Genomic DNA, 144179 nt, shown 5'->3' on the forward strand with positions numbered 1-144179 from the left:
CGCGGTAAACCGTCCGTGGCAAATCAAGACAAAGCAAAAGAGGCATCTCAACCAAGGGTGCTACAAAAGTTTAGAGTCCTCTAGTACAAGGGACTTTCAAGACAAGATGTGCTGCGAAAGTTTAGAGTCCTCCAGCACGAGGGACCTATGTTACAAAGGCCCGTAGCCCTTTAACACTAGAGTACAAATCAAAGGTGCTGCGAAAGTTTAGAGTCCTCCAGCACAAGGGACTTTCAAAACAAGATGTGCTGCGAAAGTTTAGAGTCCTCCAGCACAAGGGACTTTCCAAGAAGGTCATCAAGACAAGGTCGTACTTGGTATACAAAACAAAGACAATTATTCATGCTTAACAAACACTTTGAAAACAAAGCAAAGCAAAGTCTTTATCAAAACATATAACATAGCTTTATTAAAGATACCACTCACCTAGTTCTTTAAACGACGGGGTCAAGACAAGTCCAAGCCCTGACAAACACATGGCAAAGTCCATTGAATGCACTACTCAAAACAAGTCTAGCACACAAGCAAATGACCCCGGCATTCCTCAAAAAAACTAAGTCAATCAAATCGAAACACAGTTTCTTATCTTTAGAAAAACACGCTGGGCAACTACCAGGACTTGGCCGAGGTCCCACACCTTCTCGCCGAGGTGTGGTCCCGACGGCCACATTCGAAAGCGTAGTCGGGAAAAATCTGGGTTTCCCTCTTGATAGACATGAAGAACAAGAGCATGAAGAACTTGAAGAACATGAACATGAGGGAGATGAATGCAAAGATCAAATTTGCTATTACAACAGCTGCGACTTCATGCTATGAATTCAAAAACTTGGACCTGGGTACCCATACTCAAGGATCTTATCAGAACAAACACAAAAACATGAGCTTTAAAGCAAACTTTTGGATCAAACGAGGCTTTTCTCCCCAAAACACATGAAAACCGTTTTCTCTTTCTAAAACCGATTTTAAATCAATGCATGACGTGCCAAACAGGTTCGATCGTGCAATGCAGCTAGATGATCAATAAGAACAACCAGAGTAGGTTAAGATTCTGACCTTAAAACTCGAATCTAACGGTTCAAGCTCCAACGATCAAGCTTGGAAGCCCCCTCTCTCTAGCTCAAACTTCTCCTCCTTCTAACTAGAGATTCTCTCTCTAAAAAGGCAAGATTGATACAAATGATATGCCTCACACGACAAACACTGACTTAATCCCTCTGTCGGGACACGTGGCATCGGCCAATTCGCTCAACTCAAAAAGGTGACTGACTTGACAAGACAAGACCAAGACAAAGTGTACTCAACAAGCTAGGCGGCACGAATACTCCGGCGAGTAACCACATCGGCTAACAACCAGACTCCGGAAATCAAAGGGCAAGGACATCGGCTTGGAAGGACAACACTTGACCAAACTGTGCCACACCTTGGTCTAGGTCACGCCATTCCAGGAACAAAATCACTCACGCGAGGATCAAGGATCTAGAACGCCTAGATATTAACATCTCGGCCCAGATGATGCACATCTCGGCCTAGGCGATGTGCACCTCGGCCTAGATGGTGACATCTCGGCCAATATGCCAGGGTGAAGATGGAGGTCAACCAAAGGGGTTCCAAGACAATTCTAAGTGATAAAGGTTTCAAAGGTGTCTAGGCTTAAGATGACATCGGCAGCACACCAGACAAGAACAAAGCGTGCAACCAATCATTCAAGCAAAACAAGACAAGATTTGCAAATGCACCTATTAACACAAGATCATCCACAAATGTATGTAAGTATGACTAAGTCAAAATGAGGGTTGTTACATCCTACCCCCCTTAAAGAAGTTTGGTCCCCAAACTTGAGTTACCTTGTTCCAAAAACAATTCTGGATGTCGGACTTTCATTTCCTCTTCCATTTCCTATGTAGCATACTCCCCGTAATGCTCCTTCCATTCAACTTTCACCATGGGTATCGACTTGTTTCTCAACTGCCTCACCTGTCTATCGACAATCCGTATCGGCTTCTCTTCGTAGCCTAAATCTTCATTAATTACAATTCCGAAATAGTCGATCGCATGTAGCGGATCTCGAATATATTTCCTCAACATCGAAACATGAAATACATTATGGACTTGGCTCAATCCCGGTGGCAAAGCAAGTCTGTAGGCGGCGAGGTTAATCTTCTCAAGGATTTCAAAAGGCCCGATGTAACGGGGTGCTAACTTACCCTTCTTCCCAAATCTTGTAACTCATTTCGTCGGCGAAATCTTCAGGAACACGTGGTCCCCGACTTTAAATTCTAACTCTCTCCTTCTCTGGTCGGCATAACTCTTCTGTCGACTCTGTGCGGTTTTGATTCTTTGCTGAATAAGCTTAATCTTCTCGGTTGTTACTTGAATTAGCTCGGGACCAAGCAGAGCTTTGTCTCCCACCTCAGTCCAACATATTGGTGACCTGCACTTTCTGCCATACAGTGCCTCATACGGCGCCATGCCAATGCTAGCTTGGTAGCTGTTGTTGTAGGTAAATTCCACCAAAGGCAAATGTACTCCCTAACTTCCTTGGAGGTCCAATACACATAGTCTAAGCATATCTTCGAGTGTCTGAATCGTCCTCTCTGTTTACCCATCAGTCTGGGGATGAAAAGCTGTGCTAAACCTCAACTCGGCTCCGAAAGCTCTTTGTAGGCTCTGCCAAAATCTGGAAACCAACTTCGGATCTCGGTCTGACACAATTGACATCAGCACTCCATGAAGTCTAACAATCTCATTCACATACAACGAAGCAAGTTTATCGGCGTTGAAGGTGGTCTTGATAGGCAAGAAGTGCGCTGACTTAGTTAGTCTATCCACAACAACCCAAATCGAATCCATACCCTTTTGTGTCTTCGGCAAACCAACCACGAAGTCCATGGAGATGTGCTCCCACTTCCACTCAGGGATCGGCAAAGGTTGAAGAAGTCCTGCTGGCCTTTGATGTTTCGCTTTTACTTATTGACAATACAGACACTGGGACACGAACTCGGCTATCTCTCCTTTCATATTTGGCCACCAAAACGTCTGCTTCACATCCTGATACATCTTGGTGTTCCCGGGGTGGACAGCAAACTTGGAACCATGAGCCTCCTGCAAAATTTTCCTTTTCAACTCTGGGACGTCGGCCACACACAACCTTCCTTCAAACTTGAGTATTTGATTTTCTAAGGTGTGCCCGGATCTCGGCTTTGTGACAATCTCACCGGCTACCTTCTTGAAGAATTCATCCTCCATTTGCCTTGTCCTTACCTCCTCAACAATAGTCGGCTCTACTGAGATCGCAGTTAGGCATGCCAAATTTCCAACCACCTTTCTGCTCAGAGCATCGGCTACGGTGTTAGCTTTTCCTGGATGATATTGAATCCGCATGTCGTAATCTTTCAACAACTCAAGCCATCTTCTCTGCCTCATATTCAATTCCTTCTGAGTGAACAAGTACTTTAAACTTTTATGATCTGTAAAAATTTGACAAGAAGCTCCATACAAGTAGTGGCGCCAAATCTTCAAAGCAAATACCACGGCAGCTAACTCTAGATCATGGGTGGGGTAGTTCTTTTTATGTGGCTTTAACTGGCGAGAGGCATATGCTATAACCCTACCTTTTTGCATTAATACACAACCCAGACCTTTATGCGAAGCATCACTGTAGATATGGAACTCTTCATTACCTGATGTAGTACAAGAATTGGTGCTGCGACTAACCTCGTCTTCAACTCCTGGAAGGCTGCTTCTCTATCCTTAGTCCATTCGTAAGCCACTCCCTTCTTAGTCAGTTGGGTCAACGAAATTGCAATCCTTGAGAAATCCTTTACGAACTTTCTGTAATAACCAGCCAATCCCAGAAAACTACGAACCTCGGACACATTAGTCGGTCTCGGCCAATTCACCACGGCTTCAATTTTACTAGGATCGACCGAAATACCCTCCTCATTAATTACATGCCCCAAAAATGAAACAGTGAAAAGCCAAAACTCATATTTGTTAAATTTAGCATACAATTTCCGATCCTTCAAAGTCTGTAAGGTAAGCCTTAAATGCTCCTCGTGTTCGGCTTTACTCTTAGAGTAGATCAATATGTCATCGATGAAGACTACCACGAACTCATCTAGGTATGGCTTAAAGACTCTATTCGTCAAATCCATAAAGGCTGCAGGGGCATTGGTCACTCCAAAAGGCATCACTAAAAACTTGTAGTGGCCATACCTCGTCCGAAAAGCGGTCTTCTCAACATCCTCGGCTTTGACTTTAAGTTGATGGTAGCCCGATCTAAGGTCAATTTTGGAAAAGACTCGTGCTCCTTTCAACTGATCGAACAAATCGTCTATCCTCGGCAACGGGTACTTATTCTTAATGGTTACCTTATTCAGTTCCCGGTAATCAATACAAAGACGGAGTGTGCCATCATTCTTCTTAACAAACAAGACGGGTGCTCCCCAGGGTGAAGTGCTCGGCCTAATAAAACCCTTATCTAGCAACTCTTGTAGTTGAAGTTTCAATTCCTTAAGCTCGGCGGGGGCCATCCTATAGGGTGTTTTAGAGATGGGCTAGGTTCCCGGCATGATGTCAACCGTAAACTCTACCTCTCTATCAACTAAGTGACTAGGCAAATCATTTGGAAAGACGTCGGGAAATTCACTAACCACTGGGACGTCGGCTAACTCAACGCTTCCATTCAAATTACTTAATATGCTACACAGATAACCTTGACACCCTTTTTGGATCAATCTATAGGCTTTCATGGATGAAATTAAGTAAGGTGGGGGCACTACTCCTTTTCCCTGAAACGTGACCTCGGCTAGGTGTGGGGTTTTTAACGTAACACTCTTTGAAACACAATTTATGGACGCGTGATTTGCCACTAACCAATCCATTCCCAAAATAACATCAAAATGAGTTATGTCCAATGGCATTAAGTCAGCTAACAGTTCAACATTCCCAATCACAACAACACATGCTCGATAGATGAATGCAACATTCATAGATCTCCCGGATGGAGTAGATACAGATAATACATAGTCAAGGGGTTCTAGTTTCCTATTAATCTTCTCGGCAAACTTAGCAGAAATGAATGAATGCGTAGAACCCGAATCAATCAATACATATGCATTTTGAGAGCAAATTGAAAGTGTACCTGACACCACCGCCTCAGCATTTTGAGTGTCCCCTGGTACCAGTGCAAAAACTCTGCCTTGTCTCATCGGTCCTTTCCCAGCGTTACCTTTCTGCACGGAGCCCGAAGTATTCTCATCTTTCTTACTTTCCCCAGCCTTCGTTTTTGGATAGTCCCTTACAAAATGACCTACTTCACCACATTCGTAACAAGCCCCAGACGCTCGACGACAGACCCCGAAATGTGGCTTCCCACAATTAGAACATATCGACTTAGTACCACTCTCTTGTCTTGGGTTGCTTGAACTGCCGACGTTCGCTTTCTTCTTGGTACCAAACTGCGCTCGGCGATTGTCATAACTCTGTCTTTTCCTCTGGTTCTCTCCCGAACCCTGGTATCTGTTCAAGTTGGCTTCAGCCAGAATAGCTTTGTCCAACACTCCGGCATAAGTCGGCATGTTGAGCATGTTGACCCGGTCTTGTATCGGTCCACAGAGTCCACTTTCGAACTTCCTAGCTTTCATATATTCATCATTGACCATATGGGGTGCGTACCTTGCCAACTCTGTAAAGGCACGGTCATATTCAGCTACCGTTCTACTGCCTTGCGTAAGAGTCTGAAATTCGGTAGCCTTGCGATTCTGAACACTTAAGGGAAAATGCTTGGTGTAGAACAATTCTAAAAATCGGGTCCAGGTCAAGTCTGGATTGCTTTCTCGAACCATCATCCACCATCTGCAGGCGTCGTCATCTAGTGTAAAAGCTGCTAATGTCACATTCTGGGTGTCAGTGCTGGGAAAGATCTCGAACAGCTTTTCCATCTCCAAAACCCAAGCTTCGGCCTTCATCGGTTCTATACCCCCTTGGAATCTTGGTGGCTTCATTTTCTTGAACTCCCTGATCAGAGCTATCGTGCCGTCCCCATATAAAGCTGGCAGTGGGGGCACTTGTGCTACTGGAGGAGGTGGAGGTGGAACTGCATTCCGACCATTTGTCTGCTCGGCCTAAGTCGATGTAGCACTAGCGTACTGCTGTCTTGTCTGCCTTAACTCGCAGGCCAAACCTTCAACTAGCCTCTCCAGCCTGTCTATTCTGTCCTCCGACTGATCTCGGCCAACTGGAGGTCTACCTCTCCTCATGATGCTAGTTGTATGCAAAAATGTGGCTTTTAAAACAAAATGAGCAAATAATCACGTAGGCAAGTAACAGTTAAGCATGTCGGGACAATGTACAACTTGTTCACATAGCAAGCAATATGATGCAATTCTAACTTCCTTCTAAGGGAAAATCTTATGCTCTTTAGGACTCAAAGTGTGCGAACAACGTATACTAAGGAACTTTTGCTCTGATACCATTCTGTCACGACCCCAAATCGGCCATAGTAGTTTGGTGCCGTGATGGCCAGTAATCCAAGATTACCGAAGGCCAACTTACAAAATTCACACACATACAGAGTATAGATGCATGGGGCTCTCAAGTGCGGAAGAAAAATTTAGAGTACAAGTGGTCCATAAGAGCTATGCATAAGTCAAATGAGATAGCAACCATTCACATATGGGTTATAACTTAATAACAAACAAGCAAAGTGCAAATTATATTTTTTGTATTAGCAAAGGGCTCCACGAGCCGACATAAACAAATTGTATGAATTACAGGTTTAAGTACACAGTCTGCCAGGTTGCCGACATCTTCTTTGCCGACATAACAATCATAGAAAAAAACATACATCTTGATCAAAAGGCTTCTTGGCCAACGTGTTCGAAATACAAATATTACAAGTTGAGAAGCATGATTTTCAAGACTGCCGACATAAATGCAGGTTAAGCTGACATAATCAAGACCCAAAACAAGCTCCAGAAATCACATCTAGGCGTCACCGCCTTCTTGTTCATCACCTACATATATATAGAGAGGGTGAGCTTGAATACTCAGTGAATGGTATAAGTAATAAAGGGGTTTGCATGAATAATAGTCGAAATCCTTTCAAAACAATACAAGACAAACTCTATATATAACAAGGAATGGACCTCGCCCATCAAACAAATCTTCAAAGTTCCAAGGGATACTTGCTAGCATCATATATCACAAATGACAACGTTTCGGCAACAGGTCCACGCGGTAAACCGTCCGTGGCAAATCAAGACAAAGCAAAAGAGGCATCTCAACCAAGGGTGTTACAAAAGTTTAGAGTCCTCTAGCACAAGGGACTTTCAAGACAAGATGTGCTGCGAAAGTTTAGAGTCCTCCAGCACGAGGGACCTATGTTACAAAGGCCCGTAGCCCTTTAACTCTAGAGTACAAATCAAGGGTGCTGCGAAAGTTTAGAGTCCTCCAGCACAAGGGACTTTCCAAGAAGGTCATCAAGACAAGGTCGTACTTGGTATACAAAACAAGGACAATTATTCATGCTTAACAAACACTTTCAAAACAAAGCAAAGCAAAGTCTTTATCAAAACATATAACATAGCTTTATTAAAGATACCACTCACCTAGTTCTTCAAACGACGGGGTTAAGGCAAGTCCAAGTCCTGACAAACACATGGCAAAGTCCATTGAATGCACTACTCAAAACAAGTCTAGCACACAAGCAAATGACCCCGGCATTCCTCAAAAAAACTAAGTCAATCAAATCGAAACACAGTTTCTTATCTTTGGAAAAACACGTTGGGCAACTACCAGGACTTGGCCGAGGTCCCACACCTTCTCGCCGAGGTGTGGTCCCGACGGCCACATTCGAAAGCGTAGTCGGGAAAAATCTGGGCTTCCCTCTTGATAGACATGAAGAACAAGAGCATGAAGAACTTGAAGAACATGAACATGAGGGAGATGAATGCAAAGATCAAACTTGCTATTACAACAGCTGCGACTTCATGCTATGAATTCAAAAACTTGGAGCTGGGTACCCATACTCAAGGATCTTATCAGAACAAACACAAAAACATGAGCTTTAAAGCAAACTTTTGGATCAAACGAGGCTTTTCTCCCAAAAACACATGAAAACCGTTTTCTCTTTCTAAAATCGATTTTAAATCAATGCATGACGTGCCGAATAGGTTCGATCGTGCAATGCAGCTAGATAATCAATAAGAACAACCAGAGTAGGTTAAGATTCTGACCTTAAAACTCGAATCTAACGGTTCAAGCTCCAACGGTCAAGCTTGGAAGCCCCCGTCTCTAGCTCAAACTTCTGCTCCTTCTAACTAGAGCTTCTCTCTCTAAAAAGGCAAGATTGATACAAATGATATGCCTCACACGACAAACACTGACTTAATCCCTCTGTCGGGACACGTGGCATCGGCCAATTCGCTCAACTCAAAAAGGTGACTGACTTGACAAGACAAGACCAAGACAAAGTGTACTCAACAAGCTAGGCGGCACGAATACTCCGGCAAGTAACCACATCGGCTAACAACAAGACTCCGGAAATCAAAGGGCAAGGACATCAGCTTGGAAGGACAACACTTGACCAAACTGTGCCACACCTTGGCCTAGATGTGCCACACCTCGGTCTAGGTCACGCCATTCCAGGAACAAAATCACTCACGCGAGGATCAAGGATCTAGAACGCCTAGATATTAACATCTCGGCCCAGATGATGCACATCTCGGCCTAGGCGACGTGCACCTCGGCCTAGATGGTGACATCTCGGCCAATATGCCAGGGTGAAGATGGAGGTCAACCAAAGGGGTTCCAAGACAGTTCTAAGTGATAAAGGTTTCAAAGGTGTCTAGGTTTAAGATGACCTCGGCAACACACCAGATAAGAACAAAGCGTGCAAGCAATCATTCAAGCAAAACAAGACAAGATTTGCAAATGCACCTATTAACACAAGATCATCCACAAATGTATGTAAGTATGACTAAGTCAAAATGAGGGTTGTTACAATGCTGGAATATGAGACCTGTTACACGCCATTGGAAAAAGCTTGTGTAGCCTTGGTATGAGCTACTAGGAAGTTGAGGCACTACTTGTTAGCTCGCTCTGTAATTCTGGTTTTGAGATTAGATCCCATCAAATATCTCTTTGAGAAACTAGCGCTTACGGGTAGGTGTAACAAGCCCGCGGGGGACCTCGCTACAGCTCGGACTCGACTTTGTAGTCACGGTTCTAAGTCTGAACCAAAGAGTCCAAATCCGGCAAATCGTTTTAAGAAAACAGATTTTTGAAAGAAGTGCCAAACATGGACTGCTTTGCCAGATACAGAGTCGCCACCTAAATATTTTATTTTGGGAAATTTAGGAAACCCTGACTCGGTGCCAAAAGGCCACGCGTCCGTCATCACCAAAGTTGCCTCGGCTCGGGAACTTGGGTACGATTAGGGAAGGTCACTTCGTGAGCACCCCCGCTCGCCCGGTCATAGACCGGCCTCTACTAACCATGATATCTATTTTTGAAAACATTGTATGTTCTTATTCCGGTTATTAGCCTAGGTTACTATGTGATGCGCACAGCATACAAGTATAGACTGGATCGCCTGAATTAGAACAAAACATTTCATTTTTGTTTGTTTGAAAGATGGTTTGCTACCCGCAGGTAGGCTTGAAACATTTGATGATTTACTCCAATTCAGATAACCCAGCCTCCACCCACAGGCATTTAGGCAGTTATATCACATAAGCAATTAGCCTCATAGGAAGCATGCTATTCATGGCAGTCACTCACACGCATGCAAGGATGCTAAAGCATAAAACTTACCGAGTACTCCAAGCCAAAATAGAAACTCATTAGAAATCATGCATGAATCCTAAGTATACAGAAATGTCTAATGCAACACATGCAAAATGCAACTATGGCAGGCTCGGCTATTCTGAGATGGCATATGAAATGCTACAACTATCATGTATTCAAGTTGGAATTGAAAAACACAATGCAGTTAGTATGATGCGTCGAGCCCGGTGCATGCAATACAGATGAATGATGCAAACATGCTGTCATACTGTATGCTAATTTAAACATGCCCTAATCTAACCATCAAAAGCGGATAAATAAAAGGGAGAAAGACGTGGGGTTGGAAGACATACAACACACGCACGCACACTTATTACAGTTGTGCCCTCGCGCAGAGGGTCCGAATAGATATACAGTCCCAAATAAAAGAATATTACAGTCCGAATATTACAGTCCAAATAATATACAAATTCCTACTTAATCAAATTAACTAAGAAAATAAATAAAACTGGCATGCAAGCCAGGGACTGCCTTGCTTCTGATGGATGATGTATGTTAGGCTGCTTTGTGCGGAAATCCACCGGGATGCCCCGATTAGCCTCTGTTTTACAATTATTCTTGAAAAGCGTGCCAAGTCCCGGAAAGTTGCTGATTCCTGATTTTGCTGCAACAGAGAGCAGGAAAGGGGCATAGCAGTGTATTTTCACAAATATATGCATGCCTCGATCCTCGTGCCACCAATCACGCATACCGAGGCATGATGGCCGAGGAGTCGAATTGTACAATTTAATGTAGGATGAATGCACATGAAAACACAACAAAACCTAACTCCATCATGGATGATCCGGAGTGTCGGTGACTGGGAAATTGAGACACATTCCGTCACTCGGAGTACGAAATGCACCTCGTTTCTCGTGCCCGGGCTAACTCCTATCCCGAACACGATGCAATATGCATGACATGCAACTAAGATGCAATCCTAACATACATCATGCTATGAAAGTGAGATGCCTCGAAATGCGTGCACACGGGCACGTAAACTGAGAAAATGACAGAATGTAATCTAAGATACAACCTAGTATGCACTATGCTGCGAAAATGAGATGCCTCGAAATGCGTGCACACGGGCACGCAAACCGAGAAAATGACAGAATGCAATCTAAGATACTGTGAAAATGAGATGCCTCGAAATGCGTGCACACGGGCACGCAAACCGAGAAAATAACAGAATGCAATCTAAGATACAACCTAGTATGCACTATGCTGTGAAAATGAGATGCCTCGAAATGCATGCACACGGGCACGCAAACCGAGAAAATGGCATACGCAATGCAATGGCATGGAAATGACATATAGAATGCAACATGGACTTATACTAACATGAGAGAGCCTCAGCCACACTCACATAAGAGGCTGATGGATGAAAATGAAGTGCCTTGAAATGCGTGCACGCGGGCACGCAAACCGAGGCAATGGCATACGCAATGCAATGGCATGGAAATATGATATGGGCTTATACCAACATGAGTGAGCCTCAGCCACACTCACATAAGAGGCCGATGGATGAAAATGAAGTGCCTCGAAATGCGTGCACGCGGGCACGCAAACCGAGGCAATGGCATATGCAATGCAATGACATGGAAATATGATATGGGCTTATACCAACATGAGTGAGCCTCAGCCACACTCACATAAGAGGCCGATGGATGAAAATGAAGTGCCTCGAAATGCGTGCACACGGGCACGTAAACCGAGGCAATGGCATACGCAATGCGATGACATGAAAACATGATATGGGCTTATACCAACATGAGTGAGCCTCAGCCACACTCACACAGGATGCCGACGGATAAAAATGAAGTGCCTCGAAATGCGTGCACGCGGGCACGCAAACTGAGGCAATGGCAGAATGCGATGCAATGACATAGAAATGGAAAGCAATCATTCTAATGGAATTTCAGCACTAAAATATGGGGGAAAACAGTCCCGAAATGAGGCGAAATGACACCAAATGCATGGAATCGTCCCGAAATGCGAATTTAGGCACCCGAAATGGCCTATAGCTATGCCAAACATGCACAATATGGACATGTAATGCAAAGACAGAAGCTAGGCAGTCCCAAAAAAGGCACTTTCACAGTTATAAACATGGCCAAACAGCAAGCATAGGTAGGGCAAAAATGGCATGCCAGAATAGGGGCCAAGAGAGGGGTAATGAAACAAGTGATATAAGCAAAATCCAAAATGAAAAATTTCCTTCTACAACATTGAAGAGGGACCAAAAATATGAATGTTTACAGTATATGGAAAACCTCAAATCAATATACAAACATGCTAAAAAAAAGGCACAAGATTGAGGCTCAAAAGGTGCTATAACATGAAGTATACAAAATAATCACCAAACAGAAAAAAAATGTTAATGAAACATGAATTATAGGCCAAAATAAGACTATTTACAGAACTGTAAAATGGCCAAAAACAAAAGCAAAGGGGGCTGCCAATTTATGCAAAAATGGGGCCAAATAAGGGATATAACTACAAGTGGCACATGGAGGCATCAAATGGTGAGGGGCCCTTCAACAATGTTGAAGAAGGGCCCAAAATAAGCATATTCACAGATTACATCATACTCAAAAACAGATTACTCATGGGCCAAAAATAGCATGCAAGATTATGACATATAAGAGGATCAATGAAGCAAGTGCATCATGGAGGGCTCAAACAGGGTTGAGCCCTTAATGAAAAGTGAAGATGAGCTCAAAAGAGGGCCACTTTCAGTTAGGGTCGGAGCTTGAAACAAAAAGCATATAGGGCTTACAAAAGGATCAAGAAAAAGGGTCAAAAGAGGAGAAATGTCACTCACCCTTGAAGACCAAAGCTTTTGTTGCTTCTTGGACCAATTTGCAGCTCCTTTAGCCTTTGAGAAGCTCTCCTTGTTGCTGGAAATGAAGTGGTGATGGTAGAGCTTGGTGGTGATGAAGAACACAAGGTGTAGGGCTTAAGGTTTTTTAGGAAAATGAGAAGGATGGAGGGAGATATGGATCTTGAGGCTTGAAGAACAATTTTTCCAACCCCTATATGTGATGCCACCAGCTGGTTATAAGGGCCAAAAAGGGGGTGTAAAGGTGGGGGAAAAGGAGGCCAACTTTCCCCCACAAAATATCCCCCGGATATTGATATTTTCTGGGGGATAAAGCTATACAGCTGTAAAGTGAACAGTGTGGGGATCTCGGCCGGCCAGTTATTTTGGTTGCAGGTGGCCGGCCGGCCACACCCCCTAGCCGGCCGGCTAGGGGTCAAAAGGGTCAAGAAGATTTAGTGGCCGGCCACCACATGATGGTGTCCTCCCATGTGTGTACATCACAAATATGTGGTTCAAAGTTCAAGAATGTGACCCCAAGGTGTTCAACATTAGCCCGGAAGGAGGGGTTCAAAAGGGTCAGGTGGAATTACTGGCCGGCCACCAACTTTTAGGATCCTCCCAAGTGTGTACATCACAAATATGTGGTTCAAAGTTCAAGAATGTGACCCCAAGGTGTTCAACATTAGCCCGGAAGTGTGAAAAACGGGTGCCGGAGGGCGTCGGAGGATGTATAACTGGTTGCTGCAACAATTACTGGTCTCCCACCCTTCAGTGACCTTCCTAGTGATAAAACAGAGGTACCTGCCAAAAATGAACGAAAACCGTTGCAAAATGAATGTTCGGGGGCCAAAACACGCAGTTCGGGGCCCCGAAAACTGCCCGTTAAACACCGAAAATGGTATTCGACCACGAAGTGGGTTTCTCAGACCCCAGTGTCCCTTGAAAGGGATTAAATAGGATGTATGCCAAAAATCAGAACAAACGGAGATGGTTAGGCGGTCCCGAACCGAGGCACACGGCCAACGGTCCCGAAAAATCGGAAACCGGACCCCGAAATGGGCAAAATGGCCTACGGCCACCAAATGTAGCCCACGGCCACTGAGAGATGGTCTACGGGACCTCTCCCTCCCCTCAGGAAAAGAAACAAAGAAAACCGAGCCTGGTTCGCAAACCGAGGCAAAGCACAAAAGAGGGTTCGGAAGTCTGGAGGTAGGGCTCACGGCCGCGACTCTGAAACTTCTGAACGAGCACAATATACAACATCACCATGCGCTCAATCAGTGACGTCTGAGTCTTAAGGTCGGTCAAAAATGGGGTGTCTATAGTAGGCTAGTCCATTGGTTGCTTCTCCTCTCCGAATTTGATCTGAAGTATGTCACCCGTAAGTCGGTCAAGAGGAGAGTTGTAGCAGAGTTCCTAACATATCACCTAGTTAAAGGGGATGAAGCGGTAGAATACCTATACCCAAATGAAGCCATTCTGCAAGTGGAGGAAGAGACTTGGACAATGTACTTTGACAGAGCGTCCAACCAATACAGTTATGGGATAGGTTTGTTGTTGATAGCACCCGATAATTCCCATATGCCTATAGCTTTTAAACTCCGGTTCAAGGTATCTAATAACGAGGCAAAGTATGAAGCGTGTATTACTGGTTTAGAAGCGGCCCCAGAACTAGGGGCGAAAAGATTGGATGTTATCAGGGACTTGAACCTAGTTTTTTCTCAAGCAAATGGCGACTGGAAGGTCAAGGAAGAAAATATGAAGGTTTATGACCAAACCTTGGACGTTCTGATTCCTAGGTTTGAGAAATTGACTTTTACGTATCTACTGAGAGAGAACAACAGGTTCGCCGATGGTTTATCAACTCTATCTTCTATGATAAACATCCCGTTGGGAGTCTGGATGCGTTTGATTATCATTAAGCAGAGATACACACTGACCTATGAAATTATCGCCGTAATAGATGAAGTGCAAGACAAGAACCCTTAGTACTACGATATCTAGAACTTCTTGGAAAAGAAGGTCTACCCACCAGGGCAAATTCTAAGGACAAAAGGGGAATACGGCGAATAGCCATTCAATTTATCATCTACGGAGGTAAAATGTATAAACGAGGTTATCTGGGACTGCACAAGTTGTGTGTCGATGAAGAAGAATCAAAGTGCCTGATAGAGGCCATCTATGGAGGAGAGTGCGGAGCGCACATGAACGGAGTGATGTTAGCCCAGAAGATTCTTAGGCAAGGTTACTATTGGTCCTCAATGGCGGAGGATTGTGTTGGTTTTGTTTGGCAATGTCACAAATGCCAAATTCATGCTAATCGCATGAATATCCCGCTATTAAAGTTGTACAACATGACTTCGCCATGGCCTTTTTCAGTTTGGAAAATTGATGTCATTGGTGCGGTTAGGCTGAAAGGGTTGAATGGGCATGAATACATTTTGGTGGCAATTGTTTACTTCACAAAATGGGTGGAAGCTCAGTCTTATGCGGTGTTGAAAGCATTGCATGCGGCCAAGTTCATTAGGAACAATATCATTTGCCGTTATGGAGTCCCGAATGAGATCATATCAGATAATGGCTCCCACTTCAAGAAAGAGGTGATCAACTTGTTGGAGAAATACAATGTGGCTTTTCACAAGTCATCTACATACCGGCCGCAAACCAACGGAGCTGTTGAGGTCGCCAAAAAGAATATTAAGAACATTTTGCAGAAGATGGTGGAAGACAAAATTACCATTCGCACTCTGGGGTTACAGAACTTCAATCTGGACGTCTACAGGGGCGACTCCTTATTCTCTTGTCTATGGGGTAGAGGCTGTCCTGCCAATTGAAATAGAAGTCCCGTCGCTACGGGTTATGGTTGAGTGTCAGATAGTAGAGGCAGACTAGCAACATAGCAGATTTGAGGAGTTGATGCTCTTTGATGAGAGAAGGCTGAAAGCATTGTATCACATTCAGGGTTATCAACGTAGGATTGCCAGGGCTTTCAACAGGAAGGTTAAGTCCTGGAATCTCAAAGAGGGAGATATGGTGCTCAAAGACAACCGAACTCCCATCCATGACCCTATGGGCAAGTTCAGACCCAATTGGACTGGTCCTTACATCGTCAAAGCTATTTAGCCTGGTGGAGCTGTTATTCTCATGGACTTGGATGGCCTGAAATTTTCCCAACTGATCAACATGGACAAGTTGAAAAAATACTATCCCTGAGAGGCTCGCTAGGCCGAAAACTTAGAAAGGCGACCTAGGCAAAAGTTAGAGCATGAAAAATTAGAAATAAAGAAAAACTGAGCTCGCAAGGTTGAAAACCCTAAAAGGGTGGCCTTGGCAAAAGTTAGAGCGCAAAAGGAAAGAGTTAATACTCGAGTGCACCCGAACCGAACTACGTAAGGCCTGATTCCCATCTTCGGCATATGTAGGCAACTTCATCCTGAAGTTCGGCCGTAATCACCTTCAACTCAATTGTCCTGTCCATATGTGTGATTGGGTCATCCTTGTCTGTCCTTTACTTGAAAGTTCGGCTGTGTTCTTTACCATGAGAGAAGAGTTGGTTACAGTGCGTGTTGAATGGTGCTATTTAGTCAAGGGACAATTTGTGATCTTTTGGATTTGGGGTTATACATCTTGAGGATTGATTCCGTGTGTGTCAAGTGGTGATCCTTTTTTAAAATGGTTTTGGAAAGTTTTAATTGAAGTTGATTTTGTTCAAATTTTACCTTTTACAACTTAGACCATTTTTGGACCAAAAGAAAAAAATTTAGTGCTCAAAACTTTAATTTCATTAATTTCGAACATAGAAGTTCTCTAACTCTCTGATACAAATCAAAGTTGCTTTTATTACATCATAAAAACTTGAAAAATAAGATCAAAGCAATAAACTTGGGGCATAGATGAGTCAGGTATACCTGCGTCCCCTACTTGTGCTTGTGGAAGCTTTTGAAGTGAAAGTGGGCTCGGTTTGTGCTTCATCCTCAAGCCAAGCCAAGCATTCGTCAGAAAGAGTGCAACTGAAACTAGGGACAGGGGCCAGAAGCTCTCTTGTTCTCCAAGTGGCGGGGTACCTAGCCAATTGTGAGCCACAGATGGGGAATGAAATCGGGTACTTTATCCCCTCATCTGGGCAAATCTGGTCGTGTCCAAACTGACGTCTGAATCGGAACAGAAAGTAGAATACACAATGTGTAAGGCCAATCAGCTAAATGCCAGGTTGCCGAGTCATGTTGTAGCTTATTTCAGTCAGATTAAGTCATAGACAACGCCAAACAATGTTAATAACTGACTTGTTGCACATTTAATGGCACCACTATCCCTTGTTTAGGAAATCCATTAGTCGATGGCGGAAGAAATAGCCCTGTGCTGAGTACTCAGGGCAAAAGTTCACTACCTTCAGCTTATCTATAAGCCACCCATGGGAAGGGATTAAAAAAAAGAGAAATTAAAGAATAGGGAGATGTATGTTGAGAGAAAAGTAAGAAAAGGGCTTTGAGAGAAAAATAGAGCATGAGTACTGAGCGATGTGAAAAACACACATATGCGAAAAGGGTGGGAAACATTACTTGCAGAAGTAGTGGACTCCCCGCGAATTTGGTAGTTTCTCGCCGATGAAAGGCGTCTAAGCCTATCAAAGTCTCGGCCAGCACCAAGCCAATGCAGCTCTTGCCTTCTTTCAAACCTTGGGCCACTTCAACCAGTCGAATACTAGACCTGCCGAAACTACGAAGGAAATGAGCCAGTATACATAAGCAAATGGCGTGTTGCCGAAGACCCTACCAGAAAAAGTCACCTTGATCACCGACGTCAGAAAATCGATGAATCAAGCTGGGAATGTCTAGCTCTCCGTTGTGAACCAAGGATCGGGCCTCATATAGAGTGAGCCCACACATCTGTCCCAAAGCTTGAATGTGGCCAAAATGGGGCTGAGACAAGATTTTCTCATCACTCCAGGATTCCATTAGTGCCTGAAATTCCTTAATTGTCGGGCATATTTCTTGTCCTCTAAAGCTAAAGACATGCATAATCGGGTTCCAACATCGTGCCGCGGCATGAAGGAACGGAAAACAAAGCAGAGAACGGCTCAGTAAAAAAAGTGCATTTAAGCCAAAACCTCATAAATTCACTTTTTTCGAGCTGTCTAAAGTTGCAATCCAATCCGAGAGTTTTTGGGTAAAAAATGGCTATATTTGTGAATAATTTGTAGCTGAAATGAAAAAAACCACGAAACTCAACCTTTTGTAGAAGATAAGGCAGTGAGCGGAAGCCAAGTGTTAACAATCTGGAGGTTTGTCACATTGATGGCCGGCAGATAGCCGGCAAGCCACATTAGTGGCCGACAATATGCATTGGTGACCGACAGACCACCCTTTGTGGCCAACATGTGGTTGGCAACCCCTATTTGTGGTCGACAGTCCCTCACTCTGACCTGTTCTCCACCTGTGTGCTGAGTAGTACTAGATGCATGTGTTTTGTTTTTACTCTTGGTGTGTTTTAGAGTCTTGTTTTGAGTCTATTTTCGGTTTTAGCAAATTTGTTAATGTGTATTTGATTTGTTGATTTTGTTTATCGAGTTGTATGTTGCGTTTTGTATTTTGTTTGATGGTCGGTTCGTTACTCGATTAAGATTTTGTTTCAATCAAAAAGTTATCTTGGCCAATTTGATCCATGTCCATTCCATGCAAATATGGTGCTCATGATACAAAATAACAACACTTTTTCATAAAAACTACAAGGTTTTATTCTGATCATGTTTTTACAAAAGAGGAGTACAAGTTTTCAAAGCAAATAAAACTTCCTAAAGCTATACAATGTGCTAATGCTACCAACAAAAAGAAACTAAGCAAAAAGTACAATAAAAAATCAGCGCCAGTCGTCTCATGCCCGAGAAGCCCTCTTCTTCCTCTTCTTCAGAAGAGAGGACTTTGGAGCATTATCTCTGTCAACTCCGCTGTTTGAAGCACTCTCTGAGCCAGAACTAGAGCCGGCATCGTCTCCGCTCTCTGCCACAGAACCCTTCTCAACATCACCACCGCTCTCGGAACCTGAGCCAGTGTTATCAACTCCACTCTCGGACAACTCAGAATGCTGACTCGTCGCCTCCTCAGAGTCGCTGGTCTCAACATCATCATCGTGCAAGATGGGCTCTTGAGGACTGTTCCTGCCTCGGGTGCCTCTACCTCTACCTCTCCTCCCTGTTGGAGGATCTATTACCGATATCGGTGCTGGTGCTGGTGCTGGTGCTGCTACTGCTGCTGGTGCCGTCGATACAGCTGGAATCTTAAAATAACTCATTTACAACGTGTAGAATGAGTGTGTACAAAAATTATAGAATGAGTGTATGCAGAAATCAGATGCAGTATGAATATAGTATGAGTATAGTATGAATGTAATGTGTGGATGCAAGCATGTGTATCAGATGCAACGCATTGTATTGGTGGAAAATTGATAGCATGAAGCGTAAGCTGAAGAAAATTACCTGGATACCGTAGAGACTGAGCAGCGCCTCTCTTCTCTATACCATGCCCATCAGGGAGGCTATCAGCTCGAGAGCCCTCCCCGTGTACTCTGTGGAGGCCTACAAATACATTTGGATAATCAGTATCTGCAGTGAACATATCTGAAATGAAATATGGGGTGCAAATTGAAAGAATGGACCATACCTGAGTTGGGCCTCAAACACCGACAAGCTCATGGCTAGCCGCTGCAAGCTCAATCGGATCTTGGTAAGCATCTCCGATATGCCGCCAGCATGTCAGCGCAGTCGGAAGCTTTGGCCAACCGATCCTCTGCCTCGCCCGGGAAGCCCTTCTAGCGCGAGCCCTGGTCATTCTAGGCGCCTCTCTCGCAGTAGGGGCTCTCGCTTCCTCGCTTTCGCGAGCACCTGTCAGAAGTGGCATTAGATGCGTCTGAATGAAGGTCGTGTAGTCGCCTTGATCCCTAAAGTAATCTGCATCTAAGCCTACCATAAACTGTGTAACGGCATCAACAGATAAGCCGTCTACTGATCGCATGGACTCTGGTGGTGGCATCGGTACGATCGGGTTAGGAAGGCTCATGCTCTGATGCATGAATCACTCTCTTAGGAACTAGGCCCGACAGACTGGGCCCTCAAGTAGAATGCAGAAGCGAGAAGTGGCCTAGGCCCTAACATACTGGTCTCGAATCCCCGCCGGCATCGTGGCCCATGGCTGCCACATGATCTGCAAATAGAAGTTATACAGATTGTTAGTTGCTGTCAGTTACTAAATGTGAATCAGAACAGTGTTAAAGCAAAAATGACTATGTTTTGGGTTACCTCATGAGTAGCTACCGTATCGAAGTAATGTCGAAAAAATGTGAAGGTCTCACGGGTCCTACGCTGGAGCCAGCCGTCATATCTCCGTGAGTAAGGGACTGCCAGTAGGCGCTTTTCTATGGGCTCTGGGGCTAGAGTCGAAAAATAAGCATAGACCCATAGCAGCGGAGAAAATGTAGTGATATGTGATCCATATAGTATGAGCAGATACAGAAAGTGCAAAGCAGAAAGCACAATGTATGAACAAATATAGAAAGTGCAAAGCGAAAAGCACAGGTGTTGAACATATGTAAAGCAGAAAATGTAAAGGGCTAAGAGGGAACTGAGTTGGGTACCTCCCAGGCTCGCTAGTAGCCTTCGATCAAGTCTCCTCTCAGACGGGGAGGTCGAGCTCATGTAGCCATATAGGGTATCGAGGCTAGCTCTACCCTAATCATAAAAGCAAACCTGAGGAAGGGTCACTAGGGCGCTCAGTAGATACAGGCCTACAATGTTCCACCTGTTCGAAAACAAGGTAGTACCGAAGATGAACATTAGAAAGCCCCTGGTGTGCTACTCTATCTCCTATGTCGTCTCAGGCTCAGTCCCTCTGAACTGCTTAGAAAACCAGGTATGTCTGACCATGCCTGTCTAGTATATGGGCGGATGCGCTCCCAGCAGCTCAATCCAAGCCGCCACCCACTTTTCCATGTCTATATTGAAAGGGATCGAATCGCCCCCTACTCCTAAGCCAGTGATCATGGCAAAGTCATAGGGAGTCATTGTCATCTCCTCGATAGTGGAGAAGTAGAAGGAGTTGGTGGTGTCCCACCACCTCTCCACAAGTGCTCCCAGAAGGGGACGGTTGGCGATGACTCGTGTTAGGCTAGAGCAAAAGAGGCCAAAGCCAGGCTCATATACAATGTCCCAGACTCCAGCGAGGAGCTCGTTGTACCAGTCTCGTACGGTCGTAGCGCCGTACCCTCTAAAGGCACGAGACTCGCCTTGTGGTAGAGAATAGATGTAAATAGATAAGGAACAGATAGATAAGATAAAGCAGTGATGATAGTATAGTCAAATGAAAGGTGTAGACGTCCCCGAACGCCCCGGGAGGGTGAGTCCCGTTCTGTTCATTTGGGGCCACTACAGCTCGGACTCAATTTGTGTCACGGTTCTTAATCTTGAACCAAAGAGTCCAAATCTGGAAAATCGTTTTGAGAAACATATTTTTTGAAAGAAGTGCCAAACATGGACTGCTTTGCCAGATACAGAGTCGCCACCTAAATATTTTTTATTGGGGAATTTAGGAAACCCTGACTCGGTGCCGAAGGCCATATGTCCGTTATCACCGGAGTTGTCTCGGCTCGGGAGCTAGGGTACGATTGGGGAAGGTCAGCTATGAGCACCCCCTCTCGCCCGATCCGAAGATCGGCCTCTATTAAGCGTGATATCCATTTTTGAAAACTTTATGTGTTCTTATTCCATTTTATTAGCCTAGATTTACTATGTTATGCGCGCAGCAAACAAGTATAGACTAGATTGCCTAATTTGGGAAAAAGCATTGCATATCCGTTTGTCTTAAAAAAAAAGTACTTTGGAATTTGCTACTCGCAAGTAGGCTAAAATACGGATTTCAACGAGTTTTTCCAACTCAAACGATCCAACCTTCACCCACAGGCATTCAAACAGTTTATCTCATATAAGCACTTAGCCACATGGCAAACATACTGTCATGGCAACACTTACACGCATGCGGTATGCTAAAGCATAAATACTTACATCGTACTCCGTGCCAAAACAACAAACTAGTTAGCAAACATGCGTGTCCTAGTTCATGTCGAATTGACTAATGCAGCACATACAGGATGCAATTAGATAGACTCGGCTAATCCTAAACATGGCATGTGAAAATGCACAACCAACATGTATTCAGTTTGGAATTTGAAATACAGATGTGGTTAGAATGATGCGCCGAGCCCGGTGCATGCAAGACGAATGTATGGATGCACGCATGCATAACATAAGGTATGCTAATTTTAAATATGCCCTAGTCTACCATCTTAAGCAGGTAAATAAAAGGGAAGAAAGAAGTGAGGATTGGAAGACATACACACACTCACCCACACTTATTACAGATTTGCCCTCACTCGGAGGGACCAAATAAATAATACAAATTAATTAACTACGCAAGCTAATTAAATATTACAAATTTCTTAATCAGCTAACAAACTAACTAAGCTAGGAAAAACAGTAAACCGCCTCGGGGGGGGGGAGGGCCAGATGCAGCGCATGCTCGAGTCTTGCTCGGAATCGCACCGCCATGCATAGTCTGCCTCTATTTTCCCTGCTTTGCTCCTCTGAAGACTGCCAAAACCTCAGGGATGTTTCTCTGGATACTGGAAGACATCACTGGCTGAGTGGGATTACCACCGGCAGTGATATATAGCTACCGGCCATTGGTGAAGCTATCGGCAGAGATATGAGTGCCGGTCGGCACTTGGCACTGCCAGTCGGCAGAGTGTTCCAGCAGAACCTGCAACTCACAGCAGCAGAGGACAGAACTTGCATGGCAATACAATTTAAGCAATGTATGCACTAATCATGCCCCCTATCATGTCTGTGACTCAAAGGGGCATGTGTCTCGATTCTCGGACCACCAATCACGCATTCCCATGCATGATGGCCCAAAGAACCAAGTGTGCAACTTTCATGTCAAATGAAATGCAAACCAAACAAACAAACCAAGGCCCAATTCCTATCACCAAGTCAAGGAATAAGGCATGCATGCAAGATGCAATGCAACCTAGGCATACAAGCTAAGGATGCAACATGGCATGTCAAGACACTTATGCAAGCATACAAGCAAACATGAGGCAATGCAAATTGATGGAAAGGTGGACTTACACATGATTTAGGCATCTCTAAATAGGCCTAAAACAATGGCCAAAATGACCAAAATAAGGGACCAAACACATACACACATGCACATGTTAAGGCCTAAATGCTTAGGCACAAATTGGACAACTCTCAAACACATTTGAAAGGAGGTAATCATGGACATATAGCATGCAACATAAGCATTGAAAACATGTAGGAAATGATGTCAAATTAACCTACCAATGCAAGCTATGCATGAGTCCAAACCTAAGGACCTAAAACATGACCATATGACTCATGATGCAAATGACCAAATTGAATCAAAACAGCCCCAAATCATGCAAAAGTAAGCCTCAAGAACCACTTAGATGGCATCTAAATGACCTAATCTTAGAGGCATACACAATGGCATAAACATGAAGCATGAAACATCAATTCTTGAAACATCAAAAAGGTCATGAAATGCAAGCATATGAGCATGATAAGAGGACTGAAATAACATGGTGGATAGTCCCAAACCACTAAATCAATGCAAGAATGCCATGTTATACATTCATACACTTGAGGCCAACAAGCCGGAATGCAAAGGAGCTATACTAAGCATGCCAAATCCGACCCAAACAACTATGGACAAACATCTAGCATGGCAAAATAAGCACACAAGCTTCACAAGACTAAGCCTAAAACATGCTCGAACAAAGGCTAACAACCTAAGGCATATTAAGGCAATAACATGGCATTACATGGTAGGTATGCTAAGCATGCATGGTGTACCAAAATCAACACACAACAAGGTTATATCATGGCATAATAAGCATGGAAAACAACCAAGATATGATCAATACACACTCTAACATGATGCTCTCTCAAGAGGCCAAAAGGGGTCCATTTCAAGGACAACAAGGAGAGGAGGTGGCCCTCCCCTTTTGGAGACTTCAAGGCACCATCTCCACCACTGAAATCCCTCAAGATTTCAGTGGTGAAGAGGCCCAAACACCAAAGTCTCGAAACTTGCACAAAATAGCACAAAATGGGGCCTTTCAAGGCCTAAGAGGGGTCAAACACCTCCAAACCAAAAAACACTCTTAATAAACAATCAAGAGGGTAAAAAAAAAACAGAACTTTTTTGTATTATACACCAAGCTCAAAAATGATTTTAAGACAGGTAAAAATACAATGCAAGATTGGGGAATAAAGGGGCTAGTTTCTTACCCTTGAAGACCCCTTCACAAATGGTGCTCCAACAGCTCCTTCTAGGTTGAAAACAGCTCCAAAACTTCAAAACCAACCTCTTAGAACCTCAGTAGCTAAGTGAAGGTGAAACATTATGTGTTTATGTGCAATAGTAAGACACAAATGCACTTAAACACACACAAGAGGGAGATATAGAGATAGAAAGTGTATGGTTTCTAACCCTAGAACTCAAAACCCTAAAAATGACTATCTAAAAATATCCTGAGTCTCTCAAGTGTCTCTCTAACCTAAGGCCAAGAGAGAAGGCTCTCTCTTATAGAGCTTATTGTCTTGTAAAGCTTACAAGACAAGCTTCCAAAGAGGGAGATCCCTCCATACACGTGTATGGAGGGGAGCAAAAAGCAAGACAGCTGTGATAAAATATCTGCAAAAACAGATGCACAGTAGTCGGCCAGCCAAAAATGTCATTTTGGCAAAAAGGAGTGCCGACCGGCAACAAAGAGTGCCGACCGGCAACAAAAAGTGCCGATGGAAACAAAAACCAGCCGATGACCTTTAGCCACTGTCGGTGGTGTGTGGGGATGCCTCACAAGGCATTCCCTGCCCTTCCAAGGCAAAACACAATTGTTTGGTGCAAAACCAGACACTAAACAGTCAAGTTCGGAGATCCTGAGGCAAGGCGCGCGAGCCGAGACCTCCGAGAACTCCAAACGAACACAAACATGGATAATCACCAAGTGTTCCAATGGTGACGTCCAAGTCTTGAGGACGGTCAAAAATGGGGTGTCTACAAAAGGTAGTGCAAGAAATGTAAGTAAAGAAAGGTAAGAATGTATGAGGACAGAGTTCATACCTCGACGGCAATAGCTGAAAAATGGGAGGTCGGCTCCCTCAACAGGAGATCCTCTTGTGAATTGCGAGCAAACTCAGTGAAGCGTCTGATGCCTCCGGGAGGCAAGATATGTGTCTAAGGATGGTATCTCTTTGGATCGAAAGGGTGTGCCCTCAGTGGTAGCGGCTTTGGCTCCGCCTCTGGCTCAAATATTGCCTCAAGGTCGGCCTCTAGGTCAGTTGTTGGCTCTACTACCTTAGGAATAGGTGAAAATATGGGGGAAACCTCTAGAAAGGCCTCGTTGTGTGGTGAATCATCCGCCATCTGAAGAATGGGTGGAAAATAGGTGAAAAATAAAGAAAAATGGAAAAAAGAGGGTAAACTTGGAAAAAGTCAACCTTAGGAGAGAGCAGAGGGAAGAAAAAGTCAAAGGCGGGAAAAATGCACAGAACTCGAGAGAAACTCGAAGGGAACAAGCCTAGAAGGGTGCAAATGAGGAAAGAAGCGTCGAAATCAAATTTCAATTGGTTCAAAGTGAAGAGAACTAAGAGGGTTTAGCGAATAAAGTTTGCGTGGGGCGGTGGAAAACGCGTAGAAAGAGCAAATCTAAAGAGAAGGATCACCTAGAGAGAGAGGGAAACAATTTTAGACATGTAGGCGTGAGGAAATGAGCCCTAGTGGCTTGTATTTAAAGACTCAAGGCTAAAAGACCAAAAAGCCCCGAATCTGCCATCGATGGCTGGCATGGGGCCGGCAAGGGTCGTTGGTGGTCGGCAATGCTCATTTGTGGCCGGCACGTGGCTGGCAGCCTCCTCTTGTGGTCAGCTAGTGGCCGGTGGCCTCCCTTGAAATTCCAATGTTGTTTTGTGTCCTTGGTTTCCAAGAAATGTATGGATGGTTCACTGTTGGGTTCATATTGTTTCTGCAGAAGTTCAAAACTGTGTTTTAACGCCCGATATTAAGTGCTTGTCAACATGAGCGAGGTGTATCCTTTTAAACATATTGTAACTCTTCCGAGAGGTAACTCGGAGGTTACTATTGAATTCGTTTTTGTTAACTTACACTTTTGTTTCTTGCATGGAATATGCATTTCATTGTTGCATAGAATATGCATTTCATTTCACATATATTGTTGCATAGAATATGCATTCCACGTATGCTGCATGCGCGTCTTGCATCAGTTCTAAGCTACGCATAGAATAGTGTTCTCGCTCTCATTTTATGCATAGAACATGCATTTTGTATTTTGCATAGAACATACATTTTGTATTTTGCATAGAACATGCCTTCAATTAACCTGATATCTCGATCGTTCATCTTTCATAGAATATTCATTGTCATTATATCGTACTTGTTAAACAAGCGAATGATATCATATGTACGGTTCATTTGGAGTTTCAGATAAAGTCATTTATGTCTCGGTAAGAGAACCGACCCATTCATTTTGTGCATCTATCGCACTTGTTCACTTTATGCATTAATAGTGGTTGTTTCTCAGGACACGTGACACGCGGCCCTGGGCAGGTTTTACCTCGGGACGTGCGAAGCAAGCGCCCGAGTGGTTATTTCTCAGGATGCGTGAAATGCAGCCCAGGGCGAGTTTTACCTTGGGATGTGTGAAGCACGCGCCCGAGTGGTTGTTTCTCAAGATGCGTGAAACGTGGCCCTGGGCGGGTTTTACCTCGGGACGTGTGAAGCACGCGCCCGAGTGGCTGTTTCTCAGGACGCGTAAACCGCGAGCCCGAGTAGTTTTTCTTGTTTATCAAGTTAGGTGAAGCGCGATCTTGAGCGCTTTCTTGTTTCTCAGGTCGTGTGACACACGGTCCTGAGTGGTTTTGTTCTTGGTTTCTCAGGATGCATGAAACGTAACCTTAAGCGGTGTTTTTCTTTTCTCGTCTCTTGTTTTGGCATGGTTGGAGTGTGTTTTGGATCTTTTCGCTTTTAAGCTTGAAGCTGCGCATTCATATGTCATTATCATATTCTTACTTATTGCATTTTGTTACAGCTTATTGCATTATCTCTCATTGTCATAAGTTTTCAAAGTCACCGGCTTTGCGTAGCGTGTAAGTCTAGCTTTCAAAGTTGTATCGTGCATATCATTTGCATCTTGTCCCAGAACTACGCTGGTTTGATTCATTGCAAAGGGATACGTAGGTAGCTTGTGGGCGTAACTATTTATTTTTGTCTTGATTGATTGTCCAAGTCTTACGGCCTTGTCAAAATAGGTCGTCTTCGAGCTTTGACATTCACTCATGTCATTTTATGACTCCGAGTTCTGTCAAAAATGGGCAACTGTAGACATCCCATTTTTTACGGCTCTTACGACTTGGATGCCATTGCATGCACACCCGGTGATGAGTGTATTTGCTCGCCAAGTGCTCGAAGTCCTCCATGGAACGCCACAGCTTTGAGCCTTTCAAAGCTACACCCTTGTTGCCTCATTCTTGGACCAAACCCTAGCTGTTCAAACTGGCAATTCTTGGTGGCCTGCCGGCCACTGTTTTTTGCTGCCGACCATCACTTTTGGGCTGTCGGCCACCAGTGTCTTTTGCAGATATTTTATACCAGCTATGCCAGCTGTTTGCACAGATGCATGCATCTATCCCCATGTGTAGGGCTGGATCTCCTTGAGGGAATTTCATGTTTTCTGTATATGGAGACCCCTTCTCTCTTGTAGCAAGGTTAGAAAATTTTGAACTAAAAAATTTTCCTCTCTCTACAAATTCTCTACATTTTTGCCTACAATTCCTTAACCTTTACCTATACACCCTTAATCAAATTTCACCATCTTTGAGCTGAGATACTTTTGAGCTTGGTTTGAGCTCTAGAGTGTGTGTATACTTGGTTTTGTTGCTTGGGATTGCTCTTCCTTTCAAAAGGTATAAGACTTTGCTTGTAGCTTTGTTTTATTTGCTATTATTCCTATTGTTTTTCCATTGTTTTGGGCTGTCAAAACTCTGTGTTTTTTGGGCTGAAACTTAGGTTTAAGGCCATGAAAGGTTGAGGGGTTAATAGCCGTTCTTTGTACCTTGTTTTGGAGGCCTTACCCTTGTGTTTTCCACCATTTTACTATCTTTTTCCAAGCTTTTAAATACTGATTTTCAGAGCTTTTTCAATAGTCAAAATCATGTTTGAAGTCCAAAATTGGAGGGGTTAACCTCCCTTTCTTGTGTCTTACTTTCTAGTCTAGCATGCTCCTTATTTTAGCCTATTAATTTAGCCATTTCTAGCTTAATTCCAGCATGTTTTAGACTTGTTTTCTTTTGAGCTATTTAGTGCATTTGAGCTTTATTTTGTATGCCTCTAGTGTAATAGTCTTCATGAGTTTGGTGTTTTAGGCCTTATACATCTTCTTATTTGAGTGGATAGTATTTATTTGTGCTTTTCTTACTTATTTCCAGCATAAATAATCTCTGCAACCTCCTTTTTTTCTTGGCCTTTTATTTTGCTTTGAAAGTGTTTCAAACCACTTGCTTGTTTCAGGAATGAGATTGAGGTCTTTTGCTTAATGGTTTAATTCCTTTAGGATTCATTACCAACGGCATGAAACTTCTCTCATGTCTAAAACAACTTGTAGTTTGATACTCCTTTCCATTAGAGGACTTAATTCGCCATTTGGACTTAATTGAATTAAAGGATGGATGGTAATCTAAACTGGAATAATTAAAAATTGAAAGTTAAAATGAGCAAGATAAGAATTTGGTGTGTTCAATAGGACGTTAATTGAACACATGGAACTTGAACCATTTCATACTTGCTAGTGATGAAATGATTCAAGTCTCCAAAGGTCAACCACATTCCCTTGATCTTTCATGAAAGGGAGGAGGTTAAAGTCTCATTTTGCATTCATTGAATTTGCACACTTGGTTTCACAAGCCGTTATGCAATGAAATTGCAACCATTGACGGTTTGTGAACCAAAACTTGTTACTTCTTTGATTTTCCCATGAAAAGGAGGGGTGAGATGTGCAAGCAAACCCATGAAATACTCGACATATGCTCTATTTGTCCTCTGTTGTAGTAAGATGAACCTGTGCATCAGGTGGCCGGCAGACCACCATTGATGGCCGGTTAGCTATCACTGGTAGCTGGCAACCTTCATCACTGGTCGGCCAACCACTGATGTAAAATTGAGCAGTGTGTTTTTGAGGTAGAGCAGAGTTGTTCTGGAAGTGGGCAACAGTGTTGGTGTTCAATTGTACAAACAGAGGCATTCAGAAGCAAAACAGTGGCTTTTCGGGTGGAAATCAAGCATAAGCATGAGCATTCTTCACACATCAAGGCAGTTTTGCTTAAATATTTAGATTAAATATTTGTTGTAATTAATTAGTTGTAGCTAATTAAGTGTTGTAATAGTTAGTTAAGTAGATTAGCTATTTATTCATTCGGTTTGTAATAATTTGCTTAATTAGCTTAGCTTAGCTTACTTAATTAGCTTATTTCATTCAGACCCTCCTACGTGAGGGCATCAATATTGTAATAACGTGTATGTCTTCCAACCCCACGTCTTTTTCCCTTTTATTTACCAGCTTATGATGGTTAGTTTAGGGACATCACGTTTCAATTAACATATCGCATGTTTGCATCCCTTCATTTGTCTTGCATACACTGAGACTCGGTTTATCATTCCAACTTGCATTGTCATTTATTACCTTGTTGAATACGTGTTTAAACGCATGCTATGAAATTGTTGCAAATAACATGTTAAGTAGTCGAGCCTATTTTTAGTTGCATTATTGCATGTGTTGCATTAGCCATCTTGTATAGTTAAGTATCATGCATATCTTTTCTAAACTCTGTTGTTTTATCCTAGCTTGGAGTACTAGGTAAGCTTTTACTTGTTTTAGCATATCGCACGAGTGACTGCCATGTCTAGCATGCTTGTGATGAGGCTAACTACTTAATTGATAAACTGCTTGAATGCTTGTAGGTGAAGGCTTGTTGGTTGCATTGTAATCATTTGAGTAATGTACATTTAAGCCCACTTTTCAAGTGGCAATTCGAAACAATTTTTCAAAAAGTAAACATGAATCAATTGTTCCAATTCTTGAAAAGTTAGTCTATACTTGTATGTGCGCATCATATAGTAAGGTTAACTTAATAATCGGAACAAGAGCATATAATGTTGATGAAAATCATATCATGATTAGTAGAGACCGATCTTTGATTGGGTGAGCGAAGGTGCTCAAATGTATTCATGACCTTCCTCTCTCGTATCTAAGTTCCCGAGCTGAGGCAACTTTGGTGATGATGGACACGTGGCCTTTTGCACGAGTCATGGGTTTTCTAAATTTCTCTGAAAATATTTAGGTTGCGACTCTGTATCTGTGTATCTGGCAAAGCAGTGTAATTTTGGCATTTTTGATTCAAAATCAATTTTTTAAAAAGATTTGCCGAATTTGGACTCTTTGGTGATTATCTATTTCACATTGCACTTGTGGAATCAGATTCAGAACCGTGGGAGTCCAATACTGTAGGGCCATTTCAAACTTCCGAAAAGGGGTGTGAAAAAGTCGAGCTACAATGAGTTAATATTAAATGAATTTTTAACAAGCCGAACACAAATCAAAACTCAAGTAGTCGCTAGTTTTATATTATCATAGTTGTTGCTATAAAATGTTTGTTGGAGTTATTTATGCATGCTGTATACGTGTCGCTTGGTGAACTCAATGGCCATACACAAATGAGATTACTTTAAAAAAGGACATGGAAGGTTGTGAAACTTATAATAATAGGTGTGTTTATGAGAGGATAATTTGTGTGCAAATTGGGCCGAGCTTAGAAAGGTCGTCTTTTGATGTTGGGTCACGCATTGGGCCGAGCCAGGTTCCCAGTTAGCTCAGTTCTAGGTTGGTAATTGTTAAGACGGTCAGTGGGTTTGGGCCCCTCTATCCGTGTGTGGACCGAGGTAACGTGCTGAGTAAATGATGAAGACCAAGCTATACTTAGCTCGGTCACTTATGGAACGAAGTAGATCGGTTATGTATAACTAAGCGAGCGGAGTGTTCCATCTCACTTGGCAAGCCGTGACAAAAGGTGTTTTAATGATGTGCATTATCCTTAAAGATGTGATTCCTAGGAGGACTCTGCCAAGGAAAGCTAGAGTCCTACTAGGATTGTGCCACGTGAAATCTATAAAAGCTTATAACTACATCTAGTTTGATATATGGCAATTCTCACTCACAAATTCACAAAGCTTATTGTCTATTGTCCATTTGTTGAATTAGGCATCGGAGGGGTTTCTAGCACATATCCACCGGCTAGCTCACGTGTGTTTTCAGGGAGCAAAGCAACGACGTTTAGAGGAGTGCAAACTTGGTCAACAGGATTATACGAGAAAATTATTTTGTGCTCGTACAATTGGCACTGTCCGTGGAAAGGATTTACAGAGAATTAATCTTTTGATTGAGTTTTCCTTCAACCGAGTTCAATGGAGCACAACGAAGACTTTCCTCAGTCTGCTATCGATGGACAGACTCTAGAAGGGAATAGGAGGTGCGATGATCTACCTTTTGTTCTGCCCATGAAGGATTTGGACCCCTAGTGATGGAACCCACATAGGGGTGTATAAGAAAAACGGGGCTTAAGTCCTCATCACTCTCAAAGCCCAAATGGATAGCGGCGAATGATGGATGCCCAGGTTCTAGAGGATCACGTAAGGGAGCAAGACGAATTGATTAAGAGAATGGCACCTGACATGGAGGCCATGAAACGCCAGATGAAGGGCAAGAGTGCAGTAATGGTAGAAAATCGAGAAGGAAGAACTCGTTCTCGCCGCTCAAGAGGTTGAGATAGATAGGCCACACCTATACATTCTGATAGTAGGAGCCTCTAGACAAGGGACATGGGCGAGAAGGAAACATTGAAGGCCTACAACAATAGATATTGGGAGACCTTCAACCAAATAGGCGATTGCCCCACCAACCTAGCTATCGCGCAATACAATCGAAGTTTACCAGTGGGCCATAAATTGAGGGATTCAATGACAATGACGCTGCCCTTCACTATGGAAGCCTTAATGGAAAGAGTACACTAGCACATCAGGGTAGATGAATATGGCGCTCATGTCAAAGTAAAGTACGACACAACAGCGATGTCAGACAAGAAACCTGTGAGAAATGGGAGTGTGAGGTTTGAGTTGCAGGGAGGCTTGAAAAGGATGAACAGTATGTGCGACTGTTCGAGTATATGGGTGGTATATATGTAATAGGAGTAAAGGGCGGAACGGTTCAAATTTTCGAAACCAGTGCTTGATGGCTGTGATAGAGATACAGAGCCAACATGGGTGTGCCACGTGTCTCAGGCATGGTGTTGTGTCAGACATGCCAGGCAGATGGAAAAACGTGATGGAGGAACATGTGGTACGGTTGATAATGACTTCTTGGAACCGAACAATGAAACCGAGCAACTTTTCTAGTTCGGCTTATTTGAGCATTCTTAGCTCGGTGAGAGGACAATAATCCCAATCATGTTATGCAGATAGAATTAAGGGGCAATTGATAGGGTAATTTGTGTGCAAATTGGGTCGAGCTAGGAAAGGTCGTCTTTTGATGTTGGGTCGTGCATTGGGTCGAGCCAGGTTCCCAGTTAGCTCGGTCCTAGGCTAGCAGTTGTTAGGACGGTTAGTGGGTTTGGGCCCCTCCATGGTAATGTGTTGAGTAAATGATAAAGGCCGAGCTACATTTAGCCCAACCACTTATGGATTAAAGTAGAGTAGCTCGATCATGTATAACTAACCAAGCAGAGTGTTCCATTTCACTTAGCAAGCAGTGAGGAAGATGTTTTAAGGATGAGCATTATCCTTAAAGATATGATTCCTTGGAGAACTCTTCTAAGGAAAGCTAGAGTCCTACCAGGATTGTGTCACGTGGAATCTATAAAAGCTTATTACTACATCTAGGTTGAAGTATGACAATTCTTAGTCACAAATACACAAAAGCTTATTGTTTATTGTCTACTTGCTAACTTAGGCATTGGAGGGGTTTCTGGTACATACCCGCCGCCTAGCTCACGTGTGTTTTCAAGTGGCAAAGCGACAATGTTTGGAGGAGTGCAAACTTGATCAACAAGATTATACGAGAAGATTATTTCATACTCGTATAGTTTGGTTTATAAATTTGGAAAGAGCAAGAAAAAAAATAAGTAAAATGTGAGTGAAATATAATCACATTTCACTTAAGTTTCACACACTTTTTCTTTTTTTACTTTCAAATCCTCTATAAATTCAGGAACTAAACAGCCATAGTGTTTATAGATAAGAAGTGGTGAAACATTGAGCTACAAATGTAAATTGAAAAAAAAGAAAATTGGTATATAAATCTACTTTTTAAATAATTTTCTATACTTAATGATGTGTAAAAGAGATGATTAGTTGATAATTAGAAAAGAGAAAGACCTAAGAAAGAAAGTTTGCCTTAAATTTTCTACTAGACTACTACATTATTGAGTTTGAAAAATAAAACTGATTTTTTTAATTAAAGTAACACTACTAAAAAATACTTAAAGATGAATCTTAAACTTCTAAAGTTTAAATACTTATAAATACTTTTGAAAGAACATATCACTAATTTTTTTCCAATTATTTTAAGATTACTTACCTAACAAAATCTTCATTTATTATATTTTGTATATACAATTTAAGCCTCGTTTCACAAGAGTTAAATTGATTTTAGGGAATTTTTTTTAAGATCCCTGGTATTAAGATTTTATAGCGTAAAACACATTCAATATTTTCATAATGTCTAAGGTTTCTCAACATCAATCCGGAGAAAATTCGACCCAAAGAATTTCTCTAGACAAATCACAGAGAAAATTTCAAATTTCTCTGGATACATCACAGAGAAAATTCTAAATTTCTCTAAACACATCACAGAGAAAATTTTACATATCACCGACACCAAATTTATCTAGAGACATCACATAGAAAATTTTACACATCACCCGCACCAAATTTCTCTGGACACATCACAGAGAAATTTTACATATCTCCAACACCAAATTTCTCAGGACACATCACAGAGAAATTTTACACATCACCAATACCAAATTTCTCTAGGTTCAACCAGAGAAAAATGAAATTTCTCTGAGTTCAAACTAGAGAATTTTTTTTCTTTTTCCTTTTTCTTATTTCAACTTCTGTTTATTAACAATACTGTTGTTGTTGACCATTACTCCATATCCACTTTATGCAACCATTTATGTATAAACTAATATTTCTACAAAACCCTTTACAATGACATTAGAATTAAACATTCAAAAAATATAAGGACCAACCAACATTCCAATCCTTAGTGAGCATTTTATGTTGTATGATTTTCCTACATGGCTAGATCTGGATAAACTTGGCCACCTCGCACGTCTCTAAACATCGAAAGAAATGAGTTGAACCCATCAGATGAAACCCCACCCAAGATCCACAGTAGCAAGTTACTAAATGAGTTCATGGTCTCAGCTTTGTTCACAAATTTTTTTGGCTTTGTTCACATAGAATTGAAATTTCTCTAGTTCTATTCACAGAGAATTCCTCTGACTTTGTTCACAAATTTCTCTGTGTTTGTTCACAATTTTTAACCAGAGAAAATTATTTAAACTAAACCAGAGAAATTTTAGCACAATGATTTTAAACCAGGGAAATTGTTTTAACCAAACCAGAGAAATTTTAATCAAACCAAAGAAATTGTGTTTATTCACAATTTTAAATCAGAGAAAATTGAGTATAACAAAAAATCAAACACATTCTTCGTTGAATAACAAAAATTCCCTCATTTGCATTTCATCAAATACCTTCTTTGTTGAATCCATGTCCTTAGCTCCCGAATAGATCTTTTTATGTGGATTTCTTCATTAAATGCTGCATGAAGATTTTAAGATGTAGTTTATTGAGATCAACAAAAAAGACAATGAAGAAAAAACAAGAAAAAAGTAAGAGAAGCAATGATGAATATTTTCTAGTTGTGCTTGTGGATATGTAACTGATGCATTTTGTTTCTACTTTCATATCTGCTATAATGCTTTATAAATCTTACTAGTGCTCTACTTCTTGATATTTGTTCTCCGAGGGTACTGATATTTGTCGACGGAGGAATCTTCATCGGAGGACTAGTGATCGGAGGAACAACAATGAGGACTAGTGCTCTGCTTCATATAAATCTTGTTGTATAAAGCATTATTAGGAATCTTCATATAAATCGACGATTTCCATTGGCAAAGCTTTATAAATCTTGCTAGTGCGAATTCCTCCGTCATAGTCAATGCCAATAAAGCTTAATGCTGTGGACGAAGAGGGGAGAGAGAGAGAGAGACAGAGAGAGAGGAGTTGTTTGGTGCAAGAAGAGAGAGAATGAGAGAGTGGTGTTATATATGGGTGTGGGTGAGGGACCTTAGACTACGAAAAAATTTATTGTGGACCTTTCCCATTACTAAAAATTGTAAAGGGATGTTAGACCAATTTTCCCATTAAATAAATATAAAAAGACAAAATAAGCTAAATAAGTTAATTAGATAAAATATTACATCCAAATCATAATCATATTTTTTTCTTACAACTATCACATCCAAACCAAAAAAGCTAAAAATTATTCTCAAACAGAACTAATTTACCAAGCTAAAGTAACAAAAAAAAATAGATTAAATTAATTTTTTCCAAATGAAAACTTAAATGAGTCATTTTTTTTGAGTAAGTAATCTAAATGAGTCATATTAATGAAGTAGATAGAACATAAAATATTAAAAACGCTCAGTGTACTTTTTATATATTAAACACACTTTCACATGTTCTTACATAAAAAATTGAGACTCACAATTTAAATTTCATAATTCTATTAATAATAACACAGCTATATATGTTATTTTTTTAATTTTTTTTACAAATTTAATTATATAAGACTCAATTCTATTGCCATGTCATTATGAATGAATTGTAAAATTCAAATTATAAGTATCTAGAATTTTTTATTTTTAAATATTACAAATATTTTTTATACATAAATTGAGACAAATAATCATTAAGGCCATTAATATGTTTAAGAATAATTACACTAAGATCCTCTCAACTGCGAATATTATTTTATTCCATTTGTAAATTGGTACATATTAATCCCTCAATTATGACAATCGTAAAAATACACATCTTTCAAATGTAGTATAGAAGGGGCTGTGTGGAATAAAAGTAGGGGTAGACAAATCTTGGACCGAGCCAGGTTGAGTTCGGACTAAGCTTATACAATATAACAAGATGATATATGTCATCCTAATGCTGGCCCGACTTGACTTCGGGTCTAATCTAGCAATCTCAAATTCAATCCTAAAAATATTTTCAAAGCTCAAACGCGTCCACTTAACCAAATAGATATGAGCTATTCATTTTTTTATTTTTGTCTTGAATGGATATTAAATTATTTAGATTTTATTTATTATTTAAATTTGAAATATTAACAAAATTTAATAATAAAATAAATATGATTTTTAACAAATGTTTTAATATAAACCTAAAATATATATACATTTTTTTTTAATTTTTACATTTTTTCTTCTTTATTTTATAATTAAAATAATATTAAACTATAATTAAGGTATTATAATGGGCGGATCAAGCTGGATTGGACTATAAACTCTTTATCACAACTGCAATCCAAGTATTAAATTAGCACAAAATCTCAATTCAGCTCTAGGTTTACAAGCAAAATAATTTTTTTTTTTATAATTTAAAAATATCAAATTAAGCTAGGCTAATGGTCATTTCTTGATATATTTTTGTAATTAAATAAGTCAAAATATATAAATTTATAAATAAAAAATAAAAAATAATATTTATTAATAATCAAGAGAATATAAATTATACATACCATAATAATTTTGGATTAACGGTAAGCGGTCTAGCCAATTTCACATCGTTGTTTTGTAGACAACTAGGCAAAAACGCACCCAACCCAACCGCTTTATTGAGATTTCACCATTTTCTCCTCTGAAATTACTTTCTTCTCTCTCCCTCTGTTCTCTCTCTAGATACAAGATGAAAAATGCATGAGAGTACTTAAAAAAAGATGATTAGAGGAGGAATTAATGATGTGACATTAATGATGCAGGAGTGGATTCCGTCCACTTTCTATACCTCGTTTTTAATTTTTTTTTATTTTAATATATTAGTGATATCAGTGGTGTATTTTTTTAGTAGCGTAAATCATTGCTGATGGAAGATATACAGAACCTGTCTCTGTATATCGAGTTGATCATTTACGAGTAATCGGCCTCTGCAAAGGTATGATTTTTCAGTTGAAATCTTCACCATCGTCACCGATCATCCTTTCATTAACTGTTACTGTGAAATTTCATGTTTTTTCATATAATTTTCTTATGTGCCTTTTTATTCGATTGTGTTCTTGTTTAATTTGTTCATCGATTGTATGATCATTATATATTTTCTCATTCTGATTTGCATTTTTGGTTGATCAATGTTTTCTTTTGAGAATCTTCGTTTCTGTGTAGCGTGAGAGGGTTTGATGTATATGTGTGTGTGTGTGTGTTCGTCCTGTTTTAAGACTAGTTTTTTTCCCCCTTTGCTAACTGTTGTTTTTGGATTTAAATAGTAGAAGTACTGACTAAAGTTAATATCTTTGCTGGGTTGAATTAAGGGTTGTTTCGAGAATTGACTTTTTAGGTGTTTTTTTTTTTTTTTTTTTGTTTTTTTGGCATTTTATTAAAAGACGTGGAAAAAAAGTAGAGATAATATAGTTTTTTTTACTGGTTTTTTTTTTTTTGACTTTTTTGGCTAAAAGGTTTCTTTATTGTACTAGAGCGGTAGAAGTTACAAATTGCATTATTTCTAGTAAAAGAATGAGGCTGGTTTTGGTTTATGGGATACCAAGTGTTTCTCTTATTTATCTTATCACAATTGTGTTGATGGTTCCATCTTCTATAAATCTGTTTCATTTTGATTGTTTGGTTTGTTGATTACACTGGTCATATGAATTCAAGGAATAATCTTTGAGCCAAAATTAAGATCAGTTTTGGCTGTGCTGCTTTGTGTCTTATCTCTTAAACTGCTTTCTTAGCCAATTGTACAAAATAGGAGAGTGAATGTGTCGTTTTTGGTTTAATTGGTTTAAGTTGATCAAAACAGGTGTAATCATAGATATGTGTAATTTGCGTAAGCTGTAATTTTCAGTATGAAGTTTTCATAGAATGCTGTAACTTCATACTGAACTGGAAATCAACTGCCTATTTGACTGTGCTGTATGTAGTTGTACACTAGAACTATGATATTAACCGTGGTCTTTAACTTCCCTCACCACCATCATCTGACATGGTTTGGATTTGTTGTTAATATTGAAAAGTGAAGGTGGTTTTGATTGTGTTAAAGAACATCCTAATCTGACCCTAAGAATAATAATATGGTAATATGCTTTAGCAAGGGATAATTCATTCTTTTAGTAAAAAATTTGGTAAGAAATGGGCAGTAAATGTAAGTAGTGATAAACAGCAATTAATCACGGGTGGTGAATAATAAAGGCAGTCATATACAGATTTGGGTATGTCTGATCCAATTTGGTCAAGAGTTTAGTAGCCACTGTCTATCTCAGGCTTTGGCACAATTTGATTGAGGAAATCCATGTCTTGCTACCTCCTCTTCAACCGAATGACCTCTAATATGTGCATGCCAAGGGCATAGTAATCCAAATTCCAATCGTGTGGATTTCTGTGTATTGTGACAATGTTCATAGTTGGGAATACATACTCTTAATGATGAATTATGCTAGAAGCATTAAAAAAATATACTAGGGTGATTACTCGGTGCATTGGATTGTTACAATCCTTGTTTGAGCTGAAAAGATAATGTGTTTGATTTATCAAGTAATTGAAGGCTGCTATTACAGTCAATAGATAAGCAAAGACGGGTAGAAATATTTAATATACCTAGCACCCAAAATTCAAGTGTTTGATTTATCTAGTAATTCAAGATTGCTATTACAGTCCATAGATAAGCAAAGATGGGTAGAAAATTTTAATATACCTAGCATTTATTTGTACTGATGATGCATTCTTTTATTGAGAAATCTAGTAAACAAAATCTTAATGGTAGGATCTCTTGCCAACTAGTAAAATTTTGTCATTATCTTGTTCCCATAATTTCATTACTTTGTCAAATGCGTATGGCCCTGGAAGCTTAGAGATCATTCATCTGAAAATGAAATTATGGAGTCTTCACTACACACTCTTCCCCGAATTTCCAAAGTCATTTGAATGACAATACCACAATCACATTTGCACTCATGAATTTGAAAACCTTCTACTTATTTTGAAGCAATCATCCATCTTTCCATATGACTAGACATCTTGTGGTTACTCTAAAATGGCAAATTGGTAAGTCCGGAAGAGGAAACCAGCCTTTCTTATCCCATGTCAATTGGGTTTATGTGCTTTATGCTTTACATTTATGAGCAATACTTGATGTATACAATGAAGTTCCTCAGAAAAAAATTGCCTATAAAGAGTTAAGCCTGCACACACTATGCTTTTCCCCTAGCTTTCCCTTCAAGAAAAGATTGTGCCACTTCTAGTCCAAAGATCAAGAAAAAATTTGTGAATTTTCTCCCCAATTTTCCATGGTAACCAAATAAAAAATATGGGCTTTGTTTGGTTTCATTTTCAGAATCTGTTTTCAAAAATTAAAAAAGTAATAATAATAAATAGTATGACACTATTAAACACCTAAAGGATATTTTAATTTTTTAAAAAATTTATTTCTGCCCCCAAAGATAAAATCATGTGAAGATGATATATATATATATATTCCCCCCCCCCCCCCCCCCCCCCCAATTTTCTAAACCAAATTAATTTTTAGTTTTTTCAAGATACATTTCTAGTATCAATAAATCTACCAACCTGTAATTGGTTTCTCCATACCATTAAAAACCTTTTAATTCCTTTTAATGCAAATTATCCAAATCATGGCCAAAGAAGCAACATCCGCATTGTCTTCCCGTTGTTCTTAGCTCTCCCCTCCCTAATTATGGAAGAGGTCTGATGAGGAACGCGCATGCTCCCATTTTGGTATTACAATTATATAACTGTAATTTTATGTATCTAATATTTGTGTTTATTTATTTTTAATTAGTACTTAATAAATATTTAGTTTCTTCTTTTGTTAGGATCTAGTTTTATATTTTAAATTAGGGTGTTGGCCTATAAATTACTGAACGTCTTCTTTCCTGGTGACTTGGAACTGGGGCCCCTTTTTGGAATTTCTGTGCTGTATGTTTCCATCATTTATCAAATATGTATAACTTGTCTATGTATTTGACATCTAGATGACATTATCTGATCCGAATGTTCTTTTTAGAACACTGATGCAGTGTTGGTTTGTATGCATTGAATAACCATGATTAATTCCTCATTATGTGTGGATTTTGAAAACTGATGAAAGTTTATTTAAGTTGTATGTTAAGTGACCAAGATTATAATTTTATCCAAGGAAATAATCTAAATTGTTATTATCATCTTTGTTATTTCACAAGTGCCATTTTATAGCCAAGTCATTTGTTGTATTTTTTTGGGTAATATCATCTTGCTACGGGTTTTTTGTTTTTGTTGATTGTTTTCACCAAAGTACATACATACTCTTGGTGCTAGCACTGCTCTAGATTACATTTCCGGAAACTAGGTTTAGACGGTTATTATTATACAGGTTTTCAGATGTTGGTATAATTAAATGGAGGATATGTCCTGGGAGATATAGTAGGATACATATAACTGGCCCTAATAGCTGTGGTCGAAGGCTTTGTTGAGTTGAGTTGAGTTTTTGAGGTCTGGGGACTCTGATGGTGTATCATTCTTGTTCACATCTCTTGTAATTGTAATGAATGTTAGTTAGGGGTTATTTGGGGTGTTCTAAATAAGTACACTTTTTATTTTTTTGGACTAAAAAATTGAGGAAAAAAATATGGATGTTTGGATTAACTTTTTGACTTTTTATGAAAAAATGTGTATTAAAAAATTGTATAAATTAGTGTGTAGGGGAAAATTAGGATTGGAAGTTGTGTAGCCGTAATTGTTGACTTTTGGTGAATAGTGTTAACTTTTTAACTTTTTGAGTAACTTTTTAACTTTTTGGCTTTTTATGGACTTCCCAAACTTGGCCTTAATATGGAGGCTTTGGAATGAGGGCATAATTACTTTACATCTTCAGGTGAGAATTCTTGATACTGGGACCTTATCTCCTCCTCCTCCTTGTCTCTCCTCCTGTTTTTCTACCTGACAAATTTGTGTTTTCAAAAGGAACCCATCTTTTATGCTCTGGAAATGCAAGTCTGTTTTGTTCACTTTCTCCATCCCAAAGTGTTTTTGTTTTTTAGAGATTTACATACTTTTTCTTGTGTATTTTTGTTGAGCCTTTTTACTGTGTGGTAACATGGCTTTTGTTGCGTACAAAACTTAATTTTCTGCCCGTTCTTATTTTTCTAATGCCATGTTGCAGATTAGTTTTGAAAACTTTGGTTACTTAGTCCCTGGTCATATGTAGGACACTAAGTTTGGTGGATATAATAGTTAGCATTGCTTCTTTAACAACATTGAATTGCAAGTTGCCGGGCCCTTTAGGTAATTTGGACAACTGATGAACAAATTTGAGTCTGAAGTTTGGTGTGCTCATCAAGTTTCATTATAGTCATCTGCTCCGGTTGCGGTGTCCTATATGTTGGCGTTTATATTGGGAGAGCAAACTTTAGGGTACTTTGTTAATAAAGCTGGAGAATTATCTTAGGACCTTGTTCCGTGGAATTTAATTTTTTCAGAGAACTCAATTTTGTTGAAAAAACATTGCAGTTTTATATGAGGATTGTGTGAAGCCTTAGAATCTTGAGATTCTTTATTATCGGCGTTAAATTTGTGGCACACCGAGTATAGTTGGTATTTAGTGGCATCTTTGATAAGAAATGACTGGTACAATTTATATCTTACTTTAGTTTCTAGTACACTTGGGAGATTCCATGGCTTCCAAAATTTGTGTTTCTCTGCTCTTTGTTCTCCATCTTGGAAGTTTGATTACTTTTGCTTTAATGAGTGGGGGAACTAATGTGGGGATCACTTATAAATTAACTGATTCAGTGTTATTGTGCTGCAAAGAGTTCACTGCAGGATAGTCCTCGGTGATTAGCCCATGGGTGGTTATTATGTACTGTTGGAGATCATTATCTAGTGAAGCTGGAGTTTTGAGGAGATATTATGACGTGAAAATCCCACTTATACAATATTCAGATTTGTGATTGAGCCAATAACATGCTCCAGGTTGGGAATCTTTACTGCAGCATGGGCTTGTGTAAAAGAACTTGGTCTTTCTGGTGATTGGCAAGGGTTATGTAGTTCAAATTGAAAGAGTGCTAGGTGATGATTCATTGCATTCAGTCTATTGATGATTTGATGTAGCAATGCTCGAAAGTTTTTGATTAGTGTTACCAGAAAACACTAATACCCTAGCGAATTATGTTTTGGAACACACATTTTGGAATATGGTACATTCTCATTTCAAAATGATAAATTTAGCAATCTAAAACGATTTCAAATATAATCAATTAAAATTTAAGATGGGTGAAGTTTTGATTGGACAAAACGTGAAAATGGGTCATAATGCTCATATAGAATTTTGTTGTTAATCGAAAATTATTCTGGAAGTACGTTAAATTATTAAAATATTGGGGCCTCTAGTATTTTTTAAAAATTTGTGTTTGAGACAATTTATGAATTTTTTTTTTGTAGCTAAACAGATACTTGTGAGAGAAAAAGTGATTGATTGGTGTGTAGATGACATTTTGTCTTATTGATTATTTTAATATTTTTTTTTTTTATCTTTGTTGACAAAAATAGATTAAAATAATCAATAAAACAAATTATAAATAATATTTTATAATCATTTTATGAATAAAATAATTATCCAAAATATTTTTATTTGTAAAATGATGATGTATTAATGTTTGAACAAATTATAAATAATATTTTATAATCATTTTATGAATAATGACAATGCTATAAAAATTGGTGATTTTAAATTGAAACAATCAACATAGTATTAATTCGATCTAATTTGATTATAAAATTTTCATAATCTAATTTAATTCTAAATTTCCTAAAATCATCAATAATTATTTGATTCTAATTTTAATTTACGGATTGTTTGGGAACAAACTAAAATAACATATTTATTATTATTAATTTTTTTTTAATCTTTTTAGATCATATCATGTTTTTATTTTTTTACAAGTCTTTTCATAAAAATTAAAAAAATATTAAAATAACATATTCTCAAACAACTCTTTTTTTTTTTAGGAAAATTTGATCAAAACTGTTTCATAATAAAATTTTAATACATTATGAACAAATATAATTTTTTTATATATCATTTTATAAAAGTTAAAAATTATTAAAATAATTTATTTCCAAACAGATTTTTATTCTTAAATCCAATCAAATTAAAACTTTACTCGAACCTAGTCATTGCGGTCTGTAATAATTAACCAAAAGCAAAAGTAAAAGTAAAAAAAGTAAAGCAAAAGCAAAGTGGGACACCAAATCGCATGTGATGTGTTCCATGAAAGCATATAAGTATCTAACTTTGTCCAATGAATAGAGATGGAGATTAAAATAACCAAAAGGAAAAGTAAAAGTAAAAGTAAAAGTAAAAGCAAAAGTAAAAGTCAAAAAAGTAAAGCAAAAGCAAAGTGGGACACCAAATCACATGCCATGTGTTCCATGAAAGCATATAAGTATCTAACTTTGTCCAATGAATAGAGATAGAGATTAAAATAATGTGTTTGAACCATGTAAAGCATCTCAATTCAAAGAGCCTGGTTTTAGTATTTTTATTTTTTCAAGGTAAATTACCCTTTCTCCTAGTTTATGTTTAATATTTATCATTTTTTAACATTTAAAAAATTACATTAATCTTCTGATTATTATAATTATTTAAACAGAATAAAAATGTTGAACTCATGCACTCTGTCTTTTTTTACTTTACTTTTTTTTCTCCCTTCCTTTGCTTTATTTATTTATTTTTTAATGTAATTTCATTTATTTTTCTACTAAGAGTTGTTGTCTTCTATATAAAGAGAGAGTTTGTAAAATGAGACTATTAACCACATGGATAAAATGTAATTAGACCAAATCTCAGAGGGTGTCAATGTAATTTACCTTTTTTTTTAAAATCTCAAATAGGTCAATGTAATTTATCGTAATATTTTCAATTTATTTTTTATTTTATTTTATAATATATTTATATGATAAAAATTATATCATATGGAGGGATCATAAATATTTTAACACTATGATTTTTATTGATAGCATGTATATTAACTAACGTTAGAGTTTTCCAAAAACTTGCTTGGTTAGAGTTTTCCAAAAATCATTTTCAGAAAATTCTACTTTCTTATTTTTCGTATTTTTTTTGTTTTTAGTGAATTTTTTTAATATTTTAAGCAATTTTTTTTTTAATTTTTAAACACACCTAACATAAATATATATAAAAAGTATAATTTTTGGGAAATAATCTTTTAAAAATTCAATAAATACCAAAAAATATAAAAAAAAGTATGAAAAATTTGTATATTTTTCGTATTTTTATGTATTTGTTAATTTTTTAAAATATTTTTTCACAAATTTTTTACTTTTTAGATACATCTAAGTAAGGTGCATCTAAAAAAGTAAAAAAATGCTTAAAATTTGAAAAACATTCACTAAAAATAGAAAACTCAATTTTCAAAAAATTTAATCCAGAAAACTCAAACCAAACACACTGATTAGTATTTTTTTTTTTTTATTGTTTTTTTCCCCTCTCTTTAGAGACAAGGTAGCCCGAGTGGTAAGGACCACATTTACAACCCTAGGTCTAGGTTTCGAGTCTCACTTCCAGTGGTAGACACAAAAATCTCGTTAAGAAGAGGCCAAATTCTATATAATTAAATATTAACTATACATTAATTTTAGTACATTTTTACCAAAGTTTCATACGTATGATAATTCACATTACAAACATAAAAATTGAACATCATCATTAAATTTGCAAATAATTTTTTTAATCAATATCTAATAAAACAAAAAAGTATCAAAATTGGATTATAAAGTACTTTTTACACAAAATAAAAAAAAATTGAAAATGATAACATACAAATATGGATCATAACTAACACCAATTTGAATCATAAATATTATTTTAGTAGTAATCAAAAATCACAATGAATCGTAACTAATTCTACTTCAAGATATAATCAAACATCATAATAAGATGTAACTAATTTGATTTGATAATTTATTGGTCTCATAGGCACAATGATGTGTAATTTAGACCATAATTTACATACTATATAGTATTGTAAGATAACTCTAATTGAAGAACGGAAACAATTTGACGCTTTGAAGAAGGAATTTTTTTTTTTTTTTTTTTTTTTTTTTTTTTGGCAGGGGCCAACCCTTCACAAGGAAGCAACGAATAAAGTTCCCCCTCCAAAAAAAAAAAAAAAAAAACAAAAATAAATTTTATATGTAAGAGCATGGTACTGATCTCAAAATATTCTCTCCTCCTCAAACTCTCCTTCAAAACCTCTCTGAATCTGATTGTCTCTCTTTGATGGATGTTAATGGTCTTGTTTGTCTTTAGTGAAAAGCTTTTCTCTTCACTGTCGACTGAGTTGTTAAGGCTGTGTATGTTTCATCTCTAAGACACTCTGGAAAGTTTCCAAGGTTTTTCTTTCTTTACTTCCACTTCCACTGAGTTGTTGAGGCTGTGTATGTTTCATCTCTAAGACACTCTGGAAAGTTTCCAAGGTTTTTCTTTCTTTACTTCCACTTCCACTTCAATTCTATTATTTCTCTCTGTTTAAATCTCAACTTACTTTCTGTCTTCAGTTTTATTGTAAATCTCTGTGTTCCACTGTTGCTTACCAGAAAAAAACAAAAAAAAAATCCCTGTATTCTCTTTTGATTTCAGTAAACTTTGCAATCTTCTCCTCTGCAACTCTATTTTATTAACTCTGTGTTGAACAATTACAAAATCAGTATTCTCTGCATTCTGTTTTCATTTTACTAAGCTCACTTTCTTCTTTGTAATTTCTGTTTTACAACACAAGTTCTCTTTGTCCAATTATATTGTGATTCTCTATATTCAACCTTGCATGTCAAAAAAAAAAAAAAACTTTAGATCCGCTCTTGCAAAGTGTTCCTTTCATATCTTCATACTCTCTACAAAATTGTATTTCTCTTCCTCTGCCACTCTATTTTAACTCTGTGTTCATTGTGTTTTCAATAGTTGTTTGTTTTCTTCTAGTTTTACATATTGCATTGCAGAAAAAGGAAAAGAGAGAGAGAGAGAGAGAGAGAGAGAGAGAGAGAGGTACACAGCTGAAATAGAAGTGAGAAATGGCTACTGGTTTGGTTGGTTTTGTTGGCCCGATTGTAGGGCCGATTGCAGGCATTGGACAATTTCTAATGGCTCCAGTTGGCCGTCATTTCGGTTATCTATTTTCCCATAAAAGCAAGGTCAAGAATCTGAATGATGAAGTCAAGAAGTTGGATGAGAAAAGAGGTGCAATGCAGCTAGCAGTTGATGAAGCAGAAAGAAATGTAAAAGTTATTGGACCTGATGTCAAGGGGTGGCTGGAAAGGGTTGATAAATGCAGCGAAGAGGCCAGAGAAATTATAAAAGATGAAGTTGAAGAAAACAAAGGGTGTCTATATGGGTGGTGTCCAAACCTGCCGTTACGTTACTCGCTCGGTAAGAAAGCAACCAACAAGGCAAAAGAGGTGGCTAAGTTGTACGAAGAGAGGAAACTGACGGAAGTGGCCTACAATAAGCCTTCACCATGGATAGAATCCACATCCGCTGAAGGTATTAAGGTTTTTGAATCTAGACGATTGATTACGAATGATGTCATGGAGGCACTGAAGGATGATAGATTCCACCTGATTGCAATATGTGGGATGGGAGGTGTTGGTAAGACAACAATGGTGAAAGAAGTTGCCAAAAGAGCAAATAAAGAGAAATTGTTCGATGAGGTTGTGATGGCTGTAGTGTCCCAAATTCCTGATAAAAGGAAGATTCAAGGTGAAATTGGAGATAAATTGGGTTTGAAATTTGAGGAGGAGACTGAACTTGGAAGAGCAAATCGACTACGTGAAAGACTAAAGGACACCAAGAGAATCCTTGTCATATTGGACGATGTTTGGGAGCGTCTCGAACTGAATGACATAGGAATTCCATTTGGAGATGGTCATAGAGGTTGCAAAATTTTGCTGACTTCTAGATATGATAATGTATGCAACGATATGAATGCTCAAAAGAAATTTACAGTTGAAGTCTTAACTGAAGAAGAAGCATGGAATCTCTTTGAGGAGATGGCTGGAATTTCCAATGACACAAGTCACACAAGTACTGATTTGTATATCACACAGAAGAAAGTTGCGGATGAATGTGGACGTTTGCCGATTGCTATTGTTACAGTTGCGAGGGCACTCATAGATAAAGATGAGCAGTCATGGAATTCGGCCCTTCTACAGTTACGCAAGTCCATGATAAAAAACATCAGGAATGTAGAAAAAGAGGTGTTTAAATCTCTGGAGTTGAGTTACGACTTCTTAGAAAGAAGAGAAATTAAGGAATGCTTTTTGCTCTGCTCCTTATATGCTGAAGATTTTAATATTCCAGTTGAAGATATCGTTAGATATGGTGTTGGGATAGAGTTGTTTGAGGCCATTGATAGCGTCAAAGAAGCAAGAGACAGAGTACATGACTTTGTCGATGACTTAAAAAAAGGCTATCTCTTAATGGATGGTGAACTAGAAGGTTGTGTTAAAATGCATGATGTAGTTCGTGATGTTGCTATATCAATAGCATCTAGGGAGGAGCATTCATTTATGGTAAGATGTGACGAAGCATTGAAAGAATGGCCGGAGAAAGAACGACAGAAAAATTACGCTGTAATTTCATTGCGATGCACTGGTATGAGCAAGCTGCCTGATAATCTAGAATTTCCAAAACTCCATCTTTTACGGCTAGAGGACAATTATGCATCATATCGTCCAAATCTCCCAGATAGTTTCTACGGAGGGATGAAGGAACTCAAAGCTTTAAGCATGTTGAATGTGTACATTGAAGGATCATTGCCGACATCCCTGCGATGGTTGACCAACCTCCGAAGCTTGTCACTATACGAATGCGGACTGATCAATGATGTATCTGCAATAGAAGCATTAGAGAATCTAGAAATTTTGAGTTTCAAAGGCACCAAATTCGAGGAGTTGCCAAAAGAAATAGGTCGGCTTAGTCACTTGAAGCTACTGGATTTGTTGCGATGTGTTGTGAAGAGGATTTGCCCAGGTGTTTTGTCGAGCTTGTCAAAGCTAGAAGAGTTGTATCTTGGGTATAGCTTTGATGATGAAAACAGGATAGAAGAAGCTAAAGCGACTTTCACTGAGCTGTGTGGGTTGTCTAATTTTACAACTTTGGTCATTCACCTACGACATGTTGCATACTGGCCAAGAGACTTGGTCCTTACGAATCTAAAAGCATTCGCTATAACCACTGGGTTTCCTAGAGGTTGTCGTGATTATCAGTTACAAAACCAGTTGAGTCTCGAGGATCTTCACGAGAGCGATCTTATGGAGAGTGGGGTCAAGAATCTTTTCAAGATCACTAAAATTTTACAAATAACACGAGCTGTAGGTGTGAGGAATGTTGGCTATGATTTAGCCAGAGATGGTTTCAAAAAATTAACAGAATTGTTCTTGGAAGATTGTCAGGATTTGGAATATGTCATTGAAACAACAGATGGGGTTCCAGTTCCACAAATAGCCTTTCCCGTGTTACAATCGCTATGTCTCCATCATTTAGGTAAATTGAAAGAGATTTGTCATGGTCAACTACCAGAGGAGACCTTCATTGCATTGAAAGAGCTGCAACTAGTGGACTTGCCCACATTGACACATTTGTGGAAGGGTCCTACTCAACTTGCCCGCAACCTAACTTCTCTAAAATTGAATAGATGTGATAAACTGGAAAGGATGTCCTCATTATCCATAGCCAGAGATTTGATGCAACTACAGAAACTTCATGTATCTCAATGTCGTAAGATGGAAGTACTTATTTCGAGTGAAGAAGAAGGAGATCAAAATGAGATAGCATCAACAACAATAGAAACAACAGACAAAATTGTGTTTCCTAAACTAAAGGTTTTGTATCTTCAAGACCTGGCAAGTTTTACTGCTATGTGCAAGGCTATGAATGGAATTGAGCTGCCACAATTGAACGAGCTGACACTCTTTCAGATGTCAAAGCTCAATAGTTTTTGCAATACTTCTATTCAACCTCTCTTCAATAAGGTATGCTTCTTTGACTTAAGCTTATTTATTTATTTATTTAAGCTTCATTGTTGTGGGGTGTCTATAAATTTTATTTGTTATTTTGCTATTTTCTTTTGACCTTTTGGGCTATAATGAGAACACAACATATTTTTGATTGAATATGTATTTAGGAACAAAAATAAAAACGTCAAACTACACTTGAAATTAATTAGTATTTGGGAACAAATTTCCGTTTTTATGTGTCGTATTTCTTTAGACAAATTACATTTAATTCTTGTAGTTTGTTCTATATCAATTTGGTTTTTATAACTTTAATTGCATTAATTTTACCTTTCAATTTTGTACATTGTATCAATTTAGTCCAATTGATAATATTTCGTTTAGAAATTGGACTAAAATTAAGGTACAAAATGGTTTTTTAATTCCCTTCAAAGTAATTGAAGGATTCACATCCAATTTGAATTGATTCATTCCCTTTTTAATAGATCATTTTGCCTTCGATTTTTATTCGATTTTTTAACGACTATTATCACTTGGACTAGATTGACACAATTTGAAAAGTTAAAGGGCAAAATTGATATTACAGAAATCAAATTGACATTAGAGGCACGTATAGAGACTACATGTATAATTTGCCCTATTTCTTTTGACTAAAAATTTAGCTAAACTAATATGAATTGGGCTGTAATTTTGCGAACTTTGACCTTATTTAAAATACTAAGATTGCATTTTGGATGGAAGAAATTAGGGGAAATTACAAAAATAAATAAATAAATTGACCCTTGTAACATAATAAATCTTGAGTTTTAATTTTGTCAATTTAAAACTTGAACTTTTGATTTTGTTTTCAATCTGAATAATTTGCTTATTTTTGTTAAGTCAAATCGATAGAAAAATGGGTATGTTAGTTATTAAATTTATTGAAAATGAGTATTTTAGGCATTTTATGTATGCCTACATTGAGTTAAATGACTAAAATATTATTTTTTTCATTAATTTTAGTTTACAAAAATAGACAAATGGTTTAGATTGAAAATAAATTAAAAGATTGAGGTTTAAATTGATAAAATTGAAAACTCAGAGTTTATTGCAAGGGTCAAACATTAATTTTATTTATTTATTTTTTTGTAATTATCCCAAGAATTTAAAATAAAGGGTTTTGAGGTTAAGGAGCAACCATTAGTCTCTATAGTTTAAATGAAATGTCAGTTTAGTCACCGTAATTTCAATTTAAATCCTATATTTTCAATTTTGTTGCAATGTAATCTCGTTATCATTCACCATTAGAATTTTGCACGGATAAATGCCACATGCAAAACTAAACTAAAGTCGTTTTGTTACACACCCAAAAAAAAAAATTGAAATGAAATGCAAGTGCAGAACATACAAGCGCCAGAGAGAAGACACATAGGCGAGAAAGAGAGAAGAAGGGGCTTGACCGATACTACCCTTCCACTATTCGACCACCCTACTAACCCCGCTAACACCAGTGCTGGCGAGATCGAGATCAACATAGAGAGAGCTTGCAGCAGCAATGGCGGCTGGGAAGGGACATGTGAGGTTAGGGATGGACTAGAGAGGCTCATCAAAGTTGAGATGGGTGAAGGATTGGTAGGGATGGGGGTACAGTGGAAAAATGAGGTGGATCTCGCAGGTGGGGGTCGCTAAAGATATGGATAGTAGATTTCGGGGAAGGAGAGGAAGGGAAGGAGGGGATGGGAAAAGTGGGGAGGTTACCAAAGGTGGTCATAGTGGTCGATTGTGAGAAGAGAAGGCAAAGAAGTGCTCTGTTTGCATTGTGGGTCTTCGTCTATCTGCCTTTTTCTTCTCTTCTATGTTTCGTTTCGTTTCGTTTCATTTTTTTTTTTTTTTGTGTGCACACCAAAACGACGTCATTTTAGTGCACTACACAAACACTACAAGAAAACACCACAGAAGATCTGGACTCGTTTGAGTAGAAATTCCAAATAAATTTTTACAACTTATAAGGTTTTTGTTTTACTTAGAATTCTTAGGAAGAACTTTTGAAATGATTGGTTTTATAGTGTTAGTTTGTAAGGTTAATTACCTAAAGGTCCTATTGATATGATTAATATTCCATTAAGTCCTCCTTCCTTTTCTTTATGGTGATTCTATTTACACACCATAAATCCTTTCAATACATACCACTTGCTCAATTCGCACTACACACAAATTAAAGCTTTTAATTTTGTCTTAATACACACCACTAATTTTTAAATAATACCAAATTACTCTCATCTTCTCCAACCCTAACCTTAACCCAAACCCAAACCCTTGCCCATCGCTGGCCGTCAACCACCAACCTCCGCCTCTTTTTCCTCCTCGTCACAACCCTCATCTTCGCCCCTACCACCACTGCCCTACCACTATCGTAACCCTCACTGCCGCGATGCACAGTTGTCGTAACCCCCCCCACATATCTCTCTCTCTCTTTACAAACTAGGCATGGTTAGTCGTTGAACGCAAGCGAGTTGCGATGGTAGTGGTCTTCGCATGACGAGAGGCGCAATGGTGGTAGGTCATTATAATGGTGGTAGTTATTAGATGACAATGACAGCAATGTACTAGAAAGGTGAAGCGACAATGGTAACGACAACGGAGTGATAGGGAAGGTGAGTTGTAGAGGAGGGTGGTGATGACAGTAGCCATGAAATGAAAAAAGAAGAAGAAGAAGAAGGAGAGCGACGACGACAACGATGAAGATGACTTCGTGATGGTGACAGTTGATTGGTGGTGGTGGCTGTCAATAGGTTAGGTTAGGGTTTGTGGATGAAGGTGATGGAATAGAGATGATGGCAATTTGGATATTTGATTCAAGGATAAAATTGTAATTAAAAAATTATGAATAATGGCATGAACTGAGAGTAATTGAGGTATGTAAATAGAATTACCCTTTTTTAACACAAAGTCCTATTTTCAAAATATTTATGTGTACATGACTGTTTTACCCTTATTAAAGGGCGGAATGAATTGAAAAGTGTCTATTCATTAAGTGCTAATAAAAAATTATTAGGTGTTACAAGTGTAACACATGACAATATTATCAACCAATCACCCGACATTGTACTTCATGCCCTAATACAAATTGTGGACCCCACCCTCTCCACACACACAAATGTTTTGGTAATCACCTAACCATGTTTCAAAAGTACTAGATATTTTTTCTTATTCAAGTGGTATTGTGATGTACCATTTTACTTTTATTTTGTTGTTTCAAAACTTAAAAACTTCATAATTAATAAAATTATATTTTTGGAGTCTACACAATGAGATCTATCAAACAAGACCAATATTGATAAAAGTAAAATATTATTTTTTTAGCTATACAAAACCAACAATTTCTCAATTTGAGAAACTATCCAATAAAATTGAAAATTTTCTCTTTTTTTATTATTAATTAGTATTAACTGAGAATATTCTTAGTTTTTGAGAAATTTCTCAATTTGTTTTAGTTTTAAACTGAGAATATTCTCAGCTTTAAAATTGAAAAAAATTGAAAAACTTGGACCAAAAAAATATTGTTAGTTAAGTAAGTTAAAACTTACTATTAAAAATGGTTTAAATTGTAAATTAGTAATAAAAAAACATATTTTTATTTTTATATAATTTTGCATTTAATATTAATCTTGTTTGATAGGTTTCGCTATGTTGATTCTAAAAATATAAATTTTATCAAAAATAAATATACATTGTAAAAATTATGATGACTTGAAATTTTGAAAATCAAAATATAAATGTTATATGGCTATACTTTTTTATAAACAATTACAAATGATGAACAACCATTGTTTGAAGGATAATTTCATTTATTAAAAATAAATGGGACTTGAAGTAGAAAAAAATCTTATCCAAGACTTAATAAAATATAAGTTTACAAAATAGAACTTGTGTGGAATGCCCCTTTTATATTCATTCTTATCAACCTTCGGAATCATCCCTAAAATGAATAATATAGTTGTGTTTTTAGATATGAATTTGAAATAAACAGATTTCACATCACTCAGTTGAGAAACATATGCTTAATTCAATGTATTTTTATTTTTTTATTTTTAAGATGTACATTTTAGTAATGGATTTTATGGTTTTAGATTATTGGATATAAAATAATATCCCATCTCCTTCTTCCCTTTCCCTAATAGACACCTCCTCCCTAGCCTGGGGTGAGGCAAGCAAGGTTTGGGCCTCTAGAATTTGGCCCCAAATAGGGCTCCAAAATTTTTTTTTTTTTTTGGGGGGGGGGGTTACAAACCAAATACCCATTAGGTCCTAACCCAAAATTATAACCATTCTTTTCCAATTTTACCCCTAGTCCAAAACTCACTGTCCAGTAACTCGCTCGCTACCCAGCAACACTATTGTATCTTTCTCCTCCTCCGCAAGCAACTACTTCCGATCACTGGTGGCCACCTTCACTCATTGGCAATCACCTAGGACGATAATTTCCAGTGACATTTTATCGAATTGTTTCGACAAAAATAATATCTATCACCACTACATCATTATTGCCACCATCTCCACCACTCAATTACTCAATCATATTTACACACTTTCATCAGTCATAATTTTATTACTGATAGATTTTTAAAAAAAATTACAAACAAATTTGAATCATTCACTCTTATGTTCACTCACTTATTTACAATAATCCACCCTCATCTCTCACACACACAATAAACAATAGAGACTGATAAATTTATTTCTAGAAAAAAAATATGAATCTATCATAGATCAATACAAAATTAGCAAAAAATTAATGATACATTCAGTGATAAATTTATTACTGAACACAATTAGATATTGATAAATTTATTACTGATTTTTTTTTACAACAAATCTATTTTTAAAAATAGAGAGAGAGAGAGAGAGAGAGAGAGAGAGAGAGAGAGAGAAGGAGAAGAAGTAAGATCTGGAAAAAAAAATTGTTGTTTGGAGTCATTTGGAGTCAATTTTACCATTGAAACAACTAGATCGATGTAGATCTAAACTAAATCAATTGATTAGCGACAATAGAGTGAAGATCAGAGATACAGAGTGTAGATCGGTGATGGTTGATGTGATTGGTGAACGAGGTGGTGGATTCGTGAGAGTGAAGTGTAGATCGATGGTGGTAGCGAATGGATGATGGTGGTGATGGTTCGACGACGACTGTAGTAATGGTCGTGGTGACATTGACAGCAACGGAGGAGAACGATCAAGATGATTGGTGAACAATGGTAATGGTGGCAATGGTTGGCGAAGAAGGTAGTGGTTGATGATGGTGGCCATAGTAGATAACTGTCACGACCCAAACCCGCCCCTATAGGTTTAGCGTCGTAACCGGCCAGTAATCTTCGGATTACCAAAGGCCTCTTATCATAATTAGCAAGTAATAAGGGGCTGCGGAAGTAACTAGACAAAATAAACAAAGTCCAATGAGCTGTGATGACGTATATGGGACAGAGTAAGTCAAATTTATTTATATTCATAAGCATGCTAGTCAAGGGACACCAATATTCACAAATATTTACAGACTGTAGTTTCCAGATCCTGACTTTACAAACAGACAGAGACTAGCATAACTACAAAAATAGCCATGGCAATTGACTTCAACTGGAACCTCCTCGGGAGGCGCAACGGTTGGCTGACAAAACTGGGGTGTAGGTCATCAACCCTGGGCCTGGTCTCGTACTTGCTCACCTACATACATAATATAAGGAGTGAGCTAAAGCCCAGTGAATAATAACAGAGTAATGGGGTTTAATGAATGATGACCATATTGAATACAGAAATCAGAAATCAATCCCTTATCAGATCGGAAACATAATCATATTCGCATCAGAAAAGAATCATAGTCATGTCCATATTCAAATCATGTGTGGTACATTCCCCTTAGCATAACATATCATGTTAGTCAAGCATAGTATGTCCTATAGTGGAACCTCCGGTACTGGGTAACATATCCGTGCCACAGTATTATTTCCCTCAGGCGAGGGCCTGTGCCACGGTATTGTTTCCCTCGGGCGAGGGCCTGTGCCATGTTATTAACCCCCGGGCTAGGGCCTCATGACCATGTGCCTCAGTATTGTGTCCCTTGGGTGAGGGCCTCGGCTAAGGATACCACGTTTACATTTCAAGGAAAATTGGACAATCATTCATTCATTCAAAACATAGCATTTTAGAACTTATCATCTCATGTCATTGGAAAATAATTAAAGTTAAACATAACTTTACAGAGTTATTACTCACAAACAATTTGTTGGCCCAACTAGATGGCAAAATGGCTCTTCACTTGTCCTGAGGTGCGTGACCTACACGAACACGCATATAATTATCCGCTTGAAACACACGCTCGAGTTAGACGTAACTTACTTTATTATTCTTAGTGTGTGTTTAACCATTAACCTCATTATGGAGTCTTAAACATGGCTTAGGAATGCCTAGGATGGGACGGGGATGCAAAAATGCACTTAACAATATTTTTCAAAACTTGTTGAAAACAGGGGTCTCGCTCGAGCGAGGCTTCCTTCGCTCGAGTGAACTTGTCAAAATAGAGGGGTTGCTCGAGCGTAGACTCCTTCGCTCGAGCGGTTTGTAAAAATGCAAAAGTACTGGTTGTTGGATTTTTATGCTCGATGCTCGCTCGATTCTCGCTCGAGCGTGAGACAAAGCTCTTCGCTCGAGCGTAGGTCTCGTCGCTTGAAAGTGCGTCTGCGTGCACCAAAAATCTGAGAGCTTGCAATTTACGCTTGAGCCACCATTCCTTCAGTCGAGCGGAGCTCTAAACAAACGATGGTCACTCGAGCGTGGAATCCTTCGCTCGAGCGAGGAAACCAAATTCTGGAATTTCCAGATTTGCCTCCTAAGCTCAAACCAAGCATTCAATGCTTCAAATCTCAACCTCTTGGGCCCATTTTCTAGAAAAACACTTTAAACTCATAGTATAAGATGTTTCAAAGCTCAATTTGTAAAATCAAAGTCCAAGGGTGAGTCAATTGAACACAATTTCAAGTAAAACTTCAAGAATTAATAAAGAAACAAAACATGCAAGTGTTCAATTAAATCCAATGCTCCAAGAATGTAGCCAAATGCAAGATTAAACTCAAAATCATGATGAACTCATGGACTATAACTAGAACATAGCCTTGTATGCAAGAAATTCCATTAAAACACTTCAAATTGTTATGATATGAACATGCATGCATGAATTAAGCTTAAATTCAACATGTTTGAGCTAATTCTAGACTTAGGTAAGTAATTTCATATGAACCATGCAAGAACTAACTCAATTCACAATTAAGAAGGTAATTCTCCTACCTTTTTTTTTTTTATCAGATGAAAAAAGGCAGGGAAACACAACCAAACAAAACAAACTAGGCCAGCCTTAATAAAGCCATAAGAGCCAGAAGGGGGAAAATATATCCAGTCTAGAGGGAGGGCATTCCTAAGAGAAGCCTGGCCCACCCAATGCGCTGCTTTGTTTGCTGCTCTAGGACGCCAAGAGAGAGTCAGATTCAAACGCTGAGCAAGATGTTTGATGTTGAAAAAGATAGCACCACAATCCCAAGGAGGATCAAGTTCAGATACACTGAGGTGAATAACAGATTTGTTGTCTCCTTTAATTTCCACTCCTGCTAGGTTGCGAGCAAGAGCTAATTGACAAGCTAACCGGCATGCGAGGGCCTCACCTTGGAGTTAATTGACAAGTTAACCGGTAATTCTCCTACCTTAAGTCTTCAATTCCAAGCCTAGAAGCTCAAGTATGCACATAATTCTTCAATTCTTCCAAGTTCAAGTTCAAGCTCAAATCTCTTGTTGAAAACAAGTCTTTCACACTCTCACTCTTTCTCATGTTTTTTTTTTGTCTCTAGGAAGATGAATAAGTGATGCCTCAACCTCTTATGCCTCAAGACTAGGTGTTTGCCTAGAATAATCCACTTAGTGGCAATTAGGTAAATAAGCCAAACTAATGTGATTCAACATTGATTAATCTAATTTAATCATACCGAATCAAGTTTGAATTAAATCTACCATAAAATCACATAAATTTTAATTAGCACATAACACTAGCCAATTTCGGAATTGGGCGCCGATAAGGCTTTCAATTCGCAATTCAAGGTCAGAACATGAACATATCGTTTTATGGCAAACAGATAAAAACACAAAGATAATGCAATGCATATGCAAATTAATCCCAGATTCCTTCTAAATTACTGTTAGGCATAATTAATCATGTTTTAGCATTAATCGGAGGTCGGGGTTATTACAATAACCCAATTCATTAGTACCTTATACTATATTATTCAAATAGACCCAATTAACATTGGGGCCCAATTTTACCTTATACTATATTATTCAAATAGACCTAATTAACATTGGGGCCCAATTTTATTTATTTTATTAAGCAAAATTTTTATTTAACAAAATTAACCAAAAAAGTAAAATTCTTAACTTCTCTCTCACACAATAATAAAATTACATGAATTAACTAATAAAATAGAATTGAGAATACTTAATTTTCTAAACCACAAGAGAATCTGTATTTTAAGAAAATTTGAAAAGATACATTTATAATTATCCAAATTTTTTTATTCATTGAGTCCCATTCTAAAGGGCCCCTAAAAAAATTCTTGTAGCGGTGACGAACAATCTACAATTGAAATTTTTTTTCCGTATATGTGTTGTTGGGCCAAATTGAATATATATATTGAATAAATCTTTGATCAACAATGTTACAAGAAATATTGAATGGATTAGTTATATTATCTATTGAAAAAGATTTGGTAAATAAATTTGATTATGTAAATTTAATTAGTGGTTTTGCTGCTAAAATGTGATAGTTGGATCAATTGTAAATTGAATATTGCTAAATTATAAAATAACAACATCAAATTTTTGTCTTTTTTTTGGACTCTTCGCAATAATTTATTCTTATCTTAATATATGGAAGTAAATTTTAATTTATAATTTTAACGATTATTTGTGCAGGTAAACTTATTTTGTGACTACTAACAGATAAAAAAATTTAGTACTTATCATTTTATCCATAAATTTTTTTCCAAAAAAGTAGGGTAAATTACAAATACCTCTTGATATTTGCTTAAAATGTGGATTGCACCTATGGTTTAGAAATATACAAATATCCCATTGTCAAAATATTTTATTTAACAAAATTAATTGAAAAAATAAAATTTCTAATTGCTCTCCTATACAATAATTAAATTATCTAAATTATTAATTGAAATAAATTTCTAACATTAAAAATTATTAATTAGCTTGATGATTTATTAATAAAGGGGTTATTTATTATGATATTCGAAACTTCAAAAGATATGATATAATTTTTAAAGCCATAGGAGGCAATTCATATTTTAAGTAAACTTCATGGGATGTATTTGAAATTTACCCAAAAAAGTATATGTAAGAGGGTCTCATTTCATAGTTTTGCCTAAGGTCTCATAAATCTCAAGGCTGACCCTACCTCTACCTCCATAAGGCACCCTAATCTCTCTCTCTCTCTCTCTCTCTCTCTCTCTATATGTATGTATATACGATAAATCTATTTTGTTTTTAGGTGAGTTTGCCCCAGGTAAAGTAGAGGAAAGTTATAAGTTTGCCTCTAATCTGTCATTCCTTGATTTTCAAAATATTAATTAAGCAATAATTAGTTAATTTAAGCTTGATATTTTAATAGAAAACATTTTTTTTAACCTTATTCTTTCTTAATGTTAATAGTATTGAAGAAATAGAAAATTGTATTCAATAATATGTCTCTTTACAATACAATAAGAGGCCTATATATAGGTAAGGAAGAGTGGTCACCAAGAAAGCTAACAGTAGAAATATCCTAATATGGTAAAACCTAATTAAAGTATCTAAAATATAGTGAATATAATATGTATACACACAATATTCACTAACAACTCCATCAAACTCAAGGTAGTTGCAAAGAGACCAACTGGAGTTTGGAAAAGGAAACTAAAGAAAATAAATTAAAATAAAAATAATAATGCTAAAAGATAGTTTATGGTCGTGCCAGATTGTTGTAGAAGCAACCAGAACTAATGCCATAAGACAGTTTATGGTCGTGTCGGACCGTTGTAGGAGCAACCAGAGCTAATGCCAGAAGATAGTTTATGGTCATACCGAACCATTGTAGGAATTGAGTGCGCCAGGGGAAGCTTAGGTAGTGCGCCAATAGGCAGCTTAGGTGATGATGCGTTAGGGGGCGACTTGGGTGGTGCGTCAAGAGACAGCTTGGGTGGTTCGCAGAGTGTATCACCTTGCTCACCATGATATAGATATATTACCTCTCTTCAAACTCAAATAGGTTTAAAGATAGAAACTTATTTAAAGTTGAAATAAAGGGAGAGACAGAGTGTAGCGAAAGGGAGAAACTATGTTCTAAAAAAAAAAAAAATTGTAGAAAGGAATTTTTATTTTAATGGTGGGACAAGCCTATGCGATTGAGTTGAAAAACATATTGTTTTGTTTGAATGGAAAAAGTGTACCCGAGAGAGAGTGAGAGAGAGAGAGAGAGAGAGAATTTTGGATGGGTTTAAGTTTGGGAGAGTGTGTAAGGTGGTTTTGATTAAAAAAATTTGAGTGTAGATTAGAGTGGGGTAAATCTGAGAGAGGGAGATGAAAGATCTTGAATGTGAGCTAGTGGTTGAGCAATGGTGAAGGATGGCAATGATGGGCCGGAACTGCCGGCGTGATGGTTGGAGTTATAGCTAGCATGATGGAATATATGTTCGAGGTGGAGGCGATGGTCAGAGTTGTAGTGAGTAATGGCGGCAATGGTCAGAGACAAAGATGAATGTGTGGTTGTGAGATACTCAAGTTCAAGGACTAAGGGGTTTGGGATGCAAAGACAGCAAATAGGATTGAGATCCGGTGAGCGGCCAAGGCAAGGTTGTCGCTCTCCAGTAAGATGAAGAACACTAAGAACGTAACCTATAGCTCTAATACCATGTTAACAGTATTGAAGAAATAGAAAAGTGTATTCAATAATGTGTCCTTTTACAATACAATGAGAGGTCTATATATATGCAAGGAAGAGTGGTCACTAAGAAAGTTATCGATAAAAATATTCTAATATGATAAAACTTAATTACAGTATCTAATATATATTTTTTTTATCAGCAAAGAAAAAACTTTATTAATGAAAAAGTAAAATTACAAGCATAACTTATATCAACAAAGGAACACAAAATATCATAGCTAGACTTGACGATCCTAACTAGGATGGTATCGAAAAACAAATGCAATCATATGCTAGCACTTAACCCAAGAATTGGAGAGAGAGACCAATTAAAAAAGAAAAGAAAAAAGAAAAAAAGAAAAGAAGAAAACAACAACAACAAACAAGGATCCCATTCAAAATCATTTCACTCATTCATATTTACTTAAATTGTCAAAAATCTGATTTACATGGTAAAACGTGTTTGGAGGCCAATATTTTATTAAACTCAAAAATATATTCTATTTTTTCTTGTTAACCTTATCTTGTTATAAAATGACAAGATCGATGATGTTCAAGTATAGTGAACTTGCATTAGAAAATGTGTATAATTTTATGAAAAATAATATGCAAGTCTACTTTTTAGACTTATCTTTTAGATCCAATGATATATAAGTGATATGATTGGTTAATGATTAGAGAAGATATGAAAAATAATATTACTTTAAATATCTTAATTGATTGTCATATCATTAAACTTAAAAAGTGAGTCTAATTTTTAGACTTGTATAACAATGTTCTAATTTTATAGTTTTTGAAGAAAATAATTTTTATTTAAAAAATGATGAAACTCACTCAAGATCATGACTAAGTGGTTAGTAACTTCATTATCTAAACCACATTTGACACAAACAGAATCGAAAATTCTGCTATGTTACTTATTAAATGAATGATATTTAATGGATTTTTTTTAATGGAAATAAAATATGTTGTGTTTAACTATATTTATAACCCTGTGAATGGACTTTGTAGGTTAAATTAATTACAATTGAGAAATTGGTGATCTTTGGAATGGATAACGTGATAGAGATATGGCCTAGGGAGCTTCAACCTAAAGTGAGATACATGATTATTTGGCAGTGCCGTAAGCTATCGAATATTCTTTTTCCATCCAATGTGATTAAGGGCATGCAGAGTCTTGAACGACTTATGGTTGGGTGGTGTCAATCTGTGGAAGTAGCTTTTGATCATGAAGGAATAATTGTTAGGGAAGGCAATCCAGATATCGTACTCCCTTCATTAACAAAATTGGTCCTACGTTATCTACCAAAGTTGACACATGTTTGGAAGAACAACTTACTAAGAATTCCAAGCTCTCAGAACCTGACATCCTTAACAGTAGTGGGTTGTAGCAGTTTGAGATATATGTTCTCATCTTCTCAAGCCAAACTTCTTGTGAAACTACAAGAAATAGCTGTAGCTGAATGTGGTGTGCTGGAAGCAATTGTTAATGAGGAACCAAAAGTAGATGATGAAGTCGCAACAAATATAATCATGTTCCCTCAACTAAATAGTCTCAAACTCTATCATCTGCCAAACATCAAGAGTTTATGTCCCCAAGCTTACACATTTGAAGGATCATTCATCGAGGAGATTAAAGTAATCAACTGTCCCAACATGAGGGCACTCCCTTCAGCATTGCAGTGCATGCTAGAGCTACAAGAGAGCAATGTTCGAGAAGTGGAATTTTTTAACTCAGCTCAACACCATCTCTTGGATAGAAAGGTAAGTGAGTTGTCTTAAAATTATAGTATTCAACATTAACAATCCATTCTTTCAAAGAAAATATTTCCAATATCCATTAAACTAAGGATAAACCTCTCAATGTTTGAAGAGGAAAGAATTGTTGGATACACAAAATCAAGGAGAATAAACTCTTTATCATTGATGTGGTCAAAGATTTTGTCAAGAAAATTAATCCATTTTTTTAAAAAATAAAATAAAATTAGACATAATTTTTTGGGGTTACTACATCCCAGTGGATGCCAGAAGGAAAAAAAAATACAAGTCCGTGAAAAAGTAATTTACAATTTTGATTATTAATATTTATAAAGTTTCTCACTAATTTGTAATTATTTTTTCAAAACTCTACTAATATGTTATTTTCCCTAATTTTTTTCTAGAATGATGTAGTGGTAGTATTGTTTTGTAATTAAATGTCATTTTAATGGGCACATGATTTTAAAAGGGTAAGTTTTATTGCAACAACATCAGTCTGTATACAAATCTCATATGTTTTTTCTGTTTGTATATCATTATTCTTTTGTCAATTGTTCCCTGCTCTCACATAAATGGTGTTAACACTAAGAGAGTGTTTGTTTGGATGGACTAGATAGGGGCAGATTACAATACAATGAGCTGTTAGTCCTAAATTATTAGTCTTTTAACTATTTTGTTAGAAATGATGTGTATTTCACTATTTTTTCTATCTTATTTTTTAACCAAACAATGGATTAGTAAATAAGTCACTAACACAATTGAGGTGATAACAATTGCAGTTTAGTTTAAGCACTAGGGGAATACTTAATGTCACAGGAATAGATGAGCCAACTGAGAAATGGCACAATCAACTTGAAGTCGGATGCCTTGACAAAGTAAGATTCATGCGGGTCCAGTGTTGTGGAAAATTATCGAGTGTTGTCTCGTCCAAGTTAATGCAAAGACTGCACAATATACAAGGGCTAAAAGTATGGTGGTGTGATTCACTGGAAATGATATTTGATCTCCAAGAAGGGGTCTGTGCTGATGTTGCTGAGAAAGAAACATTAATCACTCAGTTAAGCACATTGACATTGAAGTATTTGCCAAAGCTGACGCACATATGGAAGAATATTTCCCAACAAACTCATTGTTTCGAAAATCTAAGTTCTCTAGGAGTGCAGCACTGTGACAACCTGAGATATATATTCACAATTTCCATGGCCAACGTTCTTGTGAATCTACAAAATCTAACAGTTGAACACTGCGAGAAGGTAGAAAAGATTGTTACCAGGGAAAACGAAGAAGAGATCTTTTCGCAAGAAATTGACTATGTCTACCTTCTTAATCTTCCAAGTCTCGTGTGTTTTGGCCCGGATGTAAATAATACTGAAATTCCAGCAAGAAGAACCGATGTAAGGCTCTGCCCCAAATTTTCAGGTAAAACTCCAATTATATAATTGTAAGTTTTTGACGAACTCAAGAAGGCAACTTCACTACTCATTTTTTTAGCCATACATCTTACAACTAAGAAAAAAGTAGTTATGATAAGGTAGTATTTGTCTCACTAAAATAAAAGATTGAAATGGAACAATCATTTCTTAACCTTGTTATGAAATGATCATTCTTTTACAATAGTAAACAATAATTCTATTTATAATATATTTTATATTATATTATATTTTTAGTACATCAAATATAAAAATATATGTTCTAATGGAATGACCATTCTATTTCATTTAATTTCAATAAACCAAACATAGGATATAGGAACACAAACTCATGACATGTCCAATGATAATTGGACAATACTAGGAATATTTTACATAATATTCTACACAATCTCTCACATTACTAATGAATATGGTTAAACTTTAGGGAAAATTACAATTAGGTGCTTATAAGTTTGCAAAATGATAATATTTATTTATTTATTAATTATTATTTTTATTTTATTTTGTTTTTGACAGAGTTAGGAAATTAGCAAGTTAGTAATTAGATTCGGGTTAATTGCACTTTTAACTCTTATAGTTTAAATCAAGTTCCACTTTGGTCCCTATGATTTCAAATTAAACAGTTTGATTTCTATACTTTAAATCTAGTTTTAGTTTGGTCCTTCTATTCAAGTTGGAAGTTAAAAATAACGATTTTGGAATGTACACAGAAATTAACGAAAATTTGTATGAGAGAATCAAATTGAAACTGGAATTAAAATGTTGGGACCAAATTAAAATTTGAGTCAAATTATAAAAGTGAAAAATAAAATTAACTTCTAAAAATATTTTCACAAGGTAAATACTAGTCAGTCAAAAGGGTGAAATAAGGTACTACACCTAACCACACAGCTACCTCAGTAACAACCATGGTGTGTCCAACAAAGTAATACTACATATTTAGATTTATCATTTTATGGTTCAGATTTATTTCACACATAGACCATGCACTATACAAATTCAATTTCAATTACACATTTTCTTTCTTGGTAAATTGGGCATAGTTAAGTGGGGTTCATATAATTATTGGTGTCAAACAATAAGGGAAATCCCTTCCGGAGGGGGTGCAAGTATTTTTTTTAAATATATTTTTATGGTAAATATTATGTAATTTTTTAATAAAATTACAATAATTTGTGATTCAAAACTAAAATTAGGCATTTTTGTAATGTTTAACTTTATTTTTTAATAATAAACTCTCGTAATTCTATCAAAAAATTATATAACAATTGTCACAAATTGTCATAATATATACCCAAAAAATACGTAAAAAAATGCATATAATACACACCTTATCACATGCTTGAGATACAAATGATGTTAGCAGCAATGAACTTTGTATTTAAGAATTAATAGTATATATATATATATATATATTCTTAAGACAATACACACCTATTTTTAGAGTGTGTACTATATGCAAGTTATGATAATTGTGGTACTTGTACGAGTACGAAATAATGTTCTCGTATAACCCTGTTGATCAAGTTTGCGCTCCTCCAAACATCGTCGCTTTACTCCCTACAAACACAAACGTAAGCTAGCTGGCGGGTGTGTGCTGGATACCTCTCCGTTGCCCAAGTCAGCAAAATAGACAATAGACAAAAAGCTGTGCGTATTCGAGAGTCAAAATTGTGATGCCTGTCCATAGGTCCTGTTATGAGCTTTTGTGGACTTTGCCTGGCACAATCCTAGTAGGACTTTTATTCCTTAATATAGAGTCCTCTTAGGAATCATACTTCTGAAAGATAATGCTTATCCTTCAACACCCTCCTTACTGCTTTAAGCAAGTGAAATGGTTTTACCTCGGTAGTATAACAAATCAACCGAGCTAACACATGTTGAAGCGACAGATTTCACCGAGCTTTCCCTAGCTCGGTTCCACCTTGCTTACTTAGCTCGGTTTCTACCTCACTTTACTTAGCTCGGTTTCTACCTTACTTTGCTTAGCTCGGTTCCACCTTGCCTTTACAACAAGGCTCCCCCATTCCTTGGTTCAGAGTACTCAAACCGAGCTAACCACAGTCATTCATGACTGTGCTAACAAGGCCCAACGGCGAAGCCCATTCTGCTCAGCCCATTAATCGGCTCACTTCTACCCAGTCCTAGCTCGGTCCAAATTTACACATTTTACACTATCAATTGCCCCTTAATGCCATCTGCAACGCATGATTTGGGATTATCCTTCTCCAACCGAGCTAGAAACATTCAAGCCATCCGAACTCGCTTTCCACCAGGCTACCGATGAGTTCGGTTAAAAACATCTTTTCAATTGTCCTACACGTCTGAATCATTTTCTATTCTCTTGGACATGTGGCAAACTCCCGTTGGCCAAGTATAGCTGTTGCAGCCGTCTTCGTACTTCACAAATTTTGAACAGTCCCGCCCAAACCTATGCCTTACACAAAACCCTACTTTTTGAACCTAACACGCCACTGTTCATCTTCACGTTTCTGTGCTCTGAACCTTCATTTTCATAACCATAGCTCCTGCAAAGCTTGTGCTCTAGCTTGGCATCCTCACTGTTTTGATATTCATCCCTTCACCTCAAAACTGTAAGTGACTTAATCCCTTGCTTTTTTCATTTACTCCATGAGTATGTATGATATAGATATGTATATATATATACATGCGTTTTTCAAAACATACTCCCATAATTTTCACACAAATGGGTAAGAACCACCCAAACCCCCAAGAACTACATGATAGGTTTTTAATCTGACTCTTAACTAGATTCACAAATAATTTGTAATGTGATGCTTTTGATTGAAAATAACACCATGACTGAACTAGGGACCTATTCAAATGACCGAGCTAGAACTTAGAGCCACGCCTTCTATTACGGCCGAACTAAGAACCTTCCTACTCAATGACCAAGCCAAAACTTGAGTCACACCTTGTGTTACGACCGAACTAAGGATAGGCTATAACCCTTTTAACCGAACTAGGGTTTTTACTTATTTATCCTTCTTTTTTAGCCCGATCCAGTGATCTGGGCATAACACTTTTTATCTCCATTTTGCAGACTTTGACTAGGTTGGCCAGGCACACCTTTGCATGCTCAACCGAGATACTCAACGTCATCTCAACACCGAACTAGGAATCCGGGCTAAGTTATACATAATTTAAGTTATAAATGGGCAAATATCGGTTCCTAGTAAACTCACTTGGGGCCATTGCTGAATTCTGCAAGGACTACAACATCCCTGACGATGTTCACCTTTCTTTAGCCGAACTAGATACCACTCCCTGGGGAAAACCAGGTTTTGTTCCATTCACCGTAATATCCATTGTTGAGGCCGGTCTCCGATTTCCAGTCCAGCCTCTCCTTTGTGAATTCCTTAGGCAGACAAGACTCTGCCCCACCCAGCTCTCTACCAATTCATATAGAATAATAAATGACATCACTGAGCTAAACCGCCGGCTTGGCCTCAACCTTGGTCTAGCCGAGCTTTTCCATCAGTACTCACTCGGCCAAAATGAAGACGGCTGGGTCTATTATTTAAGAATAAGAAGGCGCCAAGAGAAAATAATTAAAAACACGTCGGACAAAGACATGAATGACGACGACTTTTTCTAGGTTTCTGGCAATTTTGAAGACCAGGAAGCCCAGATACCGGGCTACGGTATTAACTGGAATAAAGGAACAGCCGGTATGAACACCTTGGCTTAATTTGTATGTTTTTCACCCTTGCTGTTTATAAGTTTCTCACCGCGCTAACCGTTGCTTTTTCCTTATGCAGACTTGAACCAGCTTAAGTCACAATATCAATACCCCAACTTGGACGCTCTTCGCGCCGCACTTTGATACCGCAATTGAGGTTGGGCCGAGCTCCTTAATTTTGAGCCGACCTATAGATACAGCGGAAGAAGGAAGACTAGGGTAACTGACTTTCTCCTTGAGCCATCCCCTGAACCAGATCCTGCACTTCCTCAAATTAGGCTGATCCCACTAACAGAGGAACAAGAGATGGTAAAGAAAAGAGCCGTCAGAGCACTCATCACCGAAACAACAGCTCCAGCTATCGGGGACCAAACTGAGACACCACAAGCTGGACAAACACGTGAGTCCGTGGTAGCCCTTCCAACAGCCCGGGCCTCATTATCTCGGTCCAATAAGCGTGCTCGCACCTCTTCAACCGAGCAGTGACGGTTGACTGATGAGGAGGATCACCCGCCCTCTGAAATAACACCACCAAGCCCTGAGCCTGTCCATACTGACCGAGCTAGCTCTTCTGAATGGGCACCAAAGATAACATACAAGAACCGGCCTGTTTCTAGCACCGACTTGGTGGCAGCAGACAAGGACCACTCGCTCGCTTTCAATCTTGCCAAAAGTGTGTGTTTGGCCGCTGACATAGAGCACCACGATCACCTTACCAAGCTCAAGGCCATCCGCTCAGCAACTAAGTCAATGGTGCTGGTAAGTGCTCTCTTTGTTTTGTTTGCTGAATCACGATTGTTTGCTCGGTTTTAATCATTTTTACTATCTCCCCTTTTGCAAGCCATGCAAAAGAACCACGTTGCTCATAAGCGCGTGCTAGAATTACGCAAAATAGTGCGACTGGCCGTGGCAGATGCCAACGCCAAAACGGCCAAGCTAAACGAAGTGAAGTAGAAAACCACTGAGCTTGAATCTGACGTTGCCCGTCTTACTGAGTTGGTGAATGCGGCGGAAGTGGATAAGCAAAAAGCTTTGGCTGCGTTGAAAGACCGTTACTTGCGTGAATTGGCCAAGCTTGAGAAGAAAAAGGATGCTGAGATCACCGAGCTAAACAAAAAAATGGAGGACACTGAAGACAGGGGTTACAAGAAGGGGGAGGCCACCTACATCCTGCAATGTGAGGCTTCGAAAGATATATTCTTCAAATGCGGATGAAAGGCGGCCGCCTCAAAGCTCGGTTATGGTCAAGAAATTGAGGTCTTCCAAAACCCTTCTCCCCACTTCATTCCGAGCTATATGGCGGACTACACCAATGCCATTCAACAAAAATTTCTCCAAGTGGGGGAAGGAAGAGGAGGCATCCCCAGAGCCAAACAACGCCTTAGCTACCAACAATGATCACGGTCTCCAAACTGCTTAATCAGCTCAGGTGGAGCCACTGGTGCCCAGTACGGTTGAAGAAGTGACCGACCTACCTGTTGAAACTGGGCTACTGAGTGGTGAAGCTCGAGTTGACTTGGATGCAGATCTTGATGACCTATTTGCCTAATCTTGTATTTTCTTCTTTTGATGCTAACTTTTGAAACCATTTGTAACTGGGCTAAAGCCCTACTTCTTGTACTGTCGTTTTGAATCTTTGAATGAAATCTGCTTTTTTTGTTTGGTCCATATCCTGCTTATATTTGTAACTGAACTTTAATTGGCATGTTTGGAACTTTTTGACCGAGATATTTATCTCAGTTTATTAGCTTCTTAATCTACTAACCTTGCTATGTGTTGGGCTTGCCAACTTTCTTTGATCTAGAGAGGTAAATACTAGTCACACCTGCTAGCTTTCTTCAGCTTAGATCCTTATCTGAGCTGAAGAAAACTAAATGTTGGTTGTTCCCGACAACCTTCTTCAGCCTAGATCCTAATCTCGGCTGAACAGAGCTAAGTGTTGGTTATTCCTGCCAACTTCTTCAGCTTAGATCCTGATCTCGGCTGAAGAGAGCTAAGTGTTGGTTATTCCAGCTGAAATCATGATCTCGGCTGAAGAGAGCTAAGTGTTGGTTATTCTTGCCAACTTCTTCAGCCTAGATCCTGATCTCGGCTGAAGAGAGCTAAATGTTGGTTATTCCTGCCAACCTTCTTCAACCTAGATCCTTATCTCAGCTGAAGAGAGCTAAATGTTTGGTTATTCCTGCCAAACTTCTTTAGCCTAGATCCTGATCTCGACTGAAGAGAGCTAAGTGTTGGTTATTCTTGCCAACCTTTTCAGCCTAGATCCTGATCTCGGCTGAAGAGAGCTAACTGTTGGTTATTCTTGCCAACCTTCTTCAGCCTAGATCCTTATCTCGGCTGAAGAGAGCTAAATGTTGGTTATTCCTACTAACCTCTTCAGCCTAGATCTTGATCTCGGCTGAAGAGAGCTAACTATTGGTTATTCCTGCCAACCTTCTTCAGTCTAGATCTTTATCTCGGCTGAAGAGGGCTAAATGTTTGGTTATTCCTGCCAAACTTCTTCAGCCTAGATCCTGATCTCGGCTGAAGAGAGCTAAGTGTTGGTTATTCCTGCCAACCTCTTCAGCCTAGATCCTGATCTCGGTTGAAGAGAGCTAAGTGTTGGTTATTCCTGCCAACCTCTTCAGCCTAGATCCTGATCTCGGCTGAAGAGAGCTAAATGTTGGTTATTCCTGCCAACCTTCTTCAGCCTAGATCCTTATCTCGGTTGAAGATAGCTAAATGTTGGTTATTCCTGCTAACCTTATTCAGCCTAGATCCTGATCTCGGCTGGAGAGAGCTAAATGTTGGTTATTCCTGCCAACCTCTTTAGCCTAGATCCTGATCTTGGCTGAAGAGAGCTCAATGTTTGGTTATTCCTGCCAAACTTTTTGATTGCCCCTTGCTTGCAATGACTGAGAACAACTTTTACAGTAAAAAGATTTATGCTGAAAAAACTACTTGTTTTATTTGAAAAAAGGGAAAAATTACATTTATTCTAAGAAAAAAGCTAAAAATAAAATAACTTGAGATTGGCAGTATTCCATGGCCTGGGAATAACCTTGCTGTCTCCATCTTCCAAGTGATATGCCCATTTTCCTGCTAAACCAACCACTTTGTATGGTCCTTCCCAGTTAGGTCCTAGCTTGCTGTCTCCAGGTACCAAAGTGTTGTCCATTACTTTGCGTAATACCCAATACCCAATCTCCAATCTTGAATTGCCTTTGATGCACTGTTTTGTTATATTTTCTAGATAACTCCTGCTGGTATGCGGCAATGTGAACTAGAGCTTTTTCTTTTCTTTCCTCTACAAGGTCGAGTTCTAAGGTTATGGCTTCTTCATTCAAGTTTGGGTCAAAATTTTCACTTCTAATAGTGGGGAGGCCTATTTCCAGTGGGATTACTGCCTCCATGCCGTAAGCCAAGGAAAAAAGGTGTTTCTCCAGTTGATCGCTGATGTGTGGTACGATAAGCCCATAAAACATGAGGAAGTTCTTCTGCCCATTTGCCTTTTGCTTTCTCCAACTGTTTCTTTAAACCATCCAAGACGACCTTGTTTGATGCTTCCGCCTGGCCATTTGCTTGAGGGTATGCTGGTGTAGAGTTGTAGAATTCTATCTTGTATTCTTCGCAAAAGCCCCTGAAGATCTTGCCATCGAACTGAGTGCCATTGTCGGATATTAGAGCCTTTGGTGTGCCGAATCGGGTTATGATATTCTGCCAGATGAACTTCTTAACATCTTTTTCCTTTATTGATGTGAGTGCTTCAGCTTCCATCCACTTCGTGAAGTAATCTGTGGCTGTGATAAAGAACTTTCTATTGCCTGGTGCTGTTGGAAGTGGTCCCATTATGCCCAAGCCCCACATTGCAAAGGGCCATGGGCTAGTTAATGGTAGAAGCTCTCTGGCTGGTTGATGTATTTAGTGTGTGAACTTCTGACATTTCTCGCACCTCTTGACATACTTCTTTGAATCTGCCTGCATGTAAGGCCACCAATACCCTTGTGAGATTGCGCTGTAAGCCAATGATCTTCCCCTTTGGTAGTTTCCACATACGCCTTCATGTATCTCAAACAAAAACGCCTCGACCTTGCAAGGATGGACACATTTCAAGTAAGGTCCTGTGAAAGATTTTTTGTATAACGCCAATGATGGAGAGAGCTAAAATCGCTGTGACTTTGCTCTTATTTTGTTGGTCTCTTTCTTCTCTTCAGGTAAGATGCCGTTTTTTAAGAATACAATGATGGAATCCATCCATGAAGGGCCTAGCTCGGCACAACATATCTCAGTTACTTCGGGTTCTTCAATACTTGGTCTGGGTAAGAAGTCAATCAGTAATAGATATGGGATAGATGTGTCTGTTATTGAGGCAAAACCTCCCAGTTTGTCTGCTCTACTGTTTTCTTCTCGGCCGATCTACTCTATTCGCACCACTTCAAACTTCATGATCTCCTTTCTGACTAACTCTTGGTACTTAGCCATCCTCTCATCTTTCACCTCGTAGTCGCCTGAAATCTGGTTTACTACTAGCTGGGAGTCATTGTAAACCACCAGCTCGGTGGCCTTCATGAAGAGTGCTGATTTTAGGCCTGCTAAAAGTGCTTCATACTCTGCCTCATTGTTTGATGCTGGGAAGCCAAGGTTAACTGCTTATTCCACTATTAAGCCATCTGGTGAGATGAGGACTATGCCAAGTCTTGCACCGTGCCTCTTGGATACTCCATCTATGAAGAGCTTCCACATCTCTCTGACGAATAGTTTCCAGCAAGTAGAGGGGTCGGATGATGTCTTGGGGTCATGTGTGTTGCTGATGTTTTCTTCTAAGTCCATGCTTGCTGTTGTGGTTTGTTCTTCATTATCTGACTACCCCAGGTTTTGTCTTGTTGATGAGTCCTTGCTGGGCATAGCATGGTTTGCCCCTTCTTTTCTGTCTTCGATCCTGTATGGCTTGGAATGTAGCTGGGCAACTTTTTTTGGGGGCTGCGCAATTCCTGCGGCACTTTCTATCCCTATTTCGGTTGTATCGGTCAAGTCAACTGGGCAGATATGATGGCTTCCTGGTGTGAACTCAGTCATAAAGTCTGCCAAAGCTTGGGTTTTTATTGTGGTTCTAGGTTAAAACTTGATATCGAACTATCCCAATTCCACCGCCCACTTCAAGATTCGTCTAGAAAAATCTGTCCTCTCAAACAAACCTTTTAAGGGAAAAGCTGTTAGGATGATTATGGTGTGGGCGTGGAAGTAATGCGACAACTTCCTTGAGGCCATCATCAAAGCTAGGGTCAGCTTTTCCAATGGTAGGTACTTGGTTTCTGCGCCTAGTAAGGTCTTGCTAACGTAGAAGATAGGCAGGTGTTGGATTCCTTCCGCTCTCACCAACACTGCGCTGACTGCATGTTGTGAAACTGCTAAGTACAAAAAGAGCTCTTCTTTAGGCACTGGGGTTACTAGCAACGGAGGAGAGGTCATGTAGTCTTTCAGGCTCTCTAGGGCGCAGTCGCATTCTTCAACCCACTCAAATTTGGCCTTCAATGCTTAGAAGAATGGTCGACATCTGTTTGATGACCGACTTATGAACCGGTTGAGTGTGGCAGCTAGGCCAGTGAGATGCTGCACCTCTTTAACTGTGTTGGGCCTCTCAAGATGCTGGATTGCTTTGATCTGAGAGAGGTCTGCTTCTATACCTCAGTTAGTCACCAGGATGCCTAGGAATTTGCCCGATCCTACGCCGAATGCACACTTCGATGCATTTAGATGCAATTTGTTCTTTTTTAGAATTTGGAACATTTCATCTAGGTCCCTAAGATGGTCCTTCTCATCCTTGCTTTTGAATACCATGTCATCTATGTAAGCTTCCATTATTCTGCCTAACAATGGTTCAAACATTTTGGTGACCATTCGTTGGAGCGTTGCCCCTGTGTTCTTTAGGCCAAAGGGCAGGACCTTGTAACAATACAATCCTCTAGGCATTGTGAATGATGTGACCTCCTGGTCTGGTTCGTACATGGCGATCTGATGGTAACCTCTATACGCATCAAGGAAGCTAAGTCGATTGTGTCCTGCCGTCTGGTCTACTAGTTGGTCTATCCTGGGTAAGGGAAAACTATCCTTGGGGCATGCGTTGTTGACTGTTTTGTAGTCCACGCAAGCACGCCATTTTTCATTCTTCTTTGGTACTACTGCTGTATTGGATATCCACCTGGGATAGTGCACTTCTATGATGGCTCCTGCCTCCAGCAAGTTTCCCACTTCCTCTGCCACTATCTTCGTGTGGTGAAGTGCTGATCTGCGAGTACGCTGTATTATTAGTCTGGCAGTTGGGTGGACATTTAGTTGGTGACAGATGAAGTTTGGGTCAATGCCAGGCATGTCGTATGGTGTCCAGGCAAACACTTCGATGTTTGAGGTTAAGAATTTCATGACCTCTATTCTCTCAGTGCTGGATAAAGACGAGTTGAGCAAAAAGAACTTTTCTAGGTTCTTCTTATCTATCCTTACCTCTACCAAGTCCTCCACTGCCTTTTGTTCAGCTGCCTTGCCAACATCCACAAACAGTTCATTGCTCTCTAGCTCTTCTACCATCTGTACATACCCTTTTGCAGCTCGGCTGCCATTTACTGTGACGAAGCACTGTTTTGACATGATTTGGTCTCCTAAGACCTTTTCAATTACTCTGGCTTCGTTGGGAAACCACAATGCTTGATGGTAAGTTGACACTACCGATCGCATGGCGTGCAACTATGTTCTCCCTAAGATTATGTTGTAAGTGGAAGGGACCTTCAATACCCAGAATTCCACTTGTTTTGTCATGGTTCCAGTTTTGACTGGGAGGATTATCTTGCCCACTAGCCACTCTAGCATTGAGTTTAAGCCGACTAGGGGAGATATTGTAGGCGCCAAGTCTTTGTCTTCTAGTTTCAGCTGTTTGAAGGTTTCGTAATACATTATCTCGCATGAACTTCCTTGGTCAATCAGGATTCGCTTGATGTCAAAGTTCTTGATGGGCAAAGTTACCACCAGTGCATCATTGTGAGGGCAATGTAGCCTTACTAGGTCCTTGTCTGAGAAGGATATGACGTTCGTAACCTCTGTTTTGCCCTTTTTGATGGCAGGTTGTGCACTTAATACCTCTTTCAAGTGCTCTACCTTCTTTATCATCCCTTTGAGTTCACATACCCGCTCAGGTTCGACGATCCCATGGATAACGTTGATTATGCCCTGGGGTGGACTGTCGACTGGCATCCCGTTTGGTCCGTTGAGGTCTTGGGGGGCGGGCTGTGTTCCCCCTTCTAAGTACTGGTCCAGGTGACCAGCAGCTACCAACTCTTCTAGATATTGCCTCAAGGGTGTGCAGTTTTCAGTTAGGTGCCCCTTTTCATCCTGGAAGGTGCAGCGGGACCTCTCGTCGTAGCCCCTTTGTGGTTTTCCCAACTTGGCTGGCCGCTGAATGAAGGGTTCATTCTTTATCTTGCTGAGAATCCGGTAGATGGGTTTATTGAACACGGTGGTGATGACAGTGCGGACTTTTAACTTCCTTTTTTCTGGATCCTCCCTATTGGCCCGCCTGCTTCGCCCATTCCTGCTTGGCTGTTCTACCGTGTTGACCTTCGCTGTAGACTTTTTGTCTGGCATTACTGTTGAGCCAGATTTTGCTTTAGCACAGGCACTGTCTTCCTCTACACGGATATGTTGATGCACCCTCTCCATTAGGGCCTCCATCGTGAGGGGCAGTATCATAGTAATTGAGTCCCTTAATTTGTTTCCGACTGGTAAACCCCTTTTGTATTGTGCGATGGCGAGATTTGTGGGGCAATCCCCAATCTGGTTGAAAGTCTCCCAATATTGACTATTGTAAGACCTCAATGTCTCCTTTTCGTCCATGTCAATGGAGAATAACTGATCAATCTCCACTGGTGTCTTGGTGTTCGTTCTGAATCTAGTCATGAACGCTTCTGCCAATTGCGCCCATGAGGCAATGCTGCCTTCTGGTAGCCTTTCGAACCAAGTTAGACCTAGGTTGCCAAGGCTGGATGGGAATGTGATACACATTAGGGTCTCGTTTCGCCGGTATACTGCCATAACCTAGCGAAAGTGGCTTAAGTACATGTAGGGGTCCGTTTTCCTCTCATACGTATATTGCCGGAATGAACGGCGAGCCCTATAACCTCGCTAATACCTTATCCGTTGGTTCGTAAGCAAGGTGAGGCATTGGCATCCCTACCTCGACACTCCCATGTGTCCTAGGGGCCAATCGTTGTAATGCTGAAACTCTGCGAGGATTGCGAGCCCTGGTGTCTTCCTTCCACCGGGCCCTCTCCTTGAGCACTGTCCGTAAGTCCGCTGACCTTGGCAACTCCGTGTGCCTAGAAGTTGTTTGGTGCGTGTGCGAGGGGTGATAACTGTTTCCTCTGTATACGGCATTTCAGTCCTCGTTCTCTCAGACCTGGAGTGACTATACCTTGACTGAGTGTCGCCTGTTCTAAGGCTCCTACTTTCTGCTTGTGATGGTGTGACCTGCCTGTCACGATCTTCTGAGTGGCGAGAGGGCATGCTGCCTTTGCGCCTCTCTTCTGTCGTCATCCTTTTTTCCTTTATCTGGCGCTTCATGTCTCCATGTCTGCCGCCATCTTCCTTATTAACTCGTCTTGTTCCCTAACGCGATCCTCCAGAACTTGAGGGTCTAACCTTCGTCTCTGTCTTTCGGGACTTTGAGAGCGATGAGGACTAGAGCCTCGTCTTTCCCGTGTGTCCCTCCGGCAGTTCCGTCGCTGGGGTTCTAAGTCCGCCATGGGAGGGATAGAGGGTAAACCTTTGTGCCTCCCACCCCTCTCCGGGGTTTGTCCGTCAACAACAGATTGCGACAAATCTTCATTGTGCGCCATTGGTTTCAGTTGGAAAGGAAAACTTGATCAAAAGGTTTTGTTCTTTCTGTATTTTCCCACAGATGGTGCCAATTGTACGAGCACGAAATAATGTTATCGTATAATTCTGTTGATCAAGTTTGCGCTCCTCCAAACGTCGTCGCTTTACTGCCTATAAACACAAACGTGAGCTAGCCAGCGGGTGTGTGCTGGATACCTCTCCGATGCCTAAGTCAGCAAAATAGACAATAGACAAAAAACTGTGCGTATTCTAGAGTCAAAATTGTGATACCTGTCCATAGGTCCTGTTATGAGCTTTTATGGATTTTGCCTGGCACAATCCTAGTAGGACTCTTATTCCTTAATGTAGAGTCCTTCTAGGAATCACACTTCTGAAAGATAATGCTTATCCTTCAACACCCTTCTTACTACTTTAACCAAGTGAAATGGTTAACAAATCAACCGAGCTAACACATGTTGAAGCGGAAGATTTCACCAAGCTTTCCCTAGCTCGGTTCCACCTTGCTGTACTTAGCTCGGTTTTTACCTCACTTTACTTAGCTCGGTTTCTACCTTACTTTGCTTAGCTCGGTTCCACCTTGCCTTTACAACACGGCTCCTCCATTCCTTGGTTCAAAGTACTCAAACCGAGCTAACCAGAGTCATTCATGACCGTGCTAACAAGGCCTAACGGCAAAGCCCATTCTGCTCAGCCCACAAATCGGCTCACTTCTACCCAGTCCTAGCTCGGCCCAAATTTACACATTTTACCCTCTCAGTACTAATATTATAAATATCATAATTAAATCACTTTCAATCATAATTAAAATATAAAAAAAAAACAATGGGTCATAACCAAAATTCACTTGAGACATAACTAAAGACCTCATTGGTCATAATTAAAATAGTAACCACAATATGCCATAATCAACACCATAATAAGTTATAAACCAAATATCATTTGAGGTATAATTAAAAAAAATTTGATCATAACCAAAGTAACAATTACAATAAGTCATAATTAAATCATAACCGACACTATAATGAATCATACCTAAATCATAACAAACATCACTATTGATTATAACTAAGAATCGCAAAATTCCTAATTAAACATTTTATTTTGAACAAACTTCACTTTGCCTCATGTGGTTTGAGTCATGTACAGTTTACCTCTTAATGTTTGGAAATAATCACATAACCCCCACGTAGTTTGTGGACTAAAGTGTACCGTTAAATATTTAGTCCAATTTAATAGCAAGTGTAAAACATGTGACAGATATAAGAAGGTTATATGCTTATTTTCAAATTTCAAGGGAGCAAATCGCATATGGAATAAAACAAAAGGGGCTAAAATGAACTTACCTTTCAAACAAATGAAGAAAATACAAGGGTATTTTAGTCTTTTTTATTAAATCGTTAACGGCTTAACAATGTGCTTCAGTCCACAAACAACAAGGGGGTTGTGTGGTCAATTCTACATATTAAGGGCATAAACCGCACATAACCCAAACTATAGGGGGTAAAGTGAAGCTTATCCTTTTTCTTTTGACTGGAATAGTTAAACATATAATACATATCATTTTTATTGTGTGAATTATAGAATTTCTCTCTTCACATAGGGATGAAGGGAGCATAGGCCCAGTGCCCCTCCTCAACTTTCTAAAATCTATGTTTTAGTATAGGTTTATAAATAGTTCTTTCAATTTGCCCCCTCTAAATTTGATTATATACTCTTATTTTTTTCTTTGTTTTAAAATAGTTCTTATAATTTGCACTATTCAAATGTTCATTTTATGACAAAAATCACCTTTATGATGTTATAAAGTCTATCTTTAAATGTTTGTTTTCTTATTTTTGATAATATTTGCTAGTTAGTTCTTATTGGTATTTTTTTCCTGTTCCGTGACAAATATATATACAAATATGTAGAATGATTATTTATTTTTTTTTGATGAAATCTCTCAATAAAATAGTTTATTTTGTTTGGATAAGATCATTACAGTCTAAGTCAATGTCATGATTAGAAATAAGGGTGAAGTTTATTAGAGTCGAAGCGCAGCAGAATGGGTAACACTATTATAGACATAACATTTTATTTTACTATTATCTAAGCCAAAATTCTAACTTTGCTATTGCGTCAGGTATGTTTCATGCCACCACCAATTGTTTACAGTATAGAAGATGTGGCTAGGTTCATTATTTTACAAACAAACTATTTTTACTTCAACATTGCCAAATATTAACATTAGTTTCTCTTTAATTACTACGTAGGCAATGAGGATGAAATTGACTCTGAGGAACGTGTCTTTGACTTTGACACTGACTTTGACATTGACGTTGACGAACTTGTCGTAGATGACGATGACTTTGCCGAATATAACTTTGATGAACGTTGTCAGGTATTAACAATTGCAGATTATCAACTCTTTAGAGGAAAGGTTTATGCATACATATCCTATTGATACACACACAGACCCAAAAAAAAAAAAAAAAAATGTCATCGCACAAAATATGTTCTTATTTTTACCAATTAACTTTATTTTTGAGAAATGCTAAGTACGGAAATTTTATGGTAGTTTGCATCATATGCATTTTTAGTTAGATTTACATGTCATTTGTTATGACTTTATAGTGCTGTTATTTATGACATTTTGTAATATTAGTTATGACATTATTTTATTTATGATCCAAGAATTGTTTGGTTATACTTCATGTGATGTTTGGTTATAACTCAATTTTGTTTTTTAAAAAAAATTATGATTCCCATGGTATAAAGCTATGACATTTATAATAATCAAACTCACAAATGACATATCTTGCATATAACATCCTTGCATCAATTAATGTTCTTCTTCCTATTTTAATATGCTCAGCTTTAAACATATCACAAAGAATTATCTAGTTCAAACATATGCTAATGCAATCGTTCTTTCTACAAAAGAGGATGTAATTAGATTTTGCTTTCTTTCTTTCTTTTTTTTCTTTCTTTCTTTGTTTCCTTACTCAATGACTAGCAAGTTGTAAGTTAGGGAATGAGATTAAGACTGAAATGTATACCATTGAGGCCTATAATTGAGATTTCTTAACCCTCTTCTTATTGCAACTTTGTACATTTTACCAATGTTCGATGTGAATCATGTTCGATATGTTTGAAGTACAAAATGAGCCAAAAAATGATATTTTAGTTGAAAAGAGCGGAGGGTCATTCCTACACTTGCGGCCCTCTTCCTAAAAATCAAAATGAACTGCATAATTTGCACGTGCAGAGGGTTTTTCCCACACGTGCGGAGTCTTTCCCGTATGTGCAGCCTTTCCCACATGTGCGGCCACGTTGATTTTTTAGCACTTTTTTTTTTTTTCTAAAGTCACTTGTTTTGCTAGAAAGAATAAGATGAGGAAAAAAAAGGCTGTTCTAGGGTTTGGAAATTCTCTAAAAAAATAGGCAAAGGAGGCTAGGGTTTTGGGATTGAAGGATTGGAGGTCTTCCATGACGGCTTCTTCATCATCTTTCTAATCCTTCATGAGCGGCTAGGCTTCTCTTTCTAAGTTTTTGATGATACACTAGCCATGTACATAGAGTTTTAACTAGGCTTTGATTGTTTAAACCGTTTGAGCAAGTTGTATGAATGTTTTAAAAGTTTTAATTTCTATTCCTTTCAGTATTCTACTTTCTGTGCTTATTGAATACTTTTCACATAATGGTTTGTTATGTGTTGTACTCGAAGTATGAGACGAATCATGCTATGAGAGATGAGTCATATTGCTATCATAATTTAGAACAAATGACTTGTACTACTTGAAATGATTCGTGCCTATACGTTGAATTCAACAATCCTTTAGATAATTGTTTCAAACTTGTAGTTGTGAAACATTGAGTAGTTCAAACCGTATTGCAATTAGATGTCAATATTAAACCCTATTTACGCAACTAGTGGTGGATTCTTTGCCCTAGGATTTTTCCCAAATCAAATTCTCAACCTTAATCTTTAGTGCTAATTTAAAATTTTGAGTAAATTACAAATACACCCCGTGAAGTTTGATTAAAATACGAATCGCCTCATGTGATTTTAGAAATTACATTTCACCCTCTGAGGTTTCTAATTTCATACCAAATCGCCCATTTTATTAACAAATTATCAAGTCAATTAACAATTTTTAATGATGTTAGAAATATATTTCAATTAATAATTTAAGTAATTTATTATTCTAAGGAGAGCAACTATGAATTTCATTTTTTAGTTAATCTGTTAAATAAAAAATTCTGAAAAGAGGGTATTTATAATTTTTCGAATCACAAGGGGCAATGGCCCTGTTTGGTAGGCCTTATTTCCAGCTTATTTCAGCTTTTAGCTTAATTTAAGCTATTTTGATGTGTTTGGTTCAACTTAACAATACAATTTATAACTTTTTGTAAGTCAAAAATCAACTTATTCTTCGAGTGGGGGAGAAGAAGTTTAATTTATAAGTAAAAAATCAGCTTATGTTCACAGTTATAAGCTATAAGCTGTTAGGCTATAAGTTATAATCATTTTCCCACAGCTCTACCAAACGGGGCCAGTCTATACTTTAAGCAAACCTCAAGGGGTGTATTTGTAATTTACGCTTCAATTTTCTAGTTATTATTTTAATTCTCGCTTTAATTTAATTATCATCAATTATTCTTGTCTAAATTAATCTAGGAATCTTGCCATTAAAATTAGTTGAATTTCACATTAGTCCTTGTGAATTGATACTTAGACTTGTCATTATTTTACAGAATTTAAGTATAGTTTGGACCTTATTTTTGTTGTGTTTAACGGCCCACCAATTACCATTATCACCTCTCTACCATCAACCACCCTATAACCACCATTGTCACTACCATTACCATAGCCACCACCCCAACCACCACTATCACAACTCACACCACCGCTACCACGACTATTAGTATCATCATTTTTAGAGTCCTAACCAAATATATAACAATGTTTTCTACTGAACAAATTTTTTGAAAAACCTCTCATAGATTTTTGTTTCGCCTTCAGAACAAACAGAGCATAGTATGTAGTAGTTTGTATAGAGGCTTCTTTTTAATGAAAGAAATAAATTTATGCTAAAATAAAAGTACAAACAAATAAATGGAATATATATGTTTGTACTTTGTTCCTGTTTTAGCATTTTTATTCCTTTTGATTTTTCTAATAATTTTCTTCTTCTTTTGAGGTTAACCTAATAACTATTTAGCTATGCTCTTTTTTTTTTTTTTTTTTTTTTTGGCATCTCTGGATTTGTTATTTAAACTGACTAAGATACGACATATGTTGTTGAGACATCCATGTCTGTTCGAAAGAAAAGAAAGTAAAGAAAAAGAAACATATATATATATATATATATATATATGAGAACATGTGTTTGTTCTTTTTTTACTATTTTTCTTCTCTCTAGTTTTTTTTTTTTATAAACTATTTAGATTTGGCTTTTTACTCACAGGTTATTTTTGAGGCATGATTTTCTCAATTTCTATGAAGATCAAGAAGTTGGAGAAACCAACCAAGGTTACACGGTGGTCTCATATATCTATAGAAACTATTTAGTTGTTACGATTACGTTTTATCGAACTATTGTCTAAATTTAAATAAGCTATTAGCTTTTACTATTTGCTCTTTGTAGTGTGTGTTCTTGTTTGTTGCGTTGATGATGCTACTACCAAAACCTTGTGTTTTGTGGTTACAATTGGACTTACTTTATTATTAGCCATGTAATAATTTATGGTGAATTTGAAATTTGTGTTTTGTGTGCAATTGCACCAATGTCACGAGTGATTGTCAATATTTTTGAATAAATTACAGAGGAGACTCAAAGAAGTTGCTTTTAATCTTAATGTGGGTTGATTGATTGAAAAATGGACAGTGGCATGTATAAACTTCTAGGTTGATATTACTCTATAGTTATAGTCCTTACAATAATATATTTTTCGTTTAAATTCTTAAAGTTTTGATTTTGTCAATTAAGTCATTAAAATATTAAATTTCAATTAATTTAATCCTGAAAACAATACAAAATAAAATATAAATTTTATAGTAAAATTTTAATCTGATTCACAATAAGTTTTATTGTGAGATAGTGTAAAATCTTACTATTGAAATTAATTTCAACGGTAAAAGTTTTATGAATTTTTTTAAAGAATTTCATAAATTTTATTTAATAGATCTTGACGAAAGAATTTTAAAAATATTAATTTTATTAAAAAGCGATGTCTAAATCAAAAGTTATATCAGTTTGAAATTTAATTTTTTTTTAGATAAGAATTTAAAATTTAAAATATTAAATTACTCATTAATGATATTTTTGATAATAGTGATGTGTAATGGACTTTTCAAGAAAAATTTGTGTTTGTCCTTAATGTATGAAAATTTTATTATGAGGGAGTTTTGACCAAATTTCCCTTTGAACAATTGTTGTTTGTAAAATTATGACATATTGTTTTATGTTTTGAGTGTGTCGTGATCATATTGTAAATAATGACAGTATATAAAAACTGTTGTTCCAAACTGAAGCAAATTACATTTTCGAAGTTTGATTTGATAAAGGATTGTTTGGGATGATCCAAATAAGTATATTTTTTGATTTTTTACAAAAAAATATGTAAAAAAATAGAGAGGTGATGTGACCCAAATAAGTGCATTTATTTAATTTATGCCAAATAGTACCTAGTTCCAAAATTTTAATAATTCAGTTTGATTTAAATTTCATAAAATCGCAAATAGTGATTTAGTCCGAACCATGCTTATCCCTATACCTATCCATTTTCAGTAATTCTACGAATTTGGAATTTTCATCCCGAATTTTATCTAGAAACATCAATCTATGGTTCAAATTCATTTATATGTAAACCCCATACTATATCAATTGAATCTTTACTACACAAATACAACATTAATAAAAATATAAGCTGACAAGTCTGGGACCATAACATTAATGATCCATTTTTCATCTATAGTTCTTAGTAATAGCCCAGTCTAGAAGATTTCCTTGCAAGTGAGAAACCCATTTGACATCTCTTATTCAAGAGGTTACAAAATTGCATAACAAAACTGGGCAGCGTTCAGTAGAAACCAGATTTAAACTATAAATTAATGCATTACCATAAAAAATAAAAAAATAAAAAGGGACAATTATATCAAAATAAGCCCAAAACTTTTAATTTTGTCAATTTAAATTTTAAATTTTTTATTTGTTTTCAATCTAAACCATTTGTCTATTTTTATCAAGTAAAAACAACAAAAAAATAAATAATATTTTAGTCATTAAACTCAAATAAAAATAATATTTTAGACATTTTGTGTATACTTATATTGAGTTTAATGACTAAATTTTTTTTTCCCTTTGATTTTAATTAATAAAAATAGATGAACGGTTTAGATAGAACACAAATCAAAAGATTAGGGTTTAAATTGATAATATTAAAAACTCATGATTTATTTTGTTAAAAGGCTCAAATCTTGAATTTCTCTTGTAATTGTCCAAAATTATATACAAATTACTATAATTTGTTGGTTTACAAATCTAAACGCAAAAGCCAAAAACAATCCCTACACGGCTTCAAGTTTTTTTTTTTTTTTTTTTATAGCTTTTTGAAATATTTTTTTACCTCACAATTTATTAGCAAAATTGCACCAAACTCTGAAAAACACATTCTAACTTGCACCAAACAACACCTAACACACTGAACTTTTCAAACCAACCTCAAAAACAATTTCATCATTATTAGTAAAATGGTTGTATGTTCTGTCAATACAAAGACTCTGCTAGTTGCCAAGATTTCAAGCACCAAAAGAACATTCACATTTTTTCCAGACTCCCAAACAAAACCTCCCTTAAGGTGCAACGTTCATATCTACAGAACATGACATGGAAGCATCGGTATGAACAATCTCACAACACGTTTTTTGTCTGAGTGGACCGAGTCGAGTCAAATCAAATCGAGATATATTTTGAAGTATTCAAGCTCGGCTTGCTAAAAATTTGTCAAACTCAAGCTCAAGATGAGCTCAACAAACTTAAAAAACCAGAGCTTAAGCTTGAGTTCAGTTCGAGCTAATTCGATTATATAAAAGAGCCAAACTCAAGTTCGAAAAGAATTTGCTTTTTATTTTTTATTTTTTATTTTAAAAAAAAAGAACACTAAACTATAATGCACATTAAGTGAAAAAAGGCAAATATTATGAGCACCCCAAAAAAAACATGTTATTAATAAATTTTATCAATCAAATATTTAAATTTGTAGAAACACATAAAATATATTTGATATATCATTAAGAATAAATATTAAATTATGTAACTATATTCACAAGCTTAATCTAGTTGAGTTTGAGTCTACTCAATCTTGACTCAATACTAAACGGAGTCCGGATCATCTGCGGTGTTTTCCTGCGGCGGTACCTGTGGTGCCCAAAAACGACGTCGTTTTGGGGCAAATTTTTTTTTTTTTTTTTTTTTTTAAAAAAGAGACACACAAAACCAGAGAAAGAGAAACAAGGAAGAAGAAAGAACAAAACCAGAGAAAAAGAAACAGGGAAGAAGAAAGAAGGCATCTCCAATCTTCAATATCTTAACATCTCAAGCAGCAAAATCGAAGGAAATTCAAAACCCATTTTGATTCTTCACTCATTGAATCACATTGATTTGTCAAACAACAAAATGGCTTTTTTTTTGTAATAAACCTCTCACTCAACAGCTTCAATGGTCAAGAGATTTGGAAACTTTGCTTTTCTTCTTGCTCGTAATTTTAATTTCAACACTTCAAACACCCAAAATTTCATAAATCCATCTCACAAATCACCCAAAATTATATAAAATCAAAGAAATCTGAAAAATCATATAAAACCAAAGAAATCAAAAATATATACATACATGTAATATATATATATATACAAAAAATAGAAAGCAACATAACTTATTCCAGTCGTCATTCGTCCATCGTTGGTTGTCGCCGGTTGAATATCAATCAAGAAAGGAAAATAAACCCAATATGAGATTGAAGAAATATGACCTAAACATGATAAACAACAACAAATAATCGAACGAGTGTTTGGGATAAACATGATAAACAACAAATAATCAAATAGATAGGTACATTTATGATGAATATCACTGAAAAAAAGAAAAGAAGACCAAAAACCCAGATTGTCCCCATGAGGGTTCAAGAGAGAGAAAGCTGAAACAATTCTGAAAAGCATGGTATTTGTAGAGAGAGAAGCAGAGAGGCTTGTAGAGAGACAACATGAGAAGGAAAAACAGGGGAAGATGAGAGGGTTAGTTCGGATCATCTTCCGTCGCCGTCGTTTGGCCTTGTGGCCGCTGCCGCCTAGCTTCGCCTCACCACCGTCTCTGTGGCCTCACTTCATCGCCGTCTGCAGTGTATGGGTTAGGTTCTCAGCTCTCAATGAAAATGACAACCAAAAAAAAAAAAAAAAAAAAAACTCAAAACGACGTCGTTTTGAACCATGGCAGGGAACGCCACAGGAAAACACAGCAGAGGATCCGAACTCATACTAAATGAGTTTAAAAATTTAATTTGAAATTGTTTATTTAGTAAATTAGTCAAACTCAAATGAGTTTTAAACAAGCTAAGTTGTATTATTAATTAACGGCTCAATTCATTTGCAACCCTACACATAATGAGCTCACATTGTACATTTCATTTGGAATTTTGTACGGACAAAGCTAAGTCATGACATGGCATGAATGGAGCCAAAGGGTAGCATCTGTACGGTAACCTTGTACAAACAAAAAACATAATAATTTATATATTGAATTATATATATATATATAATAATATTCATCCATTGAAAAACAAAAAATCTAATCATTTTGCGTTCATTACTGTAAAAAAATGACGCCCAAAGAGATTCTGCACAAGTTTTTTTTTTTTTGTATAAAGAAAATATTTATTTTTAATATTTTCCTTGTTTTCGTAATCAAAATGGGGGTTAATCTGGGTCACGACTTCTCACTTTTAGTTAGCTTTAATTTTCTATTGATTATATTTTATTCTATACGAGTAGGGGAAAAAAACACATATAACAAATAACAATAATAATAATCATAAGGTGATTTATTTCTATCTTGCTATGTTGGCATTAAGAGGATCAAACCCTCTGCATGTTAAAGATATCAAGGTTGAAGAACCTTCTAGTGCATCAGATGCAATCTCAGCTACAGCTCATGCCAGTTTAGCTTCAACATCACTACCAGATCATATTCAGCGTCAGCCCAAGGTTCATCAGCTCAAGCCTCACTGACAGTTATACCTTTCAGTTGTTTTCATAACTGATGGTAATTAGTTAGAAGTAGTTAGGATCTGTTAGATATCTCTTGTATAAATATACTCTGTATTACAGATATTTTTCAATGAGAATTGAATTCAGTTTTCCTTCATGGGATCAGAGCAAAATTGAAGCTCTCACGAGCATAACTCTGGGCCATCCATGGCTTCTTTTGAATCATCTCTATCTTCTTCTTTATCCTCTAATCTCAATCTGTTGATCTCCAATCTCAGTTCAGTCATTACAGTTAAACTTGATTCTGCAAATTTTCTGATATGGCGAAGTCAGTTTCAGAATGTTTTGCGTGCAACTGAGTTGTTAGATTTTGCAACTGGATCAGTTCCTTGTCCACCATTGCAAATCAAAGATTCAAATGGTGTTAAAGTGCTTAATCCAGATCGAGCACAGTGGAACAAAATTGATGCTCATCTGCTAAGTTGTATAATAGCTACACTCACACCTCCAATTTTTTCTTTTGTTCTTCATTTGAACCATAGCTTTGAGGTTTGGAATGCTCTCTGTAAACGATTCATAGTGTTATCTAGATCTCACTTTCATGAAATAAAGAATCACTTGAATCATCTGACAAAAGACTCATTGTCAATGAATGAGTATTTGACTCAGATAAATGACCTCTCTGATCAATTAACTCTGGCCTCCTTACTTGTTGATGAAGAAGATCTGGTACTTCTCACTCTCAATGGATTACTAGATGAGTTTGATGCTCCAAAACCACTATTCAAGCACGTATTGAGCCTATTTCTATGGCAGAGTTAACATCTCTGTTAAATTCTGAATCAATTCACATTGAAGCTAAACAGAGAAAATTACATTCTCACGAACCTTTAGTTGCTTACACTGCACAGCGTGGTTCATCTAGTTCTGCTTCTAGAGGAGGACGCTCATCCTTTTGAGGTTCCAGAGGTGGTTTTAGAGGTGGTTTTCATGGTGGCAGTGGCAGATCTACTTCTCGTGGTAGAGGTCGATATTACTCTTCCAACTTAACTTGCCAAATCTGTAGGAAAAGCAGTCAAACTGCCATCGACTGTTGGCATAGACTGGATGCTAACTTTCATCTATCCTCTTCCTCTAATTTTTCTTCTCCATCTACTTCAGCATCTCCTTCATCTGGCTATCCTTCTCCTCGAGCTTTTGTGACTTCAACTCTATCCACTGTTTCTACTGATTCTTCTCCCTAGTACCTTGATTCTGCTGCTTCAGATCATATTACTCATGATCTCTCTAATCTCCACATGTATCAGGATTATCAAGGACCTGACCAGATTACTGTAGGTAGTGGTAAGTCCCTTCCTATTGATCATACATGTAAAGGCTTACTTCCTACTCCTCATTTTTCCTTTAAGCTTAACAAGCTTTTGCATGCTCCTATCTCCTCCAATCTTCTTTCTGTGCATCAGCTCACCAAGGACAATAATTGCACTAGTACATTTGATGAATCTTCATTTGTGATCCAGGACAAACACTCGAAGGCCATTTTGTACAAGGGCCATAATGCTCATAGCTTATATCATTTTCCACATTTGTCATCATCTTCCCCTACTGCTGTGCATGCTCTTCCTGCATCATCATCACATACTGTATTTTCTATTACTACTAGTCCTGTATCTGAGGTTACTTGGCATAAAAGATTGGGTCATCCCTCACAACTGAAATTTGCAGCTTTAAAACAACACTTATCTGTTGCTAATAATCACTCTAAGTCTACTATTTTTTCTTGTACTCATTGTAGTATAGGTAAAAGTCATAGACTTCCTTTCAAGCTTTCTAATTCTACTGTAAATAAGCCCTTATCTCTTATTCATAGTGATGTATGGAGGCCATTTCATTCTTCTTCCTCTTGTTACAAATTCTATGTGCTTTTCATTGATGAATTTAGCAAGTTTACTTGGCTTTATCCTCTTTGTTATAAAAGTGAAGTGTTTTCAAATTTTTTGGAATTTAAAGCTTATGTTGAGACTCAGTTTTCCACTAAATTGCAAGTGCTTAGGACTGATGGAGGTACTGAATTTGTTAATTCTTCTATGACTCAATTTCTAAAAGCTCAAGGCATTGTTCATCAATTATCTTGTCCCTACACTCCACCTCAGAATGGGGTCTCTGAATGCAAACATAGACATATTATTGAGACCACTATTGCTTTGCTTCATCACTCTTGTGTTCCCATCAAGTTTTGGTTTGATGCAGTCTCCACTACTACTCATCTCATTAATAGACTATCTAGTGACACTCTTTCTCATAAATCCCCTTATGAACTTCTTTTTCATGCTTTGCCTGATTACTCTTTTCTCAGAGTGCTTGGGTGTCAATGTTTCCCTTGGTTGAAACCTTATACCACCAATAAGTTCCAGCCTAGGTCCACTCTCTGTGTCTTTCTTGGTTACCACTCCTCCTATAAAGGTTACAGGTGTTTGGACATGGCCATAGGTAGAGTTCATATTTCCAGACATGTGAGCTTTAATGAAGATATTTTTCCTTTTTCCACTGTATCTACTGTTTCTATAGCATCTTCCTTATCTACTCTTCAGTTTTTCTTTTGGCCTACTTCTACTTTGACCACTATGGCTGCAGTCCCTGTTTCTATGCCTCAGCCTACTGTTGCACCAGTTCAGTCTGTTTCATTAGCTTCTGAATCTGTTTTGCCTCAGCAGCTTTCTGGTGCTGCACCAATTCAGACACCTCAGCCTACTGTTGCACAAGCTCAGTTTGTTTCATTAGCTTCTGAAACTGTTTTGCCTCAACAACTCTCTGATGCTGCACTAATTCAGACATCTGCTGCCCCAGTTGCTCCAGCCAAGTCTTTTGCCTCTGTTTTGGCTCAGACATCTGCTGTTCCAGCACAGTTCACTACTGCACCAGCTCCACCTACTACTACAACACATCCTCCTGCTGCATCAGCTCAACCAATTGCTGCATCACCTTAGCCTATTCCTGTTTAGTCTATTTTTATTGATTTACCTCCTATTTCCTCTACTACAAATATTCATCCCATGGTCACTCATTCAAAAGTTCATGATCTTGTGACACACACATCTTTCTCATTTGTTGATGTGGAACCTTTTACTTATTAACAAGCCATTGCCTCTTCACATTGGCATGCTGCTATGCTTGATGAGTGCAAGGCTTTAATGGCTCAAGGAACTTGGTCTCTTGTCTCTCTTCCAGCTTCTAAACAGGATATTGGTTGTAAATGGGTGTTTCGCATTAAGAGAAACAGTGATGGTTCCATTTCTAGATACAAGACACGATTGGTAGCTAAAGGTTTCTTGCAACAAGAAGGTATAGATTATAATGAAACCTTTAGTCCTGTTGCTAAACATCCCACAATTCACATTCTGCTTTGCCTTGCTTTGCACCATCATTGGTCCTTAAAGCAGCTAGACATTAGCAATGCCTTCTTATATGGTACCTTGGGTGAAGAAGTTTATATGACACAACCACCGGGATTTGTCAATCCTTCTTCCCCTCAACTTGTGTGCAGATTACAGAAGGCTATCTATGGATTGAAACAAGCTCCCAGAGCTTGGTATTCTACTTTTTCCAAGTTTTTGATTTCTCAGGGATTTGTCAATAGCCACTGTGATAATTCTTTGTTCATCCACAAAACTTCTAATCCTATTACTATTCTTCTAGTATATGTGGATGACATTCTTCTTACTGGTAGTAATCCCTCTCATCTTCAAACTCTTATTCACCATATGCATTCAGCTTTTGCCATGAAAGAGTTAGGTGATATTTCCTATTTTTTGGGAATTTCAATTCAATCTCTTGGGGATTCTTATTTCTTATCTCAACAGAAATATGCCTTTGATATTCTTGCCAAAGCAGGCATGACCTCTTGTAAATCTTGTCCTACACCTAGCTCCATGAAACCTCCTCTCAATCCTGTTACTTCTCTTCCTTTTGCTCAACCTCGATTATATCGCAGCTTAGTTGGAGCACTGCAATATCTTACTATTACACGTCCAAATCTTTCCTTAGCTGTTAATCAAGCATGTCAATACATGCATGCTCCTACAAATGGTCACTTTGCTTTGGTCAAATGAATTCTTCGATTTGTTAAGGGCTCTCTCTCTCATGGGTTGGTTTTTCGTCCTAGTTCTTTCACCTTACAAGCCTTCTCTAATTCTAACTAGGCTGGGGATCTCATAGATTGCAAATCTACTTTAGGTTGTTGTTTCTATCTTGGTTCAAATATCATCTCTTGGTCTGCAAAGAAACAACCAACTGTTTCTAGATCAAGTACTGAGGCCGAATACTGATCACTTGCTCAGGGTACTGCTGAATTGAGCTGGTTATAGATGCTTCTTCATGATCTTTTCATTCCTACTACCTGCCCTCCTATTCTTTGGTGTGACAGCTTATCAGCAATTGCACTTGCCTCTAATCCAGTGTTTCACACACGTTCAAAACATATTGAGGTGGATTGCCACTTTATCTGTGAAAAGGTTGCTGAGAAACACCTTGTTCTCAAATACATTCCCTCTGTTGATCAGATTGTTGATATCTTTACTAAGCTGTTGTCAGCCTTTTGGTTTCAGTTTCTTCAGTCCAAGCTTATGGTCTGCTCTTCTCTCATCAGCTTGAAGGGGGCTATTAAGGATATCAAGGTTGAAGAACCTTCTAGTGCATCAAATGCAATCACAGGTTCAAGCTCAGCTGCAGCTCATGCCAGTTCAACTTCAGCATCACTACCAGATCATATTCAACTTCAGCCCAAGGTTCATCAGCTCAAGCCTCACTGACAGTTATACCTTTCAACTGTTATCGTAACTGATGGTAATTAGTTAGAAGTAGTTAGGATCTGTTAGTTAGTTAGATATCTTTTGTATAAATATACTCTGTATTACAGATATTTTTCAATGAGAATTGAATTCAGTTTTCCTTCACATATGCTCTGAAAATCTTATCTTGATGAATCCAATAATTGAATTTAAAGCAAATTATTTTGAAGCTTTTGATTTTGAAATATTTTACAAATAAAAAATATTGCTGAGACTAATTCTAGCCATCTGCTTTTATATATCTATCATTTCGCATCAAATCAATACCAACAGAAACTCTTTTCTTTTTTATTTTTGGTCAATACGTAGGAGGAGATAAATAACAAGAAAATTACAAATAAAATCTAACATGTAGCCAAAATCATAAAACAAGCTCATCAAACCAAACAAATACCAGAAAACTCCAAACAAATAGAACGGAAAAATGACCCACAAAATGTGAGAAGAGTTGAACCTCGTGCATCCTAGCGAGGTGTAGAGACTCTTGGCCAACAGGCTAGCCATGTTGGTTTGGAAACTTCCTCCTCAATGCGTGCTTTTTCATGGATGTTTGACCAAAGAATGCAGAAAATAACTCCTAGTTCTCTCAGGAAGATGTTTGATTAACCAGTTCATACATGTAACATAAGAGAATAAATCAATGCTAGCCATCAAATTTCTGATCGACTTTGAAAAACAAACATGGTACTTCAATCCAACTGAAAAATATTTCCCACCAAACAAAATTAAGGCTAAATAAACAAAATTAAGGCTAAATAAACGTCACAAAGAGCCTAGTTCATTATACTGGTCATAATTCCACTGCAGGAAAATTCACTTTTAGCGGCGTTTAAAAAACGCCGCTATAAGTACTAAAAACGTCACTAATTCTTTTTGTGACGTTTAGTACCAAACGCCGATGACGCGGCCGTCGTTATAACTTTACGACGTTTGAAAAACGTCGCTATATTAGTATAGGCGGCGTTTTTGAAAACGCCGCCAAATGTCTTATCTAACAGTGCTATGACGTCACTATGATATTTAGCGACGTTTTTGAAACGCCGTTATATTTTTTTTGAAAAATATGACCGTTAGATTTATAGGTGTAGGTGGCGTTTCTTAAAACGCCGTGGTATCCTTTTTTTTTTTTTTTTTTTGAAATTGTGCTAATTTTATGCGAATGAACTAAAAAAAATACCTCTAATAAAACTGAATAACACTAATATAAAATAATAACTCCCACTCAAATAATAAAATCATATCAAATGATAGTCCACAATCATTGTGCAAAAAAAAAAAAAAATCTTAATATTATTTTAATTATATTAGTCACAGTATTTGGAGCACTGAAAAAAGAATGAAATCTACAACATAGAAAACAATTACATATACTGGTCTAGCAATCTGTAGAAGACACTAGAACATTATGCTCCTTTAGACGTCTCTGAAAATGAGCCAAACGGTTTTGTAGATGTAGAATGCCAGCAGCCTTCTGGGACAGGATTGCATTCAATCTAGATATATAATCATCCAACTGATTTCCTGGTTTGATCTGCCCCAACCAACAGGTTCATCTCCTACAAATATGAAAGAAGAATGTCAAAATCATGGATCTGCAGGCCATAGGAGTCCACAAATTGAACCTTCATTGATGAATAAGAATCCTGCATTAGATGTAATAAAGTACTCGAGTAGCCAGTGGACACCACGAGATATGAAGCAGCGGAAGCATTTAAGAGGCAGAAAATATCGGTGAATAAGAATCCTGCAATAGATGTAATAAAGAAGAAGAAAATAAAGCAATAGGTATTCACACACAGAAAAGCAGCCAAAATCAAATTCATTTCAACAGCACTCAAATTTATGTTGAACTAAGATTTGGCATAGCACTGGAAGTGTACCTGTCAAATAGAATGTCATTGGCAAGGTAAATTATATGCAATTGTCTCTCAGAATCATCCACACCAAACACCCTGTCCCTAAGCGCCTCGGCCAGAGCTGGTGCAAATGTTAGTTGTTACTCTCAAATGTGTCTCTATTTGCATAACTTTGTTGATGTTTTGCTGCAGTTAGTGTTTTCCAACTCTATGAATGTTTATTAAATTGAAGACAACTGGTAGAAGGTTGGTCTTGCTTTCATGGCACAGAAGGAAGAAAACAGTTGCTGATAAAATGAGCATATTTGAAATCTAAAGACTCAGATGAATTATGGACATGCCAAAAAGACAAGAATAAGAAATGAATGTGTTTCTAACGAGAAATGTATTATTAATTCATTACAAGAAACATGAGATGAAGTTGTTATTAGGTAAGGTATGATTATGTGCAAACAAAATAAAGACTAGTGAGTGTGAGGGACATGTGGACTGACAACGAAGGGACGGGGGCTGAGGAAAAAAAATTATACAAGAAGCTGTGAACTAACTAGAAATATTGTCTAGATCAGAATATGGTAGAAGAATTATTTTTTCCATCCAGTGAGTACTTACTATCTAAAGAGTAATTGTTGCATTATAGATTTTGACAATGAGGTTGAACTATGTGCCTTTCAAAAATGTAATTTGCTTTTGGTAATTGTTCCCATACTCTATTTGCAAACATGGTTATCAATCATGCACAACCTATGTATGCCATAAATGGATTTTTGCTGCTAAAAATGATTTTTACTGAGGTTACATAAGAAGGGCCTTTTACCTGCTCCTTCCTGCTCAATGTTTTATCTTATTGTGTGTTCATAAAGAATTGGTAATTTGCCTCGGTAAGCTAGCTCCCAACATGGAGTAAAATGTTACTATCAATGTAAATGACTGCCTGATTATTGCACAACCTCTTTATGGGCCTTCGGCAAGGGAAACCCATCATTAAGAAAAGATTGATATTCTAATTAATAAATAATTAATTGAGTTGACGTTTAAAAATTCAATATTTTCTGATGCTAAGAAGTGAAATTTAATTGAGATTGTATTTTAGTGGAGGAGATGTTGAAATCTTGAATGGCAACATGAAACCACCTGTGTCTGTGTGTGCCTATGAAGGTTTCTTTTTGGGTAATTTGTGTCTATGAAGCTTCCTTCACCCTTTGCTAACTTTTTAGCTTACTTTCTCCAGTTAATTATATAGTTTTCGTTCAAGAAGACAAAAAGGAAGAGAAAGAACAAAATTAATCATTAGGGTTGATTGGACAAAAGTGGAGATGCAATTGCCCAATTTCATTGAGAGAAAAAAAAAAAAGAAAAAAAAAAGAAAAATAAGGATCATGAACTATAGGGCAAGCCACATTCAACTTAGTGAGTTAGCGAAGGGAAGATGTGGAAGTAGGATAAAGGTGTTATTTACCTTTTGCTTTAATAGTATTAGTACTACTGTACTACTAATATTAGTCTACTGCTGCTGCTACTATAATGTTTCGCTGTTGTGTTATAGTTTCTCATTACTGAATATATTTCAAGTCTGATTCATGCAACACTGCACACAGGTGGTTCTTGATTTAGATGAGACTCTAGTGTGTGCTTATGAAACATCCAGTGTGTGCTTATGAAACATCTAGTTTAATGGTTTTAGTTGAACTTACAACTTATTCAACGACATGGAATGCAATTGCATAAGGATAAGCTACTAAAGTTATGTGTACACCCCATACCCTGTATTGTTGGCTTAGGTTGTGTTTGGATCTTGGATTTGTGGAGGGAAAAGTGAATGAAGTAGCAGCTGCAGGACACACTTTCCAAACACCATCAACAACAACCTAAAAAGAAGTAAAAAAGTTCACAGTTACATTGGAATATCACATAAAAAACTGACAACATGCAGTTCGAAAGTGAGCCCTTAACTCATTGCTGAACATAAATGAAGAAACGATGCGGCTCAGTCGATCATGATTAGGAAAATTTTATAATTTAAAGATAATTATACTTTTGCCAAGGAATTGGTTTTTCAATGTAAAGACAATTTTTCCATAATGGTCCTAAAAGAGATGGTATCAGTAGCATTCTTTGAAGGAAATAAATTCAAAATCGAACTCGTACAATGTTTCGTTGCGGCCATTCTATTCAACGTAAATGAGCTTAGAATCCTTGTATTAAAAACTAAAGTTAAAGGTCCAAATTATACCTCCAGCCAATTATTTATACACCTGTGCTGATAACAACCATTTCCTTGGGTCATGGAACCCCTTACAAACCCAGTCCGTACTAATGATGAGGCCATACACCTACAAGAATGAACAGAAGTTATGCCAATGCAGAATTCAAATGTGAGAATTTGAAAAAAGTTCCATAAGCATATCTCACCTTGAGCTATGTCCTCTCACCTCACCCAACATTCTGTCAGGTGCTCGCGCAATGTTCATGTCTGTGCATGATTGCATGATCCATCAGAATAAGCTACATAATAAGTGCAATAGTCAGCTAATGACGACTGCCCACCTACGAAGCTAAACTGGTTCGTAGAAGATCAAATGGATATGATCCAACCGTTGTTGCACATCCCGCTAATGCTCCACTGATATAAGAAAGATACGGACTTAAATGAATGTGATCCTCTGTATCACAAAAAACAGCAACCAGGATATGGCATGTAAGAGACCAATACTAGAAAGATCAGGCCTACTAATGTGCATATGCCTAGTGTTAACTGAAGTTTTGACATTTAACATTGCACAATCAAACAGCTTATATCAGAATTTATAAGATTAGTACCACAAACAAGCACGATGCCAAGAATCGCATTAGGCATTGCTACGGAAAATTCATCATGTAGTCATTTGGTCCCATTCCAGTGACCAAAACTACACAATACATTTAGAACACAGCCATCCATGACAAATGAGAATAATTCCTTAAATAGTTAAACAACCAAAAGCCACTTTTCAAGCTCAAATCATTAGAGATCCAATTGTATGTAGTTAATCAGAATAATAACATCAAATACAGGCAATTGCATTTAGCTGAAAATAATAATAATTAGCTGAGGAATATAGCTCCTGTTTGGAAAGTGAAAAAAAGATTGTTGTAGACACCCCATTTTTGACCGACCTTAAGACTCAGACGTCACCGATTGAGCGCTTGGTGATATTGCATAATGTGCTCGTTTCAGAAGTTTCAGAGTCGCGACCGTAAGCCCTGCCTCCGGACTTCCGAACCCTTTTCTGTGCCTTGTCTCGGTTTGCGAACCAGACTCGGTTTTCTCTGTTTCTTTTCCTGAAGGGAGGGAGAGGTCCCGTAGACCATCTCTCAATGTCCGTAGGCTACATTTGGTGGCCGTAGGCCATTTTGCCCATTTCGGAGTCCGGTTCCCGGTTTTCGGAGCCGTCAGGCCGTGTGCCTCGGTTCGGGACCGCTTAACCATCTCCTATTGCTCTGATTTTTGGCATACATCATTTCATCTATTTTGAGGGACACTGGGGGCTGAGAAACCCACTTCGAGGTCGAATACAATTTTCGGTGCTTAACACCCCATTTCCGGGACCCCGAACTGCGTGTTTTGGCTCCGGAACATTCGTTTTGCAACGGTTTTCGCTCATTTTTGGCAGGTACCTCTGTTTTATCCCGAGGAAGGTCACTGAAGGGTGGGAGGCCAGCAATTGTTGCAGCAACCAGTTATCTCTCCTCCCGAGCCTCCCGGCGCCCGTTTTTTCGCACTTCCGGGCTAATGTTGAATACCTTAGAGCTAGCGTTGCCAACTTTCAACCACGTATCTGTGATCTACACACCTGAGAGGCCCCTAAAAGTTCATGGCCGGCCATTAAGGTCACCTGACCCTTTTGACCCCTTTCTTCCGGGCTAATGTTGAACCTCTTGGACCTATTTTCTCGAACTTTCAACCACATATCTGTGATGTACACACATGAGAGGCCACTAAAAGTTCATGGCCGGCCATTAATTCAAATTGACCCTTTTGAACCCCTCTTTCCGAGCCAATGTTGAACCACTTGGACCCACATTCTTGAACTTTGAACCACATGGTTATGATGAGGAGACCTAGGGGGACATCACCATGTGGTGGCCGGCCACCAAATTTGATTGAACCTTTTGACCCCTAGCCGGCCGGCTAGGGGGGGTGGCCGGCCAGCCACCTGCAGCCAAAGCAATGGGCCGGCCTGCTTCCTCACTGTGTGTGCTTTACAGCTGTCCAGCTGTTTCCCCCCAGAAAATATCCCAATTCGGGGATATTTTGTGGGGAAAGATTGCCTCCTTTTGGCCCCACCTTTACACCCATCTTCTTGTCCATATAACCAGCTGAGGTCCTTCTTGACAAGGGTTAGAAACTTTGCTCTTCAAGTCTCCATAGCTATCTCCATCTTCTTCCTTCTCAATTCTTCAAAAAACCCTAAGCCCCTAACCACCATTTACACTACAACACCAAGCTCTATCACCACCACTCCATTTCAAGAGCAAGGAAAGGCATTCCAGCAGCTAAGAAGCAACAAATTTGGTCCAAGAAGCAACCAAAGAATTGATCTTCAAGGGTGAGTAACACTTTTATCCTTTTGACCCCTTTTCTTGATCTATTTCTAAACCCCACTTCCTTTTGGTTTCAAGCTCCGGCCCTAACTGAAAAGGGCCATATTTTGAGCTCATCTTCACTTCTCATTAAGGGCTCAACCCTGTTTGAGCCCTCCATAATACACTTGCTTCATTGATCATCTTGTATGTCATAGTTTTGCATGCTATTTTTGACCCATGAGAAATTTATTTTCGAGCATGTTGTAAACTGATATTAGGCTTATTTTGAGCCCCTCTTCAACATTGGAGAAGGGCTCAACCTTGTTTGGTGTCTCCATGTGTCACTTGTAGTTCAATCCCTTATTTGGCCTCATTTTTGCATGAGTTGATAGCCCTCTTTGCTTCTGTTTTTGGAACTTGGTCCGAACTGAAAATGGCCTTATTTTGGCCTATACTTCATGTTTCATTCACACGTTTTTTCTTTTTGGTGATTATTTTGTACACTTCATGTTTTAGCACCTTTTGAGCTTCGTTTTACATCACATTTTTAGCATATTTGTATACTGATTTTGAGGTTGCCATATACTGTAAATGTTCATATTTTTGGTTCATATTCAGTGTTGTAGAAGGAAATTTTTCAGTTTGGGTTTAGCTTATACCACTTGCTTCATTACCCCTCTTTTGGCCCCTATTCTTGCATGCTATTTTTCCCCTATCTATGCTTGCTGTTTGGCCATGTTTATAACTGTGAAAGTGAATCTTTTGGGACTGTCTAGCTTCTGTCTTTGCATTGCATGTCCATATTGTGCATGTTTGGCATAGCTATAGGCCATTTTGGATGCCTAATGTTGCATTTCGGGACATTTCCTTGCATTTCATGTCATTTCGCCTCATTTCGGGACTGTTTTCCCCCATATTTTAGTGCCGAAATTTCGTTAGCATGCTTGCATATCATTTTTGCCATGTTTCATCACATTTTGTCATTGCCTCGGTTTGCGTGCCCGTGTGCACGCATTTCGAGGCACTTCATTTTTATCCGCCGGCATCCTATGTGAGTGTGGCTGAGGCTCACTCATGTTGGTATAAGCCCATTTGTCATTTTCATGCCATTTCATTGTATTTTATCATTACCTCGGTTTGCGTGCCCGTGTGCACGCATTTCGAGGCACCTCATTTTTATCCGTCGGCATCTTATGTAAGTGTGGCTGAGGCTCTCTCATGTTAGTATAAGTCCATGTTGCATTTTTCATGTCATTCGCATCGCTTTTGCATCGCCTCGGTTTGCGTGCCCGCGTGCACGCATTTCGAGGCACTTCATTTTTATCCGAACGGCATCCGATGTGAGTGTGGCTGAGGCTCACTTATGTTGGTATAAGCCCATTTATCATTTCCATATCATTTCATATCATTCCGTCATCGCCTCGGTTTGCGTGCCCGTGGGCACGCATTTCGAGGCACTCTATTTTTATCCGACGGCATCCGATGTGAGTGTGGCTGAGGCTCACTTATGTTGGTATAAGCCCATTTGTCATTTCCATGTCATTTTAGCACCGCCTCGGTTTGCGTGCCCGTGTGCACGCATTTCGAGGCACTCTATTTTTATCCGCCGGCATCCGATGTGAGTGTGGCTGAGGCTCACTCATGTTGGTATAAGCCCATTTATCATTTCCATGTCATTCCATATCATTCTGTCATTGCCTCGGTTTGCGTGCCCGTGTGCACGTACTTCGGGGCACCTCATTTTCATTGCATTTTATCATTGCCTCGGTTTGCGTGCCCGTGTGCACGTACTTCGAGGCACCTCATTTTCATTGCATTTTATCATTGCCTCGGTTTGCGTGCCCGTGTGCACGTACTTCGAGGCACCTCATTTTCATTGCATTTTATCATCGCCTCGGTTTGCGTGCCCGTGTGCACGTACTTCGAGGCACCTCATTTTCATTGCATTTTATCATCGCCTCAGTTTGCGTGCCCGTGTGCACGTACTTCGAGGCACCTCATTTTCATTGCATTTTATCATTGCCTCGGTTTGCGTGCCCGTGTGCACGTACTTCGAGGCACCTCATTTTCATTGCATTTTATCATTGCCTCGGTTTGCGTGCCCGTGTGCACGTACTTCGAGGCACCTCATTTTTCATTGCATTTTATCATCGCCTCGGTTTGCGTGCCCATGTGCACGTACTTCGAGGCACCTCATTTTCATTGCATCTGTCATTGACTCGGTTTGCGTGCCCGTGTGCACGCAATTCGAGGCACCTCATTTTCATAGCATTGTGCATACTAGGTAGTATCTTAGATTGCATCTTGTCATTTCCATGTCATTCCGTAGCATTCTGTGTATGTTAGGATTGTACCTTAGTTGCATTTCATGCATATCATGCATATTGCATCATGTTCGGAATAGGAGTTAGCCCGGGCACGGGAAACGAGGTACATTTCGTACTCCGAGTGACGGAATGTGTCTCAATTCCCCAGTCACCGACACTCCGGATTATCCATGATGGAGTTAGGTTTTAGCTGTAGTTTCATGTGCATTCATCCTATATTGAGTTGTGCATTTCGACTCCTCGGCCATCATGCCTCGGTATGCGTGATTGGTGGCACGAAGATCGAGACATGCATATATCTGTGCAAATACATTGCTATGCCCCTCTCCTGCTCTCTGTTGCAGCAAAATCAGGAATCAGCAACATTTTGGGAATTGGCACGCATTTCAAGGACAGGTGTAAACAGAGGCTAATTGGGGCATTCCGGTGGATTTCCGCGCAAGACAATCCGGGCATGCATCATCCATCAGAAGCAAGGCAGTCCCTGGCTCGCACGCCAGTTTTATTTGCTTTCTTAGCTAATTCATTAATTAATTAGAACTTTGTAATATTTCGGACTGTAATATTCTTTTATTCGGGACTGTAATATTCGGACTGTATATTTATTCGGACCCTCTGAGTGAGGGCACAACTGTAATAAGTGTAGGTGAGTGTGATGTATGTCTTCCAACCCCACGTCTTTCTCCCTTTTATTTATCCGCTTTTTATGGTTAGATTAGGGCATGTTTAAATTAGCATACAGTATGACAGCATGTTTTGCATTCATTCATCTGTATTGCATGCACCGGGCTCGGCGCATCATACTAACTGCATTGTACTTTCAATTTCAAAATTGAATACATGTTAGTTGTCGCATTTCATATATCATCTTAGAATAGCCGAGCCTACTATAGTTGCATTTTCGCATGTGTTGCATTAGGCATTTCTGTATACTTAGGATCATACATGATTTCTAATATAGTTTCTATTTTGGCTCGGAGTACTCGGTGAGTTTTATGCTTTAGCATCCTTGCATGCGTGTGAGTGTTGCCATGAATAGCATGCTTACCATGAGGCTATGTGCTTATGTGATATAACTGCCTGAATGCCTGTGGGTGAAGGTTGGGTTATTTGAATTGGAATAATTCATCAAATGTGTGTTTTAAGCCCACTAGATAGTGGCAAAATCATATTTTTCTAAGCCCACCTGAGGGTGGCAAATCCACGTCTTAGCCTACTTGCGGGTAGCACCATCAAACCACTTTCAAATAAACAAACATGAAATGTTTTGTTCCAATTCGGGCGACCCAGTCTATATTTATATGCTGCGAGCATCACATAGTAACCTAGGCTAATAACCGGAATAAGAATTCACAATGTTTTCAAAAATTGATATCATGATTAGTAGAGGCCGGTCTATGACCGGGCGAGCGGGGGTGCTCACGAAGTGACCTTCCCCAATCGTACCCAAGTTCCCGAGCCGAGGCAACTTTGGTGATGACGGACACGTGGCCTTTTGGCACCGAGTCAGGGTTTCCTAAATTTCCCAAATTAAAATATTTAGGTGGCGACTCTGTATCTGGCAAAGCAGTCCATGTTTGGCACTTCTTTCAAAAAATCTGTTTTCTCAAAACGATTTGCCGGATTTGGACTCTTTGGTTCAGACTTAGAACCGTAACTACGAAAAGTCGAGTCCGAGCTGTAGCGAGGTCCCCCGCGGGCTTGTTACAATTGTATGTGGTAACATCTAATTATCCCAAGGAATAGATTGCCAAAGAGTGCAATATAGTTGTATCTCTGATGATGTTGTTTGAGTTGTTAACAAACCTGTCTTGGAAGAACCAGTTGCAAATGTCTTCAATTTGTGCAACACAGTAAATTGTATGGCAGTATATGGCATAACCATGAGGAGTGCTGGGACATTGCCACACCAAAAACCCTGTAATGAGCCATCAACATGAATAAAATGTGGCAAAAATACAAGGCATTGCCAAAATACACCAAATCTGATTTTCTTATAAAAGACAGCCCAGCCAAACTTGCAAAGATACTATTGTCCACCAGAGAGCAGAATTGAAATCAATAGAGGATAAACCTAAAACAGCCTTCTTAAAGCTTTATATCTTCTCGATGGAATATGCTATTTTCCTATATTGGCTAATACAAGTATTAATATCCAAAAATAATTCTCTTCACGCAGAGACCCAAAGAAAACCAACAATATATATATATATTGTTGTCAAAAATATAAGATACAAAATTGTAGTTTTATCAAAAGTACAGCACAAGCCCTATTGTTCTACACCTATGCAGATGTAACTCAAAAGCCGGTTATTGGGTTCAGTTTAATCTAAAATTAATATCATGAATATCATCCTTCAGCAATTGGAGATGGAAAATTAACCAACCTAAACCTAGAATTACAGACTTATGTGTAGTGCTAACAGAAAACATTATTACCAGTCTACAAATGAAGGTTAAATACCCGTAATCCTTCCTCTCTAAAGATGTCCTTAGTTGCACAGTAACTGTAACATTTACCTATAGGCAGCAGTTTCATTTGTGCCCAAACAAATCCCTTTCAGAATACGTGTGCATAAGTTAGCCAAGAATAAATTATATTAACCATTCCACTTAAAAAGTCAAGCCAAACTTGCCTCCACTTGGTTGTCCGTGAGGTGCTTCTTGATAGTACTCCATATTTGTTTTTTCTCCACAGTAGAGAGAATAAAAGTATGCCTGTTATGAAAAGAGATTACAATGTAAATGATATTGGTACTGTAAAGTAACTGCACCTTTACATTTTCAATGTAACAAAGATGCCAAACTTCAAACTAGACAAGTGATGATACTAGTCATGCATGTCAAAAGAAAAAAAAAGTAAGAGAACTCGAAAAACTGAAAATATGTAAATGACTAAAACGAGTAAACAAAACTAAAAATCCAGTTGAATTGTATAAATGACAATTCATGGGTACAAAGTCTTGTCATAGGCTATAAAGTATTGCATAACATTGCACGAACATAAGAACACAGCTTCTTCAGGCAACTTCGGCGGATTGTCACACCAGTGCTCGAACTACAAGGCATTTTTCTTTATGTAAACCAGACGAATATTATTTGTTTCACAATAAGAACCAAGTCCAACTAAACACATCATAATGATATCTTTCTACAGAAACAGAGGTAGACAAAACCAAAACATGAAAAGTCATATTGAAATATAACTAGAGAGACATAACATAGTCATAAACAATACCCCACCCCCCCTACGGACAAAAGCTACCACATAACTCAGATAATAAGAGCCAGACCTAACCCACTTTATGTTTTAGCCATCCTATCAATCGATCTCCACCTGCAAAACACAGACAATCTCATCAATGAAGCTTGATGATATTCAAATTTGTGCACTAAAATGGTGTCCTAATAATGGGTTTAAATAACATCCCTTAAGTGTTATGAGCCTCAAAAATTGATAAAAGGATGTAGAGTACATACCCTGGGCTTTTCAACCCAACAGAGGATTAGTAGTCATCAAAAAACAGCTCTCCATAGTCAGAATAATCACTGCCGCCGCCTGAGAATTCATAATCATTGTCAACGTCAGACAAGAAGTCGATCTCAGAAAACCCAGATGGGTACTCATCATCAAATGAATCCTCATAATCATCATAAACAGTTGTATCAAACTCATAGTCATCGGTGGGATGGTACGGACGCTGAGACAGACCCTATTTACTTCATAATAGTCTTAGCTTGACATTTTCAAGCCGTACTAGCTCTTGCTAGAGATGATATCAAAATGAGCACTGGTTTTCACAAATGATGCTCTGAAAACAATTAGATGTAGGACCAAACTGAAGAACTAACATATTACAAGGAATTATCAATGTTAAAACTTACAGTTTTTCCTTAATGATTTTTATGTTAAAACCTTAATTAATAATCATATCCTCGATCATCATGTAGAAAAAATCCTCTTATTTATATTTCAATGACAAATAAAGAGTCCCCAGTTCTTTTAAGATATCACTAATGCCAAACTAAAACAGGAAAGAAGCTGTGTTAGAACGAAGGGACAGACCTGGAGAGTCAGAGCACTGGTGTGTTTGGTAACCAAGAAATTGGTAAAGTTCACACAATATCACCTCATTGTCCATGCGATTGAAGCTACTCTCCATGCGATTGAAGCTACTCTCCATCGCGATCTTCCACTCCTCCGTACTCGAATCCTTCTTCTCTATCTCTTCCTTTACAAGTTCATGTAACCGATCTCTACACTTCATCGCCACCTACAAAGAAATCAAACACCTATTAACACTTGTTAATGAAAAACAAAATAAAAACGACTTGCTTGAAACCTTGTTAATCAGCAGATTTAACAAAATGCGAGAGATATCAGATCGAGTTCGGATTTTGATGAGATTAGATCGATTTTCTTGTTCGATTTCGGATCTACAATTTGCGAGAGAGATCGAGTTCGAGTTCGAGTTCGAGTTCGATGAAGAAAAGCTAGGGCAAGAACAGATCTAACAAAATGCAAGAGAGATCAGATCAGATCAGATCGAGTATGGATTTCGATCAACTTGAGAGATCAGATCAGATCAGATCAGATGAAGAGGATCGACTTTCTTGTTCGATTTGTGTGAGAGAGAGAGAGAGAGAGAGAGAGAGAGAGAGAGTTCGATGAAGAACAGCTAGAGTGAAAAAGATCGAGTTCGAGTATCCAATGAAGAACAGCTATAGTGAGAGAGATCGACATTATTCGCGAGAGAGAAGAGCAGCTCATGAGAGATTGTTTTACTTTGGTAATTGGAATGGGGTTAAGTGTCTGTTAAGTAAAACAGACCTGGCTCATTCAGACCATCAACGGGCATCATGGCTTGAAAAACGTGTTGGCTATTGAGATATACCACAGCGTTTCATAAAACGTCTTTGATTCAAACGTCGTCATAGCCAACTTTTCTTGTAGTGTTCAAGCCATTCAATTTTATATTTATGGAAGAATAATGCAACCTAACCACGTTATCACATTTCACACACATTACTTCCATGCTGTGCCAACTCAAAATCAGTCATAGATTGGTTATACTCAGATGATCCAAGCCATTTAATTAGCAGACTTCATATTGACCCATCATTATACTGGTCATAGATTGGTTATACTTAGATGATCCAAGCCACGTTATCATTATACTGGTCATAATTCTAGCTAGAGGCTACAATACTATCTCACACTTCTAAATATGGTATATACAAAGACCTATCATTGTCCACACAAATAAGTCACTAGTTAAGACAAAGGGTTGCTTTCCTTTTATTTCATAGAACCACCACATGTAATTGATTTAATCCTATTTTATTAGCCAACATCAATGCCCTAATCTGCATGAGAATACACCATATATAACCAGTACACTGTGCTCTCTAATTCATATACACCTCCCTCGATAATATCGGTAGTTAATTCATCCTAGGTTCCTCCATTAACAATAAAGAACAACGCCCTCTACCATGGAGAAAAAACCCAACTCAAATACTCAACTTCCACCTGGTTTTAGGTTCCACCCAACTGATGAGGGGCTCATCGTGCACTATTTGAGAAACAAAGCAACCTCAAGTTCACTGCCTGCAGCTATTATAGCTGAAGTTGATCTCTACAAGTGCAACCCTTGGGAGCTACCAAGTCTGTGTTGTTGCACCCAACACTTTGTTGTTGAAATCTTCTTTCATTGTTTTGACGGTCAAACTTACTAAACGAAAAAGAAATTTTTTTTTTCCCTCTTTTAAACAGGGAAAGCTTTGTTTGGCAAGGAGGAATGGTACTTCTTCACCCCAAGGGATGCGAAGTACCCTAACAGAGTGAGGCCTAATAGGATGACAGCTTCAGGTTATTGGAAAGCTACGGGAACTGATAAACCAATTCGCAGTTCATGTGGAACAAGGATAATTGGAGTGAAAAAAGCTCTGGTGTTCTATAGAGGACGCCCTCCAAGAGGAATCAAGACGGACTGGAACATGCAGGAGTACAGATTGCCTGAAGCAACGATGTTGACTTCCAAGCGAAAAGAATGCATAAGGGTAAGTTGTTTTGCATGATATCTAGCTTTCATTTACGTTCCATTTGCTTCAGCCAAAAACATTTTCCAGCGAAAAACTTTCAGAGAACACTTTCCTATGTTTGGCTGCATCCTTGAAACTAATGTACTAATGGTTGTATTCGTGGTGGTGGTGGTGGAGAGGCGGTGGTGGCGGCTGCAGTGGTGATGGTGGTGGTGAAGGTGATGGTAGCGGTGGTAGTGCGGTGCCACTGGCACGATGTTAGTTCGGAAAACGTTTTTGGCCCAAATAGGCTTGTTTTCCGTTGACTTTCGTTTTCTGTTATGCCAAACACCAGCACAAACAAATGGAGTGTTAACAAGAAGTGGATGTTCTTATGAATCACTGGATCCAACATGAGGGTTGAACCTTTCATGCCACTTCTTGCATTGGCATAGTCTACAACAAGCTCTAAGCAGCTCCTCTTCTCATGAGTTTCCAACAACACATGCAGACACAATACACATTTCATATATCAACTCAATACCAGTAAAAGAATATTGATAATTTTTCTATTTTTTTACATTAAGCACAGATTGATTGAAATGCTTTTCTTCTTAACAGTTGGATGATTGGGTACTCTGCCGGGTTCGGCAGAAAAACAGTACAAGGAACAGTTTGGAAGATCAATTTGGTTCTAGAAATGAACCACTTTGTGAAGAACATGCTCTACGAGTACAAATGCCAAACATGAAATGGTCAGAGAATTTCTGTACAGAGATTGCCTGGTGTTACCATTAATCATTGAGTCTTCCATGGACAGTTTCTAGCACAAGCTTTGAAGCTAGCAAAACCTCTACTTCAGTCTGTGAAGGCTATTCTGACACAAACTATTCACAATACGCGGTCCCACCTTTTGACAGTTCGATCGATGGACATAAGAGAAAGTAGCCCACTGAAGGAACTCAATATGAGAATTTCATCCAACCCAAGAAGGTAGCTGACAGAGATGATCGATGGAGCGATGACAGAACTGAATCAAACTCATGTATTACAAACTAGTCTGAAGGTAACAACTTCAACACCAACCAATGGAATTCTATAATCCAATATCAAGAGTTTAATCACTTGCACTTCGCAGAAGGTGAGTGAAGTATTCAGGAAACCATATGGTAATAACATCTGTGTTTTTTCTGGAAGTGAATGTATGTTTCATATTTTTAAAGATGTTGGAATGTGTCAAATAAGTCTTGTATAACAAGGTAGTGGGCCACAGCAAACACAGTGATTTATTTCACTAGGAATGCTTCATAAAAAGAATTTCTAACTAGAATAACATGGCACTATTACTTCAGAAAATAATAACAATGATGATAGATATTTGTTATGAAATAATTAGAAACTAACTTGCCGTGTCACTCTACTAGTGAATTTCTAGTTATAAATTCTGTTTGTGTAAATACAATGCACATAAATGGGTATGTTGTAGATATCTGTGTAATATATATACATATATTGCAACTAAAAGTTTACTCTCCAAGCATGTGAATCTTTGGGTTAAATGAAACTGTTACAAGCTTATAAATTATTGAATTTTTTCTTTGCAATTAATGAATGAAGTGGCTAGACATGTTGAAGACAAGATTACATGAGATATGATAATTGTTAAAAGTATTGATCAATGAAATTATAGTAGAATAAGGGGTTGTTTGGGATAATCTAAATAAGTGTACTTTTTGACTTTTTATGAAATATGGGTTGAGTTTGGGTTGGGTTTGAAGTGATGTGTTAGAGAGATGATGTGACTTAAATAAGATAAACCAAACCAAACCAAACCAAGCCTTAAGTCCCATCAAATGGGGTCGGCTACATGAATCCTTCTTCTCCACGCGGCCCTATCAAAGGCCATTTCATTAGTCAAATTAAGTAGATTCATATCTCTATTTATAACGCTAGGCAACGTTAATCTAGGCCTACCCTGTCCCCTAACACTTCCATCTATCATTACAGTATCGCATCTCTTCACTACTGTCTCTGTTGGTCTCCGTTGAATATGACCAAACCATCTCAAACGATTCTCTCTCAACTTATCTTCTATCGGTGCTACTCCTACCCATTCCCGAATACACTCATTCCTAATCCTGTCCTGTCTAGTCTTACCACACATCCACCTTAGCATTCTCAACTCAGCCACACTCATCTTATCTACATGTTGTTTCTTGGTTGCCCAACACTCCGTCCCATACAACATAGCTGGTCTAATAGCCGTTCTATAGAACTTACCTTTTAGTCTAATGGGTATTCGTTTATCGCACAATACCCCAGACGCACTTCTCCACTTACACCATCCTGCCTTAATCCTATGGGCCACATCTGCATCAATCTCTCCCGCTGTTGTGATAATCGACCCTAAATAACGAAAATGTTCACTCTTAGGCAGTTCTTGGTTCTCAATCTTCACTTCTCCTCTGCTTTCATTGTTACTGTTACTAAATTTACACTCCATGTACTCTGTCTTAGTTCTGCTTATCCGAAATCCTTTAGATTCAAGAGTTTTTCTCCAAATCTCCAACTTTGTGTTAACTCCTTCTCTAGTCTCATCTACTAACACAATATCGTCTGCAAACAGCATACACCATGGCACGTCATCCTGAATATTTATCGTCAACTCGTCCATAACTAAAGCAAAAAGATAAGGACTTAAGGTAGATCCTTGGTGTAACCCTACAGTGATAGGAAATTCATTTGTCTCTCCAGCTGGTGATCTAATAGTGGTCACCACCCCTTCATACATGTCTCTAATCACGTCAATGTAGCCTTTTGTCACCCCTTTCTTCTCTAACGCCCACCATATTATATCTCGGGGCACTCTGTCATATGCTTTCTCAAGGTCGATAAACACCATATGAATGTCTCTTTTCTTTTCTTTATATTTTTCTATAACTCTCCTCAAAAGATAGATCGCTTCCATTGTTGACCTACCAGGCATAAACCCAAATTGATTCTCTGACACCTCTGTTATGTCTCGCAATCGGTGTTCCATCACCCTCTCCCACACTTTCATTATATGACACATTAGCTTAATTCCTCTATAGCTGTTACAATTCTGGACATCACCTTTATTCTTATAAATTGGCACTAAAATACTCTTCCTCCACTCATCTGGCATGTTTCTAGTCAACAAAATTTTGCTAAACAACCTAGTCAACCAAGCAACTCCCTTTTTACCCAAACACTTCCAAGCTTCAATAGGGATATCATCAGGTCCTAAAGCCTTATTTGATTTCATCTTCTTAAGTGCAATCTCTACTTCAAAGTTCCTAATCCTGCGATAGAATCTATAGTCCTGGTTTATCGTATTACTGATTATTTCTTCCCCTATTGTCCTACTTCCATGTTCCTCATTTAACAATTTCTCAAAATACTTCTTCCATCGTTCCTTAATCTCATCATCCTTCACCAATACCTTAGAATCCTCACTCTTGATGCACTTTACTTGATTAAAATCTCTTGTTTTCCTCTCCCGTATCTTAGCAAGTTTGTATACCCTCTTCTTTCCCTCCTTACTATCTAGTCTAGTGTATAGGTCATCATAAACTTTCAACTTAGTCTCTCTCACTACTTTCTTGACCTCCTTATTAGCCAATCTATAGCTCTTAAGGTTTTCCTCAGTTCTATCCTTCTGCCACTTTTTAAAGCACTCTTTTTTTGCCTTAACTACCGCTTGGACCTCTTCCCTCCACCACCAAGTTTCCCTAGAGCTGGGTCCCGTTCCTTTCGATTCTCCAAGCACTTCCCTTGAGATTCTCCTCATACAATTAGCCATCGAATTCCACATAGTGTTAGCATCACCTTCTAAGTCCCAAGCACCTTCCTTATCCATTCGATTTTTAAATATTTCTAATTTTTCCCCTTTTAAGTCCCACCATCTTGTCCTACGACGCCCACCATCCTTCCTAACTTGGTATTGCCCTCTAAAATATAAATCTATTACCAAAATCCTATGTTGAGAGACCAGACTCTCACCAGGAATCACCTTACAATCATTGCATTTTAGACAGTCCACTTTTCTCACTAAGAAATAATCTATTTGGCTCTTAACTAATCCACTCTTAAAGGTTATCAAATGCTCCTCCCTCTTCTTATACATAGTATTGGCCACCACCAGGTCAGAAGCCAACGCAAAATCTAAGATTCTCTCTCCAGCCTCATTTCTGTCACCAAAACCGTATCCACCATGCACCCTTTCATAACCTACTTTATCTATGCCCACATGGCCATTAAAATCTCCACCTATAACCAAGTTCTCTCCTACGGGTATCTCCTGTAAGATCTCATCCATTTGCTCCCAAAAATCCCTCTTAGTCTGATCATCTAACCCTACTTGAGGGGCGTAAGCGCTAATAATATTCACTATATTCCCTCCAATAACTAGTTTAATTAGCATAATCCTATCTCATTTCCTAGTGACCGCCACCACGCTTTCCACAAGACCCTTGGCAATTATGATTCCTACCCCATTTCTGCGTCTATCCTTACCACTATAATAAAGTTTAAAACCAGTATCCTCAATTTCCCTAGCTTTCTCTCCCGTCCACTTAGTTTCTTGTATGCAAGCTATACTAACTCTCCTCCTAATCATAACATCTACCAATTCCATCGTCCTACCAGTTAAGGTTCCTATGTTCCAAGTGGCTATCCTAAACCTATAGTCTTGGACTAGCTTCTTTACCCGCGCTCGTCCAGAAAAACGCGGAAACCTTTGCCCATTTTTCACCGCACCCAGGCGTCGATGCGGCGCCCCTTGCTCACTTTTCGAAACACCCGGAGGCAGGCGCAACGCGTCACTTAAGGGGAACGACCTAGCATTTAAACGATTCAAAGTAGGATTCATTTTCATAAGGGATCCGAGCGGCTTTTTTATGTGTTGGCTGTCGGCTACCTAACACACAACCCTCCTCCTTAACCCGGGCTTGGGACCGGCGGAGTTGTTAACAACCCCGGCGGAGTTATGTGACTTAAATAAGATGATGTGACTTAAATAGGATAGTGACTTTTTGACTTTTTGCCTTTTTCAAGACATGCCAAACTTGGCCTAAATGTTTTCAGAGTAGAGAACAGCTTTAGATTAAGAGGTTTTGAATATATGAGACTATGATCAAATAGATGAAATATAACTTAACAAAAACATACATAAATTAAAAATAATGAATATCACACCCCTATAGATTTTAAAAGGGTACCATTTTGTTATCTATAGTCAAATCAATAATGAGAGAAATTTGATAATGTATATCACAACGACATGGGTGAAATGTAAGAACTATAAGACCAACCAATTCTTATAATAGAAAATGTTTGAAAGTTACTTAACATGATATAGTAAGACAAACATACTTGAATTGTGGAAGTTGAGATGTATGCAATTGTGAAAAGATGTCACCTTGGTAAGAAATTATTTAGGAGTGAATTCTCTAGTGTGTTGGTTAGAAAGATTTTTGATGTTCCATTTAAGCTTTGGATAGAAGATGGTTTCACTTGAATCTAAGGACTTTAGGATAAGTAGAACTAAGACAGAGTATATGCAGTGTAATTTTAATAATAATAACATTGGAAACAGAGCAAAAGTGAAGATTGAGAACCAATAACTACCTAAGAGTGGACATTTTCGTTATTTAGAATTAATTATCACAACGGTTGGGGAGATTAGAGTGAATATAGTCCATAGAATTAAGGAAGGGTGACTTAAGTGGCGGAGTGCGTCTGGGGTATTATGTGATAAACAAATAGCCACTAAACTAAAAGGAAAGTTCTATAGAACGGCTATTAGACCAACAATATTGTATGTGATGGAATGTTGGGCAACTAAGAAATAACATGTAGATAAGATAAATTTGCTGAGATGATGATGCTACGGTGGATATGTGGCAAGACTAGAAAAGACAAAATTAGGAATGAGTATATTCGTAAATGGGTAGGAATAGTATCAATAAAAGACAAGTTGAGAGAGAATAGATTGAGATGGTTTGGTCATATACAACGAAGGCCAACAGAGGTAGTAGTAAAGAGAGATGTGATACAGTGACATAGATGGAAGTGTTAGGGGAAGGGCAGACCTAAATTGACATGGGCGAATGTAGTAAATAGATATATGAATCTCCTTAATTTGACTAACCAAATGGTCATTGATCGAGTCAAGTGGAGAAAAATGATTCATGTAGCTGACCCCATTTAATGGGATTTAAGGCTTGGATTGGTTTGGTTTCGTTTATAGAAGACAGTTTTAGCTATGTGGCGAATGTGATTGGCAATATACTCGATCCCATTGTAGACCCCATTGTAGGCTTATTTTGCCAAAGTGTGTATTGAAATTTAAGCAAATAAGGAGATTCCAAATTCCTTCATACTTAATTTAGGTTATGAGGACCGTTATGAAATTAGAGTTGAAGTGTTAAGGAAACCCCAAAAATGTGATGAATGCAAGGCTTGTAGTCATTAATCATGGTTTCTAGCTCCTCAACCAAACAAGAATGGTTAGTTAAAAATGATAACGGGGAAACAATACCCAACGAATGGGCGGAAGGCCAAAAAGTGAAATGGTAAGGACGTCATGCATGCTTGCCCGAAGAAAAAGCTTGAGGTGACCTCTATGTCCACTTATCCAACTTTATCAAATATTTTTGATGTGTTATCAGCATGTGTTCCAAATGAGATTCTAGGGGTCGAGATGAAGAGTAAAGGAAAATTATAGACAAAAGATGTGAGTATTACTTAAAAGGAAAATGCTACGGATGATATGATCCACAAATAGCGACAGTCACAGAGCATACTCTTTCTGTGTTAAGTCCAAAAGTAGAAAAAGGTAATCGATTATAACTTGAAGTTGGAAAAACTAGAAAACAGATGATAAAGCTTCCACAACTCTAATACCAAATAAGCAGACACAGAAGGAAGTACAATCACAAAGGAGAAAATAAGATCCTTGAGGAGAATACAAAGACATGATTTTATTTAGCACACAAGAACTACAGAATACAAGCTTCAGGGAGAGATGGATGGCCATTTAGCCTCAAAACACTCCTTTTATTGGTAATAAAAAAAAAGCAGCCAAGGATGAAACTAGAAGGATTATGGATACCACTCCTTTTAGAGATGAGAACAAAAGGAGCCTTAAAGAGAAATTCAAATTCCAATTTTGGTTGAGTTTTCAAAATCAGTTTTTGAAAATTTACAAAAACTAGTTTGGTGAAAGAAAAAAAAAATCATTATTTTCATATAGTTTTCTCTTTTTGGGGACGAAAATAATTTTAGAAAATTAAAAAATAAATTAGTTTGGTGTTTATTTTTGTCAAACTAATTTGTAATTTTTTGAAAAATTTCAAAAGCAGATTTTGAAAACTCAACCAAACAAATTGCAAGGGAAAAGAAGTCATGCCCAAAGCCTTTTAGTAAGAGTTCACACTCTAATTGATATAAAGAGATGTGGGCTAGTAGTTTTATTTGTTTATTGTATAGTTTTTGAGTTATATATGCCTAAGCCTTTGGGTTGTGAGAAGAAGTGTTCTAGATGGGTGCGGTTTGTTAGTTAATAATTTGGTTTTTGTGCTTTGGCCTAGTCCCTCAAGTTGTGAGGGTTTTACTTTCTCTGTTTGGTTAGATCCTGTTTTTATGTTGCCTAAGAGTTGTGTTGCCTCGAAGGTTTATTTTTTACGGACACTTAGCGTCATGTCCCAAGCCTCATTACATCTCTCTTTTTGGTAATAAAATTGCTCACTTACCATGCGCACACACACACACAACAAAACTGAGAATCTGAGATAAATAAGACAAAAATGTAATAAATAAGAAGTGGCAATATAAAAATAAACTAGGTGAACATAAGTTCGAATGGTTTGACTGTTACTAGTAACTACACAGATGATAAAGAGTGGCATTATCGACATTGGGGGTGTTGCTGATGAGTGCAAGCTTGTAAGCTCCTTGTACTCTTTTCAGCTCTATTAATAAAGACTTGCTTCGAGTAAGCTTGTCACACCCCAAAACTTTGTTTTTTTATAAGTTCAGATGCTATAAATATGTAAGTGCATAAATTTGTTATTAGCTTTTATGTTGAGTATGTTAAATTTTAGCTGCTGGGATGAGTTAGGAAATTTGTGTATATGCTAGAGTCCTAGACATTGTGTAAATTTAATATTATGTGCAAGGCATGATCTCATATTTGGTAACTAATGATTTTTTTGCAGTTGAAATGAATTTAGGTTAATTAGAAAATATGTTGGTTAAGGTATTTTTTTATTGAAATTAAATTATGGTGCAAACTTATGTATGAAATAATATTTCCAAATATGGATTTGTTTGAGCTAGAATGTGATTAATGTTGTTATGTATGTTTACTTATGTGATACAGCTCAGGAGAGGAATCTGATAAAAGTTTAGCAATGCTGGAGTTAAAAGAGGAGTTGCAAGACCAAATAAAGTGACCAATTAATTTATCTTATTCTTAATCTTAGAGAGCATTAGAGTTCTGTTTGATGATTTAAGTGAGTGTTTTATTATGCTCTTACCTTATAGGATTAACGGAAAAGGATTTTGTAACTGTAGTCATGGATGTAATGGTATTCATAAGGGTGACAAAATAAGGATTTGGTACTCAATTGTTAGTATGTATAGACATTGTTATAAAAAGAGCCACATCGGGATTTTTGATCATCTACTGCTATTGATGCTTGCTTCGGTGAATTATAAAGTCTTTTTCTCAATACTCTATTGTGTTCATTTTTTCCTTTTTTTTTTTTTCTCTTTGTTGCTGTTTTACAGCAATTTTGTATTAAAGTAAATTTCAAGTCCTTAGAAACTGCTTTTATACTTCAAGGCAAGGAGAGGACAGCTGACAAAAATTAACACTTTCTAGTAGATTAGACCCAGCAAGTGGTAGCCCTTGCATAGGAAGTGCAAAAACTTGCAAAAGGAGCTACGATTTAGTTGAGGATATGATATAAAGGCTTCAATGTCCAAAAAAGCAGAGATAAACTCATTCTATGAGGAAGAAGAGAGGCCACCAACTACGTACTACGTCTATTTTGTGGAACATCATCAAAATTCAGAGTCTATAAATTGCCACGTGATTATGTGTTTTAAAATACTGATGTATTAATGTGGCTCTTTCACAATCATTGATTATGGCACTTGAAGTGGAATGTAATGTTTCTCAAGTCAGTTTGGTAGAATCTTAGCCAAAGAAGTAAACCTATTGCATCTTAAGCAAGAAGTTAACGATGTAAGGAAATTGTATAAATGTAGAATTTTATGTTGTGGTGCAAGCGTTGAAGCTTACAATTTTGTCCTTGAGCATGAGGATAGTTCACAAAACCAAGTTGCAAATGCATTGAGTTGTAGAATGATTTAATACTTTATTTGTTAAGGTAATTGAATCTGATGCTGTTGAAGGCATTTATTCACTGAATACTTTTCAAACTCATTGTGAATCAAATATGGAGAAGATGGAAATTTTCTAATCCAAGAGCTACATGGAAGGGGTATAATCCATCTTAGGCAAGATAAAGTTGTTCTCTTCTTGGAAGACAAATGTTATAGGCCTAGTATATGGCGGGATGTTGAACAGACGAGCAATAGGTGTCACACTCATCAGTTAGCTACGGGCCAGTCACAAGATAATGACTCCCAATTGCGACTGTTAATTGTGATCATGTGAGTTGGTGGTTGATCAGTTTTTCAAGATAACACATTTTATTCTATGTACTCGAACTGCCATATATTATTGGCGGTCAAGATACTGTAGCCTGTAGGAAGTAGGGATGTAAAATAGTCGACCAGTCGACAGGTTTTTCATCAGTTTTGCTTCGGTAGCCTGCTTTTGTATTTTGGGGACAAAGTGAATCAAAACCAACAGAGATCCCATTCACCCATTTCAAATCTATTATTTATTGCATTTAGTGCATGATTATACATAAAGTCCTTGCCAAATTTTTCATAATATACTATAAAACTTATCCTACTCATGAATCCCATTTACTCTCTCTCTCTCTCTCTCCCCCACCATTATTCTTTGCTATCACTTCCCTCTGCTCCTCTCCCTTTTCCCCATTAGATGATGGGTGTCTGCAATGCTACTATTTCAGTCCATCAATGGTGGAATCATAGTCATTCGTGGAGATCTTCAGGTAGGTGGCATAGTCAGGTTTGGCAGTGCCTTCCATGAAGAAATCAAAGAGGGAAAGCGATTAAGCAAAGGGCAATATGAGAGCAAATGAGAAGCAAAGGAGAAAAATTAGACATAAGGTGTGCCTTTTTCATCCTTAGAATGGAATTTTTTGTTGGTATTTTTTTATGAAGTATGATAATCAAATTAGAATTCTAAAATTGTTTTGTTCTGATATTCACTATTTACATTGAATTTTGGGGAAATGGAATTCAGGTTTGATTTGTAAAATTGAAACTTTCTATGCAAATTGGTTTAATCAGTGAAATACAATGTTTAGTTATCTTAACTGGTGTCAAAATTCGGGTTTGAATTGCCAACCTAGTAAAACAACCTAAACTGAATCGCACAATTCAAAAACTGAAAGATCAATAATATGACTATTATCTATTAGAAGAAAAAAAAAGATGGATATATCAAGTAGAGCTAGCCGAAGGAAGGGCACTAACACGAGTGAGTTTCTGTTCCATTTTATAGAACTGATGTTGGACTGGGGGATTGTCGTATGTTTTAGGTGAGGTTTTCTGAAGGAGTATCCACATCTCCAATGGTACCATAAGAACAAAACAAAAACATTTGTCTCGACTCTTAACCTCAAAAATAGTGAGACCCTTTGACAGGGGCCACTTTCTCCCATCTTTCAGAAGGGTGAGGATCTCCAGCTAGACTAGAACCTCCTCCTCACCTCTCACACAAACTGATGTTTGCCACAATTGGCTAGCAAGACTTGGGGGCCTCTTGTAGCTTGGTATAAAGCCATAGTGTGGTTTTCAGATAGTTTCATGGCCAATATTGCGTCCAAGGTGTGGTCTTCGAGTTGTGTCATGATCCATTCTGAGAATTGGGAATCATGTGGCTTAGTGGCTAAGAGCAAAGTCTCATCAGGGTGTGGATGATGTCTTCACCTCCACTAATCGACGACAGACACTTATCTTGATACCATTAACATCATAAGGTCCTTATCAGATTATCATAGAGAAGAATCCTAACTTGATCACAAATCATTTCTATTTTAATTGCAACACAAGGCCCCCTTACATACTAGGACTTCAACTTTATCTCAATCTCTTTTTCTTTTTTGATAAGTAACTTTACCTGAATCTCCTCTGCTTATAAAAGGAAGGCTCCTCTCCTCATTTGGATCATATATTCACCAACTATTCCTTTGGGTCCTACACTACTTGCGTTGCTCTTTACTTGCGGTAATCTCCATCATTTCCAACTAAACGTTTGCAGTATCCATTTCTCCAATGCTTACATTTGGACCCTCTACACCAAAAAACAAAGAAAAGGCTAATTCCTTGGAACATTTAATAGCCATTAAATGCCATAAACAAGAGGGAAAAGAAGACCCAAGAGACAATCATTTTTATTTAGCTAGAAAAGTGGGCAAACACCACTGAATGTTGGCTACATCCTATGCTAATATTATTCGGATTGAATTTACAACTCTTCTTAGGTTTTAAAAAAGAAAAACGGTTATACTATTGAATGCTGGCCACATCCTATGCTACTAATTTCCGATCGATTTTACAACTTTTCTATGGTAAGGAGGATGTTATAGGATAGAGCACCAAACATCGCTTATTCGACTACTTTGTTGTCTGTAGTAAATAGCATGTCTACAATATCATGGTATCATATGAGTAAGTTTAAGGACTATAACACAAAATTGTTCACATAACAACCCAGCTATAACTGAAAGGTTAACTTTAATAATGTTTCCATGGTTTTATAGAGAGAGAGAGAGAGAGAGAGAGAGAGAGAGAGAGAGGGAAAAAATTATGAGAAGAGATTAAAACCACAAGGAGATTTCTATGAAAAAGTGATGCATAACAATCTTTTGTTGTAAATCAACTCAATAAAATCCTGAACTCTTGCTCTTTAGTACAAACACGAATTCATTTTTTTAACATTCAACTGGGCCAATCCCTAATTTAATCCTAACAGCAAATATCGTAGGCTTTAATTGCAGATTTTTCAAGATCGGTTTTTATAGGAGTTTCACTTAATGCAACCCTAGCTTACAAATTCATCCAATTTTGGTTCTTCCCTTATAGGTTGCACAAATACCATAAGTGGTGTTTACAGGAGTCACAACATTAATCATATGCATAGAATAGAAATATAATATCTTAAATTAAAGAGACAAAATGAAAGCTGGAACAAATATACATTATTAATCCAGAAATGTCTGATGTACCGAAAGTTGTATTTGAAAGACAAAGGTACAGAAATAGTAGTCAAAACTATTAGCAAAGACATACACACATCGGGAAAACAAATCATCTCCAAAATAAGCACATAACAAGGCCTTAATCATCGCAAATCAATACCAGACAAAGCCAAAATCACAAGCAGAAACAGTAGCCCATCGATCATCTTAATTCTTCAATACACTGCATGTACAACAACCATCAGAATGACTGCTTAAAATACTAAACCAAACGAGAAGGAAATTTGAAAAATCAAATGTTGACCAAACAATCAAATTTCAGGCCAGACAAGTATGAGAATCAATCTAACGATTGTTATTTCATTGAAATGCACTAAGGTAGTGAAAAGAAATGGATTAACAGGAGAAACTGAATCAAGCAAGAAGAAGATCCAACCAGAATAACCATGCACTCAGCTTTATAAGTTCAATTATTGGCTTCTAACTATAAGTTCACCCATGCATGAAATTATTTTCTAGAGTCCATTAAGCATGTCAGTTATTACTAAGAATTAGATAAAACATTTTCTTTCCATTTTTGAGAGAAAGTGAAACTTACTTGTATAGATAGGTGGCAATCCCAAGAATTATGCACAACAATATAATATCAATACAGAAATTTTGATTGGACCTCAGTTGAAACAAATCAAAACTTTCTGTCACGTAGCACAGCTAATCTCTCTCTCCCTCTCTCTCAAAGTAATGCAAATCTACAGAAAATACAGTGGCAGATCAATCACCTGGTTAACAGTATCTTTAAGTCTCACAATGGTGTTCTTAAGGTCAGATGCTGCCTTGTCGACCTGTAGGATGTGAAAAAACACACCATTAATACTTTAAGAATACTTGTAGCTTCAGATATTACCAGGACAGGACGAGTTCTCAAACCTTAGTATCAATCTCGTCCATTAAAGGAACTTGCCTATCCATTTCCTATATGAATTGCAAAGTCATAAATTGATGCGCACAAAATGGGACAAAGTAACATATACAAATGCACAAGGCAGCAGCAAACCTTATTCAAATCATGGGCCATGTTTTTCAACGTATCCAAACCTTCTGATGTCACTTCCAATCCTTGGTCCTGTGTGAACGTCAAAGTAAAACACATTATTTTTATTTTTTATTTGGAATCAATAGAACAACGAATGCAAAAACCACAGAAGAACAAATCCTCATCAGAAAGAAAAAAAATCAAATTTCCCTCCAATTTAAAAAAAAAAGGTGTTCAACTCTAAATAATTATGTGCTTGTTTCATTTTTTGCATTTCATATTCTTGCCTGAATTGGTTGGACTCTTTTGTTTGCTGGAAGTATTCACTGTTGAACTGTCCATCTATGATCCAAATGAAACAAATAATTGAACAACAAATCTCAAGTAAGAGTCTCCCAGAAAAAAAAATGAGGGAAAAAAAAGAGTAGAATAAAGACAGCCAATCACCTGAATCAAACTTGATTTCTATGCGGGAAGCCAAACCTGTCCAGCCTCCAGATTGTTTGGGAGAGCTGTAGTTCCATCTGGTATGGCTTGAATCCTATCTGGCAGAGCAAGGATCAAATCATTACGGGCAGCAAGTTCTTATGTCGAAAGCCCCTTAACCTGAAAGTAAGATTTATTATTGATGCAACATCCATCAAATGGTTAAACAAATCTAATAGGCTTTAGAAGCTTAAGACAACGGCCATGGGTACCATGGTTATCAAGACGCTTTTTCCGTCAAAAGGAAGGGGCCCATGGAAGTTTTGAAAGTCTCCAATTATAATAATATGAAGTCTATTTGGAAGTAGCTCGACAGATTGTAATGCCCCGAAATAATTAATACTAACCCACCACATAATAGTACTACAATTGATCGACATCCTCATCACTTCTATTCATCATATCTTTGATCATTACAAAAGATGGCATATGCAATATATATTCAAGAATCCTAGATTCTGAATTTATAACATATGGCATGGATACAAGAGTACAAGGAAAATAGAATCAAATAAAAAAATGCCCCAATAGCTACAACTTTCTAAGACATTACTTGGTTACAACAAAATGAGTTTAAACTTAATATAAGTGAAACCCAAGGCTTGAACAAAATAATTACATAAAGAAACCAAAAAGAAGCCTTAAACTTCGAGTCCTTTCAAGCTATGTCATTGGAGGGGGCATATCATCAACACCTGAAAGTTGTTTTCCACATAGGGTGAGCCAAAGCCCAGTAGAGTTGCTTTAACACAGCATATGAATCTTAATAAAATTATAAAGTTAATGCACATGCATGCCATTTTCCAAACATTGCTTGTTTTCCTTCTCAAAACCATGCAATGCAAGATTACATATCAATTCATGAAAATAATTATTTTATACATAAAATAATGCAATAGATACAAAACACTGAAAATATCTAGGTACATGTCTTCCAGTAGGCTATACAAGCACTACCAAAGCCATTTTACCGGTACTAACCAGAAGGATTGGCACCTGACTGCGCGGGTTTCTAGACTATCACCAAGGACACACAGACCAACATCATAACCACAACTACACCACCTAACCAGATTCACCAAGGTATTTACACATTTTTCTCAAAAACCAATACATTTAAAATGTTCAATATGTAATGATGCTCAATGCACAATGAATGAGAAATTAGTTTCAATTCAACCTAATCCTCATGCAATGTCTATAACAATCAAGACTATATCGATAACCCAAAACAGATATTTCTATTTAGTAGAAAATTTTCAATCAAAATATACAATTTCAACAATTACAAGGGAAGTGATACTACATATCCAACTCCACCATCATTATCAACATAACCATTATTCCAATTTTTTCAACATCTAACATCATTCCCCATTTTCCCTTTTCACAATTTCAAATATCCAAAATTAGGGCAAAACCCCATTTTCTTTCAAAATCAATTTTAAGAAAAGATTTCCACCATTTCCACCCTAGTCACCCATATCTACATTCCCATAACCATTTTCAAGAATCAAATTACAGGATGGAAGACAATTACCTTGAAAGAAAGCCTGAATTTGGCTTAAGACAGGGAGTCAGGGCTAATGATTGATCTCCAAAGACCACTTGGAAGATAGCTTCGAAGATAGGGGCAGCAAGCCCAGCAACCGGAGCAGTGGGTTCATAGATACCTAGGGTTCCAGATTGGTTTGTCATGCAGAACAAACCTAAAGTAATGCCTACCCAAAGAAAAAATTTTGGCGACAAGGGAAGAATGATCAAACCCCTCTTGGTAGCTCCAAATAATTGGGTGCTACTTAAAAACCCAAAGACACGGGAACTAGATATGATTCATGTGATCTCCAGGTCCCAAAGGAGGAAGATCCCGCGAAGATACACCCAGTATCAGAGGGACCTGAAAGAGAATGGAGAAAGTACTTCCTTGGCACAGTCAAAAAGCTAGACAGAAGAATGAGAAGGTTCAAAGCCTGGTCCTAAGATCAAAATGAGTGCCAACAGAGAATAATTGGGTAAAGTTCATGTTGAACTAAGAGCCAAAGAGAGATCCAGTCTAGCAAGCCTCGAAAAGGCCTTGATGGAGAGTAATGACGAAATAGATGAAGAAATTGAACTAGGCCAAGAAAAGGTATTGACTAAAGATGAAATGTTCGAAGCTTTCATGGCTGAACAAACCTTCATGGTTAAAAAGCCAACAGAGGTAGACCATTAACAAATTACTGCAAAGGAACCTACTAGCACTGAGGTACCAGAATGCAGTATGGAGGATGTTTCCCCAACATTAGAGCAAACCAATATGGAAGGAGAGCAGTCTCAGCCAGTGGTAAAATTTGTCTCATTCCCTTCAGTGCCAGTTAATATGGTTTATATGCTACCTCAGGAGTTTCAAGCCGAGGAGGAGAACCAAGAAGGCTAGGAGGATGACCCCGTTCCAGTTTCCAGTGAGGATTCACAAACCAGCATGGTCCAAGATGAATCTGAGGTGGCCAGGCCCATGGAAACTGATGAAGAGAGTAAAGATGGGAACATTAACCTCTCATACCCCTTCGAATATCCTACAGTATCCATGACCTAACATGTTAAGCCCTTATACATTAAGGCTTATTTCAATGGAATAGAAATGAGCAGAGTACTGGTAGACAATGGGGTAATAGCGAACCTGCTTCCAAGATCCTCTTTGAAGAAGTTTGGGAAAAGAAATCCCAAGTTGATCCTAACAAGCACAACCATTGCTGGTTTTACTGGGGACAAGTAGATAGCTTAGGACATTTTGCCTATCAACCTAAGTGTGAGAACCAGAGACTGTATGATAGCATTTTTTTGTTATAGACAGCAATGCCAAGTATAATGCTTTGCTTGGCAGGGATTGGATCCACACAAACAAATGTGTGCCTTCTTCTTTACATCAGAAGATAATGATAGCACTATGTAATGGGAAAACAGAGGAGATCAATGCAGATCCATAACCCTTTATTGCTTGTGCAGATTTTGTAGAGGCCAAAGTATACACTAAAGGGGTAGTACCACTTAGTGTCCTGAGGAAGTCTAATATAACAGCTGAAGTGACAGCTGATGAGAAAGTAGCACACCTGAAGCATCTAGTACAGGAAAATGATGATGATTGTAGGCAAAAGGATCAAGATCAAGAAGCCAGACCATTGGCTTTGATCAAATTTTCAGCATTAGACATAGAGTCGATAGTCCAGAAGGTGCAGGAAAAAAAAAAAAAAAAAAAGAAGCCATGATAATTGGTTGTAGTCAGAGGCAACAAAAGGCCAGACCTTTGGCTCTTGATAAGTACTGTGCGTTGGATATTGAAACTAAAGTCCAGGAAATTCAGGAAGAAAAGGCCCTATGGATAGATTTTTTCTATGAAGAAGAAAGTAAGGATGTTGAACTAGAAAGGGTAGGAGCAAAACAAGATGAAAGGGTTACTTTGAAGGTAGAAAAAGCCAAAGGGGGAGCATCATGGAGCACTCAAGTGCAAGATCCCTTGGAAGAAGTCAACCTAGGGAAAGGTTCAGTACAACAACCCACCTATATCAGTGCTTGGTTGGATCCTATTGACAAGAACCAATTGTTAGTTGCCTTGAAACAATATAAAGATTGTTTTGCTTGGTCTTACAATGAGTCATCAAGGTTGGACAGGTCACTAGTGGAACATATGCTCCCAATGAAACCTAATTTCAAGCCACACAAGCAAAAACCAAGACGAATGAACCTTGAAGTGGTTCAAAAGTTAAAAGAGGAGATTGTTAGGCTCCTTAAAGCAGGCTTTATCAAAACAGCCAGGTATGTTGAATGGTTGTCCAATATTGTGCCTGTGGTAAAAAAGAATAGCAAGATGAGGATATGCATTGATTTTAGAAACTTAAATTTAACAACTCCAAAAGATGAATATCCCATGCCCATAATTGATTTATTGGTGGATAGTTCAGCAGGACACAAGATTTTGTCAATGATGGATGGGTATTCTGGTTGTAACCAGATCTGCATAATAGATGAGGATGTCCACAAGACAGCTTTCAGGTGTCCTGGAAACATTGGCACCTACGAATAAGTTAAGATGCCATTTGGATTGAAGAATATTGGATCAACATATCAGAGGGCAATGAAAACTATCTTCCATGATCTCATTAGAGGATACTTAGAATGTTACATTGATGATATTGTTGTGAAATCTCAGTCTATAGAGGAGCATCTGGTTCACTTGACAGCAACCTTTGAAAGAATGAGGGAGTTCAAACTGAAACTCAATCCTCTCAAGTGTGCTTTTGGTGTATCTATTGGAACTTCTTAGGGTATGTAGTACACAAGAAGGGAATACAAATTGATCAGAACAAAGCCAAGGCCATCATTGAGGCCAAACCTTTATCAAGTAAGAAAGAATTGTAAAAATTCCTTGGTCAAGTTAATTTCTTTCGAAGGTTTATGTAATAACCCCGACCTTCGATTTACGTTAATCCACGATTAATTATGCCTAATTAGCAATTAAGGTGGAATTCTGAATTAAACTGCATGAGTGTGATGCATTGTTTGTGTCTATATTTGTTAAACGTAGGAAGATCTGTTCACGTTCTAATTTCGGCTTGCGAATTGAAGACCTTATCGGCATCCGATTATGAAATTGACTTGATTATGTGTTAATTAGGATTTTTAGAATTTTATGGTAGGTTCAATCGAAGTTCGGCTCGGAACGATTAAATTAGATTAAATTAATGTGCACCAATTAAGCTCAATTAATCATACTTGTATCCAAGCCTATTTAAGGCACCATTTTGAGCCCACTCACTTCTTTTTCTTGGTTTCCATCACATTTTGAGCTCACCCAAGAGAGTCCAATGGGAGAGAGAGTGAGAGAAGGGAGAATTGGTCTAAAGCTTGGAATTTTGAGCTCAATTAAGGGGGAATTGTTGGCATTTGGAGGAAATTTGAAGATCTTAACTTCAACCATTGTAAATTCAAGCCTTTAGGTAAGAATTTTGTCTTATAGCCTTGAAGTCTAGACTCTAATGCATGAAAACAAGAGGGTTAAGTTGATTAATGCAAGAATTGAGCTAAAAGTTGGAATTGAGGATAAATCTTGGGTTGCATGTGCATTTCATGAAGTTTTAAAGGTGTTTTCAAAGAATTGCCTCATGCATGTCTCCAATTCACTTTAATTTTAGGAAAACAATGATTTTCATGTTAGATGGTAGCATTTGATCACGATTTGGAGGCTGGAAGATTAAATCATTGCATGCATGTCTTGTTTATGGATCATATTTGAGTTTCAAGTTGGATTTTGCACAATTGGCATGCTTTTGGGCCATGATTTCTTGTTATGATGCTCTAAACATGTTGTTTCATGAGTTTCTAAGTGTTTTCCAAAGTTGTGGGCCCAGAAAATTGAGTTTGATGCATTTGAGGTTGAATTTGAGCTTGGTGATCAAATCTGAAAATTTCAGAAATTTGATCCATGCTCAAGCAGGGAACTTCACGCTGGAGCGTGCACTCTGAGTACATGCACTTTCGCTCGAGCGACGAGCGTCGCGCTTGAGCATGAAATGCATATTCCCAGAAGTTCTTACGTTTTACAGTCCGCTTGAGCGAGAGAATTTACGCTCGAGTGTAGGTCTAAGTCTCACGCTCGAGCAGGGATCGAGGGTCCGTCGAGCGTGAAATTCATGCATCCAGTACTTTTGTCAAGTATGCAGTCTACTCGAGCGAGGAAATTCACGCTCGAGCGAGCCTTCATGTTTTGCATGTCTGCTCCAGCCGAGAAATCCACGCTCGAGTGGGGACCCCATTTTCAGCAAAATTTGAGAAATGTTTTCAAGTGAATTACTGCATCCTTTTTCCATCCTAGGCATTCCTAGGCCATGATTAAAACTCCATAATGAGGTTAATGGCTAAACACACACTAAGAACAAATGAAGTAAGTTGTGTATAACTCGAGCGTGTGTTTCAAATGGGTAATTATATGTGCGTTCGTGTAGGTCACGCGCCTCAGGATAAGTGAAGTGCCATGTTGCCATCTAGTTGGGGCGACCAATTGTTTGTGACTAATAACTTTGTAAAGTTATGTTTAACTTTAATTATTTTCTGATGCTATGAAGTGACAAGTTCCCTGAAATGCTATGTTTTGTGTGAATGAATGATTGTCCAACTTTTCCTTGAACATAATTGTGGTATCATTAGCACAGGCCCTCGCCTGGGGGAAATAATACCATGGCACAGGCCCTCACCTGGGGAAAATAATACCGTGGCACAGGCCTACACCCGGGGGAAACAATACCGTGGCACAGGCCCTCGCCTGGGGGAAACAATACTGTGACCTATGTATGAGATATGTTACCCGATACCGGAGGTTCCTTCATGGAACTTGATAAGCTTGACCCTAGAGACATGTCTGTGCTAAGGGATGTACCACACATGATTTGAATATGGACATAATTATGATTCTGTTTTGTTAAGAGATTTGAAATATGTTATGGGCATCATTCATTAAAGTCTTTACTCTGTTATTATTCACTGGGTTTTAGCTCACTCTTTGTATTATGTATGTAGGTGAGCAAGCACGAGATCAGGCCCAGAGTTGATGGCCTACACTTCAGTTTTGTCAACTAACCATTGCGCCTCCCAAGGAGGTTCCGATTGAAGTCAAGTTTCATGGCTGTTTTTGGCTATTATGTTAGGCTATGTTTATACTATGTTTTGTTTGGGCAAGGTGTCTAGTAATGTGTATCTGGAAGTGATGTGTAAGGTTGGTATCACTGTTATAAAATTTTTTAAATTACCTACTCTATGTATGTTAGCACAGCTCTATGGACTATGTATGTCTTGATTAATTGCTTCCGCAGCCCCTGTTACATGTCATTATGCCAAGAGGCATTTAGTAATCCAAGGATTACTAGCCGGTTACGATGCTAAACCAATAGGGGCAGGTTTAGGTCGTGACAGTTTATTCCTAAGACTGTCGGGAAAACTAAGTATTTCCTTCTTTGTTAAAGCTAAAAAATAAAGAAGAATTTGTGTGGACAATTGAGCATCATGCTGCTTTCGAAGGAATCAAAGCCTACTTGGCCAAGCCTCTAGTATTGATGCCACTAAGGAAAGACAAACCCTTGAAGCTATACATTGTTGCAACTGAAGAATCATTGGGAGTTTTTCTAGCTCAGGATAATGAAGAAGGCAGAGAACAAGCAATCTATTACCTTAGTATGTTTTTAAATTATTGTGAATGTAAATACTCAGCTATAGCAAAGTTGTGTTTAGCATTGTACTTTGCAGCAATGAAATTAAAATATTATCTTTTGCCTACTGTTGTCTTGGTAATTGCAACCACAGATTTGGTTAAGTACATTTTATCTAGACCTATGCTAAGAGGAAGAATTGACAAATAGGTTTTAGCCTTATTAGAGTTTCATCTAGAATATGTTTCCCAAATGGAAGTAAAAGGACAAGTTCTGGCTATTTTTTTGGCAGACCATCCATGTCAAATAGAAACCCAAGAGATAATGGATCTTGGTATGGTTAATATTAAGCCATGGCAGATGTGGTTCGATGGATCAAAAGCCGATGATTTAGTCAGAATTGGTGTTGTGGTTAAGTCACCACAGGGGGTAGAAACCTCACATGGTTTCAGGATTGATGAAGCTATTTGTTCCAACAACCAAGTTGAGTATAAAGCTTTGGTAATAGGACTTGAGATATTTATTAGATTACAAGCACACGCAGTTGACAAATTTGGAGATTCCCAATTGGTAATCAACCAAGTAAAAGGAACTTTTAAATGTTAAAGTGCAAGCATGTTACCATATTATGTTGTTACATTACATTTGTTTTCTCAGTTTTAAATAGCAAATGTGACTTATATCCCAAGATTCATGAATCACAAAGCCAATGATGTAGCTTAGAGGGCTTCGAATTTCAGAAGAAGGAGTGACACTTAATAGACATAAGTCAAGCAACATATCAAAATCTAATATCACCTTTGGCTAAAAAGGGTATCATGGTAGAAGTTAACCAAAATAATTTAGAAGAACATGATTGGAGACATCCAGTCATCCAATATTTGACTGGTCTTTCTTCAAAGGCCAGTAGAAGGCTTAAAATGCTCTTTACGAAAGGGGAGCAGATGGGTTGCTATTGGAATGTCTAGGGCCAAACAAGGCATTGACTTCCATGGCTGAGGTGCATAAAGACATTTGTGGTGCTCATCAACCTAGTATGAAGATGAGATGGTTGCTTCGAAGGCATTTCTATTATTGGCTAACCATCTTTAAAGATTGTATAGAGTATGCAAAGGGATGTCAGGCATGCTAGAAGCATGGCATGATAAGACATGTGTCAATAACTAATTTGCATGTAGTTGTGAAGCCTTGGCCATTTAGAGGATGAGCAATGGATATGATAGGGAAAATATATCCACCCTTTTCGAAGCAACATTGTTTCATTCTAGTGGCCACAGATTACTTCACTAAATGGGTCGAAGCTAAGCTTTATAAGGCTGTGGATCAGACTGAAGTTATTGGGTTTATCAAAGAATTGATCCATAAGTTTGGCATCCCACAGACCATAACTATAGATAATTGGACTGTGTTTGATGGAAAGATAATAAGATCTTTCGCAACAGAATTTAGAATTAGTCTTATTAATTCCACCCCTTATTATGCACAAGCAAATGGTCAAGCTGAATCATCTAACAAATCCTTAAAAAAAGAATACAAAGAGTTGTGGAAGATGTTAATCATGTTGTTTAATTTTGATGATATCTAATATATTAATTGAGAAAAGGTAAATAATATACATATTTTATATTATTTAACACAAAATATTATCTGTTTAAAATATATACTTTATGATACATTTGTTATAAATATTATTTAAATAAAATATTTTAAAATTTTTACTATTCATGTTTTAATCACTATTCATCTTTTGACAAATTTGATGTGACTGTCTCTTTTGAGTAAATTTGTATTATATCACTTTGGTACATATCGCACCAAATTCAAATTTACTTTACAATAATATTGAATGTATCTTTTATAAACATAGTTGGTTTATATGGAACATCTTTTGAATATATTAAAGATTAATAAATAGTCAGTGGCAGTGCGGTGCATCAAATATTATATTTAGTCAAAGTTTTGAAATTAATACAATATAATGTAGTGATTGCAGGAGAAGATTTATTTATTTCTTTTCATCCTTAAAGTTGGTTTGAATTTGTCTGCAAAAAGAAAAAGAAAGAGTTGCAAGTTGGTTTGAATTTGCCTACAAAAAGAAAAAAGAAAAATGTGCAAATTGGCACAATTTTCATATTGCTTTTGACTTCAAGGAACACCATAATGATGGAGCTTTGTGTTGACTTCTCATGATCCAAAGGAGCGTCTGTCTATCCAACGGGTAGATTTTTTGGTATAAATAGAAGTGGTGTGTCTGAAGAAAATTGAAGAACTTAAAGAGAAAAAATTTGTGTGCTTCAAAATTTTGAGTGTATTGTATTCTACTCTTTCACTTTTAGATCTAAGTGTAGTCTTTGTTCTTACACTTTCATATCTACTCTTTGTGAGAAAATTATTGTGAAAGAGGGTTAAAGTACATCTTATTTCTATTCATTATTTTGTGAGAGATTTTGTAAGGGTAATGCATTTATTGTTGAGTGAGACTCAATAGATAAAAGTAAGACCTGTGTAAAATCCACAAGCTTGGTGAAGCCTTGGTGGTGTATTGATTCATTTTGATAGTAAAGAAATTCTCAAAGAGGTTCCTTGAGGAGTGGACGTAGGCCCGGTGTGCCGAACCGCTACAAATCTCAGTGTTTGATTTTTTCTCCATATCTCTCTTACTTTAATATTGTAAATTATTTTTTTAACCCAATTCACCCCCCTCTTGGGTTGCCTAACTGGGATAACAATTAGTATCAGAGCCTAGACTCTAGTTTGCATGACTTAACCGTCTTAGAGTAGATCATAACGACCCTTAGTTATTCCTTACCTAAGGGACAAGCATCCAATAGGCCACCACTGTTTAGCGGCACAAATTTTAGCTATTGAAAAACTAAGATGACCATACATGTTCAATCTAATGATTATGAATATTGGAAAATTATTTGCAATGGTCCAAAAATTCCTACCAAAACTGTAGATGGCTTTAAGGTACCAAAACTTGAAGATGAGTGGAATGAATCAGATACAAGAATAGCCCAAATAAATGTCAAAGCCACAAACATATTGTACTGTGCCTTAGATGCAAACAAGTTCAACATAATTTCCACATGTAAAACTACAAAAGAAATTTGGGATAAGCAACAAGTTAAAGAATCTAGAGTCAGTTTGCTAATCTATAACTATGAACTCTTTAAAATGAAGCCTGATGAAACTATTCCTCAAATGTTTACTTGCGTTACTGATATTATTAATGGTTTAACTACTCTTAGCAAAATATATACTAATGCTGAAATTGTAAGAAAAGTGCTTAGGTCATTGCCAAAAAGTTATGAGACAAAAGTCATTGTCATTACCAAAGCCAAGGATTTATCAAAGCTAAGTCTATATGAGTTAATGGGATCTCTTTTAACTCATGAGCTCATAATGCAAGAAGGAAAGGAAGAGGAGGACAACAACAAGAAGAATGGAATAGCCTTCAAATCCACCTTGAAACATCAAGAGGATGAGGAAGATGATTTTGGTGATGATGAGGAAATGACATTCATCACTAGGAAGTTCAAAAGGTCTGTGAAAAAGAAACAAGGCATGTGAAATTTTTTCAGAAAAGGCTTCAACAACAGGGATTTTCAAAGGGGAGAAAATCACAAAAAATCTGAAGTTACTTGCTACGAATGCAATAAACCTGGACACCACAAATCAGAATGTCTGGAACTTAAGAAACAATTCAAGAAGGACAAGATGAAAGCCATGATTGTGGCATGGAGAGAAGATAGCGATGAAAGTGACTCAGAAACTGAAGTTTGCAAAAATGAGGTTGCTAACCTATGCTTAATGGAACTTGGAAACGAAGATGAGGTAAATGACGAATCTTTTACATTTGATAAATTTCAATCAATTTTTGATAAATTACATGCTGAATTTATGAAACTTAGTTTGAAAAGTAACTATCAAAAGAAAGTAATTTCAATTTTATCAAAAGAAAATGAATCCTTAAATTCCAAGATAAATGCTTTAGAAAATGAAGACATAAAATGAAAAAGGAAAATGATATTTTAACTTGAAAAGAGTCTTCAATTTCTGAGAAAAGATTAGTTGTATTGCAAGAAGAAAATGAGTCTTTAAAAAAGGAACAAATTGTTTTGAAAGAAAATGTCGAAGACTTGAAAAATACTCTTTCAAAATTCACTCAAGGTAGAGAGATTTTAGATAAAATTCTTCAAAATCAAAATCGTACTTTTGGTGGAGTCGGAATTGGATATAAACATTTTTCAAAATTCAAAACTGCCAAAAATGATTTTGTGCATGCATCTTCTAATCACTCTCATCTCACATGTCATTTTTGTGGTACGAAAGGTCATATTTCTCCTTCATGTCCTATTAAAAGAAATCATTTTGCTAAAATAAAAAAGATGTAGGTCCTTAAGGACATTTGAAGAGTGTCAAATTCTAACTTTTATGGACCCAAGAAAATATGGATACTAATAGAAAAATCAAATTTTTGTAGGTATGTTTCAAGACAAAATCTAATAACGATAGATGGTATCTCAACAGTGTATGTTTGAGGCACATGACCGAAAATAAACTATGTTTGCCACATTCTAACCAAATGATGACGAATATGTAACTTTCGGCGACAATAGCAAGGAAAAGATCATTGATGTAAATAGTATTGGTAAAAAATTTTCTCCTATTATAGAAAATGTTTTACTTGTTGAAAGTTTAAAACATAACTTGCTTAACATTAGTCAATTATGTGATAAAGGTAATAGTGTAATTTTTTAAAAAATTCGCTGCACAATTGAGAACACCAAAGATAATAAAACATTGCTTGTAGGACATAGATATGAGAATGTATATGTGTTTGATTTGTATAACTTGTCTTCTCATTTTGATGTTAAATGTTTATCTGCAATAAATGAAACTGGTTGGTTATTGCATAGAAGATTAGGACATGCTCATTTAGATTTAATTTCAAAACTTTCAAAAAATGAGTTAGTCATTTGTTTGCTTAAAATTAGTTTTGAAAAAAGACAAACTTTGTGATGAATGCCAACTTGGAAAACAAACTAGAATTTCTTTTAAATCCAAAAATATCATTTCAAATACTACACCGCTTCAACTCTTACATATTGATTTATTCGTACCATCTAGAATATTAAGTTTAGGAGGAAAATCATATGCTCTTCTTTGTGTTGATAAGTATACTAGATATACATGGGTATTATTTTTAGCACACAAAAATGAAGCTTTTTTATAATTTCTCAAAACTATGTAGAAGAATTCAAAATGAAAAAAGTCTTAATATTTGTAGTATTAGAAGTGATCGTGGTAGAGAATTAAAAAATGATGATTTTGTTATGTTTTGTGATGACTTAGGAATATATCATAATTTCTCAGCCCCTAGAACTCCTCAACAAAATGGTATGGTTGAAAGAAAAAATAGAACTCTTGAAGAAATGACCGTACTATGCTTTGTGAGAATAATTTACCTAGACATTTTTGGGGCAGAAGCCGTTTTCACTGCATGTTATGTTGTAAACCATGTCATGATTAGACCTATTCTTAAGAAAACCCCTTATGTACTTTGGAAAGGTAGAAAGCCTAATATTAGCCACTTGCGTGCTTTTGGTTGTAAATGTTTTGTATTAAATAACAATAAAGATGTAACAACCCACATTTTTGTCCTAGTCATGTTTGCATGCATTTATATGTTTTGCCATGTTAAGGTTGCTGTAACAACCCATATTCATGTCATAGTCATATTCATGATCATTTACATAACTTTGTCTTGATAAGTTTACATTCATGAATCTTGTCTTGTTTTGTATTCATGTGATTTGCCTAAGTGTTGCTCACATGCTTTGCTCCTTCCTTGATGTGAAGCCTAGGTCACGCCAAGCCTAAGTTATGTTAGCCGAAGTTATGCCAAGCCTAGGTTACGTTACGCCTAGATCCTTCCAAGCTGAGGTCATCTCCAGTCTAGAAGTATCTTGGAACCCCTTTGTTTGACCTCCATCTTCGTCCTGACATATTGGCCGAGATGTCATTATCTAGGCCGAGGTGTGAATCACCAAGGCCGAGATGTGTATCATCTAGGCCGAGATGTTGCCTTTGCACCTGAGTGATCTTGTCCTGGAGTGGTATGACCTAGACCGAGGTGTGGCGCATCTAGGCCAAGGTGTGGCACAGCTTAGTCAAGTGTCGTCCTTCCTAGCCGAGGTCATTGTCACCTTAGTTGCCGAAGCTTTGTCCTTAGCCGATGTCACCACTTGCCGGAGTGCCATACCGAGTAGCTTGTTGGATACACTTTGTCATAGTTTTGTCTTATCAATCTATCACCTTTTTGAGGAGAACCAACCAGCCGTTGCCACGTGTCCGAGCTGAGAGTTAAGAGAAAATGGCATTCATGTGTTCTTCAAGAAAAGTCATGTTTTGATCCGAAGGCTCATGCCTAGATCCATGTTTTTGTGTTTATTTTCGCATGATTTTCAAGTATGGGTACCCAGGTCCATGTTTTCGAACTCATAGCATGAAATCCCAGATTTTTGTAATAAAGAAGTTATGATTTTAGTATTCATGTTCTTCATGATCTTCATGTTCATGTTTTACCTGTTCTTCACGGGTGGAAACCCAGATCTCTAGACTTCACTTCCCGAGGTGTAGTCGCCGAGATCACTCTCACCTAGACCTCACACTTAGGCCAAGCATCGTATCTCACCTTGGCCTACCTTGCATGATCACTTACACCTTTAGTTATCTTGTGCGCATCTCGGCATGCAGCCGCATGTCGAAGCCTAGGTAGCCACACCTCGGCCAGGAGGTGTGGGACCTCGGCAAAGACCTGGTTGGTACCCAGTGTAGACACCCCATTTTTGACCGTCCTCAAGACTTGGACGTCACCGTTTGAACACCCGGTGATCATCCATGTTTGTGTTCGTTTGGAGTTCCCGGAAGTCCCGGCTACGCGCCTTGCCTCAGGATCTCCGAACTCGACCGTTTAGTGTTTGGTTTTGCACCAAACACTTGTGTTTTGCCTTGGAGGGGTAGGGAATGCCTTGTGAGGCATCCTCACACATCACCGGCCATAGCCACAGGCCACCGGCTGGAGTTTTGTTGCAGTCGGCAATCTTTTTTGCCGGTTGGCACTCAATTTTGTCAAAATGGCATTTTTTAGGAGCCGACTACTGTTCATCTACTTTATGTAGATATTTTGTGCCAGCTGTGATAGCTGGCACCAACTCTGCTTCCCTCCATACACGTGTATGGAGGGATTTCCCTCTAAGCAAGCTTGTTGTGTAAGCTTTGCAAGAGGGACTTCTATAAGAGGAGAGCTCTTCTCCTTGTTCTTGGTTAGAAATTTTGAAGGAAAAAACCAGAGCTTATACATATAGATACACCCTCTCTCTATATTTCCCTCTCTCTCCTCCCTTGTGTGTGTTTCTTGGCCTAAAAGTGTGCTTTTACCTTACTTTTGCACTAATACACACACTATTACACCTTGCTCCGAGATTGAGGGACTTTGAGGGTTGATTCTTGAGTTTTTGGGCTGTTTTTGATCAGAAGAAGAGGGCTGCATTGGCTGTTCTTGAGGTGTGCTTCAAGGGTGAGCACTTTGCTTTAGTTTCCCCAAACTTGCACTAGTCTTTTACCTATCTTGCTTGCTGATTTAGTTTTTGTGCATAACATAAAAAAGGCTTATATTTTCATGCTTAAGAACTTTCATTAAGGGTCTTTTGTGGTTTGAGTTCAAACCCACCCTCTTAGGCCTTATTTGGCCTTTTTGTTGCCTCCTTGGTGAGGCCTTGTTTGCTTGACTGTTGTGGTCTTCTCACCACTGAAAACCGGTGGATTTTCAGTGGTGAGGAAGGAGGTTTGAAGTCTTGCATAGGGGAGGGACACCCCTCTCCCTTCATTGTCTTATTTCCTTGCATTTTGGCTTAAAGGGTAACATGCATGCTTGCTTGGTTTTGCCCCTTTTTCAGAGGTTTTTGGGTGTTTTTAGGTCATATGTCATCTCAGTTTTTAGTCGGATTTGTGGCCTTTTGCATGCTTAATATACTTGCTTTACATCCCCCTATTTGGCCTAGAAATGCATCTTGTGTTTAGGCCATGATTCTTGCATGTGTTGGCTTAGTCCCATGAAGGTGTTGGCATTATTTTACAATGTTTAAGGCCTGTTGGCCATCTATTTCAGTCATGCTTGCCTTATTTGGTATCCTCTCTTTGTGTTTTGGCTTGTAAGCTTTGAGCATTTTGACTTCTAGCATGCGTAGCTTGGACCATCTTCATGATTTGGCATCATTTAGGGTCATATTTCAGTCCATGAATCATGCTTGTATGCTTGCATATGTGACCTCTTTCATGCTTTGAGGATATGCCCTTTTATGCCTTGAAATGAGCTTTGGTGCATGCATCCCATTGGAGCCATTTAAGCTGCCATATCAGTAGGTTTGGGGTCTATTTTTGCATGCGAAGTTCCTATTTTGGCTTGTCCAATTCATGCCATGAGTGGTCATGTTGTTGGAAGTGAAGTGCCCCATTTTGTGCCTTAACCTTAGGACCATTGGCTTGCTTGTTGGCATGAGTATTTGTCCACCTTTTTAGGCACTTTTGGCCACTGTTTTGGGGTGGATCAAGGTCTGCCCTTTTATGGTTTAAGGCCCCTTTGTATGCTTGTCTCATGTCCATTGCATAATTGCTTCATTAAGTGTTGTAATATGTTGATCCCATTGCTTAAATTGTCTATGTTTGCATTGCATTTGCATCTTGCATGCCTAGCATAGCATACTTGCCATATTAGTTGCATGGCATTTGGCATGCCTTGCATTTTTAATCTCATGTTGTACCTTTGGGTCATTGTTTGCATAACATGCATTGCATTACTTGGTTTGGGGTGTCAAACCAAGTGTGAGGGTCAAGGAGCGTTCATACTATAAGTGATGTAATGCGCCTTGACTCTCGGTCACCGGGGCCCTTGACTTCGGCATGATAGGGTCTTGGTCCTCATTTGTGTGGTTGCATGCATCTTTACATCAAGTGGCAAGCTTGATCCCTTGGGCTATCATGCACCATTGATGGCTCGAGGATCGAGGGCCATGCTTCCCTGAGTTCAAAGCATGATGGGAAACATGACCATGCTCACATGTGCCTGAAATCCCATGCCATACACTGTCCGTCCTCTGTTGTTGTCAAAACTGTCCTCTGCAGGAATCTTCTGCCGACCGGCAGCATCCAGTGCCGACCGGCCATTGGTGAATGGCCGATGACTCAATCAGCAGCCGATGGAAGTTATACACTGCCGGTGGGAATTTCCCCCAGCCGATGGTACTCTGCAGTGTGCAAGGAACCTGTCCCAGAACTTTGGTAATTTTCAGAAAAGCAGGGTAGTGAAAACAGAGGCAGCAATGGTATGGTACGGACTTTCCGGACGAGACGGGTTCGAGCATGCATCACTCGCGCATCCCGAGGCGGGGGGCTGTGGCCACCTTTCTTTTTTTTGCATTCATTCTGTTAAGTAAAATTAGAAATTCTGTAATAATTTATTTGCTTATCATTCGGACTGTAATATTTATTCGGACCCTCCGAGTGAGGGCAATTGTGTAATAAATGTGCGTGAGTAGGTGTATGTCTTCCAACCCCACGTCTTTCTTCCCTTTTATTTACCTGCTTATGATGGTAGACTAGGGCATATTTAAAATTAGCATACCTTATGCTATGCATGCGTGCATTCATGCATTAGTATTGCATGCATCAGGCTCGATACATCACGCTAACTGCATTTGTACTTCAATTCCAAATTGAATACGTGCATTAATTGATAGCATTTCACATGTCATGCTTAGGTTAGCCGAGGCTACTTCGATTGCATCCTGTATGTGTTACATTAGGCAATTTGATATGAACTAGGACCATGCATGTTGGCTAACTAGTTTATTGTTTTGGCATGGAGTACGATGTAAGTATTTATGCTTTAGCATCCCGCATGCGTGTGAGTGTTGCCATGACAGCATGTTTACCATGTGGCTAAATGCTTATGTAATAAACTGTTTGAATGCCTGTGGGTGAAGGTTGGGTTGTTTGAGTTGGAAAAACTCGTTGAAATCCGTGTGTTAGCGTACTTGCGAGTAGCAAATTCCAAGACATTTTCCAAAACAAATGGATATGCAATGCTTATTTCCAAATTAGGCAATCTAGTCTATACTTGTGTGCTGTGCACATAACATAGTAATTCTAGGCTAATAAATGGAATAAGAACACATAAGGTTTTCTAAACTAGATATCACGGTTAGTAGAGGCCGATCTTCGGATCGGGCGAGAGGGGGTGCTCATAGCTGACCTTCCCCAATCGTACCCAAGCTCCCGAGCCAAGGCAACTTTGGCAATGACGGACACGTGGCCTTTGGCACCGAGTCAGTGTTTCCTAAATTCCCCCATAATAAAATATTTAGGTGGCGACTCTATATCTGGCAAAGCAGTCCATGTTTGGCACTTCTTTTTCTAAAAATCTGTTTTCTCAAAACGATTTGCCAGATTTGGACTCTTTGGTTCAGATTAAGAACCGTGACACAAATCGAGTTCGAACTGTAGTGAGGCCCACGGGCGCGTCTACACCCAGCATGTCTTCCTGACATGTAAAACAGTGTTTTGACTTCCAGCATATTTTCCCGAGATTATTTGCATGCATGTGAGACTAGTTTGAGAAGTGCATTCAGTATGCTTTGCCATGTGTTTGTAGGACTTGGACCTTTGCCTTGATCCCGACGTCCCAAGAACTAATGTGAGTGGTATTTTTAATAAAGTTATGTTCTTAAGGTTTTGATAAAGCTTTGCTTGTTTTGATAAAAGTATTTGTTAAGCATGGATGATATCCCTATTTTATGTATCAAGTATAAGCTTTGTTTTGGATGACATTCTTGGAACCGTCCTTTCGTGTTAGGGGACGTTAAGCCTAAGTAACGCCGTCCTTTCGTGTTAGGGGACATTAAGCCTATGTAGCATAGTCCTTCCGTGCTAGGGGACTTTAAGCCTATGTAGCATAGTCCTTTCGTGTTAGGGGACGTTAAGCCTAAGTAACGCCGTCCTTTCGTGTTAGGGGACGTTAAGCCTATGTAACATAGTCCTTCCGTGCTAGGGGACTTTAAGCCTAGGTAGCACCGTCCTTTCGTGCTAGGGGACGTTAAGCCTAAGTAGCACCCTTGTTAAGATATCGGCCGCCAACGTACTATGAACGGGCGCGCTCGATGCCGAGGTTATGTTATAAGATTTGACGTATGTTAAGTATGTAAGTTTTGTAAGATCAAGTTTGATGAACAAGATTTATCTCATGTTTTATACAAGCTATGACAAGTATGGTTTTGACAAAGATATATTATGTATTGTTTTGAAAGACCTCGGGAATCATTCATTTAACCCCTTTATTACTTATACCATTCATTGAGTATCCAAGCTCACCCTCCCTATGTATATATGTAGGTAACAAGCAAGAAGTCGGCTACGCCGAGATGTGTGTTTTGTATGCATGTTATGTCGGCTGTAAGGATGTCGGCAATCCTGAAGAATATGTTCCATGTTTTGTAGCTCAAGTGTTTTTGTTTATGTCGGCAATTTTTGAAGCTTATGTATTTTGAACACGTCGGCTCGAGAAGCCTTTTTCCAAGATGTAATATGTATTTTTGTACTTCATTTCTATTTGTATTCAAGTTGTAAAGCTATGTAAAGATGTATGCCATTTCATTTGACTTATGCACTGCTCTTATGGACCACTTGTATTTTAGATTATTGCTTCCGCACTTGTGTGCCCCCCATATCTATACTCTGATTGTGTGTGAATTTTGGAAGTTGGCCTTCGGTAATCACGGATTACTGGCCATCACGGCACCAAACTACTAGGGGCGGTTTGGGGTCGTGACAAAAGATAACTTAGGAAAATTTGATGCTAAATCGGATGAAGTTGTATTTCTTGGTTATTCAAATTCTAGTAAACCTTATAGAGTATTCAATAAAAGAACTTTACTTGTTGAAGAATTTGTACACGTTGCCTTTGATGAATCTAACAACGTTGTTTCCAAGAATCTTGTAAGTGATGATACTGTGGAAACACATCCAAGAATGAAGAGTATTTACATAACAAATAAAGAAAATCCATCTCCTAAACAAAAAGAAAAAATCACAATGAAAAATCTTCAAGAAGAATATGTTCATCCAGAAAACGAATCAAATTTACCAAAGGAATGAAAGTACGCTCATGGCCACCCTAAAGACCTTATCATAGGTGATGTAGCGGGAGTTATAAAAACTCGTGCTTCTATTAGAAATGTTTGTGGTAACTTAGCACTTGTTTCACAAATTGAACCAAAATCGTTTTTAGATGCTGAAAAAGATGAAAATTGGATTTTAGCAATGCAAGAAAAATTAAATCAATTTGAAAGAAATAAAGTTTGGTTTTTGACCCATCGGCCTAAGGATCATTCAGTTATTGGAACAAAATAGTTTTTTCGAAACAAAATGGATGAATCCGGAGTTGTTACTAGAAATAAAGATAGATTGGTAGCCCAAAGTTATAATCAAGAAGAAGGCATTGATTTTGATAAAACTTTTGCACCGGTTGCTAAACTTGAAGTTATTAGAATATTACTTGTTTTTGCATGTTTTAAAGATTTCAAATTGTATCAAATGGATGTTAAAAGTGCTTTCTTAAATGGGTACATTTCGAAGGAAATTTATGTTGAACAACCTCCCAGTTTTGAAAGTCATAAATACTCGGATCATGTTTTGAAACTTTCAAAAGCTTTATATGGTTTAAAACAAGCTCCTAGAGCGTGGTATGAAAGATTAAATAATTTTCTACTTGACAAAGGTTTTTCTAGAGGAAAAATGGGTACAACACTTTTTATAAAAACCAAAAAGAAGGATATGCTAATTGTTCAAATTTATGTTGATGATATTATTTTTCGTGCTACTAATGAAAATTTGTGCAAAGAGTTTGCTAAAGATATGCAGGGTGAATTTGAAATGAGTATAATGGGGAAGTTAAATTACTTCCTTAGTCTACAAATTAAACAAACTAATGATGGAATCCATTTAAATAAAACGAAATATATCAAGGATCTCCTCAAAAGGTTTGAAATGGAATCATCAAAGTCAGCAACAACTCCAATGAGCACATCAATAAAAATTGACAAAGATGAGCAAGGTAAACTTGTAGATGAAAAGAAATATCAAGGTATGATTGGTTCTTTACTCTACTTTACTGCATGTAGACCAGATATAATGTTTAGTGTTTGTATGTGTGCACGTTTTCAATTCGCACTGAAAGAGTCATACATTACCACAGTCAAATGTATTTTCAGATATCTTGTTGGTACTCCAAATTTGGGTTTATAGTATCCTAAGAGAACCACTTTTGAACTTTATGGTTACTCAGATGTTGACTTTGCGGGATGTAGACTTGACCGAAAAAGTATTAATGGCACTTGTTATTTTCTTGGAAACTCTCTTACATCATGGTTTTGTAAAAAACAAAATTCAGTAGCTTTGTCAACTGCTGAAGTAAAATATATTGCCGCCACTGGTTGTTATGCACAATTGCTTTGGACGAAACAATAACATCAAGATTTTAGACTTCACTATAATCATATTCCTATAAAATGTGACAACACAAGTGCCATTAATCTTTTTAAAAATCATATTCAGTACTCACGCACTAAACACATTGAAATAAGACATCATACTCAACTTGGTTGTTGGAACAAATAGCTCCATTACCACCATCATCCATCACTTTAATCAAGACCATCATTCACCCAAATCCCTCACCGATCTACCAAGATCCATCACTGCTCTACACAAAACCTTCATCACTGATCTTCGACATCATTTATGATTCATCAAGTTTCATTACCGATACACCAAGATTCGTGGTTGATTCACCAAGATCCATCGTAGATCTAAAAAAATTCATTACCGATCTACAAACATTCATCCCCGATCTTCTCCATTCTTTCTGATCATCAACATCATCGCCGATCAACATGTTAAAATTATTTTTGCACTTTGTTATATTTCTTATATGATTGTATGTGGTACAAACTCTCTTGTATTTAATAACAATTGCTTCTACTTAGTATGAAGAAATTATTTTTATTTGTATTTTCTCTTTTTATTTTATTTTTTTAATAAAAATTTTGATTAGATAGAATTTCTCTTTCCACCACCTTTTACTTGAAGCAATTTTGATAAAAAACTTTGATGAAATTTCAAAGTGAAATAATTACTTTCTAAACTATTTCTCATAGTAACATGTACCTCTTTTTTAGGGTCCCACATGAGTTTAATTTGATACTTAACAAATAAAGCTTAGTACATATATTAATAAACAAAAAAAATATAGTATTCAAAATTTTAATCAAAATTGTGTAAATTTAAAATGAATATAGTGTGAATCATACCTATAATAAATTTCAATCACACATTTACAATTCTGAATATTTATTAGTACTTAGTATTGCTGTATTAAAATACATGTATTTTGGTCACAATTTTCTTAATTGAACTCTTTAAAATTAGCTTGGGCTTAATTCAGCTGAGCTAGTTAGTGTAGGAGTTCATGTTAATTATAATTTACATACATTAAAAATAAATGAGAAGATCAATTCTTAATAAAGATGCTGTGGTCACTTCTCCAATCAAAGTAACAGTTGCTTCGGCGATGCAAGTGTCGTCCACCAAGTAACCCTTCTTTGGGTCGTTGAGTTTAACAATTGACATGAACTTCTGTACCCCCAAGCCAAGCATGATGGTCCAAAATGATTCTCAACTTCAACAAAGCAAAAACCAAGCTCAAAATTAACTCTATAGAACATAAAAAATTTATTACATAGTGGATAATTTAATCTCACCTTTAAATTCGAAGATATCTTATTTCATCAAAAGATGGGTTTTGGACTCTGCTCTCACAGTTGGCCATCTAATTGGACATCCAATAAGAGAGAAATTGTTTGGTTTGGTGTGCCCACCATAGGAGAAATTATTTAATATTTTCAGAGTGTTACGTGTACTTATTTTTTAACTAATTATCATTTAATATGTCTCTAATATTTTTCAATCACCCAACACAATATCTCACTTACTTACCTTCTCCACCAATCACAATACTATACAATACCACATGTTTATACTTCGGAATTATTGAATAATTATTCCTTTAATAATTCAATCAATTCATTTTAAAAAAATTATTGATTAAATATTAATAATTATATAAATAATTTTTTTAATTACTCTTTTACAATAAACGATTCAAATTAATTAATCTTTTACGATGAATGATTTGAATTACCAATATGATTCAACCAAATCTAATCACAACTCTCCTAACAAAAAAATTAGTTAGTCCACAAATTATTTTTAATTTGGAAAAATTGCTCAACACCACCGCTACAACTATTGTTACCATTGGAAAAAAGAGTTTAATAATGCGGCTGCTTATGAGTTATTTTGTTATGAGAGTTTTTGTCAAAATTTAGTGTGATTTCTGCTTTAGTTTATTAGGTAAAAATAACATAAATAAAATTGAAAAGAAATTAATTATTTAAAAATTGAGAGAATGGTGCTTTTAGTTTATACTTTATGATTATCAATTTTTAATTTATAATAAATTACACTAAACAAATCTAATATATTTGAGTTGATTTGTCTAATATATACTCAATTTAATTCAATTCACTTGAACTCATTTATTAAATAAATAAATTTGTGTTAATTTTTTTTTATACCTAATTCGTTTTGCTTGTTGATTTGCTACCTATAGCTCTCTGCTCTCGTGGGGAAGGTGTTTAATAAGAAAACAGTAATTCTGCCTTTGTTTTAGATGTGTGTTGACTTTTTGATATTTTGGTTATTTTAACTTGGAGTTAAAAAGTCTCGAGATAAGTTTTTTTTTAGTTTTTTTGATTTTTATGAGAGAAAAAATGAAATGATTATAGTTTGGATGTGACATTTTATTTTATTAAACTAAAAAATTTATTTTGTTTTTGGTGACTAAAATAGCTCAAACACAATCCAAACTTTCATGCCAAATGAAAAACAAATTTATAATTGATAGGTAAAGTTAGGGTGCGTTTGTTTGGACGGACTAGATAAAGGGGGATTGTAATCCATCAGACTGTTAGTCTCGAGATACATTGTCCCCGGACTATTTGGTTGGACTGGATTTATATCCTATTTTTGTTTAGTCATGGGATTAGATGTCTGGATTGGACTATTTTTAATGAATCCAATGTTTGGTTAAATGGACTGGATAAGGAAAAATGTTCAAAAGACTATTTTATCCTTGTAAATTTAATTTATAAGGCCATAATTTTTAATTTATTATTTTCAATTAAATTTAATTTATAATTTATAATTTATATTTTTTATTTAATATATAATTTTAAATTAACGACAATAAAAAAATAATTTTATTTAATATATAAATTAAATTTTCAACAACACTAAAAAAATTTAATTTATAAGGCCATAATTTATAATTTATTATTTTTAAATAAATTTAATTTATAATTTATAATTTATATTTAATATATAATTTTAAATTAACAACACTAAAAAAATAATTTTAGAGAAATATGTAAATTTAATTTTTTAACAACACTAAAAAAAATTAATTTATAAGGCCATAATTTTTAATTTATTATTTTTAATTAAATTTAATTTATAATTTATAATTTAATTTTTTTATTTAATATATAATTTTAAAATAACATCACTAAAAAAATAATTTATAAATGTTCAAAAGACTATTTTACCCTTTCTAATTGTTTACTAAGTAATAGCATGGAGGGTAAAATGGACATTTTACCAAATAATCTCATGGGATACCAATCCCATGGTTTCTATCCCACACCCTCCCATGGGATAGAATAGTCCCATATTTGTGGGACTAATAGTGGGGGGACTATTAGTCCGGAGTAAAATTTTATAAACAAACAATGGACTATTAGTCCGGTAAGACTAATAGTCCAATCCCACACTCTTATCCCTCAAAACAAACATGCTCTTAGTGTTTTGGGTCCATATCTTAAGCAAATCTAAATCATTAACTTAAAATTCTAAGTATTTTTTAGATTTTTATGTCTGGATTATAGTATTGCTCATAAGGAAAAAGACTAATTTGGAACTTCATGAAATGACAAAATATGAATTGCTCTAATGAGCAGGCCAGATTGGGAAATTTAATACCATAACAAAGTCTACAACGACGAGTTAGAATTGTTTTTAAGATAATTTGAGATGATTTAAATAAGTATATTTTTAAATTTTTTTAAAAAATATATGAAATATAACAGGGAGAT

The 144179-nt window shown here is 37.6% G+C and overlaps 3 protein-coding genes and 2 long non-coding RNA genes across 18 annotated transcripts; 3 read left to right on the plus strand and 2 right to left on the minus strand.

Annotated features, from left to right (window-relative positions):
* The first annotated feature begins 36706 nt into the window (after positions 1 to 36706).
* On the plus strand, positions 36707 to 42347 carry LOC145801130 (uncharacterized). Its single transcript, XR_014342058.1, has 2 exons — positions 36707 to 37080; positions 40507 to 42347. It is a non-coding gene; the product is annotated as an uncharacterized LOC145801130 (long non-coding RNA).
* A 2854-nt stretch (positions 42348 to 45201) lies between these two features.
* Positions 45202 to 81670, plus strand: LOC114267229 (disease resistance protein At4g27190). 3 transcript variants are annotated; one of them, XM_082891459.1, is made up of 6 exons: positions 45202 to 45545; positions 45630 to 49178; positions 61153 to 61905; positions 62679 to 63318; positions 78153 to 78280; positions 81351 to 81670. In XM_082891459.1, exons 2-6 carry the CDS (start codon positions 46221 to 46223, stop codon positions 81366 to 81368), a joined length of 4497 nt encoding a protein of 1498 aa, XP_082747585.1. In that variant the 5' UTR covers positions 45202 to 45545; positions 45630 to 46220; the 3' UTR covers positions 81369 to 81670. The 3 variants fall into 3 exon arrangements, with proteins under 3 accessions (XP_082747585.1, XP_082747587.1, XP_082747586.1); XM_082891461.1 differs by lacking the exons at positions 78153 to 78280; positions 81351 to 81670 and having other exon boundaries at positions 45422 to 45545; positions 62716 to 63356; XM_082891460.1 differs by lacking the exons at positions 45202 to 45545; positions 78153 to 78280; positions 81351 to 81670 and adding an exon at positions 67115 to 67794 and having other exon boundaries at positions 45578 to 49178.
* Positions 81671 to 92002: 10332 nt separating this feature from the next.
* On the minus strand, positions 92003 to 104695 carry LOC114267272 (mitochondrial thiamine diphosphate carrier 2). Of its 11 annotated transcripts, XM_082891469.1 has the most exons (12): positions 104571 to 104695; positions 103806 to 104013; positions 103220 to 103298; positions 103013 to 103076; positions 102376 to 102457; positions 102204 to 102259; positions 101546 to 101657; positions 95442 to 95509; positions 95259 to 95351; positions 95080 to 95179; positions 94610 to 94714; positions 92010 to 92546 (listed from the first exon to the last, which is right to left on the minus strand). In XM_082891469.1, exons 5-9 carry the CDS (start codon positions 102416 to 102418, stop codon positions 95295 to 95297), a joined length of 336 nt encoding a protein of 111 aa, XP_082747595.1. In that variant the 5' UTR covers positions 102419 to 102457; positions 103013 to 103076; positions 103220 to 103298; positions 103806 to 104013; positions 104571 to 104695; the 3' UTR covers positions 92010 to 92546; positions 94610 to 94714; positions 95080 to 95179; positions 95259 to 95294. The 11 variants fall into 11 exon arrangements, with proteins under 11 accessions (XP_082747592.1, XP_082747588.1, XP_082747597.1 ...); XM_082891466.1 differs by adding an exon at positions 92871 to 92967 and having other exon boundaries at positions 92003 to 92546; positions 95259 to 95509; positions 102204 to 102457; XM_082891462.1 differs by adding an exon at positions 92871 to 93032 and having other exon boundaries at positions 92003 to 92546; positions 95259 to 95509; positions 102204 to 102457.
* Positions 104696 to 105235: 540 nt separating this feature from the next.
* LOC114267271 (NAC domain-containing protein 2-like) lies at positions 105236 to 106760 on the plus strand. Its single transcript, XM_082890089.1, has 4 exons — positions 105236 to 105407; positions 105516 to 105802; positions 106385 to 106495; positions 106584 to 106760. The coding sequence occupies exons 1-4, from the start codon at positions 105236 to 105238 to the stop codon at positions 106758 to 106760; spliced, it is 747 nt and encodes a 248-aa protein (XP_082746215.1).
* An 11373-nt stretch (positions 106761 to 118133) lies between these two features.
* LOC114267269 (uncharacterized) lies at positions 118134 to 119985 on the minus strand. Of its 2 annotated transcripts, XR_014342059.1 has the most exons (7): positions 119887 to 119985; positions 119636 to 119794; positions 119476 to 119530; positions 119210 to 119278; positions 119083 to 119127; positions 118935 to 118997; positions 118134 to 118378 (listed from the first exon to the last, which is right to left on the minus strand). It is a non-coding gene; the product is annotated as an uncharacterized LOC114267269 (long non-coding RNA). The 2 variants fall into 2 exon arrangements; XR_003630893.2 differs by lacking the exon at positions 119887 to 119985 and having other exon boundaries at positions 119636 to 119884.
* Positions 119986 to 144179: the final 24194 nt, after the last annotated feature.

Source organism: Camellia sinensis, chromosome 10 (genome assembly GCF_055761805.1).
Source record: "Camellia sinensis isolate YWXY chromosome 10, ASM5576180v1, whole genome shotgun sequence".
Taxonomy (NCBI): domain Eukaryota; kingdom Viridiplantae; phylum Streptophyta; class Magnoliopsida; order Ericales; family Theaceae; genus Camellia; species Camellia sinensis.

Coding starts and splice junctions, on each gene's coding strand:
- LOC114267229 (XM_082891459.1), top strand. CDS start 46,221: ATGGCTACTGGTTTGGTTGGTTTTGTTGGCCCGATTGTAGGGCCGATT. Junction 61,906..62,678: donor ACCATCTCTTGGATAGAAAG/GTAAGTGAGTTG, acceptor TAACAATTGCAG/TTTAGTTTAAGCACTAGGGG. Junction 63,319..78,152: donor GCTCTGCCCCAAATTTTCAG/GTAAAACTCCAA, acceptor ATTACTACGTAG/GCAATGAGGATGAAATTGAC.
- LOC114267272 (XM_082891462.1), bottom strand. CDS start 95,335: ATGCAATCATGCACAGACATGAACATTGCGCGAGCACCTGACAGAATG. Junction 95,180..95,258: donor GTGAGAGGACATAGCTCAAG/GTGAGATATGCT, acceptor TCATTCTTGTAG/GTGTATGGCCTCATCATTAG. Junction 94,715..95,079: donor GTATAAATAATTGGCTGGAG/GTATAATTTGGA, acceptor ACTTCTTTTTAG/GTTGTTGTTGATGGTGTTTG.
- LOC114267271 (XM_082890089.1), top strand. CDS start 105,236: ATGGAGAAAAAACCCAACTCAAATACTCAACTTCCACCTGGTTTTAGG. Junction 105,803..106,384: donor AGCGAAAAGAATGCATAAGG/GTAAGTTGTTTT, acceptor TCTTCTTAACAG/TTGGATGATTGGGTACTCTG. Junction 106,496..106,583: donor GTGAAGAACATGCTCTACGA/GTACAAATGCCA, acceptor TTCCATGGACAG/TTTCTAGCACAAGCTTTGAA.